Genomic DNA, 126,899 nt, shown 5'->3' with positions numbered 1-126,899 from the left:
GATAGTGTTTACATTCTTTGAGTTACTAATACCTGCAATAGATTTCATACTTGACCAGGCTGAACCCAAATTGTTAGCAACCATTTTATTTTCCAACATTGTTTTGTAGTTACTTTTAGCTCTAAGGATTTCGACTTTCAAGTCCTTGGTGGCTGTATACAGCTCTGAAGGAGTCCCATGTTTGAAAGCATGTTTTTTAGCCTTTATACAGGCTTTCACTGATTTTGTGACCCATGGCTTGTTATTTGCATATATTTTCACCCTTTTGCAAGGAATAACCATGTCTCTGCAAAATGCTACATAAGAGCATGTTACATCCACTAATTGATCCTGGTCTTCACCACAAGCTTCTGTAAACATATCCCAATCAGTACAGTCATAGCACGCCTTTAGACACTGCACAGAATCTTCGTTCCAGTCTTTTATTTCCTTTGTATAGACTTTTTCCCTCTTTAGGACAGTTCTATATGTGGGCATGAGATACACACGGTTGTGGTCTCCACGGCCCAAAGGGGCTAGTGGGACTGACTTGTATGCCTGCTTCACTGATCCGTAACATTGGTCAAGAGTATTTTCCTGTCTGGTGGGGCAAGTTACGTATTGATAAAAGTTCGGAATAGTCTTCTTAAGAGAGACGTGATTAAAATCGCCCAATATAAAGGACGGAGATTCAGGGGATATTGATTGTAGCTTTTGAACAACGTCATACACGGGTTTATAAGCGGAGGGGGTGTGTGCTGCAGGGTGAATATATAAGACAGTAATAAAAATCTAGGGAAATTCACGGGGCAGATAAAACGGGCGCAGTGACACTGATAAAAGTTCCACGTCGGGTAAACAAATCCGTTCTCTCACTGGCTTCCTGCTTCTGAAGAGTGCAAACGTGTCTCTGCTTCCTCCTGCTGCTTATCGCTTTATTTGCTTTTAAATCATTTTACTTCTTTCCACAAGTCTTGGATATAATTTTATTCTTTTTCTTTTAAGTGAACCAAGACTTTTTAAAATAATTTTTATTCTTTTTACAACTTATCTGACGAGCCAGCGACTAAAATCCTTTCAACATGCCCTGTGAAACCTGTCGAATATATCAACAAGAAATTTGGGCGCTACAAGTAAGGATTTTTGCTGAAATGGGACTTCATGAAACGCTCTCAATGGAATCCAGTGGTAAGAAGTCCACATTTACTTCCAAAGGAAAGGGTGAAAAAACTGCTACCTCCAACTTAAAGCTAAATGATACTGTGTCTTTTCCAAGACTCTGTAAAGACACTTATAATGGACTTGGTGCAAAGCCGAAGCAACGTCAAACTGTTGGTATCAACAGAGGACATGTAACATCACCCGGAATAAAGTTAACAAACAGATTTTTACCACTGTCAGAGCCAAATGTGACTGAGTGTAACAGACAGAGAGAGGGTACAAAGCAGCAGATGGACAGAGAAACTGTGTCGAGTGTCAAGGTCAAAGATACTCTTGTGCTTGGAGACGGAGCCATATCTAATATAAACATAAACAGAATGGTTACATGCAGCTATCCAAGTGCCACTGTCTCTGACATCACAAGATTACTACCAATTCAAATTCAATTCAAAAATACTTTATTTATCCCAGAGGGAAATTAAATGTTGATGTAACTCAATTAAATCAAGGAGTTATTATAGATGCTGATGGCTGTGGGCAGGAATGATTTCCTGTAGCGGTCCGTTTTCCATCCAAACTGAAGAAGCCTTTGACTGAAGAGACTCTGTTTTCCGATAACAGTCTCATGGAGAGGATGTTCAGGGTTGTCCATAATTCTCTTGATTTTATGCAAAATCCTTCTTTGCATTAATTGTCTCCAGAGGTTCCACAGTCGTCCCCAGAACAGAACCAGCCTTCTTTATCAGGTTGTTGAGTCTTTTTAGGTCCCTGGTTCTGATGCTGCTGCCCCAACAGATGACGCAAGAGGAAATGACGCTCTCAACAACAGACTTGTAGAAGATCTGCAACATCTTGTTGCAAACCTTGAAGGACCTTAGCTTCCTCAAGAAGTACAGTCTGCTCTGTCCTTTCTTGTAGATGGCTTCACTGTTGTGTCTCCAGTCCAGTCTGTTGTCCAGATGAACACCAAGGTATTTATATTCCTCAACCACCTCCACTTCTTCTCCCATGATGGAAACAGGGTTTGATCTGACCCTGTTTCTCCTGAAATCTACAATCATCTCCTTTGTTTTGTTAACATTCAAGATGAGATGATTGTTCCCACACCATGCCACAAAGCGGTCCACCAGCTCTCTGTTCTCAGCTTCTTGTCCATCTCTGATACACCCGACAACTGCAGAGTCATCTGAATATTTCTGTAGATGACAGGAGTCTGACTTGTACTGGAAGTCTGAAGTGTACAGAGTGAAAAGGAATGGTGAGAGTACAGTCCCCTGTGGTGCTCCTGTGCTGCTGATCACCTGGTTAGACACACAATTCTTCAGTCTGACAAACTGTGGTCTGTTTGTCAGGTAGTCATTAATCCAGGTGATTGTTGAGGCCTCCATCTGAGTCTTCTGGAGTTTCAGACGAAGCAGATCAGGCTGGATTGTGTTAAATGCACTGGAGAAATCAGTGTGTTGATGCAAAACAATTTCCTCCAGCTAAACTCAGACAAAACTGAAATCATTGTCTGTGGCCCACAGAAACAAAGAGAAAGTGTTATCAGTCACCTTGAGACTCTCTCTCTAAAACCTAACTATCAAGTTAGAAATCTCGGGGTAATATTGGACTCAGACCTGAACTTTAACAGCCACATTAAATCTGTAACATCAGCAGCTTTTTACCATCTAAAAAACATTGCCAGAATCAAAGGAATAGTGTCTAAACCAGACTTAGAAAGACTAATCCATGCGTTTGTCTCCAGCAGGTTAGACTACTGTAACGGCCTGCTCACTGGGCTCTCTAAACGGGCTGTAAGACAGCTGCAGTACATCCAGAACGCTGCTGCTCGAGTCCTGACTAGAACCAGGAAATACGACCATATTAGTCCAGTGCTCAGGTCTCTGCACTGGCTTCCTGTCGCTCAGAGAATAGACTTTAAAACAGCTCTGCTTGTGTACAAGTCTCTTCATGGTCAAGCGCCAAAGTACATCTCTGACATGTTAAAGCCATATGAACCAACTCGGGCTCTGAGAACCTCAGGGAGGGGTCTCCTGCTGGTGCCCAGAGTCAGGACTAAACAAGGTGAGGCTGCGTTTCAGTTTTATGCTCCTAAAATCTGGAACAGCCTTCCAGAAGATGTGAGACAGGCCTCAACTCTGACAATGTTTAAATCCAGGCTGAAAACAGTTCTATTTAGCTGTTCATATGACACCTGAAAGTATTTTATCTGCACTCTTCACTTTTTAATTAATTAATGATTATTTTAATGGGTTTTTAATTTCTTTATTTTAATTTTTATTTCTTTTTAATGATTTTATTGCCTTCTTGTGATTTTATGTAGCTGTGAAGCACTTTGAATTGCCCTGTGTATGAATTGTGCTCTAGAAATAAAATTGCCTTGCCTTGCCTTGCCATGCCACTGTTACAGCAGAACAGTACCTTTGGTTGATGTAGAGGCACACCCCTCCACCTTGAGTTTTGTTTGTCACCTCACTGTTCCGATCCAAGCGATGCGGTGCTCCAAAGCCGGTGATCATCAAGTCTGTGTCCTGATCACGCTCGGTCAACCACTTCTGTCAGATACAATGTGGAATGAGAACTTGCGCGCAAGTTGTGACTGATGCGCAAGCGCAGCAGATGAGTGTCATGGTCACATCTGCCCATGGTAAATAAAAAGTAGCGTTGCGGTGGATCGAACAATAAACGGCGTTACGTTACAAAATTCTCGATAGTTAACGCGTTACTCTACTTTTCCCCGGAAAAAGTAGTTTCGTTAGTGTAACGCGTTTCTTTGTAATGCGTTACATCCAACACTGGTTGTGAGTAACACAAATAGTTACTCAAACAGGGTGCCCGTCTTACCCATTCTTTTTTCTTTATTTTCTGATTGAGCAGAGAGAGGAATCGCAGGTGCAGGGCTCATTTAAATATGATTTGCATATTTACGCCCCACATAGGGGCGTGGACAGGGAGGAGTCGGGTACTCTGAAATGTGCACCTGTGTTACTGGAGGTGTTGAGTGGGGAAAATGGATAAAGAGAGTTCTGAAAATGAAGCTGTACAGACATTAATATTGAACGTTATGACACAAAAGAACTTTTGCCGTAAGAAGGATCTATGTCTGTTGTCTGAAGATACTTTGGTTTTAAAAGGTTGGATGTGGACTAAACAAGTAGGCCCAGAGACTTTCACTTCTGCTGCATGCCCCCTCCCCTCTGCAAAAATTGTGTATTCCTCTCAAAGTACTAACTGTCTCCAATGTATTGTGAACAGCCACTCCACGCCCCACTGAGGTGGCTGCTTGTAATGACAAAGGCCAAACTGCTGTTTGAATGAACCCTTTTGAAACCCTTCGAATCGTGATTTTGCGTGTTGCAAACTCGGTTGGCCCTCCAGATCCATTGAATGCTGTCTGTGGAGTTTCATGAAAGTTTCAGAAAAGTCTTCGACTTTGTGGTTGAACCACACAGTGCCATCTTTCGCCTTCTCTGTGGATCCAGGTGTTATGCCCACATCTGCAACTTTTGTTTTTTTATTACAAGGGGGGGTTGACATGTGTTGTGTCTTCCTCCTCATCTGACGTGGCCTCTTTGTCTGTTTACTGGTGCAAGAGCAGTCATCCTCATCACTTGACGAATTGGTGGCAACGTTTTCATTCTGAAATGCGAGGTCCACATCTTCACCATCAGATTCGCAGTCCGACATGCTCTGTAGAATTGCTAAAGCCTCCTGAGCACTGATCCTTCTTTGTTGCCTTGGTTGTGACATTTGGCGCTTTTCCACTAGCTCGCTTCGGCTTGGCTCGGCTCGGCTCGGCGCGCTATTGTGTGTTTCCACTAGCACGCAGTACCTGCAACCGGGTAGATTTTCCGTATCGCCTCAGCCCTGGTTCCAAGCGGGCCGAAGCGTTACTAAAATGTGACGTCAGCGGACTGCCTTCCACTGAGTGGCCGATAAGTGTCGTCACTTTTCAATACTGTTTTGTCTGGCGGCCAGGAGTCTTCTCTGGCTCTCTTCTCTTGCCTTCTGTGCGACAAAAAGCCACAGGGTGAGCAGCAACACGAGCGCCTCGATGTCCTCCATGCTATCCTCCTTGTATGTTGTTGTTCTGGTCGCGCAGCCGTGTTACGATGACCCCGCCCACATCGAGGAGGCACGAAGTATACTCGGTTGTAATGGAAACACAACCAAACCAAACCGAGCCGTGCCGAGCCGTGCCGAGCTAGTGGAAAAGCACCAATTGTGAAGTCTGGGAAGCCAGGCATTCCCTATTTATGGTTGTTTCTCGCCCACAACATTCACACCTTTTACGGCACTTCCTTCCCCTCCCTTCCTTCATCGAATCTAAATTGTATGATGCCCATTGAATCTTGCAAAAGGGCACATCATCTTTAATCAAAACCACGTAGTCAACTTGAAAGAGGCTATTTCTCAGATAACACAATTTGCCTTATGCCCTTGTCAAATGCCAGCACAGTTTTTGTAACAAATGTTGTAGTGGAAAAATACCAAATAATTTGGTTATGTGCCTTTGGTATGTGTCTTTTATGGCCAGTGATTCTTACAGAAGGCCACATCAAGTCAAGTCAAGTTTATTTGTATAGCACATTTCATGTAGAAAACAGTTCAAAGTGCTTTACATAAAATAAAAGCATTGCAGCGGGGAGTGTAAGAAGCATTAAAAATACATAAAAGAACATAAAGACAAGCAAATAAAATCTAATTTATTTTAGTTTAAAATAAATTATGTAAATATGTAAATAAATTAAACTTTATTTGCTTCATAAATTAAAATGATTAAAAACAAGCAACAGTCTAGATAAGTTAAAAGATACTGTGCAGATTTCATGCATAGACACATTTTTTTTTAACCTGGAATTAAAAATGTCTACATTTGGTGAAAATTGAATCTCCACTGGCAGTTTGTTCCACTTGTTTGCAGCATAACAGCTAAATGCTGCTTCTCCGTGTTTAGTCTGGACTTTGAACTGGACTAGCTGACCTTATTCAATGCATCTCCTGTTTGTTTAAAGGTTCATGTCTAAGATCATATCATTGTAATAAACAGTTCATATATCTATATATATGTTATAATCACAGATTGTGTCGTATGCTTTCTTTACGTAATGTCTGTCCAACCAAACGAGAACTTTCACGAAAGTAGTGAGATATGAGACTGATTATTAATTGATTATTAATTTAACATACCAGGATCGTAAGATTTTAACAGTTGTCCTCCCTGGACTGTAACTTAAATAAGTTAAAATATCAGCGAGGTGGTGCCCTAAATTCGAGGTTTAAGGTTTATTTGAGACAGTGAGAACGTCTTATAAATCCTTATATTTGATGCATATATAAATGCCCAATAACGCTACAGGATCTAAGAGCTCTGTTAGGTTTATATTCTCTGAAGATATCACAGATGTATTTTGGGCCTACATCAGAGTTGCTGGCCTGCAGAATATCCTGTGGGGGTGGGGTGCTGGCAGGGACACAGCTCAATAATTAGGCTTCTTTACACTACAATGGATACTTGACTTGTTCACGAGTGGGGGACGAATGGAGCAGGAGATTGACAGACGGATAGGTGCGGGGTCTGCAGTGATGCGGGCTCTGCACCGGCCCGTCGTGGTGAAAAAGGAGCTGAGCCAGAAGGCGACGCTCTCGATTTACCGGTCAATCTATGTTCCTACCCTCACCTATGGTCACGAGCTGTGGGTAGTGACCGAAAGAACGAGATCGCGAATACAAGCGGCCGAAATGAGTTTCCTCCGCAGGGTGTCTGGGCTCTCCCTTAGAGAAAGGATGAGAAGCTCGGTCATCCGGGAGGGGCTCGGAGTAGAACCGCTGCTCCTCCGCATCGAGAGGAGTCAGATGAGGTGGCTCGGGCATCTGGTTAGGATGCCTCCTTGAAGCCTCCCCGGTGAGGTGTTCCGGGCCCGTCCCACTGGGAGGAGGCCCCGGGGAAGACCCAGGACACGACTATGAGACTATGTTTCTCGGCTGGCCTGGGAACGCCTCGGGGTCCCCCCAGAAGAGCTGGAGGAAGTGGCCGGGGACAGGGACGTCTGGGTTTCTCTGCTTAAGCTGCTGCCCCCGCGACCCGATCCCTGGACCAGCGGAAGATAATGGATGGATTGATGCATGGATGGACACTACAATGGGAGGCAGTTAGTTGTATGTTAGACATACATTTATTCACACATTTGGGGGGGATTTCATTGCATACTAAAGTCTGCACTTTGGGCCTTCTAGTGTTAATAAGAGCATTTTGCTGCACGACCTTAGCCACAAACATGCTTTGGAGAACCAAGAATGTATGCAACTAAGATCGGTACCCTCACCACCCTCAGGTGATTGAAAAAGCTAGAGGACACTTGAGTTAAATGTCACTTGTAGATTCGTTTGCTCATTACTTTGTGCAGCCATGCAAACTTCTTTTAATACTTAATGTTTTGGGGTTTTTTGTACAATGTACAATTCCCATGATAGTCGGATAGGCTATTCTTAGCCAATCTAATGCAGTAATTCTTCTCTCACCTAGTGAAAAATGTGGTTAACGCCCTGTTATGCATGTGTTAGCGCGATTCTTTCATTGGAAGCCGAGGAACAAGCTGGAGAAATCTTAAGTTAAACAAAGTAGTTATAAGTGGTCACTTGTAAAGTATGTCAGCACTGGACTCTGACAGAACTCCCGCAGGAAGTTCAGTCAGCCGAGCCCCGATATCCAGAAACATTTCATATTTATGTTCACCTTTATCTCACAGAGGTTGTACTTACACTCAACTGAGTATTATCGACCTGTTATTAGTGACATGAGGAGGCCAACCACCATCTTCGTCATGTTCTTTGGATGTGATAGACAACATGTGTGTGTGCGAGTGTTGTTTTAAACGTGTATCTTATGTACCAGACCTATCTGACCTAATATAGACGCTTTATCTGACCCAGTTATTTAGTCCCGGTATGCCATCTTAAGCCTCATTTCCACTGTCAGTACGGTTCAGGTCACTTCGTATCGGTACGGTACGGGTCAGGTCGCTTTGGGGTCAGCTTTGCGTTCCCACTGTACAAAGGGGACCCTCAGGGGTGGGCGGAGTGCGTGCCGAAGTATATAAATAGCATCCAAAATTTCGAACCACCTCCAAGCTTCTTCAGCTTAATGCGACACTGGCTCGTGGTCCGGTTGAAACCACTCTCTGACATTTTTGCGGCAATCAGCTGGAAAACTTTTTCGTTTCGCACAGCGCTATCGAGCTCCCGCTGCACAGCCTCCTCACCAACACCTGAGAGCAGAGCCTGGAACCGGTCCTGTGTGCTAGGTACCCCAAGCAGAAGGCTTACAAAAATGGTAACGGGTACCATGGGACCGATATGCTTTCGTGGTAGTGGAAACACTGAAATAAGCGAACCGTTCTGAACGACTGCATAGTGGAAACGGGGCTTTAAAGTCTTGGACCATTCAAGGACATACATTGCGTAGTATGAGCAGAGTGGAAAAGTACAAAATAGGAAGATGGCTTATTTAGAAAAATACAGAATATGGATACATAATGTCTTAGAACAAAGCCAGTTACAACGCATGTAAGAAAAAAATACCGTCAAATTGGTATAATTTTGAAAAATACTTTGTATAAAATACCCAGCACTACCTCAATCCCATCAAGAATCTGTGGAGAGAACTTAAAACCAGTGAAAGGGAACGCTACAAAGACTTTCAAAAAAGCTTGTAAGCAAATAAAACACGTGAGGATATTTAAAGTTATCAATTTCAACTGCAGCAACAGTAATGACATTTTGAAAGAGAAGAAACGTACTATTTTGTAAGGGTAAGAACTATCTTAGGCATAACTGTGTATGATTTCATATCAACTTGCAGTACATTGAGTCATAAAATGCTCAACAATCCATGAAAGTAAATCTCTTAAAACACACTTCTGCTTCTCATTACCTAGTTTCTTAAGCAACCACATCCTCCACTCATGTACTTGGTGAAGCATCTCTGAAAGCTGAAGGCAGTGCATCAGGAACTGATGGCCTGTCAGAGCTCTCTCATCAGTTCCTAATGCAGTATCATCAACATCAGAGGCCATTCTGACTTTTCCAGGTAGACAGTTATACACAAATCCATGTGTGAATACAGACATTCATACAGACAGACACACTCACACACATTTGTATCCTTATTGATATAACTTCCTAACCTTAACCACAATAACTAAATGTCCAACCACTAATTGAGCCTAAGCCTGATTCTAAACTGCCATTTGAAAGTCTGTCCCAAATAAAACTGGCCTTGCTGACTCTGTGCGGTTGAACCAACAAAAGAGTTGATGGTCTACAAACTCCTTCTCTGAGAAAATGGAAGGTGAAAACTAAACCCTCTATATCTATTTAAAAGCCTCACATTTTTAGTCTCAATGTCACCTTGTATGTGAGCATGTGATGGTGTCATAGACAGAGATGGTACTGTGTTCAGGTGAATCTCAACTGATGCCGTGAGGCAGGCAGAGCACACAGTTGCCAGCTGAGATTTAACTGTATCACAGTTGTTTTCAACAAACATATCAAACACTGAACTTTTGTTTGTTCTGTTACATAATATTTTCTTAATTTCATTTACTCATATATGAGAATATAGACAGTTACCTCCAAAAGCCACCGGGGTGTGCCACTGAGTTACTCCTGATACAAGAGTGAGTCTATAAGAGATCATTGGTTGTGGTCAGAAAAGCAGAAAAAATAGATTTCCAGAGTGACTGGATCATCTCTACAGGTGATTGTGAGGATGTATGTGATGTCACAGTTGCCTGCAGAGATTAACAAGTCAGCCTGAGGAGCTGGAAACACCTGCTGAGTCTTCTTTCTCTCCATCAGAGGACACGTACATTGACTCACATTGATCTTCTTTTTTAACTCACAAAATTCGATTTCTGGTTGAATGAACCCCGCAACTTGCTGCATACCTTTTTAACGCTATTTTTACTGCTTTAAAATGTGACCAGCTGCAATTATCCTTTAATCTGAGAAATTTTTCCCTAATTTCACTTGATAGTGTCAGTGATATAAGTGACATTTGCAAGTGAATGTGTGAGTGGACCAAGATCAGCCTATTCTGCTTTGGCTGTGGGCTCTCATCTGGCCGCTTGAGTATCCGTTTGTCTTCGATTGTGATGTGGATTGGCAGGATTTATGTATTGTCTGTGCTCATCTGGACTTTTCTGTCGTTGTTCATCGACCCGAAGCTGGGCTCTTTCAGTATTCGGCTGATCAAATCAAATCAAATCAAATCAAATTCATTTGTATAGCACATTTCATGTACAAAAAAATTGAAAGTGCTTCACATAAAATAAAAGCATTTCAGCAGGGAGTGTAAGAAACATTAAAAATACATCAAAGAATATAAAGAGAAACAAATAAAATAATTTTAATTAATTTAAAAACAAGCAACAGTCCAGATAAATTAAAAGATATCGTGCAGATTTCATGCATAGACACATGAGAAAAGAAATGTTTTTAACCTGGATTTAAAAATGCCTACATTTGGTAAAAGTTTAATCTCCACTGGCAGTTTGTTCCACTTGTTTGCAGCATAACAGCTAAATGCTGCTTCTCCATGTTTAGTCTGGACTCTGGACTGGACCAGCTGACCTGAGTCCTTGGATCTAAGAGCTCTTCTAGATTTATATTCTCTGAACATATCACAGATGTATTTTGGGCCTAAACCGTTCTGGGATTTGTAAACCATCAGCAGGCTTTTAAAATCTATTCTGTGACTGACTGGAAGCCAGAGTAAAGATTTTAAAGCTGCTGTGATGTGTTCAGATCTCTTAGTCCTGGTCAAAACTCTAGCAGCAGCGTTCTGGATGAGCTGCAGATGTTTAATGCTCTTTTTGGGAAGTCCAGTTAAAAGAGCATCGAGTCTACTGGAGATGAATGCATGAGTTTTTCCTGGTCTTTTTGGGAGAGGAAACCTTTAATTCTGTTGATTTTTCTGAGATGGTAATTCTCTCTCATCCAGGTGTTAACTTCTTCCAGACACTGACACAGTATGTCTGCTGGGCTGCAGTCGTCCGGTGACAGAGACACATAAAGTTGTGTATCATCTATGATAATTGATGTTAAAGTTCTGCAATATCTGACCCAAAGGGAGCACATACAAGTTAAACAGAAGAGGTCCAAGAATTGACCCCTGGGGGACTCCACAGGTCATGGCCACTCGCTCAGATCCATAGCTGCCAATTGTAACAAAATAACTCCGGCCTTCTAAGTAGGACCTGAACCAGTTAAGGACCGCTCCAGAAAGTCCAACCCAGTTTTCCAGCCTGTGCAACAGGATCCTGTGATCTACAGTATCAAACGCAGCGCTGAGGTCCAACAGAACCAGGACTGAAACATTACCAGAATCAGTATTCAACCTGATGTCGTTTAACACTTTGACCAGAGCTCTTTCAGTGCTGTGATGACGTCGGAAGCCTGATTGAAAGTTATCAAGACTTCCACTTTCATTCAGAAAGACGTTGAGCTGGTTAAATACAACTTTGTCAATAATCTTGGATATAAAAGAGAGATTAGAGACAGGTCTGTAGTTGTTCATCATAGAGCCGTCTAGAGTTCTCTTCTTTAGGAGTGGCTTAATGGCAGCTGTCTTTAGTGACCTGGGAAAAATGCCTGATGCCAGTGAGCTGTTAACTATTTGTAGGAGATCACAGTTTTTAAAAAGTCGGATGGTATTATGTCCAGAGTGCAAGTGGTTGATTTCAGATGCCGAACTGTTTCCTCTAGGATTTTTAACTCAACAATATTAAATTGTGACATAACGTCAGAGTTATTTCTAGGTTTTAGACACAGATTAGTTTTCTTGTTTGTCTGTGTTGCGTGAATGTTTTGTCTAATTGTTTTGATTTTTTGGCTAAAAAAGTTGGCAAATTCGTTGCATTTCTCTGTAGAGGGGAGGTCTGGGTATGACTGTTTAGGAGGATTTGTGGGCTGATGAGCTTCCCCGGCTCCGTTCTCACCTTTCTGACCCCCCACCGGCAGTGCTGCACCTCCAATAAAATATTGCTCTCCTGCTTCGTCAAAAATACATCCATCTGGGTTCTCGCTAGACTTTCCTCTATGATAACACAGTGTATTAGCCAGCCTAATCAGGTTGAAACATGGCAACAAGCCAATGACTTTTCTCAACTTAACGAGTCCACTCATCTAGGGTTTGTTAACACCTGTCGACCAGAGATGTTGACTCAAGTCGCACTTAAGTCGCACAAAGACTCGAGACTTTACTTCAGACTTGCCTACAAAAGACTTGAGACTTGAATTGGACTCGAATCTTGGGACTCGTAAACAATCTTCATTTTGAGAAATTATTGTTTCTGATCTTTATTTAATTCATTCCGATGTATGACAAGCGCAACATAGCCTCACGCATGCGTGCAACATAGCCTCATAGGCTATGCAACGTAGCCTCATAGGCTATGCACGCATGCTGATATCAAAACTACTATAACCATGGCAAAACTCAAGTTCATCTGGAACTGTGCCTTATGTTGTCACATTTGGTTATAAAGCGTTCACGCAGACAGCAAACAAGCGAACGGCCACTTGCAAATTGTGTGGTATGAGGATAAATGATGCTGGCTCAACTACGTCCAACTTCATCAGGCACCTGAAAACGCACAAGGATAGGTCAGTCTCTTTGTAATGTGAAAGGGAAACGTTGCGCGTATCGACAGGTACTGCAAGCAAACTAATCAAAGTAAACAGTGTTGTTTTGTTCACTACACGGTGTTGCTGATTTTTCTGCAGCAGCATGGGAAATTTGGGAAGTACTTTGGGTAGCTTAATGTTAATCTAATTACTGTTTTAAAATAGCCTACTTTTACAATTTCAGGGACATCTGATCAAATTCCATGTTGACACTGTCAAAAAAACTGAAATTGCACTAAAAAATGTTATGCATGAGAAGTTCAGGCTACACAGCCAGTTATTAATATGTATGTTAATGTATCCTGTGGTGCAGAGCAAGCACACATATTTCCAAATACATTTATATACTTCAAACAAGCTTTCATGGTGTTTCTTCACACTGGATTGAAATAGCCCTCTTAAGTGACCATGCTCTGATCAATTTTGATCCTGTAGTGTTACATATATTGATAATACAGTATATGCTTTCATGCCATAACATACAGCAATGCAGTCTTATCTAGACCAAATGGCATGCGTCTAATAATGGAACATTCATTTCAGTCATTTGAGACTTGAGACTTGGTAAAATGACTTGTGACCACGTCTGCTGTCAACCTCGTGGCTCTGGCCATGGAGGAGGTCTTGCGGTAATCTACTGTGAGAAGTGGAAAGTCCAGCTGTTATCTGTTCCTGCCTTCAGCTCCTTTGAATCAACTGTGTCAATTTTCTGGACCTATTCCAACTACCATCACATCTGTTTACCAACCCCCTAAATCTTTGCCTAAATTAAATATACACATGGACAAAATAAACCACATTCTCACCAAAGACTTTCTACCCCCTACCTGTACTCAGCTGCCTTCTGTAACTCCCTAATTCATTTTTCAATTAGAAAATACACAGAATCCACCAGGACCTGGGTTTAAACACCACCCTCAGCACCTCCTCTGACACCAATCCTGTTTTCCATCACCTCTGTCCTCCATATCTGTCTGACCTTGTCCATATTGCCACCCTGTCTCGCTCCCTCATATTCTTCCTCCTTGTTCCATCCCGTTGTCCATTCCCCCCAACTCGCCACCATTGGGAGTTTAGTGTCCATGGGTATTTTGAAAGGCACCTCCAAATAAAATGTATTATTATTATTATTATTATGATCATTATTATCATTATTATTATTATTATCAAGATTTTTCCTGAACCTAACTTGAACCTCTACATAGCCCTAAGTCGGTCTTTCCAGTCAAATCGTATGATTAACTACATAGAATATAAACCCAGTAGAGCTCTGAGATCTACTGACTCAGGTCAGATAGTGGAGCCCAGAGTTCAAACTAGACACGGCGAAGCAGCTTTTAGCTGTTATGCTGCACACAACTGGAACAAACTACCAGCAGAACTTAAATCAGCCCCAACTGTAAGAACTTTTAAATCCAGGTTAAAAACATTTCTCTTTCAGTGTGCTTATGGTTGAGTTTATATTTTTCTTTTTTCCCCTCTTCTTTGATTGCTTTTAATTGTGTGTTTTAATTTTTATTCTATTTTTTTTATTCTCTTTAAATTGCTTGTTTTTATGTTGCCTTATGCTGTTCTTTTAAGGCAAGGCAAGGCATCTTTATTTATATAGCGCATTTCATACCACAGGCAACTCAATGTGCTTTACATAAAGACAAGGCATTTAAAAGAACAGCATAAAGCAGCATAAAAGCAGCATAAATGCCTTGTCTTTATGTAAAGCACATTGAGTTGCCTGTGGTATGAAATGCACTATATGAATAAAGATGCCTTGCCTTGCCTTGCCTTGCCTAGGGACTTGGGACTTGGGATTTGAGTATAAAAACACGTTTTTATCTTTACAGCATCAAGATAGGAGTGCACATATTCATACAATCACAGATGTCACCAAAGACACTGGATGGTGTCCGGTCATCAGTCTCAGCCTGTAGAAAGAGGACAAGGAAGTCAAAACGACAGACATATATAAATGCTAATGGTTTCATAGAGTACAGTAGAATGGTAAAAAAAAAAAAAAAATGACCTCCCACAGTCCTTTTCTAAGCATTTTCCTCGACAGGGTAATTCAGGAACGTGAACAGATACCACATGAAATGATGTTACACTTACCAACTGAAAACCAGGAGTATATATATATATAAAGGGAACTAGTGGCGATATAAGTAGCAGGTGGGGCAATCAGCAAAGCAACCCAGGTGTGACAAGGAGAGGAAGTAAAACAGAATAGACACAGGGAAAGCTCTACAAAAAATTTATCAGGAAGTAATACCAACAACGAAAACCAGAACATAGGAAAACACCATGACAGATGTGTGCCAACAGATATTGGGGCAGCTGTGGCTCAGTGGTTAGAGTCAGTTGTCCAATAACCAGAAGGTTGGCGGTTTGATTGAGTGATGCGTTTTGAGTGGGAAACGTAATGGAATCGAAAAGAGCTTTTCTGAGAAAGCACAATATTTCATCCACCCAACATAATATTACACAACTGCATCTAAGTTTTTTTTTTCTCATCTGGCAGATTCCTCATTTTCACATTAATGTAAACAAGTGGAACCTATAAGCAAAGTATATGTGGTAAAATAAAACGGCAGGTTTGACAAAGATCAAAATTCTTTAGGTGGTGCTAATTGAGCTGAGCGTGTCTTTTTGTTTCCCAGAGACAAGACTCTGTTTCCTCCCTGCACTGTCAGTTGGTGGGCTACTCTCTCACTGTACCATACAATACAGGAACGTCAAATCAGTTACCAGCTAACGGACCTTTGCACCTCCTCCTCTATACTGATGAACTCAAACAGCAGCAGGAGAGAGCTGAACTGTGACAAAGACGTGTTGTTTAAGCTTTGTGGGAGCTGGCTGATAAAAGGCTTCTTTTAAAATCTAATAAAACATTATGGGGTATCCTACATGTAGTATGTTACTGTCACATGTAAGTAGATTCTTGGAATATGAACATCATATTTGACCTTTTTACAAAAGCTGATGTAAATGCTGCCATTTTATAGAGTCAACAGTTTAGGTATATGCAAATATATGGTATGTGACTGAATTCTGCTTATGCCTTTTCCTTGAACTGATTTTGACTCAGCCAACTGTGTGACAATTATTTATATAATTTACATTGCCCTGCTACAAAGCTTTGCTTGGGTGTTTGAAAATGAAAGATTGAAATGAATAATTAAGTTTATTTAATCCAAAACTGATTGAGTTGTGTGGATTTTAGCACTTGGCACTTATTTATGATGCAATAACTGAAAAATAAATCTGCATTGACAAAATTTGCTGGATCAAATGAATCAGTGTATCCTGAAGTTCTGTTTATCTGCAGCAGTATGTAGATCTTTAGACCACTGTTGCCTGATCCCCCTGGCCTGTTTGATGGCCATGCCTGGCCCATGCATTTGAAACACAAGAAAATCAGTTTAGCTATGACATGTTTCCTTTTTGGTTCAGTCTCAATGCTTCCAGCAGCTACAGGATATTGTTTCCTGACAAACCTGCTGTATGCTACCTGCTCAGGAGCAACCTCTTTCATATTTCAGGGCTAAATTGACAGACATTTTCCTCAGGATTTGGCAGAGACTAAAACAGAACTAAAAGAGAGTCAATTATGGACCTTTATTTTCGAGGTGGACTAAGCTGAAAGTAAATGATTATTTCACAATATTACTGCTTGATGTAGAAATAGTTTGTTTTGTTAAACAAGTTCAACACAGTAACTTAAAAAAGGGACAATGCATCATTGTTGTTTCTCGTGCCAAGACCACAGAGAGAAAATACTGAGAAACTTCAGTTTCAGGAGAAGCATGATTTAAAATCAAAATTTTAGGAAATGGTTGTAAAATTCTATTTTACAGTATTGTGAGTTCAGCTGATAAGTTGTGTTTTAGAAAAAGTGCAGAAGTGGAAAAAGTACTCAAACCAACTTAAGTGAAAGTACAAATTAACAACGTAATCATACTGAATGTTGAGTACTAAAAGTACTAAACGTTTCCAGCAATTTCCACAATATACTTGATGTATCAAAGTAACAAGTTAGATAATGACTGTAGCTCAGGAGGAAGAGCAGTCACATACCAATTGGAAGGTCAGTGGTTTGAATCCTAGCTTCCACATGTCGAAGCGTCCTTGGGTAAGACACTGAACCCCACGTCGCCCACGCTGCATCCATCTGTGAATTAATGTGCATGAATGAATAAAAGAAAGCCCTGACTAAGACGTGATGTATGAGTGTGTGAGAGAATGGGTGAATGTGGTATGTAGTGTTAAAAACGCTTTGAGTGGTCAACTAGACTAGAAAAGCGCTATACAAGTAGAGTCCATTTACCATAAGTTAATACAAATTAATGTCCACATTATTGCATTTTAGGATATGTTTTTTTTTTGGTCATTTCCTCCTTTTTGGAATGAATTGTCTGAAATGGATTGAGCTGAATGATATCAGGATTTAATTGGACCATATTAAATTGGAGCCCTGAGTTGACTTTTGTTGTGAGTCAGAGCTCGATTAATAAACACAATTTAATTGAACTTAATGTTCATATTAGACTTTTGGAAAATGGGAGCTAGATATCAGAGATCATAGCTGAGAAAAGTTATACCCCCCTTCACACAAACACAGTGTGGCACCAACAGACCTGAGTGCATATGACATGTAGGATTTGTTCCGGCCCGTGGTCTCGGTGGGCTCTAACAGCTCTAACTAGGTGAAAAGTGGACAGACAATGCATTAGTTAGAGCTGTGCTGTGTCAGAGCAGGGGACAGTGGGCAATGAACATTGACCCCCTTGGCTCTTCTATTGTCCTATCATTGAAAACAGAAAAATAAGGACAATGTGATTTGATTCTGCTGAGGTGCACTCTAAAAGGCCTTGCAGAAGTAGAGAGCTAAACAGCACTTGCTGTCTTGTTTAAAGCATCGTCAGCCTGTGGTTTTTCTCTGCATGTGGACCCCTTGCTGTGCTCTAAATGCACTGTTTCTGCTCTAATCAGCATGGATGCTATAGCAGAAATGCCCTGTATAACAAAAAGATAATCATGTTTCATCGCTGAATCCTCCAAGCCTGAATAACAGGTTAACAGAACTAAAGGATTTAGTCTGTAATGTGCAACAGACACAAATAGGACCTGTGCAATATGACGGAATTTGGAAAAAGGGATAACAATAGGGGATAATCAGACTGACAAATTACATTTGTCAGGGCTCAACTGTGTCCCCTTTAGAGCAACAAGAAAGCATTCAATGAAATATCAAATACACTCATTAATGAATTCCCCATCATGTGTGATATAGGTTAAGAAATAAAATAACATTTATCATAGTAGTTGTTGTCCATTTGTTGTCCTATTCCTTTTTTCTGGTCATTAAAACAATACATGGAAAATCTCTTCATTAGATATTAGTCATAAAGCTCTCTAAATGAAAATTAAAAAAACTGATAAGATTTAACAATAGACAAAAACAGACATTCCCTGAGCAACAGGTCTTTTTTCCATGTGTAAATTTTCAAATAACGCGACAAAAAAAAAAAGAACTGTTTATCATTTCACAAGTCAAAACAGAAGCAGATGGTGGCTCTGTGAACAAATTCCAAGTCTGACTCAGGAAGACAACACAATCAGTTACTGTCATCTACACTCTGAGTTACACACATCTGTACAATTACCATCATATAATAAAAGTTATCTTACCTCAGTGAAAAACTCATACATGCAGGCCCTCAGGCTGCAGAGCACTATGAAAGCCAGCAACTGCAGCACCGCACTGACTCCTGCAGACTTACACACACACAGATACGCACACACACACTCCCCCCTGTCATCTCAGTCAACATTAATTTGGTGTGGATCAGAGTTGTTACTTTTATTTACTGCAGAACTATCACCTTTTAGCCAGGATTTCATCACAAAAGTTTTACTGATAATTACTCTCTTTTTTTGATAGTATAATTATCTTACATTTGTTTGAATGGTGGCAGGTTCTAGTAAAACAGTGATTCCACTTAAGGGAGGTGTTAAAAACATTCAAGTACACACTTTCAGGCATACAGAATCAGATATGTGGTGTTGTTGTGCATTAGGATGCTGTCAACTGCACGAGAAAACATTTGAGGAATTCTGACTAACTTTCTCTCTCAAAGATCATCATGCATGTAAATATAGCCAAAATCCCAGCAGATGTCACCTTTAACTTAAGTAAAAGGATTATTTTGTCAGATGATTCATTCATTCATGCATTCATCATAATCAGAAATAATAAGTGAAAATAAATCAGTTCATCTAACTGTAAATAACTGTACATTTTTCTTCAGTCTATACTTGACATTTACTTGGTGAAATCCAGGTTATTCATAAGATCTTTGAAATAATCTAATTGTGAAACAACATCAACATCAAGTTCAAGTACCTCATGACCAGACATGATCTAATTCTTTTATTCATTTTTAAAATTTTGATTTGATTTAATTTTGATTTTTTTATTCCTGGGCTGCACAGTGGTGTGGTGGTTAGTACCGTCGCCTCACGTCGCCTGGTTCGAATCCCAGCTGGGGCCTTTCTGTGTGGAGTTTGCATGTTCTCCCCATGTAAGCGTGGGTTCTCTCTGGGTACTCTGGCTTCTTCCCACCGTCCAAAAACATGCATGTTAGGCTGATTGGTGACTCTAAATTGTCCCTAGGAGTAAGTGTGAGTGTGCATGGTTGTTTTTCTGTATGTGGCCATGTGATGGACTGGTGACCTGTCCAGGGTGTATCCTGCCTCTGGCCCTATGACACCGAGGATACGGTCCAGCCCCCCTCTGCAACCCTGAATTGGATTTTGAATTGGATATTCTTTTTTTTATTCTGTTGTATTTTGTCTTATAACAGCCAAATGTGATTATATCAAGTATCCAGAGATATCTGTGAACCACAGTAAAGATTGTTTTAAATTAATAAAAAGGTTTATTGATAGAAAAAAATATTTAATCTATGACCTTCATATAACATGTCACATGTATGTAAATGTCCTTCACAGTATAAACCTTTCTCGGTTACTTTTATAAGACAGTAGCCTACCGTGGCTGCCTGTGAATGAAGAAATGTTCCAAGTAGGTGTTAACCACTGGAGTCACTGATTAACGGCTTGCTTGTGAAATAACTCCTTTGTGTCAGCATAGCCTTGATGTTAGTTTGTTTTTCTTATCAAGCAGCAGCTAGCCTTTCTATCTTCAGACACCTGATGTGTTTTTTCAGATGCAGCACCTGTCGTCTTCCCACCAGCAAAACTGTGACATTATTCTTCTAATTTTGAAATAGCTGTCTGCTCCTGTGAACCTTTCATAAATATCACTGAAAAGACCAGTGACTTATTTATTCAGTCTTTCTCTTCCACAAGAACTAATAATGTATAACATTAGGAGTGTTGTCATAAATAGAAAAATTAACTCTTGATTTTTATGAATTCTATATTTTCACTGTTGATTCATGATGAAATCTAATTAATTCACTCCTGGAATGGTGACCTAAATACATATATATGGTTTCCTCACTTTAACAGCTTTTTGCGAATTTTGTAGTGTTTTTTGTTTCATTTTGAAGGTCAGAAGGTGGATCCTCCTCTCTATTCGTTTAAGTTTCTTTGGCAGATACTGAACATTATATTTCCTCCATCACTTTAAGGGCTGAAAAGGGCTGAAGATCCAACCATCATTCTTCTTCTTTGCAACTTTCACATTCACACATGAATGTGTAAACAGCTTGCTCTCGATAAGGCAGAAAATCAAAAGACATATGTATGTAAGGTGCTTTGTTGTGTGAGTGTACTTTTTTTTAACTTCTCAAAAACATTAGATGGGGCCTTAGTTGAGGTGTTACAGATCAAAATGTCAATGACAGCTCGGACTGGAACAATTTCAGTTTTTAGTCTTGAAACTGCTGAGTAGAGATGACAAATTAAGTTACCTAACAAAATTACAAGATTATTATAATTTTGTAAAATTACAATTACAAAATTACATTATAATTTTTGTGATATCATAATAAAAAATGTCATTAAACACACTTTTTCCAAAATAGTTGGTTGTGTGCAAATAGAAATATAAAAACAGATAGTAGTATATATGAAAATCTCTAAAAGCTCTATTTAAACAGAACTAAGATACTTTTTTTTTATTCTGTAAATTGATGCCAGCAAAATGTGGAAAAAAAATTGTACTTCATACATAAACTTACAAGTTAAATCCATGACAATTATGTGTCCTGTGTTCATAATAGTTTTTTTTTTTATAGCACTAGTGCAGTGGTTAGAAGATTTCTGATTCTAAACTGGTTTGAAGCTCTACTTTGTCATCATTTACTCAGAAATAATCCAGAATAAGTCATAGTGTTCCACAGGGTTCTGTGCATAGACTGATTCCTTTCACTTTAACCCTCTGGGGTGTAAGGCCTTTTCAGAGACTTTGAGGCAGTTGTCACCACCTTGACATTTTCAAGTATTTCAACCAACTTGTAAACATCTATGCAAAAGTGACACATATGGTTGTATTCGGAAAAGCCTAACAAAAAACAATATGAGAGTGAAGTGAATGTAATACAAACAAGTTTTATTTAAATTGAGGGTAAACACAACTGTACAAAAAAACAAGTTTTAGAGGTCTTCAAACAGTGCAAGAAAACACACAGTAAATATATCTAGCCAAGACTTTTGAAGGTTGAACCTTTTAAACAAAAGTGTTGGCTGCATAAAAGTAAAAAGTGCAGTCAGAAATGTTTTTTTGTTTTCACACAAACTGTAAAAAAGTAATTGTACCTCCAGGCATTGTCTCTGTTAGTTGAATACTAATTAGATGGGTGTGTTCAGCGCATTTAAAAATGAGTGGTCTTTATACAGTAAATCCTTAAAGTGTATGAAGAGTAAAAAGAGCAACAGGCTAATTGAAATAATGTGTAGCTTTGATTTGATTTAATGTAATGTAGGCCCTCCTCTCTCTCTCTCTTGCTATTATTTATTTTATTTTATTTCATGTTATATTATTTATTTTATTTTTTGATTGTCAATATGCTTTGTTATTCATGAAAACTTCCAATAAAAAAAATAAATAAAAAAAAATGTAGCCCAAAGAAAAATTATTGGGTCTGTAATGGCTCAGAACCTTAGCCTGGGAATTCCCATGCTGCTTTGCGCTCGATTTCATTCTCACTGCAAAGTCAGCCTGGAAACCACCGCCCTTATTTTTGCTAGAGTTTGGGAACCAATCACAGAACGGGGGGGCAGCAAGACGATGACGTCTATGCGCTACACCGAAGCTTGTAGAGCGTTAATCCAACATGACAGCGGACACAACGTTACCGTTCAATGCAGCCTTAGAAAGTGTTTCGGAGTAGATTCACCCTAGGGTCATTTGAACCGTGACATCCAGCCAAGTAGCCCACCCGAAGTTTTTCCGATATTGGCTGAACATCAGCTGAGTTACCGAGTTATCCCGAAAAGCTTAGTACAAGCGCTAACTGACCCTGGCAGTATCTCCAAAATTACCACACTAGAATCACATGTCATGACACCAAACTTCTACAGTTGTACAAATATGGTCTGTACTCACAAAACGATGCATTTGGAAGTTTGTACATAGTCCAGGAGTTTATTATTATCATCAACACAAGCCTGATAGCTTTTCTGCTGCTAAAGCTTCGTTGACGTCACTTCTGGGAGCCGGGAGCTTCAAAGTAAGATGAGGGTTGATCTACTACTGTAGACAACAAAGCAAGGCTGCTCAATTTCTCCATTATTAAAATAAATTCACAACTCTACAACATAAAAATTCATGTATAATATAGCATATAGGCCTACTTTGTTAAATTTAAGTAGCTTAGAGCGCAAGTTTACTTTTATTTTCCATTTTTTTTCTTCTTCCTCGTCGAATTTCTGTCGTCATCTGGTATAAGTGATACAATTGGCTATGACTCGCGCGCAAAGCAGCATGGGAAGAACCTGACGTCATTTGATAGACATTCGTAGCGCCCAATAAACGGCTCTAGGCATTCGTAAACCACGCCTCAAATACGAGAAAACGCACACCTAGTTCCCAGACCACCATCTCATCGAGATTGTGGACGCGTCAGCCAGGCTATCAGAACCTCAGAACCATTGGGAATACCCCCCTTCACGCTGGTTTGTTTGAAGAAGTCGGGGGTGGGGATTCCCAAAGACGTAGCGGGGAGTGTGCTTCGGCTGTATTTTCCGCACCTGAAACTAGTTCCCAAACCGACATGAGCAAAACAAGCCTTCTGTGTAGATTTACACAGTCATTTGCACTCGATGTGAAAGTACACCACTCACACAGTAATTAGAAGGTAAATCAAGTAAATTAATTCACGTTGGGCAAAATATTTCGAGTGGCGACGCTAGCATGTATGTATTACGCGCAACCAAGCAGTGGTCAGTGCTGTGAGATTCGGACAATGCCTGGGTCGCCAGGAAAACGCTCCCACACACTTATTTATGTCTCGGGAATGCGGGGATACACTTAATTTGGCCTGGGGGTGGCATATCCCTTTAAATAGACCCCACGATCGATCATAGATTCACTGATTCACCATGGCAACAAGGGCGGCGTATTTCTCCCCAGCGGAGCAAGAACTATTAATGGAAACCCATGAAGAGGTGAAGGAGAAAATAAAACAAAAAGGAAATACTGCCACAGTTAAAAAACAAAGGGAGCAAGCATGGCAAACCATTGCTGACCGCCTGAATGCGTAAGTAGTGCACAAATCACACTCACCACTCCACTGAAACTATCACAATTAGGCTACAATCCAAATAAAATGTTAATTAACATATCGTCACCTTCCTAAAATAATCGCCCAAGTCATTTTTTGGCATCAAAGGTGTGATCCAAAAAATGCTAAGTCCCCTGAAAAATACTTAACAAGTGTACTTTTTATTAAGAATGTGCCTGCCCACACATTGCCTGTACTGTGCATTAATTGGTTTAACATCTTATCATTTCAGATGGTCTGCAATGCTAACTATTTGTTCAGTAATGTTGTGGCAAAGTGGCCCGGCTCGGTCCACGACTCCCGAGTGTTTCGTGGGTGTATTGCTGGGTGACAGAGGGTATGCCTGCCAGCCTTTTCTGCTCACTCCATTTGCAGATCCTCTGGAGGCACAACTGGCATACAACCATGCCCATGCCAGAACAAGGGCCCGGATAGAATTGACATTTGGCCTACTGAAGGCACGCTTTCAGTGTCTGAACCACCTGAGAGTCAGCCCAGACAGGGCATGTGATATCATTGTGGCCTGCCTGAGAAAGGAGAGGGCCCCCAGAGTGCCAGCTCTCATAGACTGGGACAATCCTGCCATCTTCCCGGATGACGACTGTGGTCGGCTGGTCAGAGACCAATATGTGTTAAATTATTTTAATTAATATTGCATGTTTATTTAAGTTGGACCTGCAATGGCAGAGGAATTTTTGTTAGGTTACCTGTATAGGCAAGGCAATTTTATTTGTATAGCCCATTTTTACAAACAGTTTGTCTCAAACTGCATGCTTTGATTCTGTGCTTTTTGTCTTATAGAGCACTGTGTGACTTCAGTTTTGAAAGAAGCTGATGGTTTACTTACTTTGATTCATCCTTGTTCAATAAAGGAACATCGTGGTACTCTCTAATGTGTATTTATATTTATATGGTGATGTACTTTATGTGTAGTCTGTGGGAAACTAAATTATCTAGTGGTTCATCTAAAATCATCAGTTATCTAAAATGATTGTAATTAATGATCACAAGTGTTTCAATAATGATAGTGGGTATAGTTAAATGTTTTAATAATATGTTCTAGGCAGTGGAATAAATATTGGTTTCCATTTGTGGCGACCGCTGACTGAGATAAGGAATGAGATTAAATAGATCCTGGAACTTAGCCTGGTCTGGAGCAGGCTAGCTTCACAGAATAAATCTCCATGGTAACTTACGTCTGAACGTATCCCACTTCCCTCTATCCCACTTTTGTGCAACTGGATCACGGATAAGTTGATCCAGGATAGCCAACATATCCCGGCTTAATCCCTTATCCTACTTTTGTGCAACGGGCCCCAGGTATCCCTGGTTTGGTGTCATGATGTTTGTTGTCCCATCTTTCCTGTCCTCTCAAACCTCATCTGGTTGAGGCAGAAGGTAGCGCTCCCTGGGTCTAGCTGTGCCAGAGGTTTCTTCCTCTTTTTTCTTTTCACCATCACCTTGTGCATGCTCAGGAAATGGGATTGGATCAAAGAGAAGCTTTGATGGAATCTGTTGGTTTCTTTAGTTAGGCTATTCTTTTTCTTAATTGCCTTTGTATGAAATGGACTAATTTGGAATTTAAAGAATTTATTCATTTGATTGGATTACGATTGGATTACAATGAATTGGATACAATTGGCTTGAATCAGACTGTATCAAAGTATTCAAAGTGCCTTGAGAGGACAGTTGTGGGATTTGGTGCTTTAGAAATAATTACACTAAACCGAACCTCGGCTAACCTCCTCCTGTACCTGTGAAGGTTTTCTGCTTTTCTGCCCAAAGTGAAACTAAATTGATCATAGATTTTAACGTGACAATTTATGTTTGCTCTGTGCATTTTCTGTGATAATAAAAAAATATTCCTTTGAGCAGGAATTTGGATTATGAAAACGTCTGACTGAGGTATTTAACACTCATCCAGGAAGGAGAGATGTCATGTCCACATCATTAAAATTACTTATTAAGTTTAGGTTTATATTTTCCTTTGCGCACTGCTGCAACATGCATGCAATACTCAGCAGGCAGTCGAACCAAAGATTTTATGGGTCATTGCTCATCATCATTTTGTAAGAACAGGAGCTCAGTCAATCTCAGCAGTGTGTCGTGTAAGGTTCATTACTGTGTTGAGCATTTAAACATTTTAAAAGCAGGGGTTTTGGAGCCTATTAAATGGCTTTTAGACTTCATTATAGAAATTGGGCTACCCTGCTATATTCTACTAAAATTCTAGTTGTACTACCTCTTGACATAGTTGTCAAGTTTAGCAACTATTTCAGTTTAACTATGTCAATTTAACATTTTTCAATAGTATTAGTAGATTAACACTTAAGGTATAACAAGTTGATATTCAACCTGGGCAAAATTAACTCTGGTGTTTGCATTATAACTTCATAGGTATTTAAAGTCTATTTCAGTTTGTGACAACGTTATGTTTTATGTTGGCTTGTTTGTATTTGTTTGTGTTTTATCCGGTATCAATTTGTTGTTTTGTTTGTTTGTTTGTTTGTTTTACCCAGTTTTTAGTTAGGTAAGGAGATGATTTAGAGTCATCATCCCAATTTCAATTTGTAATAGGACAAGCCCAAACATCCAGCAAGAATCATAAAGAACATGAGGCTCCTTGTGCCTCATGAGGCACAAGGAGCCCTAAAACAGATGGTCAGACTCCCACAGAACCCTGATCCCTCTGAACCCTCATCACAGGTCACACTAAAAAAAACTTTTTATTAAATGAACAAAGGTCTATGTTTTATTGACTAAATGGAAATATACTTGCATAATGTAAATGCTATGAATGAATTTGATTGGTAAGTTAAATTGTTGTCAAATTATTCATTCTTGTTGGTTGTACGTAAAATCAAGCACTTTAGATAATAGCTTGTTGAATGAAGACAATAAAAACATGAACGAAATTTCCACATAGTTATAATCTGTCCTTCAGCATGAAGCAATTTAATTCAATTTAACTGAATGGCTTGGACTAATTTTCCATCAGTTTTTGGATGAACCAGTATACGATTTGGGAGGTTTACTCATATCAGTCTTGTTTTGTTAGATCTGTTATTGTTCACGTAACAAAATGTCTCTCACACGAAATCCATGTTTAGACAACAAGATTCAATTTGGTTTCAGTGAAGATTATGATGACCCAGCCTATATATATTAAGGAGACAAAACAGAATCCCATAATGTTGAAAGAAAGCAATATAAATGTGTGGAAATTAGTTTTGTGTTTTCTATGTTAATTAGTCTAGTAATTTGTTAATTAGTTAATTAGTTCTAAGTTAATTAGTTGTTTAAACTTCTTTGATTTCTCTGTAAAGTTTCCTGAGATTACTTTTTTTTTTGAACAGGCAAACAAATCTGATTTTATCTGAGTTGTACTTATACAAAATATAAAAGCATTCATGGTTTTCTTTTTCTGTGGTCTGTGTCTGTAGTATACAGCATATCGCATTTCCCTTTGCTGTACAGAGTGTCTATACCTCTAAGAGTCTATGTGCTCTGAAGGAAAAATGAGCTGTCAGCTGTTTCAGTGGACCTTTTTCACAGTTGACATTCAGGTTTGTCACATTTGGAAATACAGTTGTACACTTGTGCTTCCCCTGCAAAGACACGTCACAGTTTTTGCTACGAAAAAAGATTTTTGCAAAATAATTTCATGACACCTTTTGCTCCCAGATTTTCCCTGACTTTTACTGTTCTCCTCAAACAGTGTTAGACTGAATGATTCATAGTTTAAAATTTAAAAAGAAGAAAAAGACTCATAGACACTTGCTTTTTCATGCCATACATTCTCCATCCTGCCAAAACTGTTGCCTATGTTACAGTAGTGATCGGGGTGTGTTAGACTGGTAGTGACCAATGGGACCCGCAGCTCTGGCAGCTTTAGAGATAAGAAATAGATAGCAGAAGTCTGATAACCACAATTTTCTTATTTCCCTCTTTATTTGTATTGAAATTCAACTTCATTGCTCTAATTTACTTTTTGCACCTTATTGACTTCGTTTGTCATTGTTCTGACTCCCATGTGGTTGTGGTTTTTTTGTCATGTTATGAAACTCTCAAAGCTCTCAAACTGCATGTACGTAGCCGTTCCGTTCCCTTGCCGTTGCCTGTCAGTTATTGGTCAGTTTGTTGAGATGCGTGTAACAGCTGTTTCTTCGCTCTGATCACTGAACTACATACAACCGCAAGTTTTCAATGAAAGAGATACTGATAGTTATGAAACAGTAAGCGTAATGTTTCTAAAGATAATAAATTAACAAAATGTTCCTTTTAATATAAAAATACTTGTGTGTTAGTATGACACGTCTAGCCACTTTGTGTATCGTAAACTCTGAGATCGTTAAATCTATTATCTTAATTTGTCATCAATCTGTTATATCTTAAACAGTTGTTTAAAATTATGTGAACATGTCTGACAGCTTAACTTTCTGTATTTTTATCTCTCCTTTAGTTTTACGAATCTGAATAGAATGAAAGTGAGAGATTGAAAAGAAGTTAAATCAGTTCAAGTAAAGTTTCATATAAGGACAGTCTTGTTAGCCATCTGTCAGTGCTTTGTAGTGGACACAACTGCCAGGACAGAATAGTTATCATGTTCTGAATCTGGGTCCTCATTCATTGGCCTTTCATTGGAATAAGCTCCCCGTTGAGCTGCATCTTATTTCTGACCTGGGCCTCTTCAAATCTAGGCTAAAAACCTACTTATTTAAGATTGCTTTAAATACCCAGTAGTATGATGACACTTTTGTCAATTTCAATTTTGTTGTATTTTATTGCTTTCACTGTTCTTTTATTGTTTTTATTTGTTTTGACTTATTCTTCTCTTTATTTATTACCTGCTGTAAAGCACTTTGGTACACCGAAAGGATTGTCTGTGAAGGGCTGTATAAATAAAGTACATTTACATTTACATTTTATTCCAATTTGAGAAGGTGGAGAATCACAGTAGTTGAGACAAGTACACAAAAACATACACATTCAAATGTTAACCTTTAGTTTCGTAGCAACCTTTGTCAAGCCATGTCACGTCCAACCAAAATTGGTTGAAAAAAGGCCAAATGATTTCCACATGTTTTAAGTATAGATGCAAACTGTTTTCTAGGCCCTTCATCAGTACTTGAGAGTTTTCCAATACTTGAACATTGAAGCTCCTCAAAACTTTTCAATGACAGAAATAGCTCTGGCCCCTGCTATGTTGTGAACTTTGTTGAGCCATACTTGTGCTCATCACGAGAGCATCTAGCACAAACAAAGTCTGGTAAAATTACAAGCCCCCAGAAACAAAGCCATCATCTGAAAGTTTATCTAATTGCATTGAAAACTGTAAAGGTAACAGAAACCTTCTGGAGACAAACAGCCCATCCCAGGGGCGTCAGCTGACCCAATACTATACAGGGGCACAACAGGGGCACAGAAATATTTTTTTGCAGTTATTTCTTTGGAGGAGGTCGGACAGCCGTTCTTGCCCACACTGGTTTCTAAGCCTGGTTTTCACAATCTTGAGCTTTGAGAAGGACCTCTACAACTTAAGGAGGCAGCTAAATTAGCTGCCTCCTTAAGTTGTCTCTCCCTCTTTTCCGTGGGCATTTCAACTTGTCTGCATTTTAACACAACATGCAGGTGAATAATTCGAATTGTGCTTTATTTCCATCATTCATCTTGCTTGATAAAACGAAATGTCATCAGCTGCCTGTAACTTAGTTTGGTAGCCTACCACAAAACAACCTGAGCCATGTAAAACGTTGACTGCAAGCTAGCTGGCTGTCGGTGTTTTTTTTTGCTACCTAAACAGTAGCTGGCTGTCAGATTATTTATGGTCACTAAACGTCCTAAACTCGACACTGGATTCGAGAGAAGTTGATTGTGATCATGTCTTGTAGCCTAGGCACTGTGTACACATTTCAAGCTCACCTTTCCAGGCAGTCAGGGCAGTCGCTCTACTCCCACAGTGTCTCTGCCGCCCGGTCCCGTGCGCGCTTGTTTTTTTTTTTTTTTTTCTAGTGAAGCGTGCTGCTTAACCCCGCAACGCCCGCGCCCCTCCCTTTTGCCTAAATCTCCAGGTGTCTGGTGAATCTGAATGATTGACTCTGAAGACTTTATTTTTGGAAACTTCAATCTAAATGACGAATTATACAGAAAATCCTGTTGAAATATGAAATCATATTTGCCTATATTATTTTTTTCTCCTGTGCACCTCACTGATACCGGGGCACCTCAGATCTACAGGGGGGCACGTGCCCCCGTGAAAAGGGTCTGGCGACGCCGATGGCCCATCCTAACATGAAAAGTGTCAAGTTCCTCCTCTGTTGACTGGTGATAGGAAGTTGTGCCCATTTCACAGAGGTCTCATATGCCCCTTTTCCACCGCCGAGCTAGCCCTACTCTACTCGATTCGATATAGCGCGACACTACACTACACGACACGACACGGCACGGCACCAGTACCATTTCCTCTTCCACCCAAACCGTGACCTGGAAGTGGGCGGAGTCGGCCCAGTCACCACTAACGTGACGTCGGTTTCAGGCGACTACAAAGTGTCACGCCGCGGTTAGTCAAAAGTAAACACAACGATGGAGTGTAATGTGTAATGCAGTTGACAATTCATATAGTTTAGTTAAACCAAGCTCTTTATTAAAAAAGACAGTACAAAAGTAAACAGCAGGAGTTGTCTCAGATACAGGCGGCGACGCCAGTGTTGGTGCCGGTGGAATGCAGATCAGCTGTTGCCTCAGCTGCAGATTGCGATGTCAATGTCGGTTCTGAAGCCTGTGTGATTGGAGGATCTTCGCTGACCTCAGCAACCAAACACTCATCGGTTGCACAAACCGAGTCTTGAGGGGGAAAAAATAAAAAGTGTGAACATACAAAACGCATACACGTAACCGCATAGGTGAGACACTGTGCTTGCCTTCCAAAACAGCGTTGTTTGCTTGCTCACTCAGAACAACTTACATGAGACACCTGTGTAACTTTTTACACAAGTTAAAGACTTAACATGTATTTGTTACGATATAAAACATGCATTTGTTGCACCAAGGGGATAAGAACAACACTTACCATTTTCCATCGCCTCCAACAAAGACGTCGCCGTATCCACGCCACTCTCTTGGTTCGCCGGGCAGTGACCGTAAATGCCGTCCATTTGGTTGAACCACTTCCATGATTTTCTGTTTGACCCACTCCGGCTGTTGTGGTCCTTTACCTGCCGGTAATCACCCTTCAGCTTCTTTCAGTTTGTCTCGGCACTGCTGAGAATTCCGGTGATAGCCATGGCTAGCCATCAGCTTGGCTATATCCTGGAACACCTTCTCATTTCGTGTCGCTCCGTCCAGTTCCTTCTGTATGCGGTCCTCGGCCACCACACACAGAAAGGTCTGCACCTCGCTGCTGACCACCACCATGAAATATCACACCACAGACATTGATTAGGAAGCTGCCACTTCTGTGGAACAGTTGGAGATCCATTCATTCAGAGGAGTTGAAATTAGGTTCTGTTGTGGTTTTCAGGACTTACTGACTTCCCAAACCAAATATTTTGGATGGAATGGTGAACTTGCATATCTGGAAAGGCACCATATATGCTGAAAGGTATATGTAGGTTTTAAAGCAACAAAAACTCTCATCCACATAATGTCTTCGGGAAGGCTTTTCATTATTCAGCAAGACAATGTGAAACCACATACCGCATCTATTACTACAGCAGTTTCATAGTAGAAGAGTCTGGGTGCTGGACTGTCCAGACCTTTCACCACTTGAAAACATTTGGAGCATCATGAAACACAAATTACAATATAAATAAGACCCAGGACTGTTGAGCAGCTGGAATCAGAATCAGAGTCAGAATCAGAATTACTTTATTAATCCCTTGCGGGAAATTCCTTTTTTCCTCTCCCAAATGTCCAATAACTGGTTTCCTCAGTTCCCAGATGTTTATGGACTGTTGTCAAAAGAAGAGCGGTAAACAAAAGTGGTATATATGGACATGCCCCAGGTTTTTTTTTAGATGTGTTGCCATGATCAAATTCCAGCGGAGGTAATGTTTTATATAAACTAATAAAATCTCTCACTTTAGACATTTGATATGTTTATTTTTCTATTGTGAATTAAATATTGGTTTATTCGATTTGGAAATCATTGCTTTTATACAGTTTTACATAGTCTCCCAACTTTTCAAAGGTAAAAATAAGAAGTCGGGCAGAATTTGTGAGTGAGGAGGAAAAAAAGGCAAATCCCATATCTGTACGGCCTTCACCTCAGTAAAGTTGGTATGGGTCATGTCTCCATCTAGTGTGCTGAGAGCAGCATACATCATCTACTACAACTACATCATCCATGGTGTCCCTTCATCCAACTGGATCTATGTCAGTAGATTCAAAGTGTTCACATCACAAACAACACAAAATATCCCAATAAAACTTTCAGAAGTTTTTATTGCAATGGTGAGCTGAATAAAACATTGGGTTGTGCTTTTTCTGTTTTGACATTCATCTCAAATAAGTACAAATAAATTAGAAAAGACTGACTGTTGTTAGTGAACTGTTTAGTAGTTCATTTATATAGCAAACAAACTAAGAATTAAACTTCTTGGCCTACAAAGTGGTCTAAATTTAGCCAGAGATATTCAGGACAGAGGGGTTACAGTTAATGCAACACATGTCTAGTACTATCTGGTGTCTGTAACTTCCCATAGCTAGGAACTCTGCATATAAATTTACTTCTGAATGTTTCTTGACAGGAGGATACACAGTGGAGTGGTTGTTAGCACCGTCACCTCACAGCGAGAGGGTTCCAGGTTCAACTCCCAGCTTGGGCCTTTCTGTGTGGAGTTTGCATGTTATTTTCAGCAGCAATGGCTTAAGGTTAAGGTTATGCAGGGGGGGAAACACGATAACAAAAAAATAAATAAAGCTATAAACTTTGCAGATATATGCTTTTTTTAAATCACCACCTGCATTTATTCTAACAATACAAGACACAAACAGAGATAATAAATCGTGGCCTTTTTTCTGGCCAGTTTTCTTTGGATGGACAGGGCATTTCTCAGGGGGGTAGGACTTGTTCCTGGGGGGGCAGTCCGGTCAACCCAGAGGGGTGTTCCATGAAAGAAGCCAAAGAAAGCCAGGCTGTATCAGGAAAGCCTCGCTTGAACTAACACCATCTCCCAATTAAGCCTCAAGTCGTTCCACGAAGACATTTTAGCTGCATCTCAGCAAGGCTAATCCAAGTGAGGCTTACTTAGCCTGGCTATGTGCGAGTGCACGAGAAACGTAGGAAGCCTTGACGAGCAGTGTTGGTCAAGTTACTTTTAAAAAAGTAATTAGTTACAGTTACTAGTTACTGCTCCCAAAAAGTAATTGAGTTACTAAATAAGTTACCACATTGTAAAAGTAATTAGTTACTCAATAAAGTAACTGTGGCATTATTTTTTATGTTCTATAACGCTGTTACGTTCTATAACATCTTTAACATCAAATATGTTTATATTAACTGATTGAAGAATAAAAACACTATATACAGTAATTTAGAACATTCGGTATTTATTTGAACTCAATAGATTACAGCCTGCCATATGATGCATAGAAATAAAAACATAAATATTGAAAATAAAATTCAAGTGCAAAATTAAGACACACAAATGTAAACTTGGGTAAAAAGAACCAAAGGAAAATCTGGCCGTTAAGTAGTGCAATTCTCTGTAACTGTATTTTAGGCGTACTGCACAATAAACAGAACACTATCCTACTACCTGTTTCTGGGCCGAAAAATTGAGTGTTGTTTGTTTTCGAGTGGCTCCGTCTCCTTCGCTGGGGCTCACGCTAGCTGCATTTGGGCTTGGGCTTGGGTTAGCAGCTGCAGAAGCAACATATTCGCATGGGTTGATGTGAGGTGCTTCATTAGATATGAGTTACTTGAGGCAGACGTGGATAAAGTTTTTTTCCCTGGGCATAGCGTGCATGTTACATACACATTCTTGCGTAAAGTAATTAATTAGATTACTCCGTTACTGGAAAAATAACTCCGTTAGTAACGCCGTTACTCCCAACACTGTTGACAAGTGGATGGTGGAAAAACGGAGATAGCAGAAAAGGAGAGCAGGACAAGAGCTGTTAATTTCTCGGCAGCTGAACAAATAATGCTTATGGAGCTGTATGAGGATTTTAAAAGTCTCATCACCAGAAACGGAAATTTGTTTTCGGGAGTCTGTTTCAGCCGGTCGGACATTCTTTGAGACAAAGCTAAGCTAAGCTTGCACGTTTGCCTCATAGACATAATACACTTAGACGCCTCATAGATTGATGCTGCCTATTGGAGCTGACGTATAAGCGCGGCCGCCATCTTGGATGGGTCTCCAATGCCCCCACATTGCATTTATTTTGAATGAGGACGGTGTATATTCCCAACTGCAATAATCATAACTCCCCGAATTTTTACCGGATTTTCACATGGTTTGGTTTGTTACTAACGGCAGAGATTTAGTTATGATACAGGACGCTGTCACACATTAAAAATATGTGCTTTCATTCTGAATCACTTTGTATTATGCTCTTTAACAAAGACATATGGTAGGCTATGGCATATTGATAAATGTATAAATGAATTTAAATATAAATTTTATATTTTAATAAAGAAACAAGTTTGATTGTCCATTCGAATTTATTTCTCCCTCTCACACACACGACCCTTCTGTAACACATACATACAAGCTTCCATACAGAATTCAAGGATTTTTTTATTTGGATTCCTACAGCAAAATTTTGTCAAGAAATACAGACAAAACAACAACAATGAAGAAAGTAAAGTGTTGTGAATAAAAAAAGTGTCGAGTAATAAAATATATATAATAAAATATATTAGAAAAAGATACATACAGTTCTAAAAATGGTGGAATTATAAATATGGTGGAAGTAAACATTAAATAGAATAGAATTGAATAGAAGAATACTTTAGTCATTACGTAGGCGTCTACTTATATTATGTCTACGGTGTCGCCACTCTTTTTTTTTTTAAATACTTTATTTAAACAGATATAAGTATACAACAAACAAACTAATGAAGTTGTAGCAACCCTTGGATTCCAAAAGAGTCTCGACAGATGCTCAAGGTGTCTTTTATTTTTGTTGCAGCAGAATCATCAGGTTCACCTTAGCACCGTGAAAACTGTGTGTTGGGGTATACAAACAAAACATCAAATCACCATACAGTCTTCACAGTACAATTGTCATATTTTGTTCATCAATATTAAAAACATCAAAGGCATTCATTTACTCAAAAGTCATTTAGGCCTAGTCAAATACATACACACCGATACAAAGTTACATACAGATACAATGTTTCAATGAAAGCAAACAACAAGCATACCTCACTGCGCTCACCAAGGATGCTTAATAATCTTTTCTTCTGTTGTTTAAAACAGGCGTCAAAAGTCCTTTTTGTGTGTGCAAATGAAGCAAGTTAAGCTGGAGCCTGGAGATCAAACTTTGTGGCTCAGGCTCAAACAAAGCAAAGCAGCTCCCTCGTTACCTACACCTGTTTGGCTACCTTTACAGATCTCCCTCTTGTGGAGCTACGGTGTCAGGCAAAGGACAAAATTCAATCTCCAAAATCCATTCAAGATTCACACACATACAAGATCACTCACAACTTCACACACCAGTCATTTTAAAGCACATACAAAAATAGAAATATTTTGATTAAGTGTTATATTTGTAGATAAATATGGAATGTAAACAAACACATTTAGGTAGTTTTACTCAGACAAACAAACACATACAAGGACTAGTGTGGTCCTTTACAGAAGTATACAATATAACATGACAGTTATGTAATCAAACAAATAACCAGGGGGGTATTCCTAGAAGCTGGCTTAGCGGAAAGCCTGGCTTATTTTGCTACTTCTGGCTAAATTTAGCAAGAGTTCCGTTCCATAAAGGTGGCTTATTTAAACGCCCGCTGAGTAACCATGGTAGTTTATGCTGCTGAACTAGCCTGGTCTCGGGCAGGCTAAAGTTGAAGCTTAGCTTAGCTGCAACTCAAAAAATGTCCGACCGGCTGAAACGGACTCCGGAAAGAAATGTTCACCAAGAATTCTGCGCTCCCGCAACTCATGTCTTGTCTAAAAAACGAAGCAAAAACTGTGGTTATCATATCACCACTTTCACTGTCTCGAAAAATCAATCAGTCGGTGCCAGTGCAACTAAAGAAACGCAACTATACATATATATATATATATATATATATATATATATATATATATATATATATATATATATACCCATATATATATATATATTCACACACATATATATATATATATATATATACCTATACATCAACACTCATCTATAAACCCATATATCTATTTATGCCTACACTTTTACATACTCCCTACTCATATACCCTCATTTATATACTTTATCTATACTATATTCTATTATATAACCTATACCGTTTTAAATAATAAAAAATTACCTGATAACATCTGTTTCCTGATTCTTTTTGCAATAAATCTACTATATCTAATTTCATTTTCATCCTACTAAGCTTTCTAATTAAATTATTTCTCTGAACCTGATAATTCCTACAATATATCATAACATGTTCTATTGTCTCATCTTCACCACACTCACATTTCCCTGATTGATTGACTGATTTCCTATCATATATAAGTTTTTATTTAATCCATTATGTCCAATTCTAAGTCTTGTTATAATGATCTCCTCTCTCCTACTTCTTTCTGTTCTTCTCATTTTCCCTATTTTCCTTTGTATTTTAAACAACCAACGTCCTTTTCTTTCTTCCTCCCATAACTTTTGCCATCTCTCTTCCATTTTTTGTTTTATAATACCCTTTACCTCTTTTACACTCATTCTTACATTAATATCAATCATTACTCGTTTTACACTCTGTTTTGCCATTCTATCTGCCATTTCATTTCCCTCAACTCCATAATGCGCTGGTACCCATATAAAATGAACTATAAGCCCCATCATATTAATTCTATATAGTGTTTGTTCCAGACATCCCAAGTTCCAAAAAATCATTTCAGGGAGATGACTCAGTCTCCTCCCCCCCCCCCGCAAAAAGAATAAGCAAGTTTATTATTAAAAAAAACATTTAGCATCCTTTCTGTGGAATCACTCTCTTTTTACACCACTGTAGCCTAGAAATCTTCACGCCCCTAGCGACCGCAAATTTAATTTGCTCCCTGTACAGCTTTTTGCTGTAGGGGTCTGGCTTGCTAGGCTAACCACTCTGTTCATTGGGAATGAAATGAAGACCCCTGTTTGAGTCATGTGATAAATATAGGCGCCTGTATTTTTTGCCTGGCTTCAAAGTTTAAATTCTTTGCCATATTTCAGAGTTTTGTTTTAATATATATACACTGAAAATATGGTTGTATTTGTAATTTTTATAAAGCAATACATGTTTTATTATTTTTATGAATATTTAAAATGGTTGTTTTTTTTTAATTTAACGTTAACGACGCAAAATATATTCTTCAGGCACCTCCTTGATGTCCTTCATTTCAGAGGTTGACAACATGGTCGGCAAGGAAGCAACCGCTGTTTACTGAAGGTGAGAGAAGCTAACTTACATCAACAAAGGTTAGCTAATATATTCATTGTCCTTTTGGTGAAGTTTAATTTGTCCAACTGAGCTTTGTAGACAGTGAACGGGGCTGGCCTGGGCGGCCAACAGTCTGTTAACATCATGCCCGTGATAGCTATTTTAGCTTCCACAGCTGTTAGCAGGTTAGGTAACTGTCATTTGTCGTCAAGATGTTCAAAATGCAGAGGTTCGATATGAAATAGCATAATTGTTTGTTGTAAAAATATTTCGAATACGTTAAATGTCGACAAAGAACTCATCTACGTACTTGACTTTGCTGCCTGATATTTACATTGTTGCACAAGTATTTCTGTCATTTGCTGTTCAGTTTGTTGTCCAACTGAAGTTTCAAACAATAGTAACAGTTATTTATTTTGCGTTTTAAGATACTGCAGCTTGTGTATATATGCTGTTGCATTTAACGCTGGTTCCTGCTTGTGTATATAGAGGTCACAGCACCTGTGTATGTATTTGTTTACAGGCCACTGTAGACTTGACACTGTACCATCAATGAGAAAAGTCATCATAAAATAGACTTATTTGTCATTATGTTTCATTGTTATACTCTTTACCTTGTAAGGACTCATGGTGGAGGTAGCAAAGTACTTTTACTCTCCTATTTATTTATTTTAAACAGCTTGCTTACAATAAAATCACATTTTCCATATGACCAGAGAACTGGCAGTAACTTGTTTTCATTTATCATCTCAGCAACTGTCAGTCATGGGTCTGCGGGAGTTCTGGACGAACTACAAAGTGTTGATTGTGATGGGCACAAGTCTGGGGCTGATTCACTGGGGCTGGTACAATCTGAAGGCAAATCCACTGCTGCGCAAGAACAGAGAGGATTACATTCCTGAGCCTGGCATTGTTGCTTTCGTTTCACCCCCTGCAGCAGCTCTTCCTCCTCTTCCTGCTGCTTCCAAGACCAAGTAACTCAGACTGAGGTATGACTTTTTGAGTCCCCTGCATGTGTATGCCTGGTTAATTGGCCATTAACGGTTAAAATCAGATGCAGGACATTTCTAGATGTAGTTCCTCATAGGTCCACCAGATGTTGCCCTGAGAAAACAGTTGCAGTGAGTTATTTGTGGTGTTATGCGCTTAGTGTCCCGTGTTGATACATTCATTAAACATAAACAAGAGCCAAACCTCATGGATCATATTGTAAAAGAAAAACATTGTCTTCTGTCTTGCACGTCGTATGATAAATAAAATGTGCTGCTCACTGAAACACAGTGGAGTCATCTACTTTAATTATTCATTCATCCAAGAACCAATCAGGAGTCCATTCCATTCTATTATCTAAAGTTTGGGTTGATCTATGAGTTAAATGCTAACAAAAGTCAAATGATGAAAAAGCATGTCAGCTAAAAAGTTGAGCGGTGATAAAATACTATCAAGTAATTCAAAGAATGTACAAATTTGTTCTGTATTTTGAAAAATATCACAGGAAAAACTAAGGCCAGCAAAATTATCGTGGCGGAATCGTTGACCGTATGGGCTGGATTTGCGCAAGACTTCCGGTCCTCTGTTCCTGGCTACCTGTGGGTGGTGCTGTCACCAGATTTACTAACAACACCCGCGCCTTTTAAAAATGTCCGCCACGCCCGATTCAACAGCGTTTGCCTTAAGCGAAAACGCTTACAGAAGTACAGAAATGAGTGGGAGGTGTGGAGACCATCACAAGGCAAATTGCAAAATATGCCGGCGCGTTTTTTTCAGTGGCGCACGGCGGGCTGTCTGACATGAGACCGCATGCATCAGGAGAGCAACACTGTAGACAAGTCTGAACGCCTATTTCAGAAGACTGTTGTGGTTTGATTAATGGTTTAGGATGTTGAATTTTTAAAGTCGAATTAATTATTAATTATTTAATATACAGTAGTATTAGCCAATATAAATATTATATATGGCAATTTAAAGAACAAATCTCACTAATGGATTAACAGATAATAAATAAATAAATATTGTTAAGAGGTTTATTTTCTTAAAATATAGTTTTATGTCAAAAAGTTCATATTTTGAGGAAAACAGTGTTCAGTAATCATAACATAAATTCTTTTATTAGTGTGGTTTAACTTTTTGGATGACCTGACTGATTTCAAGATTTAAGGATGACTAATTGCTTTCTTGATCCCCCATTTACTAAAAACACTCGCTGAAAAAAAAAAAAAAAACGCCCCGGAGGAGCTGTCCCTTATTTTCATTTCTGAAAGGTGGCAACCCTAGTGTGTGTGTGGACCAATATTTGTAATCAAGAATTTTCGCGGACCACCTCATAATACACATGATAAGATATGTCTACACACAGATATGTCTACCTGAATTACCCACACCGCTTAATAGGCCTACTAGCAGGGGTGAAAGAAGTTTTAAATTCTTGCTGATACTATTACATTAAATCAAATGTACCGATCCCCATAGCAACCGCTGTGTTTCAGAAGTAGACGCTTATGCGCAATCACGTACTGCCGGTCGTTAGCTCATAAGCAGTTTCTTTTCCGAGCTGTTCTGTATCATTAAAATTGAACAAAATAACATGAAACACAACTGTTTACTCTCTTACTGATTGTAATTGGAACATTTTGCAACGAACGTAAAGACATTAAATGTGTGGTACACGTTTCAAAGGCTAGGAGAGGAGACTGAGTGGAGGGGGGCAGAAGCAGGGCAAGAGCCTCGAGGAAGAGGGGGAGATGCCCGGCCAAGGCTCCGTCCAGCATGGACTACATTCAAAACACAGCACGGAGAGTTCAGAAACATTTCGGAATAAGTTGAAAGGAATTTTTAAACAGACAAAGTAGTTTTCAAGACTGCATAATGCTAGCGGATCTATTTTCTGACCCAGAGTGCGGCCGTGACTGGTTCTAAATGAGGGCTTTATAGCAGGCAGCCGCTCTCCCATCGTCCTGATACTGCGTATCGCCATTAAATCTTTTAGTGGTACGCAGTACCGGACCGTACCGGCTTACTTTCACCCCTGCCTACTAGCACTACAAATAAGTGGTCATAGCATCAGTACAACAGGCTTGTTAAAAGAAAGTTTACTGCACTCAGCGTCTGCCACATATTGAACAAAACTCATTTATTTATTCTAGCGCCTGAGGGCATAATCAGGTTCATTTGAACAACAGGGTTATTTCCAAAAAACTTAGATTTTATATTTTATTTTGCTTTGCCACGGACCACCTGCAGTACCGTCATGGACCACTGGTGGTCCGCGGACCACACTTTGGGAAGGACTGCTCTATCTAACATTATCAAGCTTAATATCACAGGATTGTTGGAGTTTATCTACATGTTGGCACATTATGGTTCCACTTTAACTCATCTTTTTTCTGCTAAAATATTGCTACTAATGGCAAATTTAAGTTCACTACTTTGTTTGAAGAGCACGTCTGAGCTGCAGTGCATAGATGGTGCATAGTAACCAAAAGCATGTAGCACCTTGCTACAGGTCTGTGCTAAGACCACAGTGTTTGCATATGAGCTTTAGCATGGAACTGCTCTGAAACGCATTAACAGACGCAGCTCAGGTCTTTGAACGTCACTCCTGTACATCACAGACACCTGACCACTATAGCATCGTCTGAAAATTTGCAAAGATATTGTTAGTCGCTGTGACTGGAACCTTTTGATAACCACAAATATAGCATTGTATAAAAGTGGACTGATTTAAGTACTTGCGGTAAGCATTTGTCTTCTCATAAGGAAAAGAATGAGGGTTTAATTTGTAATAGTTCTCTGAAGTCCATCCACTTTTGCCTGCAGAGAAGTCAACATGAAGCCTCAGAGCTGGCTCAGGAGGAACTGGTTGTTGGCGGCCGGTGGGGCATTTGTCTCCATCCACCTGGCCACCTGGATTCTGCAGAGAGTTATGAAGAGCAGCGTCCGTTCTGAGGTGGCACTCAAGGAGAAGACTGCAGAAGGGAAAAATTTCTGACCTATATGCCGATGGACTGATGGAAGGACAGAAACAATGGAGTGGGGAACTGAGACCCCTTATTAACATTCTCAGATAAACACATCACTGTCATGAAATTGTGAATTATAACTGCAGCAAAGATGCTGCTGTGTGAAACGATTATTGTGCTTTGTCTTCTTTTAGATTTAATAGTTGAGGTATGAGCTACAGTAGAAACAAAACAATGAAGTGATCAAATGTGTCAATGATTCTGATTTTATATCTCGTGTTTACCAGCTGACAGGATATAAAGCCGGAACTGAGCAACACAGTGATTATTCGTCTTTTAATGATTTACAATATTTACATTCCACTAAAATCAAAATGTTCAAAATGGAATGGTATACTGAAGATTATGGTTTATTGGTAAATACTCTTTCATTCAAGTGTTACTCTGCTGATGATCCCGAACAAACCTCATGGAAAGACTTAGACCTACATGGTGTTGATCAAGCTCTTCCATAACAAGGCACACGCAGTACTTGAATACCAAATTTTCTGAAAAACACCATCAAAGTGTCCTTAATCCCAGCTGCAGACTAATTTTATAGTTAAAAGATATAAAGTAAGAGCAAATAGTCTAATTTTATACAGTATGACAACATATTCTGGTAAGTTGTAACACAGATGCTATAAGTTTTGAGCAAATACCAGATTCCCATCATACAGTTCTTACTTGGTACATACAGAGAGGATGTAGAGGGAAAACAATGTCAGGAGAGGTCAATGTTTGGAAAATACTCTCTCACCCTTTTGAACAGTCCTTTCCCTTTGAAGTCATTATGACCGGAGGCACCCTTTTAACTCTCATGTTCCTCCACCCACATGTTGAATCGGTTCTTGATGGACTTTTAATAAGCATGAACCTGACTCAGATACTGATTTATTTATTTTTTTCAGCTGGTGACTGTTCTGTTCAACACTGAGAAAGCAGATTATGCCAGTCTGTCGACACACTTGGGGGTGCAGTCCTACTGATTCATGCTAGTTGTGTGGCTTCACTGTGGTGGTATGAAGGGATGAAGTCGACAACCTATTGCAGCTTAACATGCAGTGAACACCTGCTCTGTAAAAGTGGGGAGAAGTCGGTTTGAAAGTAAAAATAGATGCATTTTTCCACAGGTGGAGGCACATGGATGGGTATGTTCAATGCAAAGGAAGAGGGCAGCAGAACAAGACAAAGTGGCAGGTCAACTGCAGAAAAGGTGTAAAGGAGGTTGAATATGTGTGTTAGTTTTTTGTTCTCATTTTTGTATTTAAAGAACATGGCTGTTGAGGGAAAACATTTTAAAGAGGCTTGGGAAGAGTGTCCAGATCATATCGATACAAAGTTTGTTTTAACTCTTTGGAAGCTGGTAATAGTCTTGGCTGAGATTGAAATGTTGAAACAATAAGAGATGTAACTCATGGGAGACCAATGGAGGCTAAGAGTAGAATATAAAACACTCTCCACATCTAAATATTCATAACTCCACCCATGAAATTCAGTGTGAAAATTTGTTTTCTGCGGTTACTGAAGACCTACTTAAGCTTGCAAACAAAAAGAATAGATTTCTTTATGTTTGTAATGTGGGAAAAAAAAGAAAAACAGACAAAACTACTTGAGAAGGACTCCCAGTTGAGGATGTAAGTCCCCTGAAGGATGAAGTCCATAAGAAACTGAAGACCAGACAGATGCTAAGCTCATCCTTGGACTAAAGTGCACACAAACTACAGCTAGATTACCTCGAATATGTACCCATCTTTCCCGGGAGGTTTCCTCTTATAACTACTGTGTTTACATGCACACACATGTACTTACATGTAAGTATGTTGGCTTTCTGTAATATTCTTTAACAATAATGGAAAAACCTGGCTTCTTTCATCTGCTGACATTTTATGTATGAATGCAAAAAAAACATAGATAAAAACTTTTATTTGTGGACACAAACTCAAAAGATTTTTAAAGGAGGTTTAAGTTGCAATACCACCTGTGGCTATGGTTCAATTTGTTGAGTTTTGGGGATGTAAAATTTAGGGTCATGAATGTGTTTGGGCTGCAGCTTCTGATATGTTTTAGTGGTTTGATCTTCCTGTGGATGGTGCTGTCTGCTGGACTTAAGCTGAAGTGTTTCACTCAAAGCCAAATTCTCTCTGCATTTAGTTATCACGAGCAAACCTGAGAAAAAAAAAGCACTTCTCCTGTGAGAACAGTTACACCCACATTTTCCTTTCATGTAACATTGTCAGTAGCATCTGCTACTCAATGTTTTCAGGTGAAATTCATGTTTCATTTGACCACAGGAATTAAACAAGTGAAGGAGGGACAGTTTATCAGCACAACTGGAGTCTAAGCCCATGGCAATACAGTGTTGAAATGCACAATGTTGTGGGTTTACCCCTTTCAAAGACTGATGGACAAAGGAGTTTTCTTGGGTGCCTAAACACTTTTAGGAGGATAAAAAGTTAACCGAAAGACCAACAATTCTGTGCTTGAATTACTTAAGTAGATTTTTTTTTTTAAACAGTTATGAGGGAAAAATTACCCCCCACCCAGTAACGCACTGTTGTTTTTTGTCTCCTACAGAATTGCCTTGAGTGCATTTGAAAGGTTTAACTTTTGCTGTGGAATCTGAAGACAAACCACACTGTGTGCAAGAAAGTTGAATAAACAAAGTATTGAACAGAGTAACAAATTATTAGCCTAAGTGACTACACACTTAACACTTCCTGACCCACAAGGCAGAACAGAGGACCAGAAGAGGGAGATGGTGCCAGTGAATAGTAGTTTTTATTGCAGGTAGGTAGAGTGGTGTTCTGGAGCAGGCAGTTTCCAGACCTGGGCCTGACGGGGAGGCTGAGCCGAGTGACGTGATTCCTTGACCGGTGGGTAGCCTAATGCAGACGGAGAGAGAATTACGGAAACAATTCTGATGTAGCAGCCAACTGCTGTTACCACGGCGGGTGAACAGACAAACTGGCGAGGAGTGGAGATCTGAACCAGGCTTTATTGCAGCAGGTGAGGTGGCTTGATTGGAAATAAGAACCAGGTGAGGTGTAGAGATTGCAGGCCAAGCCCAGCTCCAGACCCCCAGGCAGGCAGGCAGACAAACAGACACAAGAGGGCGGGGACACATCAGACAACAAGGAAGTGGGAAGACGGCCTGGCACCCTGACAACTTTACTATATGTTGAGGTTGTCTGCATCCAGATTATGAAAGGTGGAGTTTAATAACTGCCATGTACAGCAGCGGTGGATGCCTTACTATTAACCAACAGCACCATCCAATCTTACCAACACCATGATTTTACCTCCAATAATTAGCTGCAGCTGAGAGTCAGATGAAGGAAAAAACTATGCTTAATAGCCTTTGAGCTACAGTTTCTGCTCTTTGATTTAAATTAACATTGTTTTAACTTCTCCCAACTACCACCATTTTAACACTGCAGCATTTTTTTTTAGGCTGGCATAATTGTTTTATGTCAAAAAGAGATGTCAGGAGAAAACTGTAACTCTAATTGTTATTACACAGTTCCATGTTTCTGCTGCTGACAACATCTTGCACAAAGAGTAGAATCAGGGGGACACATGCCACATCTTTTAAGTCCTTCTGGTGGTTTGGGTTTGAGCTCTGTGTTGACACCATTCCCATGTCAAATGTGAGATTTCAGTGTATACATTTACATGAATCCAATAACTATTGGTGGACAGTTTGTAATGACTGCTTGGAGAAAAATACTCCCTTTCTTAAGGATTTTGCTGATTTGATTACTTAGTGCACGTTAATGATGGACAGTTTATGAAAACAGGCCTGCTGGCCACCCCTCTAATTGCTTTACCTGTTGTTAACTGTAGCTTGTATTACTAAATATCAAAATTAGTCTGCACTATCAAAATTAGTTATCTTAAACTAATTTTGATATTTCAATTTTTATCCTGAATTTTGCATCACTTTTGTCATTTTTTAGCAGCAACAAATTTGTACAACCTCAGGCTGCCAGTTTATGTCTGGCTCATTTACATTTCTGCCCAGAGGATGTTAGTATATTGTGCATGTGGTGGTTTGGCTCCCTGTAGTGCTTCCTGACATGGCTTTCCTCCAGTTTTAGGATCCCTGGAGTTGATTAGCCACAGTGCAGACTAAACCAAAAAAGAGAAAATGCATCTCAAGCAGTTCTCTGTCAACACAATTTAGTTAACCAGGTTGAATTTAATCTGTATATTTGTCAGAAAGAACAGACCGCCCAAACTGGACTGAGCAAATTCAAGAGTTACAGGCTGTCAGTTTACAAAAGATCCCATCAAGTTCTCTGGTAGCAGGCTGTTTGAGAATAAATAATTTCAGCTGGTAAAGTTTAAATTGTGTTGCTCTACATCATGTGGCTTTGGTGCACACGATACAAAGTTTAGCCCATATTTTCGGAGTCAGACTGGAAAAGGCTGCAGCAAAACACTCACAGCAGCATGTGGTAGTCATTACACTCCCCGAGCATTGTCACAACACATACACTTATACATACACTCTGACTTGGGAATGCATGGTATGTCAGATAGCCTTTGTTGTAAATTTAAAGTTTGGACAAAATGGTTTGGCTTCAGAACTATTTGCCTCAACTTATATAAAGTTTAGATTATTAAATATTTTAACTGTTCTCAAAGGAAAAACTATTTATTTATACTGTTGTTATCAATGAAAAACCATGCTGAATATGATACTAAAAAAATTCTATGAGTATTATTTTAACTACTGAGATCTAAGTGGAGCTAGGAAATCTATAAAAAAAAATAAAAGCGACCATTCCAAAAGGGACCCATAAGGTCCAATCAAAGGATGATATAAAAAAATAAATCACTGACGGTTGAACTACCTGATTGTTTAATAGTTACCTGTATGAGATAGAAAAGGGTGATTCGTTTTCACTAGAAAAGGGTGATTAGTTTTCACTAGAAAAGGGTGATTAGTTTTCGCTTTAAAAGTCAAGACAGTTTGAAACTTCTCAGTACCACTAATTATAAATTAACCTAATTTCCTGCACAGAAAAACATTCCGCTTCATCACAATTCGGGTGAGAAAACACTGCCCCACAAAAAATTACACAGCAGATGAAGACTGGAAAATCAGGAAATGTTTTTGTAAGGACATGAAGAAACTTACAGGTATTGTCACTTGAACAACCCAAAAAACACATGAACCTCAACACTACCATGAATACATGCAAAGAGGACTACACAAACTCACAGGAGGCAAAAACCAGAAGGGACCTCCTTGGGCCCTCTATGGTCTCAGGGAGGGCCTAATTTATTATACAACTTATCTAAAATTCCTATCTATCCGTCGAGGCAACGGAGACCGCAAGGGTTGTGATTGGTCGGCTAACAACATAATTTCCGGAATCACTTTTCCGGTTTAGCGCCTTCCTCTCAGAACAACAACACCGCCATTTTTGAAAGAGTTGTGTGCATTTCAAAATCAATAAGCTCCAACTCCGACAACAGTCTTTCTCTCTCGGTCGCCATCGTTCACTGTGAGGAGTGGAACGGAGCGGGAAGGTAAACAATCAATCAACGACTTTCACAATAGACGTGGCAAGATTAGGTCGTTTAGCGTAGCGACGCCTACTGATCGGGAAGTGAATTGCCTTGCGTATCTGACATCCCGATGGAGAACTTTGAAAGGTTTAATAGCCTCTGCGTGACCACGGAGTCGGATTGACGGATACCGACGGAGTAGCATACAGAGGCCTTTATCCGCCCGTGTCAAATTCAAGTCACTGATGTTAGCCTACAAAGTCCTTAATGGAACGGCTCCAATCTTCTTGAATTGCTCTTGCAAAGGCTTATGTCACAACTCGGTCACTCCGGTCGTCACAGGATTGTCGTCTAGCAGTGCCTACACCACGCTTAAGGCAATCCAGACTCTTTTCATGTGTCGTTCCACGACGGTGGAATGACCTACCGAGAGCTACCAGAACAGGGGTGTCCCTGTCTATCTTCAAGAAACTATCTTCAAGAGTCCCACAGGCACAGTGGGACTCTTGAACCAACATAGCTTTCAATTCTGTCTGAACCACTTTTCTCTTGTGCTCAGGTAACCGATAGGGCCGTGAACGCACCGTCACGCCCCGGTGAGTCTCAACCTGGTGTTGAATAAGGCTTGTGCGTCCCGGCAGGGGTGAGAACACATCAGCATAATGCTGCTGCAACTTGGCTATGTCTGCTCTCTGGGACGGTGAGAGGTGGCTTTCTCAAAGGAACAAGGCTGGATTGGTTGATTTTGGTACCTCAGGCCCCAACTCATCTCCCTCTGTAATTGCCGTCACCAAGGAAGCAGACTTCGCTTCTCTCCATGCTTGAAGGAGGTTGAGGTGGTAAATCTGTGTCCCACCACCCCTGTCAGATCGCACAAGCTCATAATCAACATCACCCACTCGTCGTGTGACCACAAATGGCCCTTGCCACTTGGCGAGTAATTTTGAGCTGGAAGATGGGAGCAATACAAGCACTTTATCTCCTGGTTAAAATTGTCTTAACCTGGATCCTCTGTTGTACAGCCGCTGCTGACGTTCCTGGGCCTGGAGCAAGTTCTCACGTGACAACTGCCCTAGTGTGTGGAGTTTTGCTCTCAGGTCCAAAACCCGCGTGGTTTTCTGCCAAAGAGCAGTTCAAAGGGAGAAAATCCCGTGGAGGCCTGGGGTACCTCGCGCACTGCAAACAGCAGAGGATCTAGCCACCTGTCCCATTTACCACTATCCTCGTGCACAAACTTACGGATCATGGACTTCAAAGTCTTATTCAGGCGCTCAACGAGGCCGTCAGCTTGAGGGTGGTAAACACTAGTTCGAATGGACTTGATTCCCAATAATCCATACAGTTCTCTCAGTGTTCGTAACATAAATTGGGTGCCTTGATCAGTCAGGATCTCTTTCGGGATCCCAACTCGGGAGATAACTTGAAACAGTGCCTGTGCAACACTCTTGCAGCGTCAAGAGCAGCGGCACTGCCTCTGGATATTGCGTTGCGTAATCCACCAGGACTAACACAAAGCGATATCCATGTGTGCTTCGGTGAAATGGCCTGATGAGGTCCATCCCAATACGCTCGAATGTGACCTCGATCAGCGGTAATTAAAGGTATGGTATGGTATTAAAGGCACTGGAGAAGTCAAATAACATGATTCTCACATATGAACCAGGCACATCCAGATAAGCATATGCCCGATGCAACATGTACAGAATCGCGTCTTCCACTCCTATGTGTTTCTGGTAGGCAAACTGGAGGGGATCAAGAGCCTCAGCAACCTGCAATCGCATGCGACGAACAAAGAGTCTCTCCAAGGTCTTCATGATATGAGATGTCAAAGCCACCGGTCTGTAGTCATTCAGCTCCACCGGTTGCCCTAATTTGGGCACTGGTATGAGACAAGAAGTTTTCCACAGCACCGGGACTTTTTCCATCTGAAGGCTCATATTGAAGAGCATCTGAAGAGGGACTGCTAGTTGACCAGCACAGTCCCTCAGAAGCCTTGGACAGACTCCATCTGGGCCTGCAGCTCTCCCTTACTGAAGTCTCCTGAGCTCAGCTCCAACCTCCTCTATAATTAGAGACAGAGGGAGCCGCCCAGGTTGTAGCGGAGGGATGGTGACAGGAGTGATGTTGCTATCAACCATAGAGATGGGGGTGGGGGTGCAGCTGGACAGAGGAGGGCTAGTGGTGGGAGTTACTGCAGAGGTGGAGGTGCAGCTGGAATGAGGAGGCCAGAGAGTGGGAGCATAACCGGCGCCAGACCTCGGGTTATCTGGGCCATCAACATGTGATACATAGGCTAAGAAGTACTGTGTATCTGTGGTGCACTGGTTGTGGATCAGTGAGGAGAAACGTTGGATTAGCATCTTTATCAAGCCAGCGCCATTTTATTTCTCATGTCAAAAAATATCTTCCTTTATCTCAACTCAATATTACCCACAGAACAGTAGGAAACGTTCAGTTCATTTTCAATATTGGTCTATATTTTGAGAACCAAAATACCGAACATACAGTAAAAACAAATTATTTGGACATAACTGCATCATGGCACAGTCGCCTCAGGCACGCTCAGGACGGGAGATTGGACTGAAGACAAGTTTCGGTGCAATCTGTTGGTTTCCTTAGCTCGGAAATTGTTTTTGAATTGGCTCTATATGAATGAATTGGATTATTTATTAAATGAATTATGATTAAAATTAATTTAACTCCAATTGGCTTGAATTGGAATATATTATTTTAGTGCCTTGAGATGACATTTGTTGTATTTTGGTGCTATATAAATAAAACCGAATTGAAAAAAAATTATTTTTCTAATTTTCACAAAAAGAAAAATATTCCAAGGTGCCTCTTACCTGCTATTCTTTTATGACACTAGAGACACTCTGATGCTGCATACTGTCAACAAGAAAAGACAAAAAGCTGTCCAATATCCTTTAAAAAGACCATAATCATAATAACAGGTCAAGTATTTCATAATGAAAGTAATCATCAAAGCCAACAATGCAATATCAGATTAAAGTGATGGTTCGGAGTAGATTCACCCTAGGGTCATTTGAACCGTGACATCCAGCCAAGTAGCCCACCCAAAGTTTTTCCAATATTGGCTGAACATCAGCTGAGTTACTGAGTTATCCCGAATAGCTTAGTACAAGCGCTAATGGACCCTGGCAGTATCTCCAAAATTACCACACTAAAATCACATGCCATGACACCAAACTTCTACAGTAGTACAAATATGGTCTGTATTCACAAAACGATGCATTTGGAAGTTTGTACATAGTCCAGGAGTTTATTATTATCAACACAAGCCTAATAGCTTCTCTGCTGCTAAAGCTGCGTCGACGTCACTTCCTTGATCTGGGAGCTTCAAAGTAAGATGAGGGTTGATCTACTACTGTAGACAACAAAGTATATGCTATATTCTACATGAATTTTTATGTTGTAGAGTTGTGAATTTATTTTATCAATGGAGAAATTGAGTAGCCTTTCTCTCTTTTTGTCAAGACTGCCATCTTCTTTTAAATAAACATCACCGGAATTCATTGCAGGCAGGTGGTAGACAGGTGTTCCCTTTCAGTGTGATCTCCACAACATGACCAACTGATTGAAACAAACAGCATTAACAAAGGAGATGCACATTCTGGATGCCCAGGAAAGAAGACTAAAATGCAAGTAGTTTGAGTTAACTTATTGTACACGTTTAATAAACTGGTACAGTCTTTGTCCAGCTTTCTGTGCTAGCCCTGCTAGCATGAAATAGCTGATATACATATAGTGCTCTTCCAAAACATTAACTGAAACTGGCACTAGAAAGTAGAAATAGAAATTTGTAGGCATAAACATACTTGTGACAGTAATTTTTGGCACATTGTGAGTGCTAAAAAAGACTAAATTCAAACCAGACTATATGTTTCATACTCAAACTAACTGTTTCAGATGAATAAGCATACAGTTACATCCCTAGTATACTACCTTATTGGTTTGTATAAGAAGACCCCGCAGCAGCAAGATCTGCTTCTAACCACTCAGCACTTACTCCATTCCTTTAATTTACTTGTAAATTACTTAGATCTGACAATGTGAAACATTTCGCTGGGGCACAAAAATGCCCAATTCCAAAATGCTAAAATCAAACTACTCTTTCAAGAACTCTTTTGGTGTTGATGAAAACTACTCAAAACCATTTCCATCAAAAACTCAGATGCTTACAAAGCTGTCAAACATTCACCTCTAACCTCATAAATAGAAGAAATATTTTTAGGTTCTTGATGATTAAATTAACACATCAAAAATACAGTGATTAACCAAAACATTCTTTACACTTCTATACAGACACATTCTACGTGAACAGTTCTTCATATGGGTAGAAACTGCTTTTTTGTCAAGTGTAACAGAACACCAACACACCGATCGTGAATGTAAGGCTTTCTGGAATGATTCAGCATGCTTTCAATGATCACAGCATCCACAAACTGGAGATCCAGCCAACCAAAGTGGACCATTGAGACCAGTGTCTCTCAAAACATAAATTAAACAGCAAAAAGATCCATCTTGAAATTCTATTCTGTACAAAAAAGTAAAAAAAAAAAAAAAAAAAGAGTAAAGAAAAAAAACAGGCAACAAATTACCAAAATGTCCCAAGTGGGCCATAAAAGTCTTGAGATCTCCATCTGGTCGCTCTGAGCCCCAACAGTTAAACAATATATTCCACCCTGTTGACACTCTGTGACTGCAGTTGCCTGTTGTCCTGCTTGTTAGTCCAGTGTGGGGCTTTGTTTGTCATATGTTGAGGACATACGTCTTCCCATTCTACCAGCGAGTATGTTGGTGGTGCTGAAGTGAACCTCGCCTTATGCATCTTCTTATCCAGCTCGTCTTCCTCCATCGGACTACTGGAGTCTGATTTTCTGATCTTGGCATTGACAGATTTTTTGTCCTCATATGGGTGGTGATGGAGGAAGAGGTGGTGTTGGTGGCTTGGCAGGTTTTTCTCAATGGGATTCTTGATGTGGTTGAGCTGCTCACGGGTCGTGCTGACGCTGTTGTGGAGGGCATTGTTACCCTCGGCTGCTGGCGCCAAAGGCAAAGATACCTGCGTGCTGACCCCTGTGTGGGCACTGTGTTTCCTACGCCTCCTCAAGCACCACAATAGAATAGAGCCGATCGCCAAACCCCAGATTACAGTCACCATGGAAACCAACAGGGGCACATGGGGATCTGGTGAATAAAGAGAGGAGTGTGAGGAGAAAAAATAGTGAAAAACTGACAAATGAGGCATCCATCCAGGCATAGAGGGCAAAAGCTGCTATTGGTTTTGTGGTTGTATCAAAACCTCGGGTGGGAAGTCATGCAGGTTTTCATTCAGGCTGGCATTTCTAGTGTGTTTTTTTCGTGAAGGCAAACAGATGCTTCTTCATAGCTGGTAAAATATACACTACAATCAAACCAGGAGCTCTCAACCGCCACCAAAAAATATGGTCAAAGTTTTTTGCTTCATTTTACACTGTATTCTGCAGCTTCTCCGCTCAGTGTGCATTCAGAGGGTTTCAATGGAGAAGTCTGATATTTTGGAAGTTTGTTAGCTGTGTGTCAAATACAGAAATGTTCAGTTTAGCCTTTAAAGGGCACTCACTGAAATACTTGCAAATTTAAAGTTTCAACCCTTGAGTGTTATTGGGGGGTATTAGAAGACATGCTTTCTATTTTTACTTTTTTAAAAAAGTTTAAGGTTTAGGCTGAGAATGAATATATAGCCCTAACCAGTTCACATACTTTTAAGTGACAGCAAGTGACAATGTACTTCTTTGTCAATATCCTTTTATGACCGTAGTTATGAAGTAGTAGTAGTCTGAAGTAGTCAGACCCTTTATTCTATTGCCATGGCATGTGGGGGTTCCATTCTTAAAGCATGCACAAGTGATTAAATATGGTAACTTGCAATATAAAGGGTTAACACAAACAGTGGAGATGAGCAGATGATGTTAGCCTAACTTTGAGCTAAGTCTTTTTAGCTTGTTAGCTTGCAAGCTATTATCATGCTCACACTGTCAAAAACAGATAGTTGTGACAAAATGATTCTTATGTTTACTATATGTGAGCATTTAAGGGCTTTTTTATGATAACAAAGAATTAAAAGTAAAGTTAGTAAAAAAATCACTTTGACCCTAGTACATTTCTGGCAAATATTAGATGATTAAAGATGTGATTATCATAAAGACCTGGATGAGTGCTTCTAGCCATATAGTTACTCTAGATGAAATTATCTTGGACTCCAGTACAACAGTGAGGAAACTAAGTTATTTTTGACCATAATTTATCCTTTAACTTATTTTCAGGAAACTCACAATACAACATATTGAACATTGTTTACATCAAGAATAAATACAATAGAACAGAACAGCAAGAAATGGGACTTCCTTCAAATTTAGTTTTAACGTATATTTCAAAGATTGTTCAGAGCTTTCATCCAAATCTTACGGTTACCTCAGCTCTGTATCCATAGAGAAAACTAAATCATCAGCACTAAAGTCATCACATGGCAGGAATGAAGAACACTGGTTTTGATAGAAAGTGGTGAGACTACGCCATACAACATAAAAACCCAAAGTCAAGAATGAACTTCTAAAACACTGGCTCACCGTTGGAGATTTGGCTTTGTCTTCTCTGGATGCGAACCTCCACAATGGCGCTGATGATGGTGCTGTTGGTGCTCCTCTTACTGACCACATCCATGATCCTGTCTGTGATTTCCTTGACAAAGGTCAGACCTATCGTGTTGTCATCTGTTGTCTGAAACATCCCGCAAAATAAAACTTTATTATAGTCAGTCTGCTGACTTCTGTGACACAATAAGTATTTATTCACTTTATCACAACTTTTGCATTAGCTCCTCTTAACACTAAAAATGATGTATTCTGTATCCTTTATCTTTTCTTGGCTTTTCACCCCACTAGTCATCTTACTTTTTCTCACTTAAAAAAACAAACAAAGTCAAAGATCTTTATCTGTTAATCTACCATTCTAGACTTTTTTTACAAATGTTTGAGTTACATGTCCACTTACGATAGCGACATGGATCTCGTTGTTGGCTCCGAGCGATGGCTCACAGGTCATTGAGAAGAAGGAGTCAGAAGACAGATTCTTCACTACATAGAGGCTCCTGAGCTCACGACAAACTTGCTCCACTGTCACACCCTGCAACACCATACCAATGAAAACACATTGGCATCTGCAACAGCTCATCAAATACATTCTATATTTGATTCCAAAGTCATTTTTCACTTTTGGTATTTGCCCTTGTTTGCGGGACACAAACACAAAACACAAGAAAGAAATACAGCTGGAATGACCTTTGTCATGACGTCCTTATTGAAGGTGAAGGTGACGTTGATGCAGCTGCTCTCTGGGTGACACCTTGATGGGACTGGGCGGGCGGGGCCCCAGCACTCTCCTTGGCTGGGGCAGGGCTTAACGAAGCAATGCTCATCTGGGACAGCAACGCAAGTCTCACTTGCTAGGCACTCTGTACTGTGAATCTTAGTGTGGAGGCTACAAGGTTTAGGTCCACACCAAAGCTGTCAGAGGCAAAAGATAGTGAAAGAAATTTCTCCTTCAGTGTTCAGTTGTTTAGTTTCTGTGAAGTGGCGGGGCACAGCACCACTTTTTAGCTAAACTAAAAGATGACAATAGCCCTATGTGTACTTAGACTTGCATGAGATTCATAATGTTTGGCAACAACTATGTTTTTTTACTATAGCCATAAACATGCAAATGATCTATATGCAGTAAACCAGAATAAATCTCACTTGTACCTTTGTGCAGGTGACTCTCCCATTGTAACAGCGACAGCTGTTACAGTCTTCATCCCATCTGTTTCCATCCAGAGCTACCAACCCTCCATGCATGCAGGGCCTCCCTGCCACTGAAACACAGAACCACCAGTAGCTAAGTCAGGTCTCAGCTCAGACAAATCTGTGCAGCGTCAGGCAGTAATGCTTTACTTTAAAGGTCCTATGGCATGAAATTTTCACTTTTTAAGGTTGTCTAACATTAATATGAGATCCTCTAGCCTGCCTGCGGTCCCCCAGTGGCTAAAAATGACGATAGACCTAAACCATCCACTGGAAATTATTCTCCGCCTTTGGTAATGTGACCATGCAGATGGCCTGATCGGGAAAGCCGACGCTTATGACGTGGGCGCCGCTTATGACGTGGAGGTTGTTTCCACCCAGAGCCCATATATGGCTATGCCAAAACTGCCTTTTCCCGCCCACAGCTCTTTGGCCAGCTCATTGCGCTGTATGGATGTAAAAAATCTGTTTAGAGCTCCTGTATCAGAACCTCTAAAGAGCCAGTGGACAGATTTTGTTTTTTCTGGGAAAGTGACGACAGAACCGAAGAGATTTGTGTATGTGTGCGCCAAATATTTCACAGACGAATGTTTCCAGAACTTGGGCTAATACCAAGCCCAAGGGAGAGCCCAGACACCCTGCGGACGAAACTCATTTCGGCCGCTTGTATTCGCGATCTCATTCTCTCGGTCACTACCGCAGCTCGTGACCATAGGTGAGGGTAGGAACATAGATTGACCGGTAAATCGAGAGCTCGACTTCTGGCTCAGCTCCTTCTTCACCACGACGGGCCGGTGCAGAGCCCGCATCACTGCAGACACCGCACCAATCCGCCTGTCAATCTCCTGCTCCATTCGTCTCTCACTTGGGGAAGGATCTTATTCCCTAGAGTAAGTAATTTAACGCTCTATTATTGTGTTGCTTTCCTGTATGTACAGTATAGTTACATAGCTTGTTACCACAGGAAAGGGTTTGTATCGTTAGCAGCTAACGTTAGCTAACGGTTAGCTATGCAGCTAATAACATCTGCAAGCACTTATCTCTGCCAACTGGGCTGTTGGAGGTGTTTGCATGCCCATGAGATGGTTAGCTCGCTCATTTTAGACCAAAACCCCCTACTTCAAGCTTCCTGAAGAACAATGAATCCGCAAATTCAGTGCATTTCATCAGGATAATGATTCATTCATGGTTCCAGTCAAAACGGTCAGTCTGTCTGTGTCGTTAGCTCTGCAGCTAATAGCTCGGTCACTGTCGCTAATGTAACGGTAAATAGCAGGAGGTATGCGAGTGGACACCTCATTTTCTGTAACGCGAGTGTTGTGTACTTATTTGTTGTTTTGAATTTTGGGGAAACAGTCAGACCTCACAATCGCTTGGCGCTATTTTTGCCTCGCTTCATATCAATGCATTCAGCCACCTGCCGATAGCTGCACCTGTTACGGTGTTTACTGCTCGGAAGCAGGGGACTGCTCGGTCTGCACAGTTTACACAGCCCGTAGTGATACAAAGGTAGAGAGAAATAGCGCCAAGCGATTGCGAGGTTTGACTTTTTCTGGATGAACGATTTTGTGATGCAAATGTTTTACTCTTTTGAACGCATATTGTTATGAGAAGCAAAACACTTTATTTTTTAAGCCCCAGCCAACTAGCCGGACTACCTTCGTCAACACCAAAACGAGGCTGGAACTCGGCTCACACGACACAGCAGTGGGTTAGAAAATGTTCATAAATGATGTTGCTAATATGGGATGTCATACAGCTTCATGTCAAAAGAGGCGAACTATCCCTTTAAGAGAACAGATTCTGGAGAATTGTCTGTGGTAAGTGAGGCTGAGCCAGATTGGCTGTTTTGTCCATGATTTGATTGAATAAATCTGCCATAGATTTAGTAACTACAAGCCAGAGTCATGTGTTTATAGAATAACTGTAATGGAAAATTAATTCTTATATGTATTGTATTGAGTGTTACTGCATATAACCTACAAATGACCTCGCTGCAAGATACCACCCTGTCCTGTTTTCTCAAATTCCTCTTCACAATGGTGTGCTTGTTATAATGATATAGCTGCACTTTGGGGCAGGGATGAAGCTGATATTTACGACTATGTTGGGGTAACCTCAACTGTGGTTGGGGAGGAAAAGGTAGAAGAACGATCAACTATACCCAAGGAGTGATGACGTGTCAACTGGGCAACATAACTTAACTGTCTTTGCCTCAGTGGTCAGAGCAACTCTGTATTTTGTACTGTGTTGCTCTATCTTGCAAATATTATAAAAGCCTCTTAACTGACTCTGTGCCTTACTAAAATTTACACCACAAGAATCAATCTGTTGAATCAATTTCAACAATGGAAATGCAACCTTTTCTGCTTTGTGAAATCAACTTAACTACAATATCTGTCAAAATTAGAGCACTGACAGTAGAGAAGAGGAGTTACCTTCTTGGCAGCGGGCGCCGGTTCTTCCCGGAGGACAGATGCAGCGGTAACCGTTGATTTTGTCGATGCAGGTCGAACCAAAGGCACAGGGTGAAGACTGGCACTCATTGATGTCTGAAACAGATGGGTGATAGTGACTATTTTCGTACATCTATTGCTAATCAATCTGTTCCTTTCAATCTTTGCCTCAATAATAGGGTAGCGCCTTAGTACCAGTCCGTCTTGGATATTCATGAAAAAAATCTCTCCAAAACTTAAACCTCAGAAAAAAAGAATATCAAATACCAATAAATAGATATCAAGTAAATAAAGGACGGTTAAGCTAAAACAGTAACTTGGGCATTACGAGTTGTGGAGCTTGCAGCCACCTGTAGCACAAGTAACACTATTTTCTGTAGGTCTGATGATGCTCAGTGAAACTGAGATGACCAAATTTAAAATAAATAGACACCCTAAAGACAAGTGAAAAAGAGCAGGGCAGGAAACAAGAGTGAGGGTGAGAAAAAGAATGAGAAAGGTAAAAAGAAAAAATCTCAATGAATGCAGAATGGATAAATGGTGTCAACTCTTACTGATTCTGCAGTTGGGCCCAGCAAATCCAGGAGCGCATTCACATTGATACCAGTTGTCCCCATCAACACAGGTGGCACTGTTGTAGCTGCAAAAGGACAGAGGTGATCTCTGAATTCTGTGGTACACATCATGTGCAAGAAAATCAATAAATAAAAAACTCAACAAAAATGGAAAAATCCAAATCTTGATCAGTTTTAGAGTCAAAAGAGAGCAGTACAACGTCCAACAAGAAAAAAAAAAAAAAAAACTATGTGTACTGTAAATCACTATAAATCACAACCCTGACCTCACTGAGCTTCAAATCTCAAACTTAACTCTAAATCTAAAACATCTAAATCTAAACATTTTTATTCTGATTATTATTTTTCAAAAATATGAGCTGTTTCTGACTGTTTTGGGAGGAGGAATTAACCAGATAAAAAAAATCAAAGTTGTTCTATTTTGATTCAATAGAGGTGTTATATGAAAAAGGACAGCATAAAAAGAATTTGGCATTGACTGTAAATACTCATCATTCAATGTATGTTAATTAAGTGTATTAAATTCTGATAAAAGAAATTAAAATACATTTTTTTACACCTTCATTTTATAGCTTTCCTCATAACCAAGACAGAGACCCTGAGAGGCGTTTCTATGCTCCCAGTATTTTCAAGTGATGCAGTTATTGTATACTAATGTTTTCTTCTGGACACCCAGATCACAAAAGTGACCATACGTATAATTCAATTCAACTCACCAGGGATGAGAACTGCAGTCATTGGTATCTGGGGAAAAAAGGAAAATAATTTGTTAAGACAACTGTTATTGTATCTCTTTAGTCCAACAATCCTTCTGTAAAGTCATTTTCACATACACACTAATGCTCTGGAGATGTTCTGCTGTAGTGGCATGTGAGAGCACAAAAGTCTGCAACTTTAATTTCAGACTTCTTGGGTAGATTTTCACCAAGCCCCCAAGTAAATATCTGAAATATCAGTGAGTAAAACAATGTATGAATAGTCAATAGCTTATTTGTTGCCACACTCTGAATGTGCCTGTACGTGAAACACTGACTCTGAAAGAAAGACTGGATCAAATAGTCTGCACAGTCTTCTCAACATCTCTGGTGCTCATATGTGAAAACGGGAGCAGGTCGTTTAGGCCTGGGTAGCCTACATATCTATGGTAAATTATTTAATAACCAACTTCCTACATATCTATGGTAAATTATTATTTTAAATCCAGGTTAAAGACATTTCTGTTCTCTTGTGTCTATGCATGAAATATCTTTTAACTTATCTAGACTGTTGCCTGTTTTTAAATTCATTTAAATGATTTTATTTGTTTCTCTTTATATTCTTTTATGTATTTTTAATGCTTCTTGCACTCCCTGCTGCAATGCTTTTATTTTATGTAAAGCACTTTGAACTGTTTGTACATGAAATGTGCTATACAAATAAATTTGATTTGATTTGATTTTTAATGCTTAATGTTTATATCCTATGAATAACTGCAAAATAAACATGGCCAATATTTATAGATATGTAGGCTACCCAGACAGACCAGTAGAGCTGACATATCTTATAAAAACGAATGTACAATAATAAAGATTTCAGCTGCTCAGGTAGCCTGGCCTAAACGACTGCAGGGGGGCCTAAACGACTCCTCTGTTGGCCTAAACGACTGCAGGGGGGCCTAAACGACAGGGGCCTAAACGGCAATGGCCTAAACGACCCGTATCCGTGAAAACTACTCAAATCAAATCAAATCAAATGTATTTATATAGCACATTTCATGTACAAGCAATTCAAAGTGCTTTACATAAAATAAAAGCATTGCAGCAGGGAGTGGAAGAAGCATTAAAAAGAGAAACAAATAAAATCATTTAAATTAATTTAAAAACAAGCAACAGTCAAGATAAGTTAAAAGATACCGTGCAGATTTCATGCATAGACACATGAGAAAAGAAATGTTTTTAACCTGGATTTAAAAATGTCTACATTTGGTGAAAGTTTAATCTCCACTGGCAGTTTGTTCCACTTGTTTGCAGCATAACAGCTAAATGCTGCTTCTCCATGTTTAGTCTGGACTCTGGATTGGACCAGCTGACCTGAGTCCTTGGATCTAAGAGCTCTGCTAGGTTTATATTCTCTGAACATATCACAGATGTATTCTGGGCCTAAACCGTTCTGGGATTTGTAAACCATCAGCAGGCTTTTAAAATCTATTATGTGAGTGACTGGAAGCCAGAGTAAAGAGTGTGATGTGTTCAGATCTCTTAGTCCGGGTTAAAACTCTAGCAGCAGCGTTCTGGATGAGCTGCAGATGTTTAATGCTCTTTTTGGGAAGTCCAGTTAAAAGAGCGTTACAGTAATCAAGTCTACTGGAGATGAATGCATGGATGAGTTTCTCCTGGTCTTTTTGGGAGAGGAAACCTTTAATTCTGTTGATGTTTCTGAGATGGTAAAAAGCTGCCTTGGTGACAGCTTTGATGTGGCTGCTGAAAGTCAGATCTGAGTCTATCAACACTCTGAGGTTACGAACTTGGTCAGTGATTGTAAGGGCCCGAGTCTCAAGATATTTACCAACGCTGACCCTCTTCTCTTTGCTCCCAAACAGAATGATCTCAGTTTTGTCTTCATTTAATTGTAGAAAATTCTCTCTCATCCAGGTGTTTACTTCCTCCAGACACTGACACAGTACGTCTGCTGGGCTGCAGTCGTCCGGTAACAGAGACACATAAAGTTGTGTATCTTCTGCATAACTGTGATAATTGATGTTAAAGTTTTGCAATATCTGACCCAAAGGGAGCATATACAAGTTAAACAGAAGAGGTCCAAGAATTGACCCCTGGGGGACTCCACAAGTCATGGCCACTCATTCAGATTCATAGCTGCCAATTGTAACAAAATAACTCTGGCCTTCTAAGTGGGACCTGAACCAGTTAAGGACCGCTCCAGAAAGTCCAACCCAGTTTTCCAGCCTGTGCAACAGGATTCTGTGATCTACAGTATCAAACGCAGCGCTGAGGTCCAACAGAACCAGGACTGAAACATTACCAGAATCAGTATTCAACCTGATGTCGTTTAAAGGAGAACTGCGGTATTTTATTTATTTATTTTATTTTATTTGGCTGCTCGTTCGTGCTCGAACTATTTTCTTAGCGGTGGCGGAGTAATATCAACGAACATCCAGTACAAAATGTCAAATAAAACACGACAGAAGCAACTTTTCGCAACAAAATTTGATATGGAGTACCAGTGCACACCAGTAACCACTCCGGTGAGTTGATGATTTTGAAAACGGACATTTATGGTGCTTTTACGGACCTTTTTGGACATGCACATGATTTGCCATTCTGAAGCAGGTTGAGAAGAATCAAAATTAGGAAAATACCGGAGACAGCAGTAAACATCAAAAAAGCGGTGAGGGGGGTTCTAAAACATTGCAGACGACTCAGAAAAGAGGCTTAATGCTGAAAATACCGCAGTTCTCCTTTAACACTTTGACCAGAGCTGTTTCAGTGCTGTGATGACGTCTGAAGCCTGATTGAAAGTTAACAAGACTTCCACTTTCATTCAGAAAGTCGTTGAGCTGGTTAAATACAACTTTCTCAATAATCTTAGATATAAAAGAGAGATTAGAGACAGGTCTGTAGTTGTTCATCATAGAGGCATCTAGAGTTCTCTTGTCACGCCATGGGACTTACAGTATGTTTTTAGTTATCATGTTTTAGGTTACATTTTGGTTTTTAGTCATGTCGTGTGTTAGGTTTTGCCATTGTTTTTCCCCTCACTTACCTCACTCAGCTAATTAGTTCATTCACTGCACCTGTTCGTTCCCCACCAGCTGCACCCAGTCACCTATCACTCAGTCCCTATTTAGTTTGCAGTTTCCCCTGTCTTGTCGCCGGTTCTTTGTTTGTTATTCATGCGCTGTTTGTCTAACCAAGCCTTGCCACCGATGTTACCAGTTTTTCCCATGTTCCTCGGCTCCTTCAAGTTAAGTATTTATTTTATTTATTCCCATGCCATGCCAAGTCCTTTTGTTTGTTTTGCACAGTTAGTCTTTTGAATCCGGCTCAGCCGTGCCTTTTGTTTGTACTTTGTTTTTCTGGTAAATAAACCCAGTTTGCTTTTGAAGTCCGCATCCGTGTCCTACCTTCTCCACACCCAACTTGACATCTCTTCTTTAGGAGTGGCTTAATGACAGCTGTCTTTAGTTACCTGGGAAAAATGCCTGATGCCAGTGAGCTGTTAACTATTTGTAGGAGATCACTTTCTACTGAGGTAAAAATAGTTTTTAAAAAGTCGAATGGTATTATATCCAGAGTGCAAGTGGTTGATTTCAGATGCCGAACTGTTTCCTCTAGGATTTTTAAATCAACAATATTAAATTGTGACATAACATCAGAGTTATTTCTAGGTTTTAGACACAGATTAGTTTTCTTGTTTGTCTGTGTTGCGTGAATGTTTTGTCTAATTGTTTTGATTTTTTTTTTTTTTTTTTTTTTTTTTTTTTTTTTTTTCTTTTTTTTTTGGCAAAAAAAAGTTGGCAAATTCGTTTCATTTCTCTGTAGAGGGGAGGTCTGGGTATGACTGTTTAGGAGGATTTGTGAGTTTTTCAACCATAGCAAACAGAGTTTGAGAATTGTTGACATTTATTAATCATTTCAGATAAATGCAGCTGTCTGGCCTTGCACAGCTCAATGGGCCTCATGCAAGAACCGTTCGTACGCACAGATTTGTTCTTAAATCGTGCGTCCGAGTGATTTAAGAGAATTTCCGCATTCACCAATCTTTTCGTATTTTACGTTTTCTTTCAGGTATGAACAGAATTTACGAGTGATCCAGAGCTTCGTAAAACTAGTTCCTGTTATTCCAATCAAGTTTGCTTGACTAATGGATTGTATATTTAATTACTTTGAAGCAAACATAAATAAATAAATATATGCATTATACCCCATAATGATGCTGACATTATTCTGTTTGACTTAAATTGTGCACTAATTGAAGGTTAATTTGACTCTGTATATAACAAGGTCAATGGGAAGTGTAACCAGCGGCTGACTTGCTACTTTTGGATGCCTTAGTGCATCAGGCTCTTGGAAGAGACCGTGTAGATATCCATGTGGAGACAGACGAATGGCTGACATCGCGATTAAGACTATCAAGGACTGTGCTGCTGCAAATATGCAACTTGCTAGAGCCACAACCCCAGAGAAACACGCCGATCATACCCAATTTCACCATACGACCAGGTCCTCACCACTCTTGAATTTTTGGCCACTGGAACCTTTCAGAGGGAGATTGGAGACAGATCGGGTGTGTCCCAGTCCTCTGTGAGTCGTGCGCTCCCCTTTGTCATCAAAGCTCTCATCAGTTTATCACCCATGGTACATCAAACTCCCATACACCACTGTCCAACAAGTACAAATTAAGAGGGACTTTCATGCCGTGGCTGGACTGCCGATCATAATTGGAGCACGAGACACATATACGCATCAAAGCCCCCATGCCCCTGTCGTGGAGCGCACTGAGCTGAAGGCCAGGTGGGTGTGTCTCGATACAGCGGGGGGCAAACTGCTCTATAGATAAACTGCCAGAGAAGGCATACCAGATTTGCACAATATTGCCATGAACGAGGGTCTCCTACTACTGCCCCATCAAAGTGCCATCATGAGGCAACAACTGATTGCACGGCTTTAGTTGCAGTCATCGAGCGCCTGCCCATGGCGAGACTTTTTTTTTTTTTTTTTTTTAAGCTATTTTCATATTAAACCATTTATTTTTTTTTATTTCAGTGACATTACGAACCTTTTTGGATCACTGAAAGCAGAACTTCAATCTCAGAGCCCGTAAAGTTGTTCTTTTTGCGCCTTGATGCCATTCTCATGACTCAACAGTCAACACTTCCTGGCACAGGAGCGAGGAAGCACTGCCTTGTATGGTATAATTTTGGGCGTGGAGTATGCAAATTTACTATCCTCGTGCACGTGCCCCTTAAATACGCACGGGTGGAATTCATCATTTACGCAGGTCGTTTACACACTTTTTCCGAAGTTAAGAGCGTTTGTTGAATCTGACGTGACGTGTTCGTACGAGACCTTCGTACGACAAAAGTAAGAGAAATTTAGAATAAAAATACGAAAATGTTCTTGCATGAGGCCCATTGTTATAACTACGCAGGCTTTGTTTGTACAGCTTATAGTGAATCTGAAGCTTTGTTTTCCTCCATTTACGTTCAGCTTTCCTGCATTCTCTTTTCAGGTTTTTGACCACAGTGGTGTTTCTCCATGGGGTTTTCTGTTTGATCAAGGTGCTCTTGATTCTTATCGGTGCAACAGCTTCCATTACATTAAACATTTTTAAGTTGAAATGATCCAGCAGTCCTTCAACAGACTCTCCGCTCAATGTTGGTAACATAGCTATGGCCTCCCTAAACTGAGCACTTGTGTTCTCATTGATGTACCTCTTCTTAACTGAGAAGCTGGTTGTTTGAACATTCTGAGTGATAAATCAAATAAAATACCAAAATGGTCAGACAAGGCCAAATCAATAATCAGAAGAAATATCAACACCTTTAGAAATGATCAGGTCCAGAATGTGACCTCGAAGGTGGGTAGGTTCTGTTACATGTTGCCACAAACCAAACATGTCCAGCACAGAAATGAAACTCAAATTAAAATTGCACAAGCAGAAATTCCTGAGGTCCGTTTCATGAAGCAGGTTTAGTGAAAACTCTGAGTTTATTAACCCTGAAATGAGGGAAACCCTGAGTTTTCCATTTCACAAAGGGAGGTAACTCAATACAGAGTAAGAGGGGTAACTCTAGCCTGTTTCACAAAGAGAGGTAACTTAAGCTCATGGTCAGTTACCGTAGTAACAGACTCTATCAACCTAACCTAACCAGGTTTTTTTCAAGAAACCGCGAGTTTCTCTCTCTCAGCCCTCTTTTAGCCACACACGCCATTTGATTTCCTCAATCATTCAGGCTGCGGCTACACGAAAACGTTTTTCACTGTAAACGATACTTTTTCTTATCGTTTCGCTGTCGCGGCCACACGGAGCCGGCGTTCCCACTACCCCAAAACGATAGTTTTTGAGAACGGGTTCCAGAGTGGGAAAGTTTGAAAACGGCCTCGTTTCGTTTCCATTGTTACAGCTAAAACGTTTTTGCGTCAGTCAAACGTTGACGCTGTGAGCCAATTTTAACACTTCTCTATTGTCTCACAGCGTGGCGTGACACAGTGGCGTGTGTACTGCATCGTTTCATCGTTTTCATCCGTTTTCGTCTGGACCTGAGTCTTTACAGCAGCGCGTTGCCGTGTGGTCGCAAGAATTTTCGTACCGGTTTTCAAAAAAAACCTCGTTTCGTTTTCGTGTAGCCGTAGCCTCAGTCAGCAGAGTGAGTTCTTCTACTTCTAGAAGTCCATTAGGCTCAGTAGGAGATGACTTTTTCCACGAACATGGCATGTCCTTTTGACAACGATCCCGTGGATGAAGGTGCGCGGATTATTGCGCAGAAAATTAAATATTCGTCGGGAGATGGTTATATACAGCCATAGATGTTTTAGCATTTACAGACAATTATCTTTTTGAGCGGCACCATCAGAATTTTGTTGGGACAAAAGAAAAAAAAGACATAAAAGTGAATGAAATAGGTGAATGAATAGGCTTAAAACAGATATATATAGGCCTATTATATTTTATAAAGACACTTGTGTCTTGGGGGTGGATTCCCTCAGCCACTGGCCTCCCGTTAGAGGTGGCGGTGCTGGGCAGCACCCGTTTTACGGGCATCTGCCTTCTTTCTGTTGGCTCAGTAGAAGTCTGTGTTAGTTTAAATAGGTTTAATTATTTAACAGAACATGATATAGATGAGTAGACATTTATGTGTGTGAAAACAGCATTATGTTGGGGATAAAATAACTGCACAATCAAATAGCCACTTAATATTTATTTTACAGTGTAAAACATGATCAAAATGAGCCTCCATGCCGAGGTCTCACCTGTTTGAACAATGTTTTTATATTTCATCTTAAACTGCTGCCAAGTGCGCTTCTCCTCCGCGGGATTGCACCTAAATTATTTAAATGAATGGGCTACCATTCAAGCAGTTTCCCCTGTAATATTATTTTGATTGCAAAGGACTACATTTAAACTTCCGCTTTTGCTGTCGCAGCGGTGTTGCACTTATTTCTAAAAACGTATTGAAACTCGCCGTATGAGCGCATTAAGTTTTCCAATTCAAGGTTGGTGAAAAACGTAGCCCCTCATCTTCCCCGTTGCCATGGTGACTCGTTCAATCGGGGCTCTATTGATGCTGGCTTTTTAAAGTTGTGGCGCACAGGCAAAACTCAAGGTGAAACTACTCAGAGTTGATTAAACTCACTCAAATCAGCGTTTCTGGAACCGAAAACTCAGGGTTTTCTATCAGAGTAGATCAACTCAGAGATCAGGAATAGACTCAGAGTTTGTTGAACCTGCTTTGTGAAACGGACCCCTGGTCACTAGAAGATCAAACTTCACTACTTTGAATTGAGCTTCAAGCCACACTGATATGGGAAAGTTTTAGAGGATTTCTAAAAAGAGGACATATAAAAATAAATAAATAAAAAACTGTGACTGTGCTTGAATACATTTGGGTGTCTGAAGTGATTCAGTAAGCAGTTCAGATTTGCACAATAATGTTAGCCTGTACTTTCCCAACTGACAACTTCACTCTTAGAGTGCAGGCTTACACTCGTTTCACACTGGGAAGTTGGTGTGTGCATTGTGTGTGCTTAGCTGAACTACTGCGTCCTCTGAGGTTTTCACTGGCATCTTTCTGCTCTGTTCTGATGGATTCAATTAAGACTTTTCTAAACTCAAATAATAAGTGAGGTGCAGCAGCATCAAAATACAGCACCCACCCTAACATGTCTGAAGATGTGAATGCTTTCATGTCGTGAAAATGGAAGTTTTTTTATAACATTATATATCTTCTCAGAGTGGTCAGTGACTCACTGAGGATGCAGGTTTTGCCTTCCCAGCCCTCCTTACAGATGCAGTTGAAGGAGTCTCCATCCACCACACAGGTTCCTCCATTCTCACAGGGATTCAGCATACAGCTGCTGTTCTTCGCTGCAGAGCCAAATACACCATCAGTCACCTGAATAATAAGAAAACACCTCCAATAAAGATTGTGATGTCGCACTCACCAATGCTGCAGGTTGATCCCTCCCAACCTGCCATGCACAAACACTTAAAGGTGTTTCCTTCATCAAAGCAGGTTCCTCCATTGTTACATGTTCTCTCATCACATTGAGTGTCCCCTGGAAGTAAAAAAAAAAACCTTCAATTAGCTGGACCACAGCTGAGAATCTTGATTTCTTGTCTAGGAAATGTAGAAATTCTGGTTGTATTTATTTGAGCACATCACAGGCTAAATCTTTGTAAAAATTTGGTTGGTAACCTTAAAATAATTTTAAACTGCTTAATACATATCCCAATTTTCGCATTCATTGGGTCTGAAGACTCACATTTTTCCTTAAAACATGCACAACACTTACTTGAGCTACAGGTCTTTCCCTTCCAGCCATTGTTACATTTACAATAGAAGTCACTGATAAGATCTCTACATATGCCACGATTTTGACAGGGAGCTGAGCTGCAGTCATCAATATCTGAATAACGACAAGACAAAACGTGTCCACTGTGCACTGTCTCTGCTGGAACACTTGAGATGAAGACAAGGGAAGAAGAGAACTCACTGTTTTCACAGGTAGGTCCCTCCCAGCCTTCAGCACAGACACAATGATACTGTCTGACTTTATCTATACATGTTCCTCCGTTCAGACAGGGGGAGCTCTCACAGTCATTAATATCTGGGACACAGAAGGAAAGAGAGGGACAGAAATAAATCACACAATAGCCTGAGGCAAAGCAACCAAAAGTGAACAAGTAAACAAACAATGAATATTTATTGGGTAGTTGTTTTTAGAGAAGATGAAGGACAGAGTTGTTTAAAAAAAAAAAAAAGTACAAGATTTTATCAAAGCAGCATATAATAAAAAGCTCAAAGAGGTGTGCAGAAAACATCCACTCACTATCATGGCAGTAAGTCCCAGTGAACCCCTCCTCACACTCGCAGCTGAACTGTCCCCCGGCATGACTCCGACAATGGCCGTGGGTGCCACACACATTAGACGAAATCAAACGCACCCCTGTTGGTGTGCTGTTGGATGCTACTGCCACTGTACAGCTGTCAATCACTGAGAAAGAGGAAAGAAAATAAATTCATCCATTATCTTCTGCTTATCTGAGGTCGGGTCACAGAGGCAAAAGGTCCAGGAGGGAAACCCAGACATCTCTCCCCAGCGACACTCTCCAGCTCCTCCTGGGGGATCCCAAAGCATCCCCAGGCCAGGAGGGATATATAATCCTTCCTGAGAGTTCTGGGTCTGCCACAGGGCCTCCTCCCAGTTGGACATACCCAAAAAACCTCCAAAGGGAGGCAACCAGGACGCATCCTAACCACATGCCTGAACCATCTCAGCTGACTCCTTTCAATGCAGAGGAGCAGCGGCTCTATTCCGACAGCCGCTGCCCCTCTGTATGGTCAAGCTCCTAACTTCATCTCTAACGGTGCGTTCAGACCGGACGCGGTGGGAATTTTCGCCTTGCGTTACTCGCGCGAGTTTTGCCGCAGGTGTAGTTGAATTTACTCGTGTTATTCGTGCGAGTAAACAACGAGCGAATTTTCGCTCAAGGGGCTATTCATTTCATTCTCTCATCAACCATGGCTGATATAAGTACCATCGCGTCCTTGTACCTGCTGTGGCAGTCCGAGATTCGTCGGAAACGCACACGCCGTCGTGTCTGGGTCAGTGACATCATCCGGAGGCGCACTCAGCTCGGAGAATTTCACCGCCTTCTCCAGGAGTTGCGTCTGGATGACGGCCGCTTCCAGCGGTATTTCAGGCTCACCAGGCCCCAGTTTGATGACCTGCTCGGGAGGATCGGTGCCGTGATCTCTCGGCAGGACACCAACTTCAGGCGCACCATTTCAGCTGCGGAGTGCCTGTCCATCTGTCTCCCGTGAGTGGCAGATAAATTAATTAAAAAGATCCCGGGACGCATGACGTCACTGTCGTCCAGAATCTCAACGCTGATAGGCTGTCGTGACGCAAATATTTAACCAAAGTTGGATTTTCTGAACTCGCGCGAATTCGCGTTTTGTCATTCGCGCCGCCGGCACGAATTCGCGTCTTTGCATTGACTTTGTATGTAATCACGAAAAATTCGCACAGCGTCTGGTCTGAACGCACTGTAAGGCTGAGCCCAGCCACCCTCTGAAGGAAACCCATTTCAGCCACTTGTATCTGCGACCTCAATCTTCGGGTTCGCAGTTCTCCACCCAGGCCAAGCACAACCTGAGACGAATCATGCATTTTCCTTACTGAGACGACTTCCCTCACGGCTAGTGTCCACAAGCGGGTCCTCTGGTTACCACTAAAACACGCACCAACAATCTTCAGGCCACAGCTCTTGAAAGCTACATGGAGGTTCCATGTACCCAACCTTCCCTGGTAGATGAGAAAAATTCTCCTGGAGGTGTCAGTTGAAGATCTCTTTGGACAGAAGTCCCTGCCAGACGTGCACAGTTCACCCTCACTACCTGTTTGGGCTTACCAGGTGTGTTTGGCAGTCTGCCCTGCCAACAGATCCAACTCACCACCAGGTGGTGATTGGTTGACAGCTCTGCCCGTCTCCTCACTCGAGTGTTCAAGACATAGTCTTGGCAAGTCTGATAAAACGACTATATAGTCAATCATCAACCTTTGGTCTAAAGTGGCCTAGTACCAAGTACACTTATGAATCACCTCATGCTCAAAGATTGTGTTGTGCAATCCATGACTACTACACAAGTCCAAAAACAAAACACCACATGACTTCAGATCAGGGAGTTCCTCAAAATCGTGCCTCTCCAGGTCACACTATCGAGGACTTTGAATTGTTCTTAGCCTAACCCCTCCCCTAAGCCCAATTTGCCATGGGGGACTCTACCAGGGGCAAATGGCCAAATGTAGATCCAGATTTTACAATATTCCCCATGCTCCCCATGGACAATGGCAAGGGGGGCTAAATGCAGCTAATCACCAGGCTTTATGGAGCTTTGTAAAATCTGACTGTAACAATAATTAATAGTGCCTACATTGTTTTAGCTGATAATAATGCTGCTTGTGGAAGAAAAGATGTTTTTTGGGGTGTGAGGAGCAGTGATGGCTGGCATTAGGGGAGTGACTCTGGGACATCAGTGATCACTGTCTAGCCTCCTGAAGGTGTCGTGGGCCCAACTAGACGAAACACAGATGAAAGGAGGGTCCTACCTGATGACCCCAATGACATGTTAGTCAGCACTGCTCACTGGTCTATATAGGGATTTTAGGGATCAGGAGGTTCTTCATTAGGTACTGAGCCAGTATTAGAAGGTTAATTGTTGAATTTAGGGAATTATTCACCGAGTCTGGCCTTTTTTTTTTTTTTGTAGCACAAGTTTCTTGTGTTTACTCTGAATAGTATACAATACCTTAAAGTGATATTCAATAATGGCCTTTCAGAGGTTAGCTTTTTTTTTTTCATTTGAAGAAAATATACATTTTTAAAGTATTAGCATTATTAGAAACAGGACCATAAATGAGCAGAGATGAACAGACTGAATATCAACCTTTGCAAGGTGTCGTGCGGCAGTGGTCCTTCAGGCGCGAGCAGTTCTTTCCCTCGTAGTCCTCAGGACATTTACAGAGATAGTCTGCTGCCAAGTTGAAACACTGACCTCCATTTTCACATGGACTGTTGAAGCAGTAATCAACATCCAACTGCAGAGAAAGAGCCAGAAAGCAATAAATCCTCAATTTCCCGTTTCATGTATCCATAGTAACCACCTACATAACTTTGTCAGGATTAGATAATAATTAAAAAAAATTTTTTTTTTAGAAAATATATCATTTCAAAATACTTAATTTGTTGAGTTCTAGATGAAGGTAATAGCTAATACATCAGTATAAATGTAAATGTCTGTAAACGTTGCTTTTCATCCTGCAGAGTTTCACATACATTCCTCTGTGTTGGTCAAATGTTGAGTACAAGTATTCATACTTGACTGATTAGTCAGGATTTTTATCTACTAAAACATTCAAGTTACAGTTCTCTTTCAACATTCGTTTCGGTATCTCACTATGGGACACGCCCCCAGCACCCGTCCCCCAGAAGCTCTATTACATTACGCCAGTCCTGACTGGCTCACAAAAGTGACGTCCGCTCCAGGAGGAGGAACATCCTCCCAGTATAAATGCTCGGCGTCACGCAGGTGATCTTCAGTCTAAAGGCTCTAGCATGGTTGCTGCGTCCGCTCGCGCGAGCGGTGTTGATGACGTCACGAGTTCGTGCCCGCCATAGGACCCTATATAGTGGCGCAAGTCGTTGCGCGCCAGTAGTTGCAATTTTCTCCGTCACAGAGGTAGCGCTGCTACGTGAAGGTTACCTCTACTCTACAACCACGAAAGTGGAGAAGAAAACAATGCCGCTGTCAAGAGCAAGAATACTGTAATTAATGATACTGCTGCAGTTTTCGAATCATTTTAATTTTTTAATTCAGTTAAAAGAGGTGAAGGTTTGAAGCCCCCAGCATCAACAGAGTCTCTGCCCTCTTCTTTGCCTTCACGTATCTGTCCCGTAGCTTCTTCCACACATTCTTACAGAACTCTCCCTCTTTCCCCAAAGTTCTGCCCATCTCTGTGAACCAGTTTTGGGAGTTTACGTGCTCCCTGTGCTGTTTCACTGCAGTTTCGTACAGCTGTCTGTACAAACGCACCTCCTCACTGAGCCTGGTCTCACATCGGTCCATCCGGTTCGTTGTGCTCGGCGCCGCCAAGTAACAAATATCGACTGGTGCACGACAACGCGCTGCGCCGTCTTTTCAAGGGAAGCGCAAGGCCTGATACGTCATTTTGACGTCACGGTGCGACACCGCCGTGACAGACGCGGCAACCATGCTACCGCCTTAACACCTCTTCTCGCTCCCAGAAGCAACTCTCAGACTACTAGTACGGTACTATTGAGCTAGCTTAACTGTTCACAGAACGAGCTAACAACTCGGTCGCCGGACGCTTCTCAATAGCTGTACTTTGTTGCTCTGAGTTTTACAACCGCTGGTCTGTCATCAAACAGCAGCAAAGTCGCAAAGCTAGCACCTGTACTCACCATGGACAGGGCCAAGCCACTGACTAAAACTTGCACATGTGGCAACCTCATTGCTGGGGCAGATACTCACCCTGTCTGCGCTCCGTGCCTAGGGCTGAAACATGCCCAGGACGGGTTAACGTCACCAGCTAGCTGCGACCACTGTGCACGGCTCTCTGTTAAATCTCGTCGGCGCAGGCTAGCACACCAAGCTAGCCTGTCGGAGGTTGATCCGTTGCTGGGGGTATCCAATCCCCCGCCACCGGCTCTCACCGCTACCGATGAAGGAGAGCCCCCTCTGGCTGGAGCCAGTTGGGGCGACCGAGGTGGAATCCGTTAGTCTCGGGTCTGACAACTACGAGCAGGAAGGCGAATCTTTCTCCATCCCGTCGGCTGCAAAGCCCACGGAGGCGGGGGACACCCGCTGCAGCGGCCCTCCAAACCCGACTGCATCAGACCTGCACGATGTCTGTAGAAGAGCAGCTGCAAAGCTGGGCATTGAATGGCCGGAAACCCTCATGGAGACCACCACGTCTCGGTATGAGGGCAAGAGGCTTCCAAAAGCTAAATCTTCCACCAGACAGCTGCTGCCGGTTTTTCCAGAGTGCCTGGAGGAAGCTACCCGGTCGTGGAGTAACCCACTCTCCGCCAAGAACCCCGTGCTGGGAGGATCGGCGCTAGACTGGACCGGCATGGAGGATAGCGGTTTTTCACGCTTGCCTCCAGTCGAACCTCTGCTGGCATTTCACCTGCACCCGTCTCAGAGATCGACCATGACAGCGGCAGGGCCAACCCTCCCGTTCAGGGCCGACTCTTTTCAGTCAGCTTTAAACGAAAAAAGCTACAAGGCGGTGGCAACATCGGTGAAGGGGTTGAACGCCTCGTCTCTTCTCCTCGCTTATCAAGCAGAACTACAGGAGCAGATGGCGGGAGCACCAGCCGCAGAACTGTGGGATGAGCTGTGCGTGGTGACAGACCTCTGCCTGCGTCTCCACAGAAGCGCTGTCCAGGCCGCAGGGAGAGCAATGGCCCTGATGGTCACTCAAGAGAGAGCCAGATGGTTGAATCTGTCTAGCCTGTCTCAGAGAGAGAAGACCCAACTCTTGGACACCCCGGTGGACCCGAAGGGTTTATTCGGCCCCACCGTTGCAGCCATGCAAAAACGATGTGAGGAGAAAAAGAGAGAAGGTGAAGCGCTAAAACTGTGCCTTCCCAGAAGAGCGCAGCCTCCTCCTCCCGCGGCACCTCGTCAGACGTTCGCTCAGGCGGCTGCTCGACCGGTCTACCGCATCCCTAAACGCCAGCCTCAGACTCAGTCGGCAGACCGCGACCGTGGGAAGCTGAGCGAGCTCAGGGGTGCATGGGGAAGAAAGCCCTTTGTACCGCCGGTGACATCAGGAACCCAAGCGAACCCTCCTGCCACCGCGAGCGCAAAAAAGAAGAGGCGAGCTACCTAGGGAACTCTCCTCAGAGCGGGAGAGCAGGCACTGCCAGACACCTGCTCTTCCCCACCCGGGAAACGTTCTGTCCCAGTTCGAGCCACGTTCAGGGCATTTCAAACGGCCTGCAGAGCCAGCGTTGGAGCTCACAGTTCAGAGCCGAACGAAGAGGAGGAAGAGCACCTTCAGCGAGAGCTCAGTGGAGCCACAACTGTGGTCAGAAAGCACACACCAGTGCACAAGCACACACCAGTGTTTGAGAACACAGTTTCTTCCCTTCCCAATAAAATCATTAAAATTGTTTCCAGGCACGCAACCAGGCCAAGAGCCGAGGGCGCTGCCTCAACAAAAAATGAAAAATGGACAGAACATGGCCGTGCGGCTGCACATGAGGCCAATGGTGGAGCAAAGACTCCCCGTCTTTGCTCCACCTGTGGCACACCCGGCCGCCCTCTCTGCCACAGAAAGGGCGGACCGTCAGCAGGTAAAGTGGCAAGCTGCAGCTATGCAGCGTCTCACTCAGCTTACGCAGCACAGCGCTCCAAAAACACTTCCCGGCCCACTAGCGGGGAAAACCCAGCTGTGGCGAGCGTGTCGGGCACCAGACTGGGTGCTAAAGACCGTATCCAGGGGATACAGGCTCCAGTTTGGGACGGCTCCACCCCGTTTCAAAAGCGTAATACAGTCAAACGCCCGGGGAGAACACGCACGCATCTTGCAAGAGGAAATAACCTCTGGTTGCGGCTCAATCTCCGGGGGAACTCATGATGCAGGCAGAAATGCTTATATCGCATCTGACGGCTTTGAGTTTCGCAATAAACTGGAAAAAGAGCATCTTGACTCCAGTTCAAACAATCACCTTCATTGGACTGTCTCTGAACTCCGTCGACTTCAGAGCGCGCCTCTCGGTAACAAGAGTGAAAGCCTTTCAGGCTTGTCTGGCGCTTTTTCGAAGAGGTGCGTATGTGAAACTCAGGATGTGTCACAGGCTGCTGGGTCTGATGGCGTCAGCCCTGGCTGTCATCAGATTCGGCCGCTTGCACATGCGACCGTTTCAACGATGGGTGGCAGCGCTCAATCTGTGTCCAGTACGTCATGCCCACAGAAAGGTGGCGATTTCCTTGACGTGCACAAGCACTCTGAGTCAATGGAAACGCACAGCATTCCTCACCACCGGCGTTGGCATGAGAACCATCCTAACACGGAAGGTCGTTACCACAGACGCATCGTTAACTGGCTGGGAAGCCACACACGAGGGCCTGATGGTAAATGGTGTATGGAACTCACAAATACGGACAGCTCACATAAACTGTCTGGAGCTCATGGCCGTGTTACTGGCTCTGAGACATTTTCTGCCCTTTATCAGAGGACACCATGTCTTAGTCAGAACAGACAATACAACGGTAGTGGCATACATCAACCGGCAGGGGGGCCTGCGCTCACATCAGTTACACATGCTGGCACACAGACTGATAGTCTGGACCAGCCCACGCCTGCTGTCACTGAGGGCCACTCACGTGCCAGGGGTGATGAACGGGGGCGGATCTTCTATCCAGAGGCAATCCCCGCTACAAGGAGTGGAGACTCCACAGCGAGGTGGTAACCCAGATATGGCAGCAGTACGGCCGAGCGGAGGTCGACCTTTTTGCATCAGAGGAGAACACTCAATGTCCGAGGTTTTTCTCCCTGACCGAGGTGGGTGCTCTGCTTGGGCTGGATGCTCTAGCACACCCATGGCCTCCAGTCCTACTGTATGCTTTTCCACCCCTCGAACTGATTATCCCTACCCTCTCCAGAGTGAGGGAGGGGAAACATTCACCCATTCTGGTGGCTCCCCGCTGGCCGGGGAAATACTGGCTTGCGGAGATTTTCCAGTCACTGTACGGCGAGCCGTGGCGGCTCCCTCTCCGCAGAGATCTCTTGACACAGGCACGCGGAGAATTATTTCATCCTCATCCAGAGCGCATGGCTCTATGGGCCTGGCCTGTGAGAGGATGAATCTGGCATCCAGTACACTTCCCCAAAACGTCATTGACACGATCCAGAATGTGAGAGCAGCCTCAACGCGCACCGTGTATGAGGGAAAGTGGCGCGCATTTGAGGATTGGTGCGCGAATACTACGTTGAGCGCAATGCAGAGCCCTGTCTCGGCTATTCTGACGTTTCTGCAGGAATTGCTGGATAAAGGCTTGGCCTTTTCCACCGTCAAAGTGTACTTGGCAGCTATTTCAGCATGTCATATAGGCTTTGGGGATAAATCGGTGGGGCAACACCCTCTGGTGTGCCGGTTTATGAAAGGTGCAAGACGGCTCCGGCCAGTCTCCAGGAGCCTCACTCCTTCATGGGATTTGCCGGTGGTGCTCGATGCTTTGTCACGCGCACCTTTCGAACCTTTGGAGCATGCTGAGCTCAAAGTGCTCTCATTTAAGACAGCTTTGTTGGTCGCCTTGGTTTCTGCCAAACGTGTTAGCGACATTCAAGCGTTTTCCGTGAACCCGTCCTGCATGCGGTTTCTCGGTGGGGATTGTAAGGTTTTTCTAAAACCTAATCCTGCTTTTATACCAAAGGTTTATAACCCGGCCATGCCGTCCCGCACCCTTGAATTAACAGCTTTCTATCCACCACCTTTCTCCTCCCAGGAGCAGGAACGACTGCACACGCTCTGCCCTGTGCGAGCCCTCCGGATTTATGTGGAGAAAACAGCAGGTTTTCGCAAATCGGAGCAGCTGTTTGTGTCATGGGGATCACCACATAAAGGTAAGCCTCTAACAAAGCAACGGCTTTCCCATTGGATAGTCGGGGCTATTACTATGGCGTATGAGACCAGGGGTCTTGCACTCCCTGTGGGTCTGCGGGCTCATTCTACTCGTGGCATGGCCTCATCATGGGCACTGTTTCAGGGTATACCTGTGGAGGACATATGTGACGCTGCCAGCTGGGCAACCCCGTGCACCTTCACTAGGTTCTATAGACTGGATGTGACGGCGCCCTCTCTGGCTCATACTGTTTTAAGTGTGGGCTCCACACTTGCATAACTGCAGGGTGTATATAGTTTTCGAGTAAGCTTATCTGGCAATACGGGAGTCGCTATATCCCATAGCGAGATACCGAAACGAATGTTGAAAGAGAACTTTAGGTTAAGAAATTAACCCCGGTTCTCTGAAACATGAGTGAGGTATCTCACCAGATCACCCTCCTTGCCTAGAGCGAGGAAGAGGTGTGCTTACAGACTGAAGATCACCTGCATGACGCCGAGCATTTATACTGGGAGGATGTTCCTCCTCCTGGAGCGGACGTCACTTTTGTGAGCCAGTCAGGACTGGCGTAATGTAATAGAGCTTCTGGGGGACAGGCGCTGGGGGCGTGTCCCATAGTGAGATACCTCACTCATGTTTCAGAGAACCGGGGTTAATTTCTTAACCTAAAGGTATTATCCATGGGAGGACGGCAGTTTACTAAAGAATATGAGCCACATAAAGCAGAGTGAGAACAGTCACAGAGTATATGAAACAATTCGGTTTACAAACCACATTGCAGCAAATATTTAGGAACTATAACTGTTTTGAATTATTGTTAAATCTTAATTTCAGTATCAAAATTTCAATATACGGTGACCGTTTTTTGTCACTGTTTTTTGCACAGTGATAATTAGATACAGTGATAATTAGATCTCTGTTAATTCTGCCAGTTTTCTATAAACTATCCACTCTTGAAAATCTCAAAGGTTAATTTCTGATTCATTTCTACTGTAATCTACAATCAATTTACAGGTAAGTAGAAGGGGCTTATTAACAATGCAGTTTATTTTATTAGATTTTATTATCAGCATCAATCAACTGTTTGATAGTAATATAACATCATTGACTACTGGCCTGGATTTAAAGTCAATGTCAAATATTAATCTCAGTGTGTCACATCATTGTCATGTCGAATCAAAGAATGGAATGGAAGTTTGTGGAAAAGAGTAATTTCCATTTACCAGATTACAAAAGATTCAGATTCAGATTCATTTAAAAGTGAGAGTAGTTAAGCGATGGCCCACCTGACAGTGCTTTCCAGAAAAACCCAGAGGACACAGGCAATGGAAGACATTCTTTTCAAAATGGCAGCGGCCGCCGTTGAGGCATGGCCCGCCGCCACACTCATCCACGTCTTTCTCACAATGTTCCCCGCTGAAACCTGGTGTGCACACACACTTATAACCGCTCTCCAGGTCCTGAAGGAGAGAGATTACAAACACAAAGTTACTAATCAAAAAGTCCAAAACTGAATTATACTGTCACTGTAGTACACTTGGGTTTTGAGTCTTTCCAAAAGCAACAGATTTGACAGTGCATCAGCTTTTACTGCGTCAAATCACAAAAAGTTCAGAGGGTATGGAAAATTCAAAAAGAACAAATATAAAAAAATGCTGCGATTGACTTTTATTTCATTGCAGAAAGTATGAGCCTAAGATATCAACTGTCATTCATCAATAGCTAATGTAGCCACATGGACAAGGGATTACAGTGGGAAACCTTTGTACTATGGTAAAGATTTACAAGGTTACATTTACAAATACCACTTAATCTAATTACTAATCACGCCCTCAGGCGTATGACATGTGATGGCATGTGAGGGGCCCTCAGTTCGATAGCGGCTCATCACCTACCCCAGCTGAGAGAGGGGGCAGACAAGTGTTGTACCTCGTTCCTCTCCTTCGGGGAACAGTAGTTATATGCATAATATTGAGTTCCCGTTCAGTCGATTCACTCTGTACAAAACATATTATGGGACATACGCTATATTGCCAAAAGTATTCACTCACCCTTCCAAATAATTAAATTCAGGTGTTCCAATCACCTCCATGGCCACATGTGTATAAATTCAAGCATCTAGGCATGCAGACTGCTTCTACAAACATTTGTGAAACAATGGGTCGCTCTCAGGAGCTCAGTGAATTTAAGCGTGGTACTGTGATAGGATGCCACCTGTGCAACAAGTCGAGTTGTGAATTTCCCTTGCTACTAGATATTCCACAGTCAACTGTCAGTGGTGTTATAACAAAGTGGAAGCAATTGGGAACGACAGCAACTCAGCCACGAAGTGGTCGGCCATGTAAAATAACAGAGTGGGGTCAGCGGATGCTGAGGCGCATAGTGAGCAGAGGTCGCCAACTTTCTGCAGAGTCAATCGTTACAGACCTCCAAACTTCATGGGACTTCAGATTAGCTCAAGAACAGTGCGTAGAAAGCTTCATGGAATGGGTTTGCATGACCGAGCAGCCGCATCCAAGCCATATATCACCAAGTTCAATGCAAAGCCTAAGAAACGAAGACTGCTGATTTGGGATCAGTGAGCTTTTATGAAAATTCACGGAAAAGCCTGTTGCCTGAATGTGACACAGAACTAATGACAGATATGTTGCAGCCTGCCCTCTGGAACTTGCTATCAGAGCTCAGTCGTCTACATAAGCTAGGATGCGGACTCCTCTCTCTTAAAGGGATAGTTCGGGATATTTGACATGAATCTGTATGGCATCACCATAACCAGTGTCGTGCATTCAAACTGACTTACCCCCGACAGTGTCCTGTGAGCCGAGCTCTTGTCCAGTGTTGGTCAAGGCGAAAGTAGTCCGGCTTGTTTGCTGGGGTCAAGAAATTAGCTCGTTTTTCTTCCCAAAACAGTATGTGTGCTAAAGAGTGATTTATTTCATCACAAAAACCGAAGCCGGCAAAAGTCACTCCTCGTTATCACTTGGGCCCTATACTGTCTCTCATTGTGTATCAGTGCGCACGTCATTCTGACCGCGAGCTGTGCGCACGAGTTCACTTTGTTTACTGCTCGGGAAGATGTCTGACAACGAGAGCGACGAGGAACATATTGACTTCCGTTCAGAGCCAAGGGGGTATCTTTATGAACCCGTTTATACTGAGGAGGAAGTTCGCCAAATGGACTTAGATCGGGCAGAAAGAGAGAGGGTGGACAGAGAAGTGATGGAAACAGAAGCTGGAGCCACTGCTGGAGCTGCGATACCCAGGGTGGCCGACAAATCCTGGTGCACTTGTTTGAAGTGCGAAGTAATGCAGACAGAGGTGGAATGTTACTGCTGCCACGAGTGGGATTTAGTTATGCCCCAGATACAAAACCTTTCCATAGATGAGGATGTCGGCTGCCTGCATCACAAATAACGGTGACTTCCCTGCACTCCTGAATGCAGGCGTCTGAGAACTTTTTTCCATGTTCCCAAGATCAACTGGAAGAGGCGTCCCAGACCAGCTGGACCCGATGGCCAGTTGTCTGCAGAGTAAGTGTTGAGCACTGCCAAAGAACAGAAAGACTCGTGCGCACAGCTCGCGGTCAGAATGACGTGCGCACTGTTACACAATGAGAGACAGTATAGGGCCCAAGTGATAACGAGGAGTGACTTTTGCCGGCTTCGGTTTTTGTGATGAAATAAATCACTCTTTAGCACACGTACTGTTTTGGGAAGAAAAACGCGCTAATTTCTTGACCCCAGCAAACAAGCCGGACTACTTTCGCCTTGACCAACACTGGACAAAAACTCGGCTCACAGGACACTGTCGGGGGTAAGTCAGTTTGAATGCACGACACTGGTTATGGTGATGCCATACAGATCCATGTCAAATATCCCGAACTATCCCTTTAAGCTTAGAATATACTTGCTCGTTAAAGGGATACAAGGTAGTTTAGCGGCAGTATAGCGATCTCTATTGGTCAAACTGAAATTCTACACTGTCGTAAAAATGCCCACCTGTACACACCCACTAACTAAACATCGTGGCGAATGCTGCCATTGTGTTATTTAGTCAGTGCATTTAGGTCATCTGATTCACAAGTGTAGACTGCCCACGTAAGCTACTATAATCAGAGATTTTCTGAAGAGAGAACTCAAGATAATATGCTATAATACTGTTGCTGGAGGAAGTGGCCGGGGACAGCTCGTCTGGGTTTCTCTGCTCAGGCTGCTGTCCCCGCGACCCGATCCCCGGACAAGCGGCAGATAATGGATGTATGGATGTATGGATGGACTGTTGCTGATCTTGAATGGGATTCTACCCTCATCATGGTGTATTCGTGGAGTGATTCCTTTGTATTAGCAGACACTTACAAAAGTTACATCTGAAGGGCGGATTATACTTCTGCGTCTATCGTCTTGACGTGTTGCTTTGCTCTGGTCGCGAACCACTTTTCATGTTATGGTTCTGCAACCTCGGTCTGGAATTTCTAGGGACGCACAGCAGTGCAACTCGCGAGAATTTCGGTGGGCGGTGACGAGAACTTCGGCGGCGCCGGCAGAAGTGTTTATCTTTCAAAAAAAAAAAAAGTGTATGCAAGATATGGATTTGGAGTTGCTCGACATCGAAGAAGAACAGCTTCTTTTATTGGAGTTGGCGAAAATGCAAAGGAGGAAGCCACACAGACAACCGGAAAGGCACACCGAAGACGGTGCGCACTTCCGTTGGTCTCTGCGTGCGTCTGTCGCGTAGTCAGGATTTTTTTGAGGTGCACGAGAACGCGCGCAGAGCCTCTGCGTGGGGGAGTGGTCAAGATTTTGACACTCGCAGAGGCTCTGCGTCCGAGCATCAGAGGCTTTGCATCTGAAGCATAAATCAGGCTTTAGACAGATGCGCGCAGGCACTACCAACATACACGCCGCAATAAACGCAGACTAGCTCTACACTATTCCGATTACAATCACAAATTAATCAATTTTCATTTGTAGATAACAATTCTTGTTCGGATCAAAATCAGTCAATCACGACACTTCAGAAGCGGGTCACTCCTGCCGAAGTTACATATGGGATTTTCAGCATACAGACCCCTGTTGGGAGCGAGACAGGCTTCATTCGCTTACCACTTGTTTAACCTTTGTTAAACTCCTGAAGGCTATAATTTTAGGTGAAAATGCTACCTAGTGGCCCTTTAACCTCTCATTCACATAGGCAACTGTTTCCTTTCTCAGTGTAACTGATCACATACTGTACTTGCCTGAGTAGTACACGCGCTACCGGAGGATTCCACAAGGGAGCACACCTGATCAATCAGACCGGAAGCTGCTGCCGGATTTACAGGATGTAAGAGCAAAAGCACTTTGATGAACAGTAAATATGGGATGAATAAAAGGTGTTCGCATTTCGTTTAACTTAAGATCATGACAGAAAAAGTGACAGCGGGTGGTATCATAGATGGTATGTGAGGCCCCTAAACCAAGGACAGTGCGAGAAATTGATGACACAAAACATCGGAACATCAAAAGTAAGCTTACACACCCCCTACATATTGCAGCTTGCGAGCGCGCAACGTTAATTTCCGAGAGGGAAACAGGTGACAGCTGCCCTGTTTGGGGGAGGCAGTGGTACTGCAGGTTTGCAAGAACTCACGTGAGGTTTGGGTCTGACATCACGTATAGGAATAATCCTGCGCAGCGGTTCAGTCTGCTTCTTCCTCAGCTCAAACTTTGCCTGCATCAAGTTGGCTCGAGTGGGAAATAAAATCCGGCAAAGCGCAACACTTTTTTGAGCAGGAGCAGGGCAGGGCCAGTTCACCTCCAGTTTTTCAGCTGCACGACAGTACACCGAGAGGAAAAATGTGTCATCCTGGCTTGCCAGTGCAGCAGTGGCGGCAGTACACTGACTTGAAAATAATTTGTTGTGGTTGTTGTCTGACAAACCATGAACATCAAGTCCAGGATGTTATCGTCCTCCTTGTAAGCTCAAACTGAGTCTGGGTGGCTCAGTCTCAGTTAACCAAACAACATGCTCCATGTGGTCTGCGCAGTTAGACACACGGGGAAGTCGACCGAAAAACCTTCATTTTCGGACTCAGACAAGCAGAGTGATATCAGTCTTTCCCAGTACTCTTTCTAGAAACTTGACCCGTCTTTCAAGGGTTGAGCACCAAAGCTGGTGACAGAATGCACAAGCCTCAGGCTCCATCAGCACTCTCCTGGCGTGGATGATCCCTGGACAGATGGGGCCTGCTTTGTGCTGGTCCTTCTTATGAAACGACAAGCCACAGCCCTGATGACCGGGGCGAACAGAAGACTCTTGCTTTGCTTGTTTTAATCTGGTGCTCGTAGCGAGACACTAAGCTTGTCACCAGAATGAAGACCTGAAATCATCACTCCACGGTTAGGCACACGAACTAGCAGACAGCAGTGACTAAAGCTGGATTTACAGTTGATGCGTTGCTCACGGCGCAGCCGACCCGTGACGTCAAAATGACATGTCAGGCCTGGCGCTTGCCTTGAAAAGACGGCGCAGCGCGTTGTCGTGCACCAGTCGACTTTTGTAACTTGGCTGCGCCGAGAACGACAATCGGGATGGACCAATTTGAGACCAGGCTCAGTCAGGATGTGTGTTTGTACAGGCACCTGTACGAAACTGCAGTGAAACAGCACAGGAACCACGTAAACTCCCAAAACTCGTGGACAGAGATTGGCAGAACTTGTGGAAGAATGTGTGGAAGAAGCTACGGGACAGATGTGTGAAGGCAAAGAAGAGGGCAGAGACTCCAAGTGGTGATGCCGGGGGCTTCAGACCTTCACCTCTATTGACTGAATTGTCTTGGCTCACGAACTTTGTGAAACAGAGAAACACACTAAGCATTCCATCTTCCAGATACTGCAGGACTATCATTGATGACAGTGTTCCTGCTCTTGACAGCGGCATTGTTTTCTTCTCCACTTTCGTGGTTGTAGAGTAGCGGTAACCTTCACGTAGCAGCGACACCTCTGTGACGGAAAAAATTGCAACTACTGGTGCATCGACTTGCGCCACCATATATAGCCGGCACGAAATCGTGACGTCATCAACACCGCTCGCGCTAGCAGACGCAGCAACCATGCTAGAGCCTTAACAAGAGTGGTTAAGCTAATTGCGAGCTGGCTGTAGCCTTCTGGGACAACAAGGCTAACTAGCGATAGCTTGGAACTGAGGAATGACTGTATATAGTCAAGTGTGGGTGGGGCCTGCACACGCCATCACACTTCATTTGCCTGAGGACACGACTAGAGGTGTCTTTCCTAGTAATTAAATACATTTTTTCCAAAAGCTTTTGCAATACCACTTACTTGAATACTGTCACTGTATGCATCTGCACTCATGCTGCTAATGTTATGTAATCTGTTTTTTGTCGGTAAACATGAAACCTTTGTGAAATGAATAATAGCAGACAAAAGTGTCAATCAGCATTTGAAAAGGAAGAGGACTTAGGGCTGGGCGATATATCGATATTTAAGATATATCGATAGATTTTTAAATAAGATATGGAATTAGACCATATCGCATATATCGATATTGTTCATATTTGCGCTGTAATACTTGCTACAGGCAAGCCGTTGATCAGAGCTCTCTGCACTGCTTCCCTCGCTCCGGCTCCGCCCCCCCTCTCTCATGCACAGAGGGGGGAGGGGGAGGAACACTCCGGCACTCTTTTTAAACAAACATGGAGAAGGCAACAACACCTGCTGAGCGTACGGAGGAGAGCCCCTTGGTTGGTAAAAGAAAAAGCAGTGGCTCAATCATTTGGAGATCTTTCGGATACAAATTGTCAGACGAGCAACAAAACCAAGCTATATGTAGGGAGTGCCATAAGCACATTGCAGCCAGTGGTGGAAGCACTACGAATCTTTTTTATCACTTAAAAACGTGGCACAAAGTGCAATATGAAGAGTGTGTGAAACTGCGCTGCAGCAGCCACAGGCACAAGCCGTCCCCAACCCGACAAAGCTCACTGCAAGCTTCATTTTCCCTCTGTGTGCCGTATGAGAAGAAAAGCGATAACTGTCCTTTCACATTGCCAAAGACATGGTCCCTGTTGCAACAGTGGAACAGGTTGGGTTCAAAGAGCTAATTAAAAAGCTGTACCCGAGATACGAGCTTCCCAGTCGGAACTATTTTGCACGAGAAGCACTGCCGCAAATGTATAGTGAAGTCAGGCAGAACGTTGCGGGCCGGCTCGCTAACGTCACCCATTTTGCGTTGACCAGCGATATGTGGTCAAGCAGAACCTGTGCGAACCTTGTATGAGCGTGACAGTTCACTTCATGCAAGACTGGGAGATGAAAACAGCTTGGCAACTGGTTGAGACTGTTCACGTAAGCTATTAAATTAACAAAAATAAACAGGTAATCTCAAGCTGATGTTTAACGTTTTTCTTAAACTGAGCACTTTATTTTGTTATCTCTTTATATTTATCATTTTTATATTTATATTTATATTTATATTTATTTTATTTTATAGGCTAATTTTATTTAAGATTTTTTTTTTTATTTAAATGTGCACCTTAAGGAGCTTTGTTATACAGTGTTTATGTTTACATTTTATAGTGAGTTTTCAATAAAACTACTCGTATTTGGCTTTGACTTTGACTGAGCATTTCATTTCACAGCTCTCACTTTGCGGAAAAAAATATCGGGATATATATCGTATATCGATATTCAACCTAAATATATCGAGATATGACTTTTGGTCCATATCGCCCAGCCCTAAGAGGACTGACTAAGTTCTAGTGGTAAACTTTTACATGCACGGCTCAGCATTTTTGTTTATAGCGATGAGTCTTAAAGAAACATTATAAAGGCTGCAGAGAGACCACACCTAAAAACAAATTTCCACCCAACCAAGACCTGAAGCTCACCTTGCATGTGGCTCCGTTCTGACACTGGCCATGGCAATCATTGATGTCTGCAGAGACAAACAAACGTGTTTGAAAAGCTTTCAGTCAGAAAAGAATCATAAAAGGAGAAGCTGCTGGGAAGCTTCACATGACTGTTTGAAGGCTTGGTGTCACTGTGCTGCTCTATTTTGTTGATGTATGAAGTCTTCTTCCCTAATAATTCATTCAAAAGCAGAGTGGTAATTCCAAACACAGATATAAGTGATATTTGAGCCCAATCCTGATCTCATTTCATATGTATAATACTATGCCGATCTAGATATTTAACATTCTGTAGGAAATGTTTTCCAAGTAATTTTTACCCTAGTAAAAATTATGTTGGTAAGAACCCAGTGATCTAAGATTTATTTTTAACTCTTCCAGTCCATCTTTTTTCCCTTATATGTTCTGCCCAAAGGCTGAGATTTCTGATTTGTTGTTCTTTTTCTGTTTGGAGTTTAAAACTAGAGCCTTTTTCTGTACAAATTATAATAGATATTGGTACTGGCTGAATGTGTGTGCACCATGACTGGATCCACAGCTCCAGCTTCTTGCCAAAGTGTTTTACTCACTGATGTTACAGTTCTGGCCCCTCCAACCAGGGAGGCACTCACAGAAGTATCCTCCAATTAGATTTCTGCAGGAGTTGGCGTTGACACATGGGTTGTCATCGCACTCGTTGGCATCTAAAAGAAAACAAGAGAGTTATTTTGTTTTCAAATATTTAGAAAACAATTTCAAAAATCACTTTTTCATTTTTGGAACTTTTTTTTGATAACAGGTCAGACACTGTGTTTCAGGGACAAAGCACTGCATCCAGCTGACCGCTGAAGTTAAAAGGTCACTGTCTTTTGGTCCTAACCTATGCTTGTCATAGTGAGAACTGATTACTAGAAGAAAGTTCCATAGAGCTTTAACCTTTAAACTTAGTGACACTTAATCAACAGAGTTATAAGATGCAAATAATAAAGCTGCTGCAGTCATTAAATGGGTTGGTTGCATTGTTTCATCAGCATGACTGAATTAAATCAATAACTCAAAAATTAAACACAAAGAACAACATTCCTAAATCTGTATGCGACAGCATAGAATACACCTGATTTTCTGCTGTTGTTGACTAAACCTGAATCACATGGCAATAACGTCTGTGTAGAAAATATTCTCAGATACTGGAAAATGTGTGTGTATTGCTTACGTTTGAAATTATTTAAGCGATGTTAGCAGAAGGTTTTTACAGATGGAAATGTCAGTCTCCTGGTCAAGACTAAATCAACTCATCAACTGTTGGACGGATTATCATGAAATTTAAGTCATATCATTCACAGGCTGCACTTACAATGATCCCGTTAATGCACTTTTTTCCACCTTAGTTAGTTTCAGCTCATTCTATTGTTTCCCTTTAAATATTCCATCATCAGCTTTGACATTCAACAGGTTAATGAATTACAAAAGATACAAAGGTCAGTAGTAACAGCATCCTGCCAACTGATGGGGAAATAAATACAATTTTGAGTCCATTTGCTAATTGTGACTCATTCTCTCGTAAAAAGGGTTAAAAAAAAATGCAACTGTCCTCTCATGCAGTTCACCAGCAACAAAAAAATTTACCAATGCAGTTAAAACCACAGTTTGTCTGAGACTTCAAATAAGAAACAAAGTCAAAGAAAAACATTTTTAGGACTGATAATCACATCATCACATAAGATGCATGTGCACTCAGATGTCAAATCCTGAAAACGGAGTAGGCTGTAACACACAACAACCGAACACACAGAACTAAGTCAATTACATGAGAATGCAAACACAAGCCAAGCAGCAGTTACCAGTTACCAATAATAACCACAAACATGCAATGAATCTGTTAAGAGATTACTGATATTAGATTGGAAGAGCAGCCTATAAAATGCACAATATTTTTTGTTTGGAAAAACAATCCTGAATGGTTATAAGGTCATTTGCATTATGACCAGAAACTTGGTAAATTAACCACTGAAATAAACTTTAACAAACTTTTTAGTTACTAAAAACTCACTTCTTGCCGCGGATCCCTCTGTGACACACAGCAGGGCCGGTTTTTGCTATGGGCAATGTGGGCGACTCTATGTGAGGGCGCACGAGTGCCCTCAAAAAAAAAAAAAAAAAAAAAATCGCCAGTTTTCTAGACTACCACTCATTTCCATATCAAGTTAGTGGAGTGGACTCTGAGGCGCCCTCGTTGTCACGCAACTTGCTGCTGAGAGTCCTACAGGTTGTGTGTGTAAGAAGAGGCAAGGGGGAGGGGGGTGGGGGATAGACTGATCCCAGGCCACACAACACAAACTGCTTCTAATCCAAATAAACTGTATTTCATTCCTAAAATTAACAATTAGACCCATATACCTTACTGTAATTAATTGGGTCATGTGAAAAATATAAAAAAATAAATAAATCTGTGCAGTCATCTACGTGAATTTGTTTACGTCACTTGACTCTGGTTGATTGACAGGTGAACGGACGGTATTAATGGGAAAAGCAAAGGTAATAATGGCGAGTCATCATGGATCATCATCATGGTGAAAGAGGGATGGTTCGCCCAGGGCGTAAATCTAGCCAGGACCGCCTCTGATGCCAGTTGTAAACAGGGTGAAAACAGCGTGCTACAGTCTGAGCACTGCTGGTATCATAACTGCAGGAATCTTTTTTTTTATGCTCCATAGAGTAGGCTTTATTTTTTAGGATTTTGAGGTTATTTAAGGATTTGTGATTGATATTTATTTAATTCTGATAGGATGACAAACTCTCCTCTTTTAGTTAAACTTCACATTCCAACACAACGCTAATGGACCAAATCAAGGGGTTTATTTCTTATGAAACATTCGGCTGAGTAAAAATGATGAATTTGCAACATAAAGATGCAACTGAAGATGTTTAAGAAATACACGTTAGAATACATTAGGCCCTCTCTGATCTAACGGATCTCCTCTGCTTGAGTCACTCCAGAGATTGAGGTTAAATATTGCAAAAAAAAAAAGTTAAAGCTCTTAAAGCTCTCTTAAAGGAAAATGAAGGGAAAATTCTCATAATGGAAAGCAGGAATCCTAACTTACAGAAAGACAAGCCTTTCCCGGAAGTTTTTAATTTTATCAAAGGAGCTGATCAGTATTTCTGGTACTGAATATTAAGAGGACTGACCAATGAGGCAGGTCTTTCCAGTCCACTGAGGAGGACAGATGCACTTGAAACCATTGACCAGGTCCTGGCAAGTTCCTTCATGACTGCAGGGATTCATCAGGCACTCGTCCACATCTGAGACAGAAAAACATTCTCAGTATTTTTCAGGCTTCACAGAGGGTTAAAAAAAGAATCAAATAAAGTGAAGAGGTAAGAAGGGCTTACTGATGGAGCAGTATGATCCACTCCATCCAGGGGCACAGTGACACTCAAAACCCTGAATGCTTTCTGAACAGCTTCCTCCATTCAAACAGGGGCTGGACAGACAGGCGTGGTCCGCTGTGCACACACATACTGATGCTTAAGCTTAGCTCACTTGTTACCTTGAACCTTTTGCTTTTTCTCAGTTTTTCTCATTATTCTATTTAGGCACCCAGAGTCAGTGAGAGTAGTGTTAAAGGTAATATGGGTTGCTAAGAAATTTGCACTGTATCACATACATGCAGTCCCACAGTTTTTATGGAAGAATATTTTTCTTTACCAACTTTGTTTTCAACACAACGGATAATTGGTCATGTACTTTGTTTCAGGGTTTAATCATTTAGTTTTGTGTTGTATGTCTTTGTATGTGTGTGGATGTTTTTTATCTTGATAACTTCTGGGAGCAATTCTAACCTTTTTTTATTAATCTTTTTTTTTATTTCAAATCAATAAAAAGTCATGCCTTGTTACATACACTGTGTTCCAAAAACATCACTTCTGTGTCAATTATCGTTTCCTGCTACTAACAAACACAGTTTTTACCTTCGTCCTTAAATAAATGTTGCAATACTTTTATTTAAGAAATTTAAAAGCACATTGCGATCCTTTCAAATATCTCCTTCTGCTTTCTCACAGATTGGTATTAAGATACCTCTGACCCTCCTGATGTTTGACCTAGGTTTTCCACATCTAACAAGATCAGCATGCAACACTTTTCTTCCAGAGCTCAGAGATCCTCAATCTGGTTTATCAGGACATACAATTCAATCAAAACATTTTTTTGACTTCTCTCTTCAGCTATTTTCTTATCTATAACTCTAAATATTTCAAATAACTTCAATAAAGCATCACAGCAAAGTAGAAGTGTCACCACAGTGCTTCACAGGATCAGTGTTGTTTGTTGCCCATGTTCCTCTCACCTATCTGACAGTTGAGCCCAGAAAAGCCTTCAGGACAGGAGCAGTGGTATTTGTCTGGTCCAGTGTTGCTGCAGGTACCGTCATTCAAACACGGCTGCCGTGTCCCACATGTGTTTAGGTCTGCAGGATAAAAACAAAAACTTTTACAATTAGGTGGATTAGAATACCTTAATAAAGTTAATAAAGCAATAAACTAGGGCTGGGCAACGATTCAAATTTTGAATCTAATTAATCACATGATTTCCCTGATTAATCGCGATTAATCGCATTTGTACGCAAAATCCAAAAATGAATTCAAAAGTAGTGTATAGCTTTTAGCATTTAGTTTTATTTTAAATGTGCTGCTATATGAATGAAAGTGCCATAACATTTGTTGTGCAAACACACTTTTAACATCAGCATCTTTCTGTAGTTTTTATGTAGAAGCCTCGCTCCACTGTCTGTTTCCTTGAATGACTTGCTGGTATCAGTTGTGTGTTTTGACTTTAAGTGATATTTTAGACTGGAACTACTACAGTGAGAAGACAATTCAACTTGGCAGTGTTTACAGATGACTTTGGTTCTCTCGACTCCGCCGTCTGGAAGAGAATGAAAATGGCCGAGTTCTCCATGTTTGGTGGATCCACCAATTACTTTCTTTTCCGGTTCCGCAGCAGACAGCAACAGACTTTTACAAAATAAAAGCCTGTGAGCAACAGACTTTTACAATGATAAAATAAATAATAAAACAAGGGTGGTCCGTGGCATAGTGGGTTGAGCATGCGCCCCATGTACAAGAGGCTATAGTCCTCGCTGCAGCTGGCCCCGGTTCAAGTTCCGCATCAGACGGCCCTGTGCTGTGTGTCGTTCCCCCTCTCTCTGCTTCCTGTCTCTCTGAACTTTCCTATCCGTTAAAGGCATAAAAGCCCCCCAAAAATTTAATTTGAAAATATTTTTTATTTATTTAAAATAAATAAATAAAACCATGATCAAATCCATGATAAGATCAGTTTGCCTTTCAGTTCTTCTGAAATGTTTCATCACATCATTCTGAGTGTGAGAGAATGATCCTAATAAGTCAATTAGCTGTAGTTCTCCTAAACTATACGCAGATCAGAACTAATAGGAAGTAGTGGAACTAAAGATCTCTCCCACAGAAAAGCAGCATGATTTTCTATTTGAGTGATATGCTACCAATCTAATAAGCTAAATTAGGTGAGTATACTGATGGGCTTATATTGTGTTATGTTGTATAAATTTGTGTTGACAATAAGCAAGTCCAAAAAACATCAGTCATTTATATTTTAGGGTGAGGACTTGAATCCACAAAATAAATGCCAATCAATGTAATGTCGAGTGAAGTGATGAGGACATGACAGTGTGGGACTGTGTACCTTTGTCACACAGTTGTCCTCCATAGTTGGTGTCACAGAGACACTGCCAGGGCTCCACACAGCTGCCATGAACACATCCGGGATGAGGGATACACTGGTCACAGTACTCCCCCTGCCAGCCATACAGACATCTGAAGGACACACGCATACACACACAAAGGTTAATTATGATTTCTGACTGCTGAAGTTGTTTTTCAAAATGACTTTAGATATATATGTATGAGTAAATGTTGTTAATTTAAGTCCTGCTCCCGTTCTTTGATTTATAATCATTTCAAATCATATTACAAACATGTGTGTTCTCACTTGCACTCTCCAGGGACTTTACAGGATCCATGTTCTGTACTGCAGCCCTGTCTGCAGATCGCTACAATAAAAGATGCAGAGAGAACAACATGAGGCAACATGGATAATATGAGGAGGAGAAGAGGAGAATATGAAATTTTGGAGGATTTATTTCTTTGATCATCATGGGCGCCATGGTTTCCCTGAAGTATTCATAATGCACCAACAAGAAGACTGCTCTCTTCTACATTACCGTAAAACACGGAATAATTAACATACACGTTTATGCAGCCGGGTCCACCAAACTCTAATGAGAACATTTCCCCCATATGGAGAACTAATAGTTCTAGCATTAAGTCTCTGCTGTACCATTTTATGGAGTTATCATGTCCACGAAAATATTTCACAGAAAACAGATGCGAGCATGACCAAATAATAATAAACTGTGGTCCCATCATGTCATAAAGCTCTTCGGGAGACTCACCAGTGTTGCAGTCTGGCCCGGACCAGCCCTCCAGGCACGTCTTGTTGCTATTATGGTCACACTCATAGTGACCGAAGAAATCATCTCTGGGCCGGCAGAACTTGTTGCACCCAAACCCGTAATAGTGCTCATCGCAGCTGAGACGGACCTGAAAGTGAAACTGAGCCACAGGGCCGTTGTGCTCAAGCCTCTGCCACTGCCGGCTGGGATTGATCATCCCAGAGTGGAAGGCTTTCTCGATTACAGCCCCACCGACACCTGGGAATGTGAGATTCACATCAATCAGAAAAACATGCAATAAGGAAAACAAAAAGCACCCAACAGGTGTAAGGAACACACAAAACAAGGTAAACATAACAATGAACTTTAACTGAGAGAGTACAGAGAGGGCTCTCTTCTTGCTCTGCATGTGACCCCAGAGCTATACACAAGTTTCACTTACATTTTACACTAACTGCACTGCATACAGCCCTACACTTCAGCGTACGGCAGACAAGCAGGCTGGCTGCTGTAACCCTTTGAAAATGCTGAGCTGCTCTGTGGTATTTCACCAGCAGGGTGGAAAGTGTGGTCAGGCTGAGGTGACAGTGTCAGTTTAACCGACAGGCAGCTGGATTGAACAAACCGAACAGAAACTAAACATGGAACCAGAAAGCCTCCAAGCAGGTAACACCACTGGTGTGGAAGCAAACTGCGACACTTCGCATCATGATGGTGAATAAAAAATGTGCTAAAAATGGCACCACGGTAACAGATTTGAAAAATAGTTCACTTCAAAAAAAAAAGAAAAAAGGAAAGAAAAAAAAAAGGCTGGATCAGCTCTGTACAGAATATTTGAGCAAACATCCAAACCTGGCACTTCATTGATGAAATCTGCCTGAGATGTGGAGCCAACACCTGCCTGAGAGCTGCAAGCATCTGTACTGCTTATACTCTCCTCAACAAGTTACTAAAGCGGCAGTATGGCGATATAAAGTCTTAATTCTTGATGCCATCTTTGCAAATCTCGAATAAAAAGCAACAGTGCCAGTATTTTCCCGCAGCAGAAACCCATTAATTCAAATTTGGGAAAAAAGTTAAATAGCAGCAATGTAATGATCTCTCTGGTAAGGGCCTGGTCCAACAGATGGCAGTCTCAAGTTTGCATTTGTTTTGTAGTTGCTCTATTGACCTAACAGTAAACAAAATAATCAATAAAATAGGGGGATAAATGCTGATTAAATAATTGTGACAATGAAGCATTGAGAAAAGTACAGCCAGCTAAATAACAGGATTTTCACTTTGGGGGTGTTACACTACATTTACATATTACACAGTACATGTCAAACTTGTACTTTTTTTTAAAAGGTGACACAGTGCTATAAGTCTTTGTCACAGAGAGTAGCCAGAGTGTTTTGCTGGCAGTTTGTGTTGTGCTGAGAAGTTAATGCTCATTGGATTTCTCAAAAAAACAGCTGTTTACTACGACTAGAAACACAGAGACCGAACCAGACTCAAACTATACCATGCATCCATCCATTTTCTATACCCACTTAATCCAATTCAGCATTGCAGGGGGGCTGGTGCCTATCCCAGCTGTCATTGGTAGAGAAGCAGGAAACACCCTGGACAGGTCGCCAGTCTAAAAAATATGTACCAAAAACTCAAAACAAGGCAGCAGAGAGGCTAAAATGCTCCCATAACTTCAGACATATCCTGAATTCTAAAAGACCACTTCTTCAATTTATAGTCCACCAAGTAGTGAGTCAGCCATTTTGTAGAGCTGTTCAAAATTTCAACTCAAACTTTTTTTTTTTTACATGGTACACTAAAAGTAGCATACAGACACTGTATATTATATCTGTCATCATTGATCAGAGCCTGGAGCAAGCATCTATGGAGGTGACGGTGCGTGCTAACGCAAACTACAGCTCATGTTTTCAGCTCACTATTGTGAATTTCTTACTCATTGCGAATACCAAATAATACAAATAATACTCCTGGGGTCCGTTTCACGTAGCAGGTTCAACCAACTCTGAGTCTATTCCTGATCTCTGAGTTGATCTACTCTGAGATAGAAAACCCTGAGTTTTCGGTTCCAGAAACGCTGATTTGAGTGAGGTTAATCAACTCTGACTAAGTTCACCTTGAGTTTAGCGCGTGCACCACAACTTTAAAAAGCCAGCATCAATGGAGCCCCGATTCGACGAGTCACCATGGCAACGGGGAAGAGGAGGGGCTACGTTTTTAACAAACCTCGAATTGGAAATCTGAATTCGCTCATAGCGAGTTTCAATACGTTTTTATAAATAAGTGCAACACCGTTGCAGCAGCAAAAGTGTAAGTTTAAATGTAGTCCTTTGCAATCACAATAATATTACAGGGAAACTGGTTGAATGGTAGCCCATTCATTTATTTCATTTAGGTGCAATCCCGCAGGGGAGAAGCGCTCTTGGCAGCAGCTTAAGATGAAATATAAAAACATTGTTCAAACAGGTGAGACCTCGGCATGGAGGTACCTCATTTTGATCATGTTTTACACTGTAAAGTAAATATTAAGTGGCTATTTGACAGTGCAGTTATTTTATTCCCAACATAATGCTGTTTTCACACACATAAACTATGTCTTCTCATCTATACCATCCATCCATCCATTTATATACACCGCTGAATCCGTCAGTCGGGTCGCGGGGGGGCTGGAGCCTATCCCAGCGGTCAATGGGCAAGAGGCGGGGTACACCCTGGACAGGCCGCCAGTCCATCACAGGGCCACATAGAGACAAACGAGACAAACAACCATGCACACTCACAGTCACGCCTAAGGACAATTTAGAGTCATCATCTATATCATGTTCTGTTAAATAATTAAGCCTATTTAAACTAACACAGACTTCTACTGAGCCAACAGAAAGAAGGCAGATGCCCGTAAAACGGGTGCTGCCCAGCACCACCACCTCTAACGGGAGGCCAGTGGCTGATGGAATCCCAGGAGGGAATCCACCCCCAAGACACGAGTGCCTTTATAAAATATAATAGGCCTATATATGTCTTTTTTAAGCCTATTCATACAAATATTTATTTGTCTTTTATGTCTTTTTTTTCTTTTGTCCCAACACATTCTGATAGTGCCGCTCAAAAACATAATTGTCTTTAAATGCAAAAATCTATGCGCGGTCTGATAACCATCTCCGACGAAAATTTATTTCTCTGCGCAATAATGCTGCACCTTCATCCACGGGATCGTTGTCAAAAGGACATGTTCGTGAAAAAAGTCGCCTCCTACTGTGCCTAATGGACTTCTAGAAGTAGAAGAACTCGCTCTGCTGACTGGATGAATGAGGAAATCAAATGGTGTGTGTGGCTGAAAGAGGGCGGAGACAGAAAGAAACTCGAGGTTTCTTGAATAAAACCTGGTCCCGACCAGGTTGGGTTCAGAGAGTCTGTTACTCCGGTAACTGACCGAGAGGTTAAGTTACCTCTCTTTGTGAAACAGGCTAGAGTTACCCCTCTTTCTCGGGGTTGAGTTACCTCCCTTTGTGAAACGGAAAACTCAGGGTTTCCCTCATTTCAGGGTTAACCTACTCAGAGTTTTCACTAAACCTGCTACGTGAAACGGACCTCTGATGTCTCAGTCATAAAGTGGTCAGTCTTTTTTTTTTTTTGTCTGAGATGCAGAATTTGAGACTATTTCTAATATATGCAAAGGGTCCATATTTGAAACTTGAGCTTTTCAGTCTGAACAGAAAATATGCTTGATGTGAGATATAGTGCAGCTTAAAATACTTATGTCTAAGTTTTTTGTATTACTGTACCGTAAACTGCAGCAATGGGGTGATCATGGCTCTAAAAACAGTTATTTATCAACAGTTGTGTTTTGATTAGGGCTGGGCAAGTTAACTCATTATTATCGATTTAACTTGTTAATTATTTAACATCGATAAATATCTTATCGCACATTAACGCAGGTTTTATTATTTATTTTATTACTGTAAAAGTCTGTTGCTCACAGGCTTTTATTTTGTAAAAGTCTGTTGCTGTCTGCTGTGGAACCGGAAAAGAAAGCAATTGGTGGATCCACCAAACATGGAGAAGGTTACGGAACTTTTACTCTGCCATTTTGATTTTAAAGTTCTTCCAGACGGCGGAGTCGACAGAACCAAAGTCATCTGTAAACACTGCCAAGTTGAATTGTCTTCTCACCGTAGTAGTTCCAGTCTAAAATATCACTTAAAGGCAAAACACACAACTGATAGCAGCAAGTCATTCAAGGAAACAGACAGTGGAGCGAGGCTTCTACATAAAAACTACAGAAAGATGCTGATGTTAAAAGTGTGTTTGCACAACAAATGTTATGGCACTTTTATTCATATGGCAGTACATTTAAAATAAAACTAAATGCTAAAAGCTAGACACTACTTTTGAATTCATTTTTGGATTTTGCGTACAAATGCGATTAATCAAATTCAAATTCAATTCAATTCAAAAATACTTTATTTATCCCAGAGGGAAATTAAATGTTGATGTAGCTCAATTAAATCAAGGAGTTATTATAGATGCTGATGGCTGTGGGCAGGAATGATTTCCTGTAGCAGTCCGTTTTGCATCCAAACTGAAGAAGCCTTTGACTGAAGAGACTCTGTTTTCTGATAACAGTCTCATGGAGAGGATGTTCAGGGTTGTCCATAATTCTCTTGATTTTATGCAAAGTCCTTCTTTGCATTATTGTCTCCAGAGGTTCCACAGTCGTCCCCAGAACAGAACCAGCCTTCTTTATCAGGTTGTTGAGTCTTTTTAGGTCCCTGGTTCTGATGTTGCTGCCCCAACAGATGACGCAAGAGGAAATGACGCTCTCAACAACAGACTTGTAGAAGATCTGCAGCATCTTGTTGCAAACCTTGAAGGACCTTAGCTTCCTCAAGAAGTACAGTCTGCTCTGTCCTTTCTTGTAGATGGCTTCACTGTTGTGTCTCCAGTCCAGTCTGTTGTCCACATGAACACCAAGGTATTTATATTCCTCAACCACCTCCACTTCTTCTCCCATGATGGAAACAGGGTTTGATCTGACCTTGTTTCTCCTGAAATCTACAATCATCTCCTTTGTTTTGTTAACATTCAAGATGAGATGATTGTTCCCACACCATGCCACAAAGCGGTCCACCAGCTCTCTGTACTCAGCTTCTTGTCCATCTCTGATACACCCGACCACTGCAGAGTCATCTGAATATTTCTGTAGATGACAGGAGTCTGACTTGTACTGGAAGTCTGAAGTGTACAGAGTGAAAAGGAATGGTGAGAGTACAGTCCCCTGTGGTGCTCCTGTGCTGTTGATCACCTGGTTAGACACACAATTCTTCAGTCTGACAAATCGTGATTAATCAGGGAAATCATGTGATTAATTAGATTAAAAATTGTAATCGTTGCCCAGCCCTAGTTTTGATATATTTAATTGCTTTGTGTGGGTAATATTAATTTATTATGAGTAAATGAAAAGTTATATACAGCTGCAGTCAATGCTTGTGTATGTATATACAGTACAATTTTTTAATAATTACAGGAGTGGACAGGTTCTCATCCAACAACAGCAAACTTGTGCTGTCCATCACCTCTGTTTTGGTGTGTACCTGTACCTGAATTCCACATTCAAGAGCACAGGAACAAATGGTACGATGGCCAGAGGTGGGTTCTGTAGTGTGCAGTTGTGATTAACACTCTGAATACATGTCATACACCTCTGTACTCAGAGCTGATCACAAATGCACATAGGGCCTCTCTGCATACATAGGGATGTTGATTGTCCAGTCTCTGTGTTATTACAGCATCACACATCACGACTACAGCCCCTTTCACACGTCAGTTGCAGATTATCAGCAAAAAATAGATAAAGAAACTCAGCCCCACATCAGCGTGTGTTTACACACATCAAGCCAGCATCTCAGAATCACCTGAGTGAAGGCAGAGTCAGTGGTTAGAGTGGTGACTTCTGCGATGCCAGCTTGGCCTTACAAACATAGTTTCCTCTCTGATACGACCTCGCTTGCTGACTCAGAGTAAAATCAGCTGTGGATCAACCTCAACCCCTTGTGCTGCCACAGTATTTTCACACATAACACCATTAAACAACGAGGGTGGATCAGTCCGGGTTTTAAAGGCCAATGTGAAAAGGTATTTGGATAAGCAGCTGGTTCCACCCATGTTGAGTGCATAGCATCTGCACTGGAAAGCAGGTAGAGAAAAGCTAAGTCAGATTAAATGAAAAAAACCATAACAGAGTAAAAGAGGTGGTCATCACAGGCCACATGCTGGGTGCACTTAGCTTGTTGATGCTACACTTAGAGGGTAAATATTTGGCTCATCAGCAACCCCATCACAAATCCCTCAGCACTGTCGACAAGGTTTCTGAACAAACCCCCAAATCTCACACAAAGGACTAAAACTAAAATCTAATGTATTCCCCACCCCCACCCATCCTCACTCTCGCTGCCTACATTGAAGGCACTTGGGCTGAGGTCAGCTGACTTCACACAGAGTGTATAATGGTTCCCTGAGGGACGCCAAATACAGCACTGAGCCAACAATCTTGCTCTGACTGCCTCGCTGACCACTGGGTGTAAAACACAAGCTCAAACAAAAGCTGGAGCTTCATTCTATCCACACAGACCCTTTACAGTCCATTTTCTGAATGGGACTGACACACTGAGTATGAACATGTTCTCAAGGTGGTGCAAAAGTCTTTCTGGTATCGCTTCAAAATAATATTGGAGGGGTTAACAATAAAAGAGGAATGATGTACTTCTTCTGTATAATTTTCAGACAAAGGCTGGCAACTTTGATCATGCATACTGATCATTTGCACATGCTCCTGCAGTACAGAAATGTTTAGGTTTTTTATGGTAAAAAAATTAAACATATTTTTTTCTATTTCCAAAATGATTTCATGAGGACATTTTCACCTTTGTTAAACAAAAAGGTAATAAATATACATAAAAAAATAACCAGACAGGAAACAAGCAGAGATCAGCATGACATTAATTATTAAGATTAAACTAGCAAGGATTTTATAATGATGATGATGATGATGATGATGATACTCACTGCTGATGGCAGAGTCGTTGTTTAAGTCCAAGGCTTCCAAGATCAACGAATAGGACCTCTGCAAACAAAGACAAACAGAAACCAAGAAAAACAATGGATGTCTCATTTAATGAGTGATTATTTGAAATGTCATCAATAAAGCACCATTACTTTTTCTGGCGTCTAAGAGAATTCTGTTTTTTCAGATGGAAACCGAGAGAAAAGTTGTGACAACTAAATAAAACTTTTTTTCTTTTTAAGTTTTCCCAAAGCCAACCAGGGTTCCATTCCTCTCCAACATAGAACACGGACACTGCAGTGAACACAAGCTTGCCTAAAATGAACAGTAAAAGACTAAACAAAACCCTCAGTTTTTGATGGTAAGCTTACATACTGGTGTTAAAAGCACAAACCCAACCTGTCTTCCACAGGAAGTCCATAAAGTCAATAAACCCAACCTGTCTTCAACACTCTTAGCTAATGGTGGTGGTGTGATGGTGTGCGGACTGTTTTTGCCACACTCTGAGCCCTGACAATCGTAGTTTTAATGCAACTGCTTGTATCAGTATAAGTGCAAACCACTAATTGCTACTAGCTGCTAACAGTGTGATGATATGCCATGTCACAAATCAAAAGTGACAATATCCGAAACTCTGTGAACACATTTGGGATACGATAGAATGGAAGGTAAATACCACAAAAAACTGCAGAAATGAAGTGTTGTAATCATGTTTTAAGGAACATGAACTGAAACATTCGGAACAAAGGAGGATAACATCTGGTATTAGTACGGAATCAGCGTACATTTGTGTGGAAACATTTTAGTGAGGACACTTTTGCAACATCTGACCTCCAAAATGAAGAAATGCTGTTAAGTCCAAGGCTTCTCAAGGCTTTTTAGTGACATCAAATGCCATATCAAACTATATTGAAATCAAGATTTTTTTTGTACTTTTCCTCTCAGCTTTAGCCTGTGTGGTCTTACATCATCCTGTCCACATTTATCAAACCCTGCTGATGTTGGAGCAGATCCGCAGCAGCTAGGCAAACTCTGCCCTACCAAAGCTCAGCTCTGCAGGAAAACACCACAGTCAGTCCATGTAGTTTACAGATTAGTGGTTAATTTGGGCTGTGATGTTCTGTTATCACAAATGGAATTCATTCATGTCATGTGTTTTCTGTGTTGATTCTTCAAAAGATGTTTTCTACACATTAATAATTAAGAAGGGGGCATTACATATGGCTCTGATCCATGCAGTGTGTGCAGCAATATGGCCATATTTTTTATAATAAACTGCTACACTGAACAACTTTTTATATTCAAACTGTTCTATGAGTTTCACAAATGAGAACAAGGAATTAGCAAGAACCAATTCCTGTAAGCAGAAAAAAAACATAAACTCAGGCAAACAAATCTGTAAAATCCCACTGCGTTTGTTCTTAGTTAGCTCCACACAGTCTCCAGATATTTACACAAACGCTACATGACTGTCACTAATGCAGAACCGGGCTAAAAATGCAACAGTGAATAAAACCCCTCTCAAAAACTCTTGCAACATCCTTGCATCAGAACAAAACTCGATGAGGGCATCAAGTTGATGTCCTGACCCTGAAGGAAAAATGTGTGTGCTTCCCACAAAACACACTGGGTGGCACCTCAAAACATTTTGACAGCTAATTAGAGTTTAAAATCGTGGCAGAAATGAGAACCTGGCAGTTGGTTACCTGCCAACAGTTTCCACTTAATTCTTGCCAAAACATCTAGTCGCATTCATCTGCAGGCTGTCGGTGATTTCCCATCACTCCCCGTGACTTAAGATTGTCTGATTGAAGAGGTGGAACTGCTTTCTCTGGCTACAAGCTGGATGTGGGAACATAGTTTGTGAAAAGGCAGAGCCAGGCGACATGTGGAGGCAGGTCAAGGCAGGGAGGAGGGAGTTTCAAAGCTGTGATGTATGAGCTGCCGTATGTTCTGTTTGGTGGTTTATCGGAAGGCTCATCCAGGCTGAATGAAAGCATGATGAAGAGTATGATGCGCGTCAAGCATCACTGGTTTTCAAAACAAAAACTGGGAACGTTCAGAACTCCCAAGTGAGATCCACATCTAAACTCTTTTTATTACCCTAAAAAACTGTTAAACTGTGTTAGTAGATGTTTGTTAAAAAGTACTGAAAAAAAATTATCTATCAGATCTTTGGCCACAGGCGTCCTTGGGTGAGACACTGATCCCCAAGTTGCTCCTGTTGACTGCAAGTACTCTGCATGGCAGCATTGCTTCTATTGAGTTTGAATCTTAGAAGACCTTGGTAAATGCTAAATGCAGAGTATTTACAACACATACCACTATATAATATGGGCAGCGGTAGCTCAGGGGGAAGAGCAGTCGCCTGCCAATAGGCAAGGCAAGGCATCTTTATTTGTATAGCGCATTTCATAACACAGGCAACTCAATGTGCTTTACATAAAGACAAGGCATTTAAAAGAAAAGCATAAAAACAAGCAATTTAAAGAGAAAAAAAATAGAATAAAAATTTTACAAAAAGCAATCAAAGAAGAGGGGAAAAAGAAAAATTTAAACTCGAAAAAACCCGAAAAGACACCGAAAGAGAAATGTTTTTAACCTGGATTTAAAAGTGCTTACAGTTGGGTAGTTTGTTCCAGTTGTGTGCAGCATAGCAGCTAGTTTGAACTCTGGGCTCGACTATCTGACTAGATCTCAGAGCTCTACTGGGTTTATACTCTACTAGCATGTCATTCATGTATTCTGGACCTTAACCATTCCGTGATTTGTAGACGAGTAGCAGAACTTTAAAATATATTCTGTATCTGACCGGGAGCCAATGTAAAGACTTGAGAACTGGGGTGATGTGATGTGATCTCTTTGTTCTGGTTAAAACTCGGCTGCAGCGTTCTGAATGAGCTGCAGCTGTTTGAGACTCTTTTGGGGGAGTCCAGTCAGAAGACCGTTACAGTAGTCAAGTCTGTTGCAGATGAAAGCATGAATCGGCTTCTCCTGGTCTGTTTGGGACATGAAATCCTTAATTCTGGATATGTTCTTAAGTTGATAAAAGGCTGATTCAGTGACTGATTTGATATGATTGTTAAAGGTCAGGAAGGTGGTTCAACTCCTGGCTTCCCCAGACAACATGTCGAAGCATCCTTGGAACCCCACGTTGCCTACCTTATGTATGAATGTGCAGAAGAAAGCACTGTGCAGCCTGTACACCGATACAGACTAATGAATGTGGCTTGCCGTGTAAAAGTGCTTTTAGTGGTAAGTACAGTTCATTTACCATTTATATTAGTGAGACTTCGGCCCAATCCCAATTCACCCCTTGGCCCTACCCCTTACCCCTTCCCCTCCGTTTTGCGCGTTCACGTGTAGAGGTAGTGTTGTCCCAATACTCTTCCAAAGCCCTACCCCTTAGCCCTACCCCTCCGTTGTAGCCCTTGAAACGGAGGGCTTCGGCCAGGCAGACTCCGTTTGAAGGGGTATGATATATTTCCCAGAGTACAACGCGACTACCGGGAGATCGTGAGTCTTTTTAAAAACGGCAGAAGCAAGAGCACCACACAAATGTAAGTTCTTCTATCTTTTTGCCATAATTTAACTGTTTTAATCGCTTTAGGTTGTGATAACTGGTGTATTGTGTGAGTTTAACATGGTGGCAATGTGTAGTTATTTTCTGTTATAAACGCACATGGGAAAAGTCGCTATTTTACATGGAGTAATCGGTCAATGCATGTGAAGGTGCTGTGAAAGAGTTGTCGTTTTTTAAATTGTAACATGAGTATTTACAAGCAATGTAGTTGGTTAACCATAGAGAAGTTCCTTTTGAGTGACATGAGCGTCATTTCGCTACCTATTATCACAAGTATTCATATACGTGACTGATTCACAGGGACTCAAGCACAAAGAGCCTGATCAGGTTTAGCGCCCCAAACGAAGATCTGTTTCTAAAGTCATCCCCATCCCCAAAAAGAAGTAGGAAGTCCAATCCCATAATGGATTACCTGATACAGGAGAGCCTGAAGGAGCAGAAGCGCCACAAGCAGAAAACGGAGCGCTTTTTAGCTCGGTTTGAGCGCATGATAGACAAACTTTACGGTGAGTTGATGCGCCATGCACCTATTGTACACACAGCCACCACTACCGCATTCTGAAACACCTTTTTTAAATTTTTTACAATGGATGAAAACATGCTATAATGTCATGTCTTGTTCCCCCAGAACATCACTGAGCCCATGCAGCACCTCCGCTGTTCCTGCTCCAGTCATCTCGTTCTTGATGATTGCACTGTTGCCCGTTTATATTCATACTGTTTATATTCATACTGTTTATTGTCCATATTTGCAGCAGACACTTTAAGCTGTTATTTCTGAAAACAAGCTGCCTTACCAGTCTGTAATTTGAGCCTAATAAAAGAAATTAAGGACAAAATGTTTGTGAGCATGATTATCACATCAACATCATATGAACGACTGGAACGGATATTGGTATGAAGAGATTTATTATACAAGGGATAACAAAAAAATTGGGGTACATGTTGTGGTCCAATGGGCAATAATTTGTAGGACGACACGTCTGCTGGAAAGAAAAACATGGCAAGATCAGGCTTTTATCCTCCCAAACCAACACATTGATAGCACACACAATGCAGTGCATTTATTTAAGTCATCAAATCTGAACCTGGTACAAAGAAAACCGCTTCAAAAACGCATGAGCTGCATGTTTATTCCAAACGGAACGAGGCGAGTAACAAAGGCTAAACGTTAGCTTATGCTTTCAGCTAGGTTAGCCAGGTTAGGATACTACTCCAATCAATAAATCAGCAAATCCAACGAGACAAGCAAATTGTTTCTATATTACACGATATCACAAATGTACGGTTAGAAGCACTTTCATATAGCCTACACACACAAATACATTATCATATGCACACGCCGGCTCTGGAAGCTACCAGCCGCTCACTCACACACGTTATTTAAATTAATTTATCATTCTACATACCATAACAAGATCCAGCAATGCTCCCACATGTCGAAGACGCCTTCGCCTGATGGCACTCCGTCGATTCGACGCAGATATTTCTAAAAATATCCGAATAGCCCAGGACAGCTCGAACACCACAGCACCGGTAATGTTTGTTTACTTCTGGCTAAAGCTGTCGCTTTTGGTTACGTAACAACTGACGGCGCGGACTTATTACGTTCGTGAGTGTGAAGTGTTGTCCCAATTCGAAGGGGTGACATTCTTAGCCCTTCGCCTACCCCTACGTTTGAAGGGGCGAGGGGTAGGGGCGAGGCGTAGGCGAAGGGGTAGAAAATAGAATTGGGATTGGGCCTTCATCTCATGAATTATATGAGTGACACATGAAAACACTGTGATTCTGCAGATGAAGGATTCCTCTTATGTAAAGCATTAAAATAGAAAATCATTGTACTGTTACCAAATGTGTGCCAAACAATATAAAACCATAATTGTCGCTTTTAATATGTTAAAATTGGACCCTTTTCCATGTAATTCCATCTGTTTCCAGATTGATCTTTGTCATGTACGTTCGGACATTTGGAAAATAATTTATCACAACCATCTCTTGCACTGTGCGATTGTTCTGAGAAGTCTGAGCCATGTCAGCACCCAACATACAAAGCTGTGACAAAGATCAGTCCAATATAATGCTCATGTGTGATGGTTTGGAAGAGTGGTGAGAAACAGCCCAATGTTGTCAGTAGCCCCTTTCACACTGCGACCCGCTATCTTAGCGGGTCCAAATTGCACCTTCGACCCGCGTCGAGCAATGTGAACGCTTGGCGTGTCAGGGTGACCCGTGTCGCCTGAAGCCGAGTTCAGGGGGAGTTGCCTATCGCAGAGCGTCACACGAAACACATAAAATGCTGGGCGTGTACAATGACGTAGGCACAAGCCATGCGTCGGAGGTAGGGTGAAATACACCTGTCTGCATCAAATTTTTCAAACAAACGATGGCGGGACACCTTGAGAACTCATTTTTGCAATGCAGTTCATGGAGATGTTACTTTACGGTGCGTCTTGCTGCGTGGGAAACCGCGCTCTCCCATCTTTCTCGCCAGCCCTTCCAGCAGAGGTCCATCTTTCACCGTCCCCGAAATGTGGCGGAAAATAACGTCCTCTGCTCGGGGGCTGAGGAGCTCGCGGACCTCCTTGTCTCACCAGTTGGCCATATTAAAAAATGTCTCCAACTTGATGTAGGCTAAAACAGAGTAAAACTTGTCCTCACCTGTCGCTGTTGTTCTGAATCAGCTGTCCATTCTGTCTTTTAAACTCCTCACGTCACGCCCACGTCCGACCCGCGTCGATTGTGTTCACATCAAACTCGGCTCGGCAAAAAGACTAGGGTCCGACGCGGGTCGAAAGGCGAGTCGAGTTGACGCGGCAGCCCGGGTCGGCAGTGTGAACACAACAGCGGACACGCTAAATTCGCGAATTAAACGCGGGTTATTCGGCAGTATGAAAGGGGCTAGTGACAAACGATAACCACGGTGCTTCTGAGGATGATGAACAGGGAATAAGGATAGGACAAGTGCCTGGATGTTTCCAGTGTCACTCAGCAGTGAGAAACTTGTTATCAGTAACAGACATGTGCACATCACTCCTGTTCTTAACTCCCTCCAATGGCTTCCTGTCCTTTATAGAATTGATTTAAAACTTTTAATGTTTGTTTTTAAAGCACTTAACGGCCTTGCCCCATCATATTTATCTGAGCTTTTAACAGTCCGAAATCCTAGTAGAGCTCTGAGGTCAACAAATCAATTTTCGCTGGAAGTGCCCAGGTCAGAATACAAACCCTGGGGTGACCGAGCCTTTTCCGTCGCTGCCCCCAGGCTCTGGAATAAGCTCCCCGTGGAGCTGGGTCTTATTTCTGACCCCGGCCTCTTCAAAGCTAGGCTAAAAACCTACTTATTTAGGATTGCTTTTAATACCCAGTAGTATGATGACACTTTTATCTTATTCGATTTTGTTGAATTTTATTGAATTCACTGTTCTTTTATTGTTTTTATTTGTTTTTACTTATTCTTCTCTTTATTTATTACCTACTGTAAAGCACTTTGGTACATCAAAATGATTGTTTGTATAAATAAAATACATTTACATCAGAAATGTCTATGTTTGGCCAACCAGCTGAGCTACATCTGGACTCCTCTGAGCTGAGTGAACATACCAGCAGTCATTTCTGCTAACTCTCGCCATGTGATTCACTCAGCACAGTTAAATTCCCAGTTAAGTGGAATCCCTCTATGGGAGATCATTGCACATGTAAGTACAGCTGAGTTCACTGCACAGACGTTGTCTTTAAGTTACATGAATGGTGATTCTGGCAGATGACGCTGCGGTCATAAAATCTTGGATTTTTTTAGAGCAGAGCGACAGCCTGGAATTGCTTTATTTGAATATGACTTGAAAAGCATTGAAAAAGTATGGTTTTGCTCTGGCAAACCTTTTTTTTCCAGTGTCATTTAAATGTTCTTACTGAGTCAGACACATGCTAACTGGGTCTGCTCTTTTATTGCTCTCTCACTTTTTCAGATTTTTTCTAAAACATCAAACATTCAGGAGAGGGGAAATGTCAAGAGACAAAGTCAATTTTTGAGACCAGGGTGATGTGGCTGAGTGGATGTGAATGTTGGTTTTTCCACCAGTTTGGTAAAGACGGAAAAGTTTGAAAATGACTGGATAGAATGTAAGTAAATGCGGTAACAACATGTATGATCCAAGGAGAGGGAGAAGAAGACGAAGAAGAAAGTACCACTATTCAGACAGCAAGTACTTCACACCTTGATCAAAATAATCAATTAATCAAAAATAATCTGAACCCCAAAATACTTGTCATCCAGTTTTATCATTATTGATGCTGTGATAATAAACAGTCAAGGTATGGATACCTAGTGATCCAGATCTGAATAGAAAGTCAAACTCCAAACCAAATCACATTCATATACACACAAAATATGAGTTGCTATCAGATTGTCAGAAATTCCCTTTCACTGTGAGCCTGTTGGTAAACCAGTCATCGGTCCAGCTGGTCACTCCTGCAGGGGTGACCAGTTTTCACGGTGGTCTGGTGAAGACAACGTAAGAGAAAACACAAACTTCAGCGGTACCACTGAATTATATGAAACTTTCTGTCCTTGTTGTCTAATGATTTCTCCATTTTCTAAACAAACTCAGTTTCCATCTTTCTTAGCAAGAATTTTACATGTAAATTCGACAAGTTATCATACAACAAGTGACCAACAAAGTAACCCAACATATTTAAAGATTAAATAAAAGACAAATTTATCTGTTATGTGAAAAAGAAACTCGAGTTTGTTCAGCACAACACAGTTACACCTTACATCCACTCCTGATCATGTCAAGTTGCAGTAGAAACTTTGCTCTGGTTGCCATTTCCTGTTGCTCAGTTACTTCTATTAGTGTCTGACTCTTGGTCGATATATTGTTTCTAAAACTATGTACCCCCAATCCCAGCCCTTCACCCCCAGCATTGTCCCATAAGCCCCAGCTGCAGCCCAGCCTATTGTTCATGCAGAAACCTGCTTGTATAAACCAGCACTAAGTGCAGGAGCTGGAGGGGGAAGAAGAAAGTAAGGAAGGAAAAATAAAACATTCAGTGCAAATGTGAAAAAAAGAGAAAGACAAGATGGAAAAATGCAGGGGAAAGATGTGAAAAACACAAGTATAACAAATGAGTCGCATATTAAAAGAAAGGGATAAGCCAACAATGGAGGTCTTGGGTGAAAATGCTGTGGGTTTGGCACGACATTACACATGCTGTGCTGCCATCATAGCTCCCATAAACACAACTGACGCACAGAGAAAGGCTGTTTGGATCAGTCTTGCCACTTTAGGCCAGGGAGTCAAAAAAAGGAACAACAACAGAAACCTTATCCTGCCTGTCGACTACGATGGCTTCATTTAACATGCCAGTTACCAGGGTCAACAGCAAGAATGTCCTTCAGCCGGCAGAACAGTGCCACCAACAACGGTCCTTTATCCCCTCCACACTGGAAGGTCAGGGGAGGAAACGGTGACAAAAAAAAACGCAACAGAAAAAAAAACAGGAACATTCTGATGGCAACAGCTCAATCGAAGCAGTTTGTAGATCCAAATGGGAAACTGCAGCAGCCTCCGATGAACACAAGAAACTTCAGTCTGGGCATCTCAGAGATCAGAGCTCAAATCCAACTAACCCTGAGGCCGATCTGAGTGAGAAAGCAAGCAGCTCACAGCCCAGACTGATGGGTCGCTCCGGCCAGGAACATAGACAACAGATCAGGAACTCCCTGAGAGACTTATAATACTGGTTCAAGTCTGCAAATTCATGAATCAGTGAGAACTGATAAATAGTAGACACTGACTATTATCAATTAATTAATTCATAAATAAATGGGACATCAAAAGCTGTTAGAATTATAACTTAAATTATGGTGTATATTCATAAAAACAAAACAAAAACATGAAAAAAAACGTAAGAACATAAATAACTATAGGGCAGATTGTGGACTGATTTACTGTAGGTACGTGGATCTATCTTTATCGTGAAAACTCTTAAGCTAGCAAACCTGACCTAAATCAATTTAGGTAAAAAGAAAACTATTTCCACCCATATCAATAATCCCTCCAGTGCTCATACAGTCATTTTTATTTGACCATGTGATCCAATTCTTATCCATGATTTGAATATCTGGTTGAAGAAATAACAGAACCATCAAAAACTCAGAGACAACCAAACTTCTCAGAGACATAAAAACTCATTTCAATGAAGGATTAATGAACTGCAGAAGTTCTGAACTCACCGGCCACGCAAAGCTGAAAGGCAACACAATCCTGGCTTCTTTGTTCTTAGGATTTCTAAAAGAAAATGTATTCCCACCGAGCACTGGCGTGGAGGCGGTGCCAAAGCTGCAGGGCCCAGCCGGGGAAACCTTTAGCTGATACTCCTTCAGACAGACCCGAAAGTAGGTGTCACACTGATTCGCTGCGCATCGACTATCCACCACATCCCGAGATCCATCGCAGCAGGCACCAGTTTGCAGCTGCCCATTAACATTCTGCATTGACAAAATCTGAAGCTCAAAGTGTCCTGAAGCTGAAGAAACCTGCAGAGGAAGACAGGTGAGTAAACATCAGGTAGTGAAACAAACATTTTCTAATGTTGAAGCCATCGGACGTTCACTTGGTTGGTAGGAGACAAGACCGACACATGACAAAGCTGGATCAAATGAAGATTATTGATTAGACTAAATAAACCCAAGCAGGCTCCTGTTCATGGGCTATTGGTGTGTTCTATGCAGACCAAGTCTAACTGTCTTTCTGGGCTCAGTCAGACCAGGTCTGGTAAAAGTTCATTGTATGCACATACTATGTGGGTATAGTTCACGAAGGCTCCAGTGAGGACTTATGAAAACCATGATGTTTATATATGAGATAAACTTTGATAAAAAAAAAAATTGGTGTTCCCACAAAGATCTCCTGAAGTAGGAGTAGAGGAAGACTGGAAACATGATTTTAAGAATCACGAGGCAAAAGTGAGGCAGCAGAGGCTGACATTTCTTTACTTTTACTCTTCAGTTAGAGTCAAGATAAACAGATGATAATTATATGCAGCTGAAACTATGTGCAAATGATTATTTATGATCTGCAAGAAATTAAACAGTAACAACTTTGATAGTTGATTAATGATTTCAGTTATTAATCAGTAGTACCAAATACTCAATTTGCTGGATCCAGCCTCTTCAATGTAATTGTTTTGTTGCAGTTACAATCTTCACCTGACCCTTGAAATCCTTCAAATTAAAGCGGCATGTTTTTCTCAGAAAAGAGAGACTTTAAAACCGAAAAGTTGCATCAACTGCAAAAGAGCTACAGCAGGGAACAACCTAAATCATTTGAATTCCAGATTCAACTTTAGTATATATTCTGCAGTATCTAATTCACTCACGGCTCACACAGAAAACTGGTAGCACTAAATCAAATCTAGAATAATTCAGATGCTGAAAACAGCACTCAATGCATTTCAAGCTCAGATTTTTATAGTTTATGGACAATACAATGCATAAGCTCAGCTCAAAAACAGTCTGTGTGATCCAAATCTTATTGAAATGAAATGGAATTTATGTCAACAAGCAACCAGAGCTCCATTAAAACGATTTACTTGTGCACACAGCTCCAAAAAACTATGGCAGATGGTCCTTTAAATTTTCCAATTTAAGCCTCAGTTTAGAATTCAAACTTAATCATGTTAACAGTGTGAACACTTAAAATGTATCACTTCAGTCTTTTTAACTGTTTATAAGAACTTTTGTCAGAGTTTGTAGAACCTCTGGTAAATGAAGATGTCACTAAACAAAAATCCCTGAATGAACACACTTTTACCCACAACATGAGAGGGTTTGTCCCATGTTTCGTCCAGTAAACTGCTGTTTAAAACAAGCTACAAACTAGCCTAAAAATCAGCGGGAGCGTGGTGTACCTGGATGCGGGCAGACAGCAGCAGGAAAAGCAGGGTGAAGGCAGCATTGAGGGGGATGCAGCTCCGAGTGAGAGTCATCCCAGCGGCGGCTTGTTGTCTGGCGGCTGTCGGTGCTCTGACACTCGGTGTGAGCCTCTGCTTGAGATTTAAACTCTCAGGGTGGGACATGCCCAGCCGGAGACCGAGCTGCAGCTTTTCTTCCAAAAAGAAAGTCCCAACAGTAAAGAACCGGTCTGCCTCTCTCCTTCCTGCACGGGAAACCTTTTGTCTGCTATTGTCCAACCTTTCTTTTATCACCCCTCTCACTACACCTCGTATGCAATCCAGTTGACAGAAGCTGGAGGTACCCGGCTAGCACTTTGAGTTATCCTAGAGGAGGCTGGGTAATAACCACCAACAAGGGGAGGGACCTCTCCACGAGCCACACCCACTACTCAATATTAATAAGTAACATTTGGTTTACAGTTAAATCACACAGAGGTGAAGAAGTGCTTTCACATAGAGACCGAAAACTCTCTAAACGGACATGAAAGGAGTTTAACGTCTCAGTGATAATTATAACTTAAGTACAATATTATTAGTTAATTCAAGTAAAATTGAACCTCCTGTCACACTAAAATGTTGAAATAAAAATGTAACAACATTTATTCTATCCACATTTTCTGTAACCTTCGCAGAAATGTAGTGACTGTGACCAAGAAATGTCAAACCCTAGAAATGCTCAATCTAATTTTATACGTTAAATTTAATTTTCATTCAGGCACAATATGATGTGTACTGAACACCCTAGGTACCGACAGATATGACACATTTCTTTCATATGTTCATATATGTGAGTTTTGAAATATTATTTTTAAAAGGCTGTTTGTTGATTGGATGCATTGGTTTTGATACACGCTAGAGTGAAAATGAAAAATATTGAAACATTTATCAAAATTACATATATTTTCATAGGGCACATAAACCCGCCCAGTTCTAAACTAAAGAGGCCTTCTAGATTATGTTCCTGTCAAAGAAACCACCTGATGAAGTCATATCTTTCATACATTTTCTTTTTCCCATCATATTAACTGTGTATTTGATGTGATGTAACTTTTCAAATTTTCATAAATGTTGTTGTTCAACCCACCCTAGACCATCAGGGATTTGTCGACTGGTTAAGGTCTGGACTTTGACTAGACCATAGCAACACCCTGATTCCTCTTTTCAGCTATTCTATGTACATTTGCTGCTGACTCAATGACTGGAAGGCACTCTTAATTCCTGTAGACGCAGTAAGAGTGGACTTTTCACACACTGCATCTGCATTTTGGCTTGGTTTTTGACAAATGAATAATAATACTGTGTAATATGTCATGTGTTGCTCTTCATTTGAAGTTGTATTTATCTAATTTCAAAATCTGGTAAGGTCTTAAAGAAGGATTTTTTTTTATCATGTCCTGATACATAAAATGCTAGAAAAAAGAGTAATTTTACTTCCTATTTCTAATGAATGTAGAATACTTATGAAATCTAGATGTTTGAACATTTTTGTTTCATATTAGATGTGCCCTAAAATATATATTTGACTGAGAAAAATGTGTCAGGGGAATGAAAAAAGAAAATAACAGTTTAAAGGTGGAGAATCAAACTACATACATTCTAATACATTTATTCTGAAAACAACATAGAACATGTCATCATGACAAATGTAATGATTTTTAAATTCACAGCATAACATGAGGAAACACGAGGAGTGGAGAAATGAAAGGAGGCAGTCAAGAGGCTCATGGGAAGAAGGGGGATGTTTCTTCATGAAATAGAGCCTGAGCGACAGAACAAAGGTGGCCTCCTCTTTATTCTTAAATTAGAGCAGCTGGGATCTTTTCCCTTGAGCAGCCCAATGAATAGATTATTTTTCGACTGCTGTCACTGAAAGAGAGACAAAACACTCCCAAACATAAACCCCACCTCCCTTCTCACCCATCAGCCTGTCAACCATAGGCACCCTACCCCCTCTTTTACTGTGATAATGTGACAGATTCTTGACCCTAAGAAATCTAAGACACCTGATCTGGACCAGATTTGACATAGAGATTTTCCTTTTTTACCATCAATCTTAAATCTCAATAGAGAATTAATCTCAGTTAACTTTCAGGAATACATGTTGTATTTTATATCAGTGAATTATTTTTTTTTAATTACGAATGTGCCTGATGTGCTCTATGCTATCCGGGAGTTGACCAAATAAGCTTTTATAGCTGGTTTCCTCCATTTTTGTTTGTTTTTTATTTTGAGATCAATTGAGGAAAGAGAGCAGTCCAAGGGTGATCTAAAGAGACACAACAGTTACATTAGCAGGAGAAATGCCATGTAGAAATAGGCACAAATTATCTTAACTGAAATTACTTGTTTCAACCTATAGTTGATTTGAAACACAATAAAAACCATATGTGCCCAGATGAATAAGTATAATAAGAATGATCAGTTTGTTTTCCATGGTTAACTTACCCAACAAAGGACTATGAAGGAGCTGCTTATACTCTGACCATTTCCAGTAAGATGTATTGCATCCTATTGTATCCTATTCTAGGAAATATGATCAAGGTCTGGCAGGATGTTAGAAATTATTTCAAGGAACCAAACAGTTAATCCCAATTCAGCCCAATATGGGGTAACCAGCAGTTTGTTCCAGGAAGGGCAGATGGAACATTTAAACTATGGTCAGCATTGGGCCTTAAAAGAATTGGTGACCTTTACTCACCAAATTCCGATACACTTTTATCATTTGGAGAGTTACAAACCAAGTTCAAGCTTAATGAAAAGCAATATTTTAAATTTCTTCAACTGAGAAGTTTTGTTAAAGCAAATCAGAGTAATCTTAACAAGCCTCCCCTTACATTACTTGAGAAACTACTGACTCAAGTTGGTTCAAGAAGGGGCACTATCTCAGATTTCTATAATGTATTGACTTCTAAATCACCAGAGAACTCAAGCAATAAGCTTACGAACTGGAATACAGATCTGTCATCAACTATTACTGACCAAGACTGGGAAAGGGCCTGCACAAAAATTCATACAATGTCCATAAATAGCCGTCTTAGATTGATACAATTTAAATGGCTGATGCGGGTTTATGTCACACCGGTGCACTTGAATAAATTCAACAATAACATTCCAGACGTTTGTGTAAAGTGCCATTCTAAGGGGACTTTATGCAGTGTATGCATGTGGGAATGCGGACAAATTAAGGCGTTTTGGAAGGAGGTGAAGGACACAGTTGAAAAAATTCTCTCAAAACAAATCCCATGGGATGCAAAGTTATTCCTGTTAGCTTTATACCCCGAAAAACATAATTTTAGTAAAACAGAACGCACCTTTATAGATATAAGTTTATTATCTGCAAAGAAATGTATAGCTCTTGCCTGGAAAAATGTTAATAGACCTGGTACCTCCGAATGGTTAAGCCAGCTGCTGTCCAACTTACCACTGGAAAGAATAGCATACATCAGGAAATCCAAACAATACCTCTTTGAGAGGGTGTGGGGTCCTTTCATTAATTGTATTAAGCAATCAGACTTGACGGTAGGATTACAGGACTTGACCTGACAGAACCTGTGGTTCACTAACTTAATTAGACATATATTGCAATATCGAGTCTACCGGTAAAGCCCAGATAACCTTAGTTAGAGAAGCGATGTTTGTGGGGATTATTTTTATTTTTTATCATTTTTTAAATTATTTATTATTATTATTTATATATATATATATAAATATATATTTTTTCTTTCTTTTCAGTTTTTCTGCTGGTTAGATCACCTTCACCTTGTCCACCGGACGAGTAGAGAGGGAGGGTGGGAGAGGAAGGGGAATTAAACAGTGAAAAGGTTGTTCAGTTTGTTGTATGTTTGTATTTTTCACTGTGGAAAACTTCAATAAAATATTTCTGGAAAAAAAAAAGATGTATTGCATCATTTCCTGTTACCTTGTTTATGTTCTGTGGAACCTTTTGCTCCTCTTGGACTGTTAAAAATAACTCAAGTTCTTCTTATAAGTTACACATTTTTGCATAGTTAACTCTATCTCGTACTTGTTCTATTCTAGCACTCACTCCTAGAGATCTTTGGTGTTTATTTTCACATTTTAGCAGTGTGTCAGGTTCTCTAGCTTAAAACGGTAACCAGTTCTCTCTCTCCATCTCCTGCTTTCACTTGCTCCGTGTCAGATGTTTAATTACTTTTTTGCCTCCTTTAGCGATAATGGTACATGTAACAAATGTAGTCTTTTTGTAGTTTCCGAGGCGAGGTTATCTGAATTGGAAGCTCAGCGTCACACTGTTGAAAACCACCCTATAACTAGCCAGGTCCCTTTAGTCTGTGCCGAGCCACCTAGCGTAGCTAACTCCGTTAGCCACTTCTTAGCAGAACCCTAGCAGCCTTGACCGCAGGCTGGCTGGATGACAGTCAGAAAAGGGGACATAGCCCTAAAGCCAAGCCCATGGTTCACCATCAACCTGTCCACGTTTCAAACAGATTTTCCCTACTTAGCGACACACCTAGCGACACACCTACTAAGGATAAAATCCTGGTAATTGGCAGCTCTAAAGTCAGAAACATGACATTAGAGACACAAGCGACAATAGTCAAAAGAATTCCAGGGGCCAGAGCGAGCGACATAGAATCCTATTTGAAACTGCTGGGTAAGGATAAACGTAAATATGGTAAAATAGTTATTCATGTCAGCAGTAATGACACCTGGTTACGCCAATCGGAGGTCACTAAAATTAATGTTTCATCAGTGCGTAATTTTTCACTGCCATGTGCAGTAATTACAGAGGACGGCTACCTAACCTTTATTCCCGCAAAACTTGATTGTCTTTTTGTCAGCACTATAATTTCAATGCGTACAACATTGGACAATGTTGCCCCTCTGAAAAGGAAGGTAATCAGTCAGAAGAGGTTGGCTCCTTGGTATAATTCACAGCTGTGTGTTATAAAGCAGACTGCAAGGAAGCTGGAGAGACAATGGCGTTCCTCAGTCCTTAGTCTCAATTAGTCTGGAAAGATAGTCTCAAAAATATATAAGAGAAAGCCCTTCGTAAAGCTAGAAATGCTTATTATTCATCATTGATGGAAGAGAATAACAGTAAACCCAGGTTTCTTTTCACATTATCTTAATCTAGTAATATTTGATAGCTTAAACTCACTTGACGGACATGCAAGACGAACTGGCAACAAGACAAGGGAGACAGGACTATTTATACATGAGGAGGAACACAGGTGGAAACAATCTGGGCGGGGAAGACAATCACACAAAGGGAGGAAGTCAAGGTCTGAAATTGAAGAGAAAAAAGGTGAGTACAAAATAAAACAGGAAGTGGCTGACAAGACAAAGTGGATAACGAGACTACTCATAATACAAATGACATAACACTTTCACATGAAAACTTCAACATATTTGACATAACACAACAGATCTCGATGAGCTAACAACAGCAAAAGTCTCTTCTAAATCATCAACGTATTTTAGACTCATTCCCAACCAGACTGATCAAGTTTCCTGGTACAGGTTTTCCCCTTTATGAACACTTCCATTGTGGATTTGATGATAGGATATGTACCTCAGACTTTTAAGGTTGCTGTAATTAAACCTTTACTTTAAAAAAACCTACTCTTGATTCAGAACTGTTAGCTAATCATCGACCTATATCCAATCTCCCTTTTTTTGTCTAAAGTTCTTTAAAAAATTGTGGCAGCTCAACTTTGTGATGATTTACACAGAATCAATCTGTATGAAGAGTTCAGTCAGGATTCAGAGCACATCATTCCACTGTTGGATCTCAGTGCTACATTTGACACGATCGATCACAACATTCTATTCAATATGTATGGGATTAAAGTCCTATTCATCTGATAGATTCCAGTTTGTTCTTGTAAACAAAAAATCTTCCTCACACACCAGAGTAAGTTATGGAGTTCCTCAGGGTTCTGTGCTTGGACCGATTCTTTTCACTTTATACATGATTCCATTAGGTAACTTTCTATTGCTATGCTGATGATACTCAGCTGTAAATATCTATGAAACCAGATTAAACCAACAGGTTGATCAGACTAAAAACATGGTTTAAAGACATAAAGACCTGTATGACTCAGAACTTTCTGCTTCTACATTCAGATAAAACTGAAGTCTTTGGACCTGAGAGTTTCAGGTAGAAACTGTCTTGCCATATAGTTACTTTAGATGGTATTTCCTTGGCTTCTAATACCACATTGAGAAACCTGTGAGTTAATTTTGACAAAAATGTATCATTTGATGCACATATGAAATAGGTTTCTAGGACTGCCTTCTTTTACTTTCATAATATTACCAAAATTAGGAACATCCTGTCTCAGAGTGAAGCAGAAAAACTAGTCCATGCATTTGTTGCTTTAAAACTGGACTACTGTAATTCTTTATTATTGGGCCACAAATTCTCTGAAAAGCCTCCAGCTGATCCAAAATGCTGCAGCCAGAGTTCTGATGAGAACTTACAGGAGAGATCATATTTCTCCTGTTTTAGCTTCTCCTTTAGCTGGCTCCCTGTCAAGAATAGAATTTAAAATTCTTCATCTCACATGTAAAGCTCTTTATGACTAAGCTGCATCATATCTTAAAGATCTCATTGTTCGATATTTTCCAAACAGAGCACTTCACTCAGACTGCAGGTTTACTTCTGGTTCCTAGAGTTTCTAAAAGTAGAATGGGAGGCAGAGCTTTCAGTTATCAGGCACCTCTCTTTTTGGAAACAGCTGCCAGTATATGTCTGGGAAGCAGACACCTCTCTAACTTTAATATTAGTCTTAAACTTTACTTATTGATAAAGCTTATAGTTAGGTATGGCTAAGCTGCTGTCGGCCTAGACTGCTGTGGGTCCTCCTATGTACATTTGGCATTATTGTGTTTATTAACTTGTGTTTTTCTGTCTCAACAAGTATTCTTTGAATGGTGTTACAGTGTTTGTTCTCCCTTATTTTCTGTCGTCTCAAACCCCAGCTGGTTGAGGCACCCTTAGCCTGAGGCATCCTTAGTCTGGTTCTGCCAGAGGTTTCTTCCTGTTAAAAGGGAGTAATTTCTCTCCATGTTCATAATGGGAGATTGGACCGAAGAGAAGTTTTAGTGCAATCTGTTGGTTTCCTTAGCTAGGAATTATTTTTATTTTTTTTAAATATTTTTTTGGGCTTTTTTTATGCCTTTAATGGATAGATAGTTGGAGAGAGAGACAGGAAGCAGGGGGCAGAGAGATCGGGAAGACAGCAAAGGGCCGTCCGGTGCGTGATTCAAACCGGGGACAGCTGCAGCGAGGACTGTAGCCTCTGTACGGGGCGGCTCCTTAACCCACTACGCCACGGACCGCCCCTTTTTTTTTGAATTGGCTTTGATTGTATTAATCAGACTAATTTAGAATTGAATTAATTGGATTTGATTGGGCCTCACAGCAAGAAGGTTCCAGGTTCAACTCCCAGCTGGGGCCTTTCTGTGTGGAGTTCTCCCGGTGTATGCGTGGGTTCTCTCCGGGTACTCCGGCTTCCTCCCACTGTCCAAAAACATGCATGTTAGGTTAATTGGTGTCTCTAAAATTGTCGTCTAGTTTGTCTCTGTGTGGCCCTGTGATGGACTGGCGGCCTGTCCAGGGTGTACCCCGCCTTTCGCCCGATGACCGCTGGGATAGGCTCCAGCCCCCCCGTGACCCGACCGACGGATTCAGCGGGTATAGAAAATGGATGGATGGATTTAATTGGATTATGATTTCAATGAATTGGATTCTAATTGGCTTGAATTGGACTGTATCATTGAAGTGCTTTGAGATGACATGCTGTGATTTGGCGCTATTGTGATGGCAGGAGATCAGGTAGTTGTTAACAAACAAAGGTTTATTTTGGTAATCCAAGAACTCAAAGAGCCGCTGGAGAAACGGTGTAGGAAAGTCCAGTGGTTTTCCTCTCGGGATCATAATAATCACAGACACGGGGCTCTGGTCAGTGCAGTCGGTGAAGGCTTCAGGCACGGGTTGGAGACTGAATCATCTGACGGGGCTTGTTGAGGTGAACCAGGCTTTTCTGGAGTGTTGAGGTGATTACTGGATATGATTCAGGTGTGATCCGTTGTGCTCCTAGCTCTGCTGGGAAGTAGGTCAGCCCCGCCCCCTGAGCCAGCACCTGCCCTGCAGGTAGACAGGAAACACTCCAAAACATGCACAGCAAAATATAATATAGAAACGGAAACAAAACAGAAAACCCAAGTCCATAACAGTACCCCCCCCCGCTAAGGGACGCCACCTGGTGTCCTACCAGGCTTGTCAGGGAATCTCTGGTAAAAGTCAGTCAACAGGGTGGGATCCAGAATCAGGGAGCGTGAAATCCAAGAGCGTTCCTCCGGGCCGTATCCCTCCCAATCCACCAGAAACTGGTGACCGCGGCCTCGTCTGCGAACATCCAAGATGCGGTTGACTGTGAACGCCGGGTGGTTGTCGATGATACGGGGAGGAGGAGGTGGGTCAGAGGGGGGTTGGAGGGGGCTGTCAAAAACAGGTTTCAACAGGGACACATGAAACACAGGATGTACCTTGAGTGCCGCAGGTAGTTTCAGCCGGACAGCGCTGGGATTGATGATGCGGTCGACGATATAGGGGCCGATGTATCTGGGGGCCATTTTTCGGGACTCGGTCTGGAGAGGAAGGTCTCGGGAGCAGAGCCAGACCTGCTGACCCACCTTGTACTCTGGAGCAGGGATGCGGGGTTTGTCAGCGATCCGCTGATTTCGGGCAGTTGTCCGGATTAGCGTGGCTCGGGCCTCCCTCCAGACACGACGAGCACGGCGGTAGTGGGCCTGGACCGAAGGGACAGCGACCTCTGTTTCTTGACTGGGGAATAGGGGGGGTTGAAAACCATTAGAGACCATGAAAGGAGACATACCCGTAGCAGAGCTGATCAGGGAGTTGTGGGAATATTCCACCCATGGTAAGTACGTGGACCAGGAGGCTGGGAGACGTGCTGCCACGCACCGCAGTGATGATTCCAGACTCTGGTTTGCCCGCTCCGTCTGACCATTTGATTGGGGATGATATCCCGATGTTAGGCTGGTAGTCACCCCCAGAGTTTGGCAGAAACCCCTCCACACCCGAGAAGTGAACTGCGGGCCTCTGTCTGAGACAATGTCCTGGGGAATGCCGTGTAGACGGAAAACATGCTGGACCAGGAGATCAGAGGTTTCCAATGCTGAGGGGAGCTTGAGAAGTGGAACAAAATGGACAGATTTTGAGAAACGGTCAACTATGGTTAGAATAGTGGTATTACCTTCAGAAGGGGGGAGACCAGTGACAAAATCCACAGCTATGTGTGACCAGGGGCGATGTGGGATGGGTAAGGGTTGGAGGAGGCCCGCTGGAGCACGGTGAAAGGACTTGTTTCTGGCGCAGACGGAACAGGCTGTGACAAACTCCCTTGTGTCTGTGGTCATGGTCGGCCACCAGAAACGCTGCTGGAGCAGGAAAAGGGTGCGGTGAATTCTGGGGTGACAGGCTATTTTGGATGCATGCCCCCACTGGAGCACAGGGCTTCTCATAGCCTGGGGGACATATAGTCGTCCAGGAGGACATTCATCAGGTACCATTCCTCCGTGTTGAGCCTCTTGGACCCTTTGTTCGATTTCCCACCTGGCTGCCCCGATCACAACGGATGTTGGTAGGATTGTTTCCTCCAAAGCTCCCTCCTCCTCTGGTGTGAACTGCCTAGACAGGGCATCAGGCTTAGTGTTTCTCGAGCCTGGGCGATAGAAGAGGGTGAAATCAAACCTTCCTAAGAAGAGGGCCCATCTGGCTTGGCGTGAGTTCAGTCGGCGAGCAGAACGGAGATAAGCCAGATTTTTATGGTCAGTCCAGACGATGAATGGTGGGGCCGCCCCCTCCAACCAGTGCCGCCACTCCTGAAGGGCCAAGACCACCGCAAGCAATTCTCGGTTTCCCACATCATAGTTTCTTTCTGCGGGAGTCAGGCGTCTGGAGAAAAAAGCACATGGGTGAAGTTTGTGGTCTGTAGGTGAGCGCTGGGAGAGGACAGCCCCGACCCCAGAATCCGAGGCATCAACTTCCACGATGAACTGAAGGCCCGGATCAGGATGGATTAACACTGGGGCTGCGGTAAACTTTGTTTTTAGCTTCTCAAAAGCTGCCTCTGCATCTGGTGACCATACAAATCTTTGTTTTGCTGATGTTAACTGGGTGAGAGGAGCAGCAAGGCGACTATAATTGCAAATAAATCGTCTATAAAAATTAGCAAAACCCAGAAACCTTTGTAGCTGTTTACGAGTGGCTGGGGAAGGCCACTGTTCTACTGCTCTGATTTTTTCAGGGTCGGGTTTTAGCTGCCCCTTCTCGACTATGTGGCCCAAGAAACTGATGGAGGTGGTGTGAAAGTCACACTTTTCTGCCTTCACATATAATTTGTTCTCGAGTAATCTTTTTAACACCTGTCTTACATGGTCTACATGCTCTGCAAAGCTGTGAGAGAAAATCAGGATATCATCAAGGTACACGAAAACAAACCTGTTTAGCATGTCCCGGAGCACGTCATTAACTAAAGCCTGGAAAACAGCAGGAGCATTAGTTAAACCAAAAGGCATGACCAGGTATTCAAAGTGTCCCAAGTGTGTGTTAAATGCTGTTTTCCATTCATCCCCCTCTTTAACTCTGACAAGATGGTAAGCATTTCTCAAGTCCAATTTTGTGAAAATGACTGAGTCGTGAAGTGGTGTGAAGGCCGAATCCAGCAGTGGAAGAGGGTATTTGTTTTTTACGGTGATAGTGTTAAGTCCAGTGTAATCGATGCAAGGCCGCAGAGTTTTGTCTTTCTTTTCCACAAAAAAGAAACCAGCTCCAACTGGGGAAGAGGAGGGACGAATTAGACCTGCCGCTAATGAGTCATTGATATATTTTTCCATGGTTTCCTTTTCGGGTCTGGAGATGTTGTATAGTCGCTGTGCGGGAAGAGATGAACCAGGGAGCAGATCAATGGCGCAGTCGTACGGTCGGTGTGGTGGAAGGGTGAGAGCTCGATCTTTACTGAACACCTGCTTCAGTTCATGATATTCATGGGGAACAGTGGTCAAGTCTATGTCTTCGGGAGGTGGGGGTAAATCTGCAGAAGGTTTGGGGATGGCTGAAAAAAGGCAGTGTTGGTGACAGTGATCACTCCAATTTCTAATCGAGGCCGTCACCCAGTCTATGTGTGGGTTGTGGGTTTGTAGCCAGGGCAGTCCAAGAACGATGGGGGTTAAAGGAGAGGATATGACAAATAGTTCTGCCTGCTCGTGACGGTTGCCTGATAGAGAGAGTTTAATTGGCTGAGTCTTGTGTGTGACGCTGTCAATGGGTTGACCGTCAATAGCTAGTACTCTTTTTGGTTGTTTTAACTGACAAACTGGGAGATTATGTTGCCGTACTAGGTCAATAATCGATGAAATTATCGTCTGCTCCAGAGTCAATTAAAATATCAACAGGTAATGAATGTTGGTTCCAGTGTATCGTACCTGTTAATCTGATGCGCTTAATGGAGGAAGCCGTGGAGGTTCGGCTCACCAGCGTCCTCCTTCCTGCTGATGAGCCCGTTCTTTTTGGCGCTTCAGGACACTGTGCTCGGTAATGCCCCTTCTGGCCACAGTAGATACAGAGTCGATTTACAAGGCGACGTTGTCTTTCCTCTGGAGATAATTTAGCACGGCCCAACTGCATGGGTTCCCCCATTATAGGAGCAGGAGGGTTGATGTCTCTGGGGCTGCTAGAGGGCGGGGAAAAGGTGGATGGAAAAAGGGCAACTTGGCTGGCTGGAGAAACGGTAAAAGGCTGAGGCCTCTGTCCCTGAGATTTTTCCCTTCGTCTCTCTCTCATTCTGTTGTCCAATTTTATTGTTAAGTCTATTAAAGCCTCTAAACTATCAGGCTCATCCCTGGTGGTCAGCTCGTCCTTTAATTCCGCCGATATCCCCTGGCGGAAAATCCCCTGCAGTGCGGTGTCATTCCATTCACTTTCGGCAGCTAAAATGCGAAACTCCAGTGCATATTGAGAAACTGACTGGGTACCCTGTCTCAAACTGAGCATTTGGCTGACTGCTTCCTTCCCTTTAACGGGATGGTCAAAAATTTTCTTCATTTTTTGGGTGAATTCGTCATACTTTTGGGTGACTCCTGGGGAGTGAGTGGAGATGGCTAGAGCCCAGGCTGAGGCTTGGTCGGACAGGAGGCTCATGATAAATGATATTTTCGCTTGATCTGTAGCATAAGTACTGGGTTGCTGGTGAAAAACTAATGAACACTGGTGCAGAAACTGTGAACAGGTACCCAAGTTACCTGAATACCTGGCTGGTGTGGGGATGTAAGGTTCCCGGGGCGCAAGCATCGGTGCCACGGCAGGCTGCGGGGCTGGAGCAGGTGGAGGAGGAGGAGGAGCGTGAGAGAGAGCAGCGACTTGATTTGTGATGGCGTCGATCCTTCCTCCTAGATTGGTGATGCCCGTGGCTAGTTGCTGCAGGTTGTCAATAACTTGCCGGAGAGAGGATTCTTGTTGGTTCACCAGCTGACTCTGAGAAGCGAGTACTCGCTTGAGGTTGTCCGTCTCCGCTGGGTCCATGTTGGTCAGATGATTCTGTGATGATTTGTGAGCGTGGAGGACCCAAAAGGCAGGAGATCAGGTAGTTGTTAACAAACAAAGGTTTATTTTGGTAATCCAAGAACTCAAAGAGCCGCTGGAGAAACGGTGTAGGAAAGTCCAGTGGTTTTCCTCTCGGGATCATAATAATCACAGACACGGGGCTCTGGTCAGTGCAGTCGGTGAAGGCTTCAGGCACGGGTTGGAGACTGAATCATCTGACGGGGCTTGTTGAGGTGAACCAGGCTTTTCTGGAGTGTTGAGGTGATTACTGGATATGATTCAGGTGTGATCCGTTGTGCTCCTAGCTCTGCTGGGAAGTAGGTCAGCCCCGCCCCCTGAGCCAGCACCTGCCCTGCAGGTAGACAGGAAACACTTCAAAACATGCACAGCAAAATATAATATAGAAACGGAAACAAAATAGAAAACCCAAGTCCATAACAGCTATATAAAAACACTGAATTGAAGCACTCCATTTTAAATTATTAGCTAGAATATTAATTAAATTTGGCTGAAATGGATTGCAGGCACATATAGACAATAAATAAGGATATAAGGAAATAAAAGCTGGCATTTGATTGCTAATTTAGACAATTTTTGCTAATAGGTCAGCAACATGTGAACTCAAAGGCTTCATGCCAAAAACTTATTGTTTGTATAAGTTTGATCATTTTATCATTTTATCTATTTATGCTCTCTTCTCATGTGTGGTGTTTATATTTGACCTTTTTTTTTTTATCGTTGAGACAACGATATATATATATATATATATATATATATCTTATATACCGCTAACACAATGATTCTGTCACACTTAGTTATGCTGGCTGCACAATGGGCACTCCGGCTTCTTCTCACAGTCAAAAACATGTGTGCTAGGTTAATTGGTGATTCTTAATTAAGGGAGCATGCAAGGCTGTTTGTCCTGGTTGCCTCTGTCCAGGATGTACCCTGCCTCTCACCCAATGGTAGCAGGGTAAATACATTTAAAATATATATATATATATATATATATGATTCAGTATAATAATATTTTCAACGGTTAACATAATTATTCCATAATTATTTCAACAGAGTGCTTAAGGAACACATAGCAGCAGATTTATCAAGATATTTGGAGTAATAAAGTTATTGTTTGGATTTACTTTGTTGCTATGCGTCGACCTTATTGGCAGCAAATCTGTGTATTTATAAGTATATGTAATTTTAGTTTTAATCTTGACATTTCAGTGATTTTGAGTGATCTGCTTTTTATTTACATTTTGTTTTATTTCTATTTTCTGACAGTGTGCACTACTACCATTAGAGCAGTGTACACAAGAGAGGGACTGGAAACTGTCAAGGATAGGACGCGGAATTAAACATCCAATTCCGACCGAACTAAGAAAGCTGTACCGTGGATGCAGTGCTGGAGCAAAACTAAAGGCAAAGAAACACAAGCACCTCTGTGATTACGGGAAACGCTAACTCACCACCAAACAAGTGTGATGAGCTAGAAGCGCTTATGCAGAACCAATGGCTATGGAGAGCAGTGATCTGTCTGTTTGAGTCCTGGCTGAACGACAACACACCAGACTCATGTGCGGACATACCCGGGATCACAGCCATACGAGCGGTAAGCGGAAAGGGAGGGGTATTATCCTGTTTTGTTTTGTATTATTTTTTTGGGCTTTTTTTTTGCCTTTTTTATTATATAGGACAGAGAGACAGGAAGCAGAGAGAGGGGGAATAACATGCAGCAAAGAGCCGTCCGATTCGGGATTTGAACCGGGGCCAGCTGCAGCTAAGACTATAGCCTCTGTACATGGGGCATCTGCTGTACCCACTACGCCACAGACCGCCACCATTATCCTGTTTTTTAATCAGAGATGGGTTAATCCCCACACTGTGACCGTTAAGGAGAGGGTATGTTGTCCAGACATCAAACTGCTGTCAGTTGGTTTCTGTGCGTTCTATGCGCAGAGAGTTCCAGAGAGTTCCCATACACAGTCGTCATCATTGTTTACATTCCACCGAGGGCGGCGCCTACAACGGCATGTGACGTCATACGTGACGCCGTTGCTAGGATACAGACCCAGCATCCTGAGGCATTCATTGCAATCGAAGGGGATTTCAACCACGTCTCTCTATCCTCCTGCCTGACTGGCTTTGTACAGTATGTGGATTGTCCAACACGTGGAGAAAGGACATTAGACCTGTTCTATGCTAATGTGAAGGAGGCTTACAGAACAGTGTCTCTTCCACCACTGGATAGATCTGATCATAGCATGGTCTATCTACAACCCACATACAGACCTTGTGTTCAAAGACTTCCTGTTACTACCAGATCTTTCAGGAAGTGGTCACCAGAGGTGAGTGATTCATTGAGAGACTGTTTTTCAGAGGTGGGACTAAGTCATTATTTTGCAAGTCACAAGTAAGTCTCAAGTCTCTCTGCTCAAGTCTAGAGTCAAGTCCCAAGTCTGTATTAGCAAGTCCCGAGTCAAGTCACAAGTCAAGACTGAAAAGTCCAAGTCAAGTAGACATAGGAGTAGAAGATGCGATTCTGCACATGTTGCATCGGGCATATGCTTATCTGGATGTGCCTGGTTCATATGTGAGAATCATGTTCTTTGACTTCTCCAGTGCCTTCAACACCATACGGCCTCCCATACTGAAAGACAAGCTTCTAGGTATGGGTGTGCCCCCCTTCCTCATATTGTGGATTATAGACTATCTGACTGCCAGACCACAGTATGTCAGGATGGGGAAATGTGTTTCTAGAACACTGGAATGCAGTACTGGGGCTCCGCAAGTTACTGTTTTAGCTCCTTTTCTTTTCACCTTGTACACATCGGAATTCAGGTACAACTCAGAGTCCTGCCACATTCAGAAGTATTCTGATGATATGGGTGTTGTGGCATGTGTGCACGGTGGACAGGAGAAGGAGTACAGGGATCTTGGGAAGTCCTTCAATGGTTGGACCAAAAAGTACTGTCTGCTCCTGAACACCACCAAGACCAAAGAGCTGGAGATCTAAAATTCCATGCCAGTCTGTCTACATTGATGGAGGGGAGATAGAGACTCTTCAGACCTGCAAATACCTGGGGGTGTTGCTGGATAATAAACTGGAGTGGTCTGCCAACATAGAAGCAGTGTACAGGAGGGGCTCTTCTTCCTGAGAAGGCTCAGGTCCTTTAATGTCTGCAGTGACATGATGTGCATGTTTTATCACACTATCATTGTGAGTGCACTGTTCTATGCTGCTGTAGTTGCACTACAGACAAAAACTGGCGTCTGGACAAACTGGTGAAATAGGCCAGTTCTGTAGTTGGTAGAAGGCTAGACCCTCTCAGTGCTGTGGTGGAGCAATGGATGAGGAAGAAATTATATTCTGTTTTGGAGAACAATAAACATCCCCTACACCAGTGTTTCCCAACCCTGGTCCTCAAGGCACACTGCCCTGCATGTTTTCCATTTTTCCCTGCTCCAGCACACCTGATTCAAATGAATGGGTCGTCCTCAGCTTTCTGGAGAGCTTTAAGACCTGACCCAATTATTTGAATCAGGTGTGCTGGAGCAGGGAAACATGGAAAACATGCAGGGCAGTGTGCCTTGAGGACCAGGGTTGGGAAACACTGCCCTACACAGCATCCTGGCAGGACAGAGGAGCAGCTGCAGTGAAAGGCTCATCTCTCTGCGCTGCAGGACTGAGAGATTCAGGAGGTCCTTTGTTCCTACAGCCATAAGGCTTTTTAACAGTGACTGCTGAGTTCTTCTCAAATTGATTGATTGATATTTTAAATTTTTTTTTTAGTCATTTATTATTATTAGTAGTAGTAGTAGTAGTAATAGTAGTAGTATTTTTTATTACATTTGGTATTATTATTGTTGTTGCTAATATACAATCATTGTAAATATTTATAATTTTTTTGAGCTACTTGACTAATTTGAATTTCCCCCATTGGGGGATGAATAAAGTATTTTTCTATTCTATTCTATTCTATAGGTAATTATCACGAGTCTCAAAATTCAGATGACTATCTGTAAAGGTATGACATGAATAACAAACCAAACAATGTTATGTCCCTGTGTTAACCATGGAATACAAAAAGAAATGACAGGAACATAGGTTAACAGTTGCATTACTTAATGTAAATGTCCAGTTTACTGACTTCATTTGGATTTAACTATTAAATACTACAGACCACTAGTGGCCAATATGGTTCCATCGGTAGGTTAGTCATTTTTCCAACATGGTTATTTCTTCGTTATTCTTCCAAGTACGATCGTCAAAAGGGTCTTAAAATGCAGCTCGTGATTTCTCTGAGAACCTGAAAGAACTTGTACAAAGATATAAAACACATTTGATACAGTTTTAAGATTCGACTGAA

At 41.6% G+C, this 126,899-nt stretch overlaps 3 protein-coding genes across 5 annotated transcripts; 2 read left to right on the top strand and 1 right to left on the bottom strand.

The window, feature by feature from the left end:
* The first annotated feature begins 37,068 nt into the window (after positions 1–37,068).
* LOC142379025 (uncharacterized) lies at positions 37,069–38,136 on the top strand. 2 transcript variants are annotated; one of them, XM_075464091.1, is made up of 2 exons: positions 37,069–37,167; positions 37,912–38,136. In XM_075464091.1, exon 2 carries the CDS (start codon positions 37,924–37,926, stop codon positions 38,134–38,136), a length of 213 nt encoding a protein of 70 aa, XP_075320206.1. In that variant the 5' UTR covers positions 37,069–37,167; positions 37,912–37,923. The 2 variants fall into 2 exon arrangements, with proteins under 2 accessions (XP_075320206.1, XP_075320207.1); XM_075464092.1 differs by having other exon boundaries at positions 37,093–37,196.
* A 2,848-nt stretch (positions 38,137–40,984) lies between these two features.
* Positions 40,985–41,442, top strand: LOC142379026 (uncharacterized). The gene has a single exon (XM_075464093.1). It carries the CDS (start codon positions 40,985–40,987, stop codon positions 41,144–41,146), a length of 162 nt encoding a protein of 53 aa, XP_075320208.1. The 3' UTR covers positions 41,147–41,442.
* Positions 41,443–49,595: 8,153 nt separating this feature from the next.
* On the bottom strand, positions 49,596–110,208 carry LOC142379024 (protein jagged-1b-like). 2 transcript variants are annotated; one of them, XM_075464089.1, is made up of 26 exons: positions 109,872–110,208; positions 108,196–108,498; positions 98,380–98,437; positions 91,309–91,566; positions 90,846–90,906; positions 90,540–90,670; positions 89,167–89,286; positions 88,211–88,324; positions 88,007–88,120; positions 85,408–85,521; positions 84,818–84,864; positions 77,217–77,390; positions 70,222–70,372; positions 67,601–67,765; positions 67,265–67,378; positions 67,064–67,177; positions 66,713–66,826; positions 66,519–66,635; positions 58,268–58,295; positions 57,531–57,616; positions 56,959–57,072; positions 54,482–54,591; positions 54,020–54,244; positions 53,733–53,864; positions 53,309–53,459; positions 49,596–51,887 (listed from the first exon to the last, which is right to left on the bottom strand). In XM_075464089.1, the coding sequence occupies exons 1-26, from the start codon at positions 110,037–110,039 to the stop codon at positions 51,364–51,366; spliced, it is 3,807 nt and encodes a 1,268-aa protein (XP_075320204.1). In that variant the 5' UTR covers positions 110,040–110,208; the 3' UTR covers positions 49,596–51,363. The 2 variants fall into 2 exon arrangements, with proteins under 2 accessions (XP_075320204.1, XP_075320205.1); XM_075464090.1 differs by lacking the exon at positions 67,064–67,177.
* Positions 110,209–126,899: the final 16,691 nt, after the last annotated feature.

Source organism: Odontesthes bonariensis, chromosome 4, assembly GCF_027942865.1.
Source record: "Odontesthes bonariensis isolate fOdoBon6 chromosome 4, fOdoBon6.hap1, whole genome shotgun sequence".
Lineage (NCBI taxonomy): Eukaryota > Metazoa > Chordata > Actinopteri > Atheriniformes > Atherinopsidae > Odontesthes > Odontesthes bonariensis.
The sequence above is the reverse complement of the archived record's forward strand: the minus strand, read 5'-3'. Positions and strand labels throughout refer to the sequence as shown.

Bases quoted from the DNA above. Each gene is read 5' to 3' on its own strand.
- LOC142379025 (XM_075464091.1), top strand. From the start codon at position 37,924: ATGGGTCTGCGGGAGTTCTGGACGAACTACAAAGTGTTGATTGTGATG.
- LOC142379026 (XM_075464093.1), top strand. From the start codon at position 40,985: ATGAAGCCTCAGAGCTGGCTCAGGAGGAACTGGTTGTTGGCGGCCGGT.
- LOC142379024 (XM_075464089.1), bottom strand. From the start codon at position 110,039: ATGTCCCACCCTGAGAGTTTAAATCTCAAGCAGAGGCTCACACCGAGT. The intron at 67,178-67,264 runs GTGAGTTCTCTT...GTCGTTATTCAG, and splicing joins GGGACCTACCTGTGAAAACA to ATATTGATGACTGCAGCTCA. The intron at 58,296-66,518 runs GTGAGTCACTGA...TTTTTTCCCCAG, and splicing joins AGGCAAAACCTGCATCCTCA to ATACCAATGACTGCAGTTCT.